General features: G+C 41.4%; 7 protein-coding genes across 18 annotated transcripts; 4 read left to right on the top strand and 3 right to left on the bottom strand.

The window, feature by feature from the left end:
* The first annotated feature begins 12,617 nt into the window (after positions 1-12,617).
* On the top strand, positions 12,618-68,978 carry adamtsl5 (ADAMTS like 5). Its single transcript, XM_085139792.1, has 13 exons — positions 12,618-13,429; positions 27,654-27,729; positions 44,492-44,664; positions 44,864-44,924; positions 45,324-45,429; positions 50,404-50,531; positions 52,832-52,955; positions 55,604-55,690; positions 57,096-57,259; positions 62,250-62,448; positions 65,620-65,730; positions 66,792-66,863; positions 66,946-68,978. Exons 1-13 carry the CDS (start codon positions 13,410-13,412, stop codon positions 67,263-67,265), a joined length of 1,641 nt encoding a protein of 546 aa, XP_084995918.1. The 5' UTR covers positions 12,618-13,409; the 3' UTR covers positions 67,266-68,978.
* On the bottom strand, positions 53,538-99,577 carry serinc4 (serine incorporator 4). 5 transcript variants are annotated; one of them, XR_014870536.1, is made up of 12 exons: positions 95,081-99,316; positions 89,701-89,868; positions 89,170-89,348; positions 86,665-86,744; positions 86,246-86,339; positions 83,740-83,951; positions 83,030-83,125; positions 74,669-74,795; positions 74,417-74,529; positions 73,660-73,813; positions 59,007-73,565; positions 53,538-57,278 (listed from the first exon to the last, which is right to left on the bottom strand). XR_014870536.1 is itself a non-coding variant. In XM_085139972.1 (12 exons), the coding sequence occupies exons 2-12, from the start codon at positions 95,192-95,194 to the stop codon at positions 73,358-73,360; spliced, it is 1,545 nt and encodes a 514-aa protein (XP_084996098.1). In that variant the 5' UTR covers positions 95,195-98,011; positions 99,323-99,577; the 3' UTR covers positions 53,538-73,357. The 5 variants fall into 5 exon arrangements, 3 of the variants coding, with proteins under 3 accessions (XP_084996098.1, XP_084996223.1, XP_084996308.1); XR_014870545.1 differs by having other exon boundaries at positions 53,538-67,088; positions 73,035-73,565; XM_085139972.1 differs by adding an exon at positions 99,323-99,577 and having other exon boundaries at positions 53,538-73,565; positions 95,081-98,011.
* A 900-nt stretch (positions 99,578-100,477) lies between these two features.
* hypk (huntingtin interacting protein K) lies at positions 100,478-103,257 on the top strand. Of its 2 annotated transcripts, none has more exons than XM_085141062.1 (4): positions 100,478-100,684; positions 102,206-102,261; positions 102,365-102,416; positions 102,743-102,863. In XM_085141062.1, the coding sequence occupies exons 1-4, from the start codon at positions 100,523-100,525 to the stop codon at positions 102,779-102,781; spliced, it is 309 nt and encodes a 102-aa protein (XP_084997188.1). In that variant the 5' UTR covers positions 100,478-100,522; the 3' UTR covers positions 102,782-102,863. The 2 variants fall into 2 exon arrangements, with proteins under 2 accessions (XP_084997188.1, XP_084997130.1); XM_085141004.1 differs by lacking the exon at positions 102,743-102,863 and adding an exon at positions 103,065-103,257 and having other exon boundaries at positions 100,480-100,684.
* Positions 100,978-108,294, bottom strand: mfap1 (microfibril associated protein 1). Its single transcript, XM_085140310.1, has 8 exons — positions 108,164-108,294; positions 106,651-106,867; positions 106,419-106,557; positions 106,147-106,334; positions 105,426-105,695; positions 105,178-105,337; positions 104,323-104,412; positions 100,978-103,785 (listed from the first exon to the last, which is right to left on the bottom strand). The coding sequence occupies exons 1-8, from the start codon at positions 108,243-108,245 to the stop codon at positions 103,606-103,608; spliced, it is 1,326 nt and encodes a 441-aa protein (XP_084996436.1). The 5' UTR covers positions 108,246-108,294; the 3' UTR covers positions 100,978-103,605.
* An 829-nt stretch (positions 108,295-109,123) lies between these two features.
* Positions 109,124-111,897, bottom strand: hddc3 (HD domain containing 3). Its single transcript, XM_085140882.1, has 4 exons — positions 111,763-111,897; positions 109,849-109,904; positions 109,521-109,761; positions 109,124-109,349 (listed from the first exon to the last, which is right to left on the bottom strand). The coding sequence occupies exons 1-4, from the start codon at positions 111,872-111,874 to the stop codon at positions 109,219-109,221; spliced, it is 540 nt and encodes a 179-aa protein (XP_084997008.1). The 5' UTR covers positions 111,875-111,897; the 3' UTR covers positions 109,124-109,218.
* On the top strand, positions 111,772-122,519 carry vps33b (VPS33B late endosome and lysosome associated). 2 transcript variants are annotated; one of them, XM_085139663.1, is made up of 24 exons: positions 111,772-111,898; positions 112,325-112,464; positions 113,204-113,284; positions 113,405-113,466; positions 113,552-113,601; positions 113,712-113,779; positions 113,870-113,915; positions 113,995-114,089; positions 114,737-114,841; positions 114,960-115,050; positions 115,125-115,202; positions 115,390-115,463; positions 115,547-115,633; positions 116,215-116,305; positions 116,385-116,459; positions 117,729-117,793; positions 117,867-117,921; positions 117,999-118,045; positions 120,778-120,910; positions 121,027-121,100; positions 121,615-121,716; positions 121,816-121,891; positions 122,019-122,138; positions 122,285-122,519. In XM_085139663.1, the coding sequence occupies exons 2-24, from the start codon at positions 112,369-112,371 to the stop codon at positions 122,362-122,364; spliced, it is 1,851 nt and encodes a 616-aa protein (XP_084995789.1). In that variant the 5' UTR covers positions 111,772-111,898; positions 112,325-112,368; the 3' UTR covers positions 122,365-122,519. The 2 variants fall into 2 exon arrangements, with proteins under 2 accessions (XP_084995789.1, XP_084995708.1); XM_085139582.1 differs by lacking the exon at positions 111,772-111,898 and adding an exon at positions 111,932-112,037.
* A 48-nt stretch (positions 122,520-122,567) lies between these two features.
* On the top strand, positions 122,568-132,714 carry prc1b (protein regulator of cytokinesis 1b). 6 transcript variants are annotated; one of them, XM_085139455.1, is made up of 15 exons: positions 122,568-122,913; positions 123,137-123,269; positions 125,210-125,332; positions 125,594-125,827; positions 126,029-126,199; positions 126,287-126,436; positions 126,546-126,693; positions 126,771-126,907; positions 128,544-128,639; positions 128,726-128,872; positions 128,954-129,067; positions 129,159-129,272; positions 129,742-129,847; positions 130,055-130,089; positions 131,005-132,714. In XM_085139455.1, exons 1-14 carry the CDS (start codon positions 122,687-122,689, stop codon positions 130,072-130,074), a joined length of 1,920 nt encoding a protein of 639 aa, XP_084995581.1. In that variant the 5' UTR covers positions 122,568-122,686; the 3' UTR covers positions 130,075-130,089; positions 131,005-132,714. The 6 variants fall into 6 exon arrangements, with proteins under 6 accessions (XP_084995581.1, XP_084995343.1, XP_084995208.1 ...); XM_085139217.1 differs by having other exon boundaries at positions 129,742-129,924; XM_085139082.1 differs by lacking the exon at positions 131,005-132,714 and adding an exon at positions 130,358-130,976 and having other exon boundaries at positions 129,742-129,924.
* The last annotated feature ends 765 nt before the right edge of the window (positions 132,715-133,479 follow it).

Genomic DNA, 133,479 nt, shown 5'->3' with positions numbered 1-133,479 from the left:
CCTTAAACCCAATAAGAAGTCAGTTATGTCTTTAATATATAAACAACATGGATTTAAATGTCCATTCAGTTGTTAAAATTAGGGGGGCTTGGGAGCGGGAGTTAGGAGTAATTTATTTCGGATCAGCAATGGGAGAAAGCAGTATCCACTGTCCGTTATAGTACGTCCTGTGCCAGGTTACAACTTATTCAGTTCAAGGTGTTGTACAGGGTTTACTATTCAAAGTCTCGTCTGTCTGAGATTTACCCACAAGTGATGGATCAGTGTGAGAGATGTCATGCCACCCCATGTGACCTAGGTCATATGTTCTTTCTGTGCCCAAGACTCCGTGGCTTCTGGAGTCAGTATTCAGTTATTCTTTCCAAGGCTCTTGGGACCCAAATCTGCTGGACCCTTTTCTAGCTGTTTTTGGGCTTCCAGTCAACACTGGTCTAACCGACCCTACACACTTCAAAATATTAGCCTTTACATCACTTTTGGCTAGACGTTGCATCTTACTCCTTTGGAAATCTTCAAAGCCACCCTCAGTTTCTTTTTGGTTTAGAGATGTGATGTCATTTCTTGAATTGCAAACGATAGGCCTTGTGGCGAAGGGCAAATACAGAGAATTTTATCGTATCTGGGGCCCCTTTGTAAACTATTGAAACTATTTGTAATTTAATGCTCTACCAGCTGATTAATATCATCCCCCCCCTTTTTTTTTTGGTGTGTGTTTTGTTTGTTTGTTTTTTCAATTTTATTTAAGCGTGCGTGTGGGTGTATTATGGTATCTGTTCATGTAAGAAAAACTAACAAATATGTGAGGGGCACAGATTGTATTGTCATTGTAAACTAATGTATAAAAATATGAAGAAAAAAAAAGGAATGGTTTGAGGAACACCACAATGACTCAATTGTATCGACCTCCAAAATCCCAGATCTTAATCCAGAGCATCTGTGGGACGTGCTGGATAAACAAGTGCGATCCATGGAGGCCCCACCTCGCACCTTGGAGAACCGAAAGGATCTGTTGCTGACGTCTCGGTGGCAGGTACAACTGCACAGCTTCAGGCTCTAGTGGCATCCATGGCTGGAAGGGTCGGGGCAGCAAAAGGGGGACCAACACAACATTAGGCAGCAGGAGGTGATGTTCTGGCTGATCCGTGTACTCTAAGCTGAAGAATGCATTTTTTTTCAAGGCATATGCTTGTGTTGCTGTTTTTCCACATGTGCACCGAGAGCTATTAAGAGCAGCATGTGGCTTGTTTGGTTTCTGTACATAACTCCTGATGCAGATGTTCTTACAGGATTCAAGTAGCCCAATAAACTGAGTAAATGGTGTTTTACCCATGGCTTCAAGTGACTTTCTGTGCATGTTATTTCTCCCTTATGTGAACACGGTATTGTAAATTACATGACGGCTGCATGTAATAGCTCGTATTCTAACGAGCTGGTTGATGAACAAGCTCGACTGTGCGCTCGGTGTCTGCACTGCTACACACTCTCTTTTCCTGCCAGCATTAAATCAAAGTGGCTGATCCCTCTGCTCTGTTTATGAACTTTACTAAGCCCCTGCATCAAAACCTCACCGCCTCAGAGAGTGTCTGCCACAAGGCCACATATAAAACATGTCACAACACCACATCACATGTATGTGCCGGTGTGTTGCCCAGGTGACCGATGACAGATGGAGATGAAAGCAGGACGTTCCTGCACGCTGTTTAAGTGTTATTCTACCTCCACTTGAATTCAAATCCCACCCATGCTGACATCATGCTGACATGCTGACATGCTGAGGCTTCTCGTCGACTGTTTCAAGCCTATGAAGTCTTTTATGAATAAAGTGAATTTGGTCATTCTCCTTAAAACAGTCTCTTTATTTGATTATAGAGGCACCCCTCTCATGTTGTCACAAATATGATGCTTTCAGTTTCTTTCCCCAAACACCTGCCTGTGGTCATCATGCCTGCATGTTGTCCTGTGGAAGGGACACTGGGTGAACCTACAAAGAACACGTGCATCTGTCACTGCCAGTGAGGCCTTCTCCAAACCACAGCCTCAATTCATGCTCAGCCATCTATTATCTGCTAGAAACACTGTCAAACCTTAATGAGGACGTGATCCCAGTGAGTGAAAACACTCATTCCAACCACTGAAGTCAGCAGTGAGGGGTGCATCACTTCTGTTATGGTGTTTGGGGTATTTTGCTGCCATAGTTTGAGTCTGAACAAAGCAAAACATTTATAAAAACAGTTAGACCTGCAGTTAAATTAATACCTACCCACTGCTCTGGCTGTCTGGGGGCTTGTGTGGTGCATTCCACAGATGCTGATCAGGTCACTGTGTGGGGAGCTTTTTAGACAGGTCAGTAAATTGTGACACAAGTTTCCTGAGCGACATTTCCTGTGGGGCAGCAGAGAGGCTGCCAGTGGGTGTTGTTGCCATGTGTGAGTGTGCTTTGACTGATTAGGTGAATGAATGAGAGTGACACAAGTTTCACGTGTCACAGCAAAGTAGTAATGAGGTCATCAGTGCATTTATAAAGGCCATGTTATAAAGCAGAATTCCAGTGTGAAATAGCTCGATAGCAGTTTCCAATTGCTCCATATGAATAATAGATTATACATTTTTTATTTCCCCGCTCGCCCCTGTGGGCGGTCTATCCACCAAGCTCAGGTCCTCTACCAGAGGCCTGGGAGCTTGAGGGTCCTGTGCAGTATCTTAGCTGTTCCTAGGACTGCGCTCTTCTGGACAGAGATCTCCGATGTTGTTCCTGGGATCTGCTGGAGCCACTCGCCTAGCTTGGGAGTCACTGATCTTCTTATGGCCTCTGACAGTGGACTCATCTCTGTGCTTGTCCTGCTAGACCTCAGTGCAGCGTTCGATACTGTCGACCATAATATCCTATTAGAGCGATTAGAACATGCTGTAGCTATTACAGGTACTGTGCTGCAGTGGTTTGTATCATATCTATCTAATAGACTCCAGTTTGTACATGTAAATGGAGAGTCCTCTTCACCCACTAAGATTAATTATGGAGTTCCACAGGGTTCAGTGCTAGGACCAATTCTGTTTACACTATACATGCTTCCCCTAGGCAGCATCATTAGAAGACATAGCATACATTTACACTGCTATGCAGATGACACCCATCTGTCCATTCATGGACAGATAGAGCTATCTGTCCATGAAGCCAGATAACACACACCAATTAGTTCAACTGCAGGAATGTCTTAAAGACATAAAGACCTGGATGGCCGCTAACTTTCTGCTTCTTAATTCAGATCAAACTGAGGTTATTGTACTCGGCGCTGAAAATCTTAGAAATATGGTATCTAACCAGATTCTTACTCTGGATGGCATTACCTTGGCCTCCAGTAACACTGTGAGGAACCTTGGAGTCATTTTTGACCAGGATATGTCCTTCAACGCACATATTAAACAAATATGTAAGACTGCGTTCTTCCATTTGTGCAACATCTCTAAAGTTAGAAATATCCTGTCTCAGAGTGACGCTGAAAAACTAGTTCATGCATTTATTACTTCCAGGCTGGACGACTGCAATTCATTATTATCAGGATGTCCTAAAAACTCGCTGAAAAGCCTTCAGTTAATCCAAAATGCTGCAGCAAGAGTACTGACAGGGACTAGAAAGAGAGAGCATATTTCTCCTGTTTTGGCTTCCCTTCATTGGCTTCCTGTTAAATCCAGAATTGAATTCAAAATCCTGCTCCTCACATACAAGGTCTTAAATAATCAGGCCCCATCTTATCTTAATGACCTTGTAGTACCATATCACCCTATTAGAGCACTTCGCTCTCGCTCTGCAGGCCTACTTGTTGTTCCTAGAGTATTTAAAAGTAGAATGGGAGGGAGAGCCTTCAGTTTTCAGGCCCCTCTTCTGTGGAACCAGCTTCCAGTTTGGATTCAGGAGACAGACACTATCTCTACTTTTAAGATTACTTCAAACTTTCCTTTTTGCTAAAGCATATAGTTAGGGCCAGTGTTGGTCAAGTTACTTGAAAAAGTAATCAGTAACTAATTACTGATTACTTCCCCCAAAAAGTAATCCCGTTACTTTACTGATTACTTATTTTCAAAAGTAATTAATTACTTAGTTACTTAGTTACTTTTTAAAAACACAATTTACAACCTGAATAGGTGATAAAGCGATAGATCTTTCAGCCCAATTCTACTTTTTGTACATAATCCATCATACAAAATGTAATCAAATGGAAAAGTCTTTTTTTTAAAAACTTGTTTTATTAGTTTTAATCTTTTAACTTTATGCATCAAGCAAAAATTTAATTATATGCAACATTCTCTGACTGGAAGAAATTTGTTTAATATTTAAACCTAAAACCTTTCTGCACATTCCAGCATATAAAATTGTTTTTGTGTGTGTGTGTGTGTTTACACTCACTCTTTCAAATAGATGCAAGTAAAACAAAGCAGAAAATAAAGTCAAAGACTAGCGGTCCTTTTGCTCTATTTTCACCTGTAAAGCAGGAGTAGAGTAGGCGGAAGTTTACCCTGGTGCAAGTGTGCCGCAGCGGTCAGTGGAAGAATCCGTGAGTTTCTCTGTGAATTTCCCATTAAGTCGTAGCTACTTGGTGCTTGCTCGGAAGTTTAGGGTTTTTTTTCACTGTAAAAAGAAGTTTTCTTCCCACGCACAACGGACACTAATGTTTTTGTCACTTTTTATGGAATCAAACTCAAAGTAAGGTCAGTACTTCCACGCTTTAAACGCTGCACGCTCATACTCTCTCTGCACTCGATATATGATCCATTGTTGATCTGCACACAGCTGTTGTCACGAACGTTGTACTTGCTTACGTCACTGTCATGAGACATTCTCGCAAAAAAATCACGGTTTTAGTAACGCAGTAACGCAGCAACGCAGCGTTCCTACGGGAAAGTAACGGTAATCTAATTACCATTTTTGCAAAAGTAATCCCTTACTTTACTCGTTACTTGAAAAAAGTAATCGGATTACAGTAACGCGTTACTTGTAACGCGTTACTGTAATCCAAACGCGTTACTTGTAACGCGTTACTGCCCATCTCTGGTTAGGGCTGGACCAGGTGACCCTGAATCCTCCCTTAGTTATGCTGCAATAGACGTAGACTGCTGGGGGATTCCCATGATGCATTGAGTTTTTCCTTTCCAGTCACCTTTCTCACTCACTATGTGTTAATAGACCTCTCTGCATTGAATCATATCTGTTATTAACCTCTGTCTCTCTTCCACAGCATGTCTTTATCCTGTCTTCATTCTCTCACCCCAACCGGTCGCAGCAGATGGCCCCGCCCCTCCCTGAGCCTGGTTCTGCCGGAGGTTTCTTCCTGTTAAAAGGGAGTTTTTCCTTCCCACTGTCGCCAAAGTGCTTGCTCATTAGGGATGGGTATTGATAAGATTTTCACGATTCCGATTCCATTTTCGATTCTGTTTAACGATTCGATTCTTTATCGATTCTCTTATCGATTATTTTTTCAAAAAAAAGGAGAACACTAAGGTCGATTAGCTTAGATCTTTGTTTTATATCTTCTCTTTGAACAAGATAGAAATTTAGGAGTAACATGGCCTTACAAACCCAACAGTGAGATCTTAAGAGATCCACAGCCTACGGCTCTTCAATGGGGTGTCACAGAGTCCCCAGGAAAAAAAAATTGTAAATGTAAAATAATAAAATAAATATTCTTCTGTAGCAATAACAAAGTATAACATAAATTATTCTGTAGCAATTACACAAGAATATCCAATAATGTCCCTGCCTACAATTAAACACATTCACTTACCGAAAATCGAGGGTATCTGCTGTGGCAAATGGGTTCAAGCCTTTTACCACAGACTTAGTCACTGCTCGGTGACATTAGTCTATCCTGGCCTGAAAGGAGACGCTACCGGTAGACTGCAGCGAGAACTGCCAGCGTCTGAGCCAGACTCTGTCTGTCTCTCTCATCATGATCACCTAAATGCACAGTAATGGCAGGTTTTGTAATAAGGCAGATCGCGCTAACATAATATGCACTGTTAGTTGATTATTTACCTGCTGCATTAACGGGAGAGGACGTGCAAACGTTACCGCTGCTGCTGGGTTGAGGTTCACGAGTCCGGAGTGGAATTAAAAACACGACATTCATTTAAGGTTATCGTGTGTTTTGTGAGCAAATGCTTTTGCATATTCGTAGTGTTTCCTCCCTTAAATGAAATATCTACTTTGCAAGTATTGCAAGTTGCCCTGTTGTCATCCGTTCTCGTAAAGTATAACCAAACTTTTGAGCGTTTGAGCCGCCATGTTTCCTGCCAGATAAATGACGCTCCGCAACGTGGTGACGTCATTTGGGGCGACTGGAATCGATAAGGGAATCGTTTGCAAAAATGGCAAACAATTCCAAGGAATTGAAACAGTGGGAACCGGTTCTCAACAAGAACCGGGTTTCGATACCCATCCCTATTGCTCATAGGGGGTCATATGATTGTTGGGTTTTTCTCTGTATCTATGAAGCGCCTTGAGGCGACTTTTGTTGTGATTTGGCGCTATATAAATAAAATTGAATTGAATTGAATTGAACTGCACCGAGTGCTCCAATTACCACTGGGACCACCGTCACCTTCACCCTCCACATCTTCTCCAGCTCTTCTTTGAGCCTTTGGTTTTTCTCCAGCTTCTCGTGTTCCTTCTTCCTGACGTTGCTGTCATTCGGTATAACTACATCTATCACTACGGCCGTCTTCTTCTGTTTGTCCACCACTACGTCCGGTTGGTTAGCCACCACCATTTTGTCCGTCTGTATCTGGACGTAACGTATCTCCTCGACTCCTGTTTGTTTAACACTGCATATTGTATGTGGTCCTCCTCTCTTCCTCCAGTCACTCCCAAACCCATCAGAGCAACAGCTGCTCCTGAGGCTCAGCCAGGAGTCTTTTGTTATTACCTTGAGGCAACTGTTATGAATGTATGTCATGCTGTATACATGAAACAGAAGTAATAAAATAAGATATAGTCAATGAAGATTTTTCAAAGCTCTAACCCTGTGGTGTGCTGGCTTCTAATATTTGCATTTAAAGGCTTCTCTTTGCAAGCAGCACTCCTTTTTGTCTCTGTTTGTGTTTGCCTCAAAAGATCGATGCTACATACGTGCACAATGACATTAATCACACGACAAGATTCATAAAAATGCAAAATAAGACCCCACAATGATGCTATCCACTTTGAGAGTTGCTGTCCGTGCTAGGCTGTGAAGTCTGACTTCTGCTTTAGCATCCTTTGAGAACCAGCCAACATTTCAACAGTTTGGGTTTTTCTGTGCCAACCATGTGTGTAACCCTCGTACAGCCAGTGGTCCTGGCTGCTGTTTGCTCTTTCTTTCTATGTTGAAGAACATGCTTAGAACCGGTTCTAGCTTAGACGCCGGCACCGCGTTGGAGGAACGGGGATATCATTTGTTTGGCCTGCCCCCTGCCCCAGTTCAGCTGTTGATGTCCAGGTATTCACCAGTATTTGTTAATGGTGCTGTATCTGTCACAAATATGGATTTTCTCTAGACAGCAATAAAACTGTTAAAGAAGGCCGACACACCTGAAGAGCTTCCTAGCAGCAGCTGTGCCAAGGCTGCATGTAATGTGTATGATTCATCACAGCACCATCCACAATCTTTCATCAGCGCTGCTGCGTGAAACCCAGTCCTACCATCAGCTTCTCGTCCTGGCCGCCTGCCAAGCTCAGTAAAAACCTGAAAGAGGGGCGAGGGGCGGGGCTGGTGGGTGTAAGTGCAGCCCTCCATATCCCCCTCCTAACCCCCAACCCTCCTCCTCACTAATATCTCTGAAGAGCGGGAAAGTGCCTCCTCGTCTCAGAAAGCTCTTATTAGAGGGAAGAACATAGTAAGCTGCCAAAAGCACGCACAGAGAGAGCGTGCACGTGTGCGTGAATGTGATGATTACTGTAAACACTCGGCTATCTGCCTCTCGGTAAACACACAGAGTACTAAAGTGTGCTCTGTAATGATGGGGAACTATAGGAGGGCGTAGGAAAATCTCTCTACAAGCCGGGACAAGCATCCAGACCTCGGAGCGCTTAACTAATCATTATATACACGAGTGCTGAGGAGCTGCTTACTGCCCACGGAAACATTTCTATCACATATGACTGATAGGCAGCTTGAAGCTGTTTAGAGCTGCTTAAATACTTTTGGAACCAAGATGAAGACGTTAAACATTTATGCTTTTTGTCTAACTGCATGGAGCCCTTTGACTTAATAAACAGAAAGTTTCACTGTAAATGTATCTGAAAAACTGTTTAGTTTAATGACGCCGTGCTGTGAAAAGATTGTGATGGTGATGCTAGATGAAGGAGCAGGAGATTAGAGAACTGTTTAAGGCTCAGCTCCTGACGGTGGTGAATGTACAGATGTGATGTCTGGCTGGATCAGATCCACTTTGGTGGTGCACACAGGCAAAATTACAAAAGGTCATTGTCCAAAAAGCTAAGTGCATATTGGTGTTTGCCTAAAGATCCAGTTGTTGTATTTTCAGGGTAGCCGTTATGCACTTAAATGATGTCTGTTGCCCCGTTTTCCACTGTCATGGTTCCAGGGCCCAACTGAGAACCGGTTCCATGCACTGAAACCCAGAAAAGGACCAGTTCAAAGCACTTCATACCAGTACTAGCTTTTTTATGTGTACGGAGGGAAGAACCATGTGTAATAATTTGTTCTTGTACTTGTGGTCTGAGTTTTCAGGGACTGGCACCAGCACAGTCCTCTTGGAAAAAAGCTGCTGTGAGCAGTGCTTGTATGTAGTTACAGCACAGTCCAGCTTCCAGCATCTGTTTAGCACGTATGAAAACTGGCCAACAGCAAAAACTTGCCTTAATGCTTCGCTTCAGGCTAACAAAGAGTCGACTGAGAGGATTGATGATGTCGGCATGGTTTTGACCGTGAGTCCGTTTTGTGTTAGCTGAGGTTTAATAGATTCAGACCCACACAAAACTTAATGGTGTGTTGTGGCTTTGGGCTGTTGCCACTTTGTCCCATCCTGCTGTGTACAGATCGGCTGCCTTTTATCTTCTTAAGCCATGCTGTGGTCCACTTGAGTCTGCGATGGTTAAACCAAACATGCCTTATTTAGTCTACTTTTAACGTACACTCTGTTTGGCTGCTGACGGCTTCCACCCCTCTGATGATTATGACTCATTTTGTCTACAAGTCAACATTTGTAGTTTCTCGTGTTTTTGGGCATCTGTAATGTTTACGGGCACCATGTATGACCCTGTATGGTCAAAAACACGCTCACGGGCAGTAGCAGAGCTGAGAGCGCTGTCCTGTTTCCTCTGTTATGTCTGCATGGCTCCAGATGATAGCTCAAGGTCGCGTGTGGAACCTGAAGCACAGCTTAACTGTAGCTGTCTTGGCTGAGCATAAAGGGAGTGTGCTCCGAGTTCACAGAAAGCCCGTGTGGTTGCTCCACTATCACTAAGTTATGCTAGTTGTACCGCTGGACAAGCGGTGCAGGAAACTGGAGATGACCTGGCTGTTACTGTCTCATTGCAGAAAACATTCCCACTGTAACATCAAACCTGCTAAATACGAGCTTTGGCACGTCAGACATAACGCACAGTGGGAGACAAAAAGAGAAGCCTGAGGGATACAGTTACACACAGGTCCAGAGGAAGAGGGGGTTTTAAATGTGCCTGTAAAATAAAAAGAAGAAACTAAGGCTGGTATGATAAACGTGTCCTGACATGTTGATGCAGAGGTCTACTTTTCTTAAGGAGTCACCCTCTGAAACAAGGAGTCACAGAGGATGGAGGAATTAATGGAAGATGCAGGCAATGAGAACGGGGCCAGATGAAAGAGGCAGTGATGATAAACGGACTGAGAGGAGGATATTCGAGATACTGATTTGTTATTTTTGTGGCTGTGCGGGCTGTGAAACACAGTTTCATTTTTCATGTTGTTTTAATGACGTTTAATTGAACTGAAACACCAATCGATAAACTGGTTTATGAGACATACAAGTTAAATCCAGTTCTTTGCCTCTTTTTGTTTGTCAATACCAAATAAACTGTATAAATGTTACATCAATATAACACGATGAAGTCATAAACTCATACACAGTCACACAGACATGCTGTGGCAGCTTGTTGTTACCTGGCTCACCGTGAATATATAACGTAAGGATATATCAATAGCATATAACACGTTTGTAGGAATACTGTAAAATAGTAGTGTCTGATTATTTTGTACAAGAAGTTAAAGATTTACGCCCTTTTTATTATTCCTAAAATTGCATAAAGATGGAGGATCCACAACTAATGAGACGTCAAAATAAAGTCACGTTTCTTCAGCAAATGTATGTTTGTTACTTGAGAGTCTTTCCCTTCTGAGCTGGAGCAGGTAATCGTGGATTACCAGGGTAACTAAACAGAAACAGACAGTCTGCAGACTCACTATGTGTTGATTCTTCTTTGTTTTTTTAAAGAAATCTTTGCCTTTGCAGTCGTTGCTATTTTTGTAGGGAAATGTAAGGCAAAAGAAGATTCCCAGACCTAACTGTGGTCCCCATGTTTCATGTGTCGGCCCTCTGAGGTGCACACGATCTTGTGAAAAAGAAAGGTTTTATTAGAGCAATAACTTGAAGTACTTGTTTCTGTGTGCCTTCATTGTGGGGGAATTCTGGACGTTTTTCTACTCAACGTTACTTCAGTTCACAAAATATTTGGGGGCATTTGTTCCTGAACAGCTCACATAAGGCCCCACCACAGCATTTCAACCTGCTTGAAGCCTGGTCTTTAACTGGGACAATACCTTATTCTCCAGCTGGTGTGCTTGCTTTCATTGTCATAACCTAGTTTCAAGCAAACGTGAGATGGACTCGGGTTTGACTCTAGAATACTTTGGTGCACAGAAGAGCTCATGGTCAGCGCAGCGACTGAAAGGTTCATCTGAGGTGCTCGAGCTTTCTCTTGGCAAACTTTACAAACCTGTTCAGCCTTTTGTTGTAATGTCAGAAGTTTTCACATTTAACATGCTAACTAAGGCCTGCCAAGAATGAGATCGCTTGCTCCCGACCCCCTTTTTTTTTAAACAAGCTGGCCCTGGGGTGAATTTTCTGGGACATCCACACCAAGAAAGGAGTGGCAGCTGTCTTGTTTTCCACCTGTGAATAATCCCCTTCACTGTACATTGATGAACTTCAGACTGTTTGGAAATGACCTTTTAGCTTTTCACAGATTGACGAGCAGCAACAATTACTTCTTTAAGATCACCGCTGATGTCTTTCCTCCCTGGCATGTTGGTAACACACAGCTGATCGCTCAGCAAAACAGAAGTGCTCACACCTCCCAGTGCTGCATTTTATTATCTGCACTTATCTCTGGCTGGCTGGAGCAGCATCTATTAAACAACTCGCAAAATAAAACAAAATAAAAACAAACCATCAGACACGAAAACACCAGACATCATGATACAGACTTATAATTTGCACCAATGTTTTTCAAAATTCTGTACGTGAAAAGTGAGCGCGAGAGCCCTCGGTGCGCCTGCGCGCTGCTGAAGTCAAAGTAAACTTTATTGTCATCTCTGCTACATACAGTCCAGTCGTACAGGGAGATGGCCACAGGCAGGAATGATTTCCTGTGTCGGTCAGTGGTGCCTTTTGGGTAATCTCAGTCTCTCACTGAGCACGCTCCTGTGACTAGCCAGCATGTCATGGAGTGGGTGGGAGGTGTTATCCATGATTGTCTTTATCTTGAACAACATCGCCTCTCAGACACCACCCTAACAGAGTCCAGCTCCATCCCCACAACATAACTGGCCTTATGGATCAGTTAATTTAGCCTTTTGGCATCTGTGACCCTCAAACTGCTGCCCCAGCATGCAACAGCAGAGAGGATCGCACTGGCCACAACAGAAATACAACAAGTAACATTAATTAGTAGGGACAGTGAAAACGTCTGTCTACCTTTGTTAGCCACTTGGCTATGATAGTAAACAGTAGACACTGATGTAGCTTACTGACTCTTTGGACTGTGTTCAGCACAATATTAATTAGTCATTGTCAATTCTTGATTTGTCCTGTTTCATTGTACGACCAATTATGATGGCTGTTTGTAAACCATTTGCATACTCTGTGTGTGTGTGTGTGTGTGCGTGCGTGCGTGTGTGTGTATGTGTGTGTGTGTGTGTTTCTCTGGTGAAATTCAGTATGGTTTCGACAACAGTTTTATGTTAATGTAAAACTGTATATGTTTTATGTGTGTGTGTGTCTGTGTCAGAGGGAGTGTTCGCCCAGGGCGCCAAACAGGCTAGGACCGCCACTGCTGAGGAGGATGACTTGAAGGAAGAAGATATTTTCTTCAAATACAGTTAAAAATATTTTTAACTATATAAAAATGTAACAAAAGTGCTTTTGAACTACAATAATAAAAGTTCTCAGTGTTACATTTGCCCCCAAGCGCTACTTTCTTCTTGATTTATATAAATTGTGTTTTTACTGAAGGTATTAAATGGTACTGTTATAGTGCAGACATATATGTTCCTTCAAAGATGTCTGTTGTGAGCTGCTCCATTTCCAAAGTTGAACTGATCGTAGTGAGGTGAAGGGACGGTAAGTTTTACCGCCTCTGAGTTCTGACGGGCTGCTGTGCTGTGACGGGGGAGAGAGGCGTGTCCACGGCAGGAATGCAGCGCTCAGGTGGAGAAAGAGAGAGGGCAGCAAAGAGAGAGAGGGAGACACACCGACACAACAGCAGCAGCCGAGCTGTAGACAAGTGGGATCGGCCCGTGGCCCCCGTGCTCCTGAGAAGTCTTCCCGCTCCTCTGTGCGCACTTTAGCCGGACTGAGAGGAAGATCACGAGGAAAATAGAGGGGAAAGTGCCACCGGCGCTACCTGCTGCTGCTGCGACCACAGTCAACCGGGAGTCACCTGCCCTGAGGCAAAAGTGCATTTTAAGCATAGTTGTAGGAACACGTTGGAGTCGTGGAAGATGGTTTATAAGAAACTCTTTTTTTAAAGGACAAAGGGCCCTTCGTGTCATTTTTTGCACTTGCGCGTCCAGCAAAGGAGGTCTTACAAAAATTAACGTATTTATTATTTTCAGGCTTTACTTGTAACTGATGTCATGTGTTTTGGGAAGTGGGACGCAGCTGTTTGGATGGACAGGCACTTCAGCTGAGAGAGAGTGAAAGACACGAGACTTCCTTCAGAGTGTCTGCTAAAAAACAGCGAAGGCAGAAGGAAGAAGCCTCCAGCAGACGCAGGGACATGGATGGTATCGCTGTCTTTGAAATCCGTGTGTCGGCGCAGTCTGCAGATTGGGTGCACAGCGCGTCCGAGCCGTGACACTTCATCATGACAGAGAATCCAAACTGCACCTGAGCGCGAATGTAACGTTACCGGAGCCCACTCCACTACAGGATCCACGATGTCCTCAGTCCAGACGAGGTAAGAACGAGGGGCTGTAAACGATCTCTCTGATCAAGTTTATCTTCCACCCGCAGGTGGGATTAATATACTGTGATTTCTAATAAGAGTCCAGCTTTGATAAGAGGCGACAAATTCCAGAGAAGCAACATGGAGCCTGTCTGTCCTCTGGAAGGAGGAAATATTTGGTGGCTTTAAATATTTACCTTGAGTTATTTTTTTCTTGCAAGGAGCTGCAAAGCCTTGAACATTTCTTGCACTGCATTGAAGGATGGGAGGTGATAAATTCCAGGGACAGTTGAGTTTTTTTCTTCCCCAGTGGGTTGGACGGTGTTTGTTTTGTGGTTTGATCCATTCCAAGAAGTTCAAGGAAAACTTGTGCTGTGGGGCATCTTTTCTCAGTTGTTTTGGAGCATATTTGAAAAAGCTCGTTGCTCGGGTGCTTCTGTGTTTCGCTTTATTTGGTTTGTGCATTTGGTTTGACTTGGAGCAGCTTAGTTGATCCTGCAGTCGCCTGTGAAGCCAGGGGCAGAAGTCATATCCAGTCTGCTGTAGGCTACTTCCTACCAGAGGGTGAGGTAATCCCCCTGCCATATCAGTGATATTACAAGTCCCGACTCCACATTCCACACGCCCTGATACTCTACCTTTATCTCCTAAATGTCACTGCCTATAAATACCCTGGTAATATTTTATCTAATCCTTACCCTGCAACAGAGAACACAAACACAGAGGACTGCAGAGAGACTCAAACTTTGCAAAGCTTTTTTCATATCTGCCTCTCAAGTGGACCTGGTGTGCATTTGATGCCGTGCATCAGGGCACATTTGTAGGACCGCTGTCAGCCAGGCTGGTGTGCAGCAGGAGAAAGAGGAGAGAAAGAATTGGCTCAGGGCACATTTTCTGTGTCGGGTAACTCTTCAGAGGAATGTTTGTTTGGGAAGGAGCTGTCAGACTCATGAACAGGTTTAATCTTCTTACCATGGAACACTGAGCATATAGCTTCAAAACGAGGACACTAATTTGGTGTAACACGCAACGATGTCACTCTCTCCTTTGGCAAGGAATTTCAATCCCTTTCTCTTGCCTGGGATTTGCGCTTTAAGCACTAGAGAAAGACATTAGTGGTTTTTTTAAGTGGCTCTTTGTAATTGATAGATTATCCTTGATGTGTAACAAAAGACAAAAAGTTATGCAAGCCTCAGTCTAATAAATACAATGTTCTTAATTTAACAGCTGCAAAGCTGAGGTACATGATTTTGCACTCCAGTGTTCATTTTTACAGACATGTTCTGCAATGGCCGCTACGTGCATATAAAGCATCTGGTCCATGATGAAGATTGAAGATAGTTTTTGAAATTATGAAAATATCTCCAAGTTTTGTACTGTTTTTGGCTTTAACTGCTATCACACCTGAAAGCCTGAGACTCCATTAGAGAAGCAGGTGATAGTACCATTAAAACCACTGGAACCGAGGGAACAACATTGATCATCAGGCAACAAGTGAACGGCCAGTGCTTGAAATGCTGGAAACAGGAAAAAAGGGGGATAATGATCATAGAGACTTTGATGATGGCTATATTAGAAAATCATAGCAGTGCCAAGAGGGCAGGTCTTGTGGAGGGTACCCTGTATGCTGTGGTTACTAGCTTCAAAAAGCTGTGATCAGTAATGGCCATGGGGAGATTCTTGCTCTTCTAAAAGACTTGCTAAAATGTAAAGGCTGCTAAAAGTTTATGGAGCAAGTGCAAACCTCCAGGAAAATGTGGAAGTACCAACAACAAGCAGTTTCTCTAATGGCCATGTGAGGCTGGCTCCAAACTGAATCAGTCCCCAAAGGCTGCCATGTCCAATGCCAGATTTTTTAGATTTAAAAGTATGTTTATAGCCTGGGACAAAAACCATTTCAGCCTCTTTCTATTGATAGTCTCCCTCCATAATAACTGTACAGGAGCTGGATTAAACTCACCTGTTCAGATATTTAAAATGCTTAAAGTTGGTTAATGGACGCAAATAAATGATGTAGTCCAGGCCGAGTGCCCAATGAGGCCTGGGTTTGCTAGGCCTCACCTCTACTAACTCTAGTTCCTGAAACGGTCACCTCCTCTCCATTTTTAGTGGAAACATCTCACAAATGAAGTGACCTGTTGTGTAGTACTGACCATCCAAGAAATCCATCCATCCATCCATCCATTCGCTTCCGCTTATCCTTTTTTTCAGGGTCGCGGGGCGCGCTGGAGCCTATCCCAGCTGTCATAGGGCGAGAGGCGGGGTACACCCTGGACAGGTCGCCAGTCTGTCGCAGGGCCAACACACAGGGACAGACAACCATTCGCGCTCACATTCACTCGCACATTCACACCTAGTGGCAATTTGGATTTTCCAATTAACTTATCCCCACAAGCTGCATGTCTTTGGACCATCCAAGAAATCTGTGCCTTAAATTTGGTGAGCGAAATTTGAGTATCTTTTTAGCTTGATACTAATTAGCAGATCTGTGCACCTACACTTTTGCCTATGAATACAGCTCGCTAGCATTAGCTGATAACTGATACCTTCACTTCTGGCTCCAAAGATACATCCAAATCACCAATGGTGAGGCTTGGAAATGCATAGTCCAGGGTGATGTTGCATTACAGTCTTATACAGTCTTTGGTTTGGAACTTTGTTTATGCTGTCCATAATCAAATGTGCCTACATGTGAGAGTTGGGCCCTTTCATATAGAAAGTGCAACATGCTAGCTGCGACAGTATAGCTGTGTGACCAATAGAAGTTCAGAGCCTGTAGTACGAATGAAGATCATGAGTGGAAGCAAGAAAATGATGTAGTACAGCCAGAGCCCAGTGCAGTGCACGCCACTTCCTGTGTGAAAAGGGTGGATGTGAACCATGGAGCAATGGAAGAAGGTGTTTCAGGTTGCAAAGACAGGATTATTTGGACCTGTTACAAACTTCTTTGTTGTGGATGCCACAGGACATCTTCCGGGTTGTTGTGGAGTCCATGCCTTAATGGGTCAGAGCTGTTTGATGGGAGACCTACATGAGCGAGCAGATGGTTTTAATGTTGGAGCTGATTGGAGTAATGTTGCCGCAAGGAAAAAAGTACTGCATCACAATTTGCCAGTTACGTCTGTGAATTATCCAGTCTTCATTTTAAACTCTGGGGCTGGCTGGTTTAAATCTCAGTGCTCCCTGGGAGCTGTAATTAGGAACACATCAGTCAAACAGTCAGATTCAGATTCTTCAACTTCGGTCCTCATACATTTTTAAGAGTAAAAAGGCCCATACATGGAAGGAAGGCAACTGTACCATTATTATAACTGTATTATTACATTTATTTAAGCTTCTTATTATACAGATAAAGATACTGAATTCTTTATAACATTTTAATTATTTATTAATCAAAGAACCACATTTGTAAAGTAAGTAAAATTGTATTTATATATCACTCTATAAGTCAAATATCATAAGGTGCTTAGAGTTAAAGTTTAAAGAGATTTAGTGAAAGAGACCAGCGAGTCCACAGATCTCAGGCTCAGAAGAAAAGAGATCAAGAGTCTGGGGGCCACTGTTGCTAAAGCTCCTTTAGTTTTGTACCCATACATCCACAGCAGGTCCTTATCACATGACCTCAGGGACCTGCTGTGGATGTATGGAGCTAAAAGCTCTCTGATGTGCGCTGCTGCTTCCCCATGCAGAGCTCTAACATTTTAAATGAATGAACCAGAATCTTCAAGTGGACTCTGACGTTGATGGAGAGTACTTGGACTCTTAGTCTGAACAACCTGCACACGCTCCAGGGAGGACTTGTTAAGACAAGCGAACACAGGCGCCATCATACCGGAAACTCTCGTGATGATTCAACGTGGAGAGTTTGATGTCCGTCCAAGTCATGAAGTACTTCAGTTCTCAGTCACAGCTTCTCCCAGTTTAAAACTCTATGCAAAAAACCCTTTGTTTTTAGATACACCCAAATGACCTAAGACAAGAATAAAGGACAGGGCAAAAACAGTACTTTAATTCACAAAACAGATTATCTGCTCAAATAGGTCAGATCACAGCCGCAGTTACAAAAATACCCACATTAAAGATGTTTTCTTGAATGAAATCAAGGCATGAGTGTGATAATCAGGATGGGAGATGGTTCAGATGTGTCCTCGTCAGTGGAAAGGATATTTTTGGTTTAGGTAAGGAACAGAGTATGCTGGAGGACGCAGGACGTCAACGTTGCAGTAGGAAGCTGGCAGGATGTCCAATCATTGCACTCTCACATACTTTGTTGGTCAACGTCCAGAGCAGAGCAAACTAAAATGAAACACTTATTGGTCATTTCATCTTTTTCACTGTTGTCACTTTGTGTTCCTCTGTCGGTACAAACAGTAGCTGAGAACAATCACTGACTTCAGGCAAACAACTGGAATGCTGTTATCGATCCAGCAGCAAAGTAAACTCTCGCTGTCTGTTGTGCCGATTTCTTGGAAAGATTCAGCCAATAATCAAAGACTTTTTAAAGTACACCTCAGAAACTCCTATAATGTAAAACTAGTCTTTCCACAGGTGAGAGTAACAGAAGGTTAACAAATGGTAGAGGGTGGAATCCACTTTGAACGATTTCCTGTTGTGGATATTCACATTTATACACTTTCCATGTTACTTTGAAGCAGGTACTGGCTTATCTGCAGCGGCCCACGGGCTCTGTCGGAGACAAAGATGAAGCCATGCAGTCATTCCACAGACGGACGCTTTCTAGTGTCATGGACCAGGCAGATAAGGCTTTACTGCTCTTTGTGCCTATCTGAACTCAAGCTTTTACTCTTTAGGAGGACATGTGACGTTTTTGCCTGTTAGCAGGATGAACCTTTGTGGTACAATGTGAAAACTGATTGGTAACAAGGAATAACTGAACTGGATGTGATCTAAATCATAGCTTCTGCCACTGGATCATTAATGTTTTTAATCCATGATGTAGAAAATCTGACAAAGACTTGAAACTTGACTCCCAACCCTCAGGATACATTTATGTCTACTTGGTGTTTATGTTTTTTTAATCTAAGACAGGCTTCACTCTTTATGTGGATAGAAGACATTTTGAAAAGCCCATTAAAACATGGTGGGTTTAGCCCACATGTCATCACAACATCAGTTGCGTGCATCTCTCCACATTCTCATGTTGTGAGACCGTGACTGTCGGTGACCTGAGAGGCTCTGCTTCAGTCAAAGTGGCTGTGAAAAGATAATCTCATAATCCCCGAGGTATGGTGGTGTACCAAGGTTGTTCTCCTGTGGTGGAAGGAGCAAAGTGAAATCAAGTGAAGCAAAGCAAGCCAAACAAAGGGAAGGCACCATAGTTGAGTCTAGACATTTTGGCAGCGGCCATCTATAATTATTTTACAATTAACCACAATCCTCTCTGAGCGTTTAACCCTTTAAAGTCGGTGGGAGCGGGCACGCTCCGTTTTGCATAGCCATTTTTAAATCCCGGTAGAACTGCAACCACGTAAGCTAGCGCAATAATTTTTTTTGCATATGAAACTGGAGGAGTTGTACTTACATCTTATGCCATCAGCTTGTCCTCGGTCACAGTTTCCTTCCACATATATCTTTGCAAAAATTGCATAAAAACCACTTGCAGCAACAAAAATCATAATATTCCAGAAACACGGGTTACCGATCCGATCAACTGTTCGTAACACTTTGGAATAGATCATCAGTGCAAACGATCGCATGTCCGCCATTACCTGCCCGGAACCGGAAGTGACGTCATTTTCACGGAAATGTAGTTTTTTACCTTCAGGGCCTCATCAGCCTATACTGGTGTTTATAAAAGTTATGTTTGACTTTATGACTTTCTGTATTCTTTCTGGGATGCTTAGAAGTCAAATTGCACTGCTGGAAATAGTTTATTTTGATGCATATGCTGGTTTTTTTTTTTTGCTAATTTGCATTATAATATTTATTTTCGTTTTTCCTGCAGTATATAAAAATTGGTGTATTTCAAAAATAAAACTATGAAGACACTCAAAATAAATTTCCTGTGGTGAGAAACTATTTTGTGCAAGTTTTTTGTATTTACAGTTCTGAGGCATAAGCCTCTTAAATTTCTCTAACTAGAAATATATGTTAAAAAAACAAAAACGATTGTCAGTTTTTTTTGTAGTTTATTGCACTTTTTTGCAATTTATGTAATTACTATGCACTTAATGCAGACATATTATTAAAATTTGGGCTATACTGGTTGTATTGATGTATAGCAACTTGAAATGCTCCCTAAAATGGCACTACAGCATGTAAAAATATAATATAAGCTCTGGCAGACTTGGTTCTATGGTAGGTCTTAAAGGGTTAGCAAACAGTGACACTGGATTTCTTATTTTCTTTTTTACTACGTCTTCATGTGAAACAGCTGCTGAGCCGCAGAGACTTTTGCCTCGTCTTCAGAGAGGCTCACAGGCCCGAACCCTAACCCAGACCGAGGCCACTGACTACTTAGTAACCACAGATCCAGGGATCAGAGCCGGAATCGGGCGCTTCAGACTGAACATCTGGTTCTTTCATTTTATTCAAATGCGTGCTCCACATAAGCATCAGACCCTCCACCAGTCAGTCTTGGGTCATTAAATCTCAGGGTGGGTCAAAGGTCAAGTCTTGCCTCTGGTTGGAAGACATGTTGCTTTTCCAAACTTGGTGGGTGTGCAGATATTTGTAGGGCGCCATACAGAAACACTTACGCCGAGATCCCACACAAAGAATTTAAATGAGCAGAGATCTTGAATTGAGGTGTCTCCGGCGTTGACATGACTCTCGGCTTCCAGGAGGTCAGAGGTCACATTCTCACCTGCAGCATAATCAAGCCAAAGTGGTATAACAGAATCCGTGTAATTGCATGATAGCTGTGTGGAGCTGTTGTTTATTTGTGCAGGGTGGGAATGTGAGAGCTACCTGTCTGTTAGGGCGTGTTTAAGGCAAGGTTCGTGAGTTCACTCACATTACAATGTAAGGGTGGGGAGAGTGCAGAGAACTTTACCTTTCTTAAGACCTGCTGACGTTAGACACAGGTGAGGTACCTGTCTATATATGGGTTTGTTGCCAAGTCACAGTCACTGCTCATGGCAACCCACCTTGTGAGTCATCATAAGGAGACCAGACCAGACCAGTGTTTCAAGTCAAAATGAAAGATCTGTCGATGGCGTATGTGCAATATTCCAGATCTACAGCCCAGTGAAGCTGGTGCATGTGATTCATCTGTGGTTATAGGTGATGTTGCTCCACAGACACTCTTAAAAAGGTCAACAGAGAGATGTGTAGGTGTGCGTACTGTGTAAGAGCTGTTGCTATGCATTGTTAAATATGACACAAAACACAGAAGCATAGATTATAATTATAGACTGTATATAAAAGATGGTGACTGCCTGTCAGAAGGACTGCATGAGGATCAGGTGCTGAACAACCAAAACTGGCACACATGTGCACCCTCGCTTACTTAACTATATCAAGGGTCTTACCTGTTGGCATGTGGTTGCTAGGCAACACATGATCCTACCTAGCAACCACCTTCAACCGCCGTTTTAGTTTACTAACAGGTTAAATTAGGCCATCTACATCTTTGCACCTATAATACCTCAGTATCATAACCTCTCATTTATATCCACAAAGCTTGAATTGTGCAGGATATATTATGACACCGTCATGTTCTCCAGGCAACAACAGACTAAACTCACAGAACAAATAATACTACAGCATAATAGCAAGTACTGCTAAATAAAACTGAAGCGCTTTAACCCTGTATTCTTTCTAATGGTGAGTAGAGGGTGAAGTGTATGAGGAAACTGCCCTAATATTCACTTCATGTATAACCTCAGTGCTTTCTTATTGGATTTGTGGTTTGTTAGTTTCATGTCCAAGAGCAACATAGATGATAAATAACTGTATTCTTTTGGATGTGGCTTCCTACCAATTAATAAGTCAGTACCATATAAGCATGCAGTGTTCCTCAGTTTGTCAGTTTGAGCTGCTCTTCACTCATGTCTTGTTTTAAACATCTGTATGGCAACAGCCAAACGCTCCGCATGAAGCTTCTCAAGAGGCCTTAAAAACCAGCGGGTAATGTCATGGTGACTAGCATCTTTTATATATGGTTCATGGTTGTAATTGATCAGATAATAACTATAGCAAATGTTCACATTTGAAATGCTGATGTTTTTTTGTTTTTTGGTCAATAAATGGTCGCACATTTAATTGATTGTTGAAATGTTTTTTTTAGTTAATAGTGAAAGTTGGGTTCAATTTCACCAAAACGTAGATAGTAATCTGACAAGTAAACTAGTTATAAAGTAAATTACACCTTGTGTTATATTGTTGTAATGTTGGAAAATATGATGCTTAAATATATTCAAGCAGCAGCTGATCTAATTTACCCACCATTTTTAGATTAAATGAGTCGTAACTTCTAATGTAAAGTTCAACGTAATAAATTATATACCGTGTTTATCTCTAGCCTGGTTTATGAGCTTTACTCTTTTTGAATAAAAGCACAGCTGCTTGATGATTTTAGCCATATCCTGTTTGTTATTTGTTTAAAAATTGTTTGTGCTTTTTGGTCTTTTTCTAAAGTCACGAGCGCCACTAATGTCAGTCCAAATAAAAAACTAGTCTCACGTTGATTAGAGCCATTTCCCTCCCCCTGCCCTGCAGCTATTCGCTAATGTGCTGCTATAGTCTTAATGAGAGCAGGAGGAGGCGGGCTGACTCCTGCTCACCTCTGTGCGGGCCCCTGCAGTGAGGGGGCCAACCAGTCAGTCGCTGCTGCTGATCTTTTCATGTTCAACAACAGCAGCCAAAGATCAAGTGAAACTTGAGAAATGACTCAGTTTTGTGGGTTCCTTCATCGATCTACATTCACATAATGTTGTTTTTGTGAAACCATGCTCATTCATAAATGAGTAAGTGTTGCTTATCTCTGGAAAACTGATGTTTTTTTAATGAACATACTAAAAAAGCAGTTCTCTAAACAAATATTGTCACTGAGAAAATGTGTTTATTACTGTAAATTGGCTGTAAGTGTGAATGGGTGTGTCTGTGTGTCAGCCTTCTGATAACGGGCAGCATATTCAGCATATTTACTTTGCCTCTCACTCTTGACAGCTGGGAGAAGCTTCAGCCTCCTTGTGAGCCTGGATTTGAAAGGCGGTGAAGAAAGGGGAGGGTTGGATCACAACAAACCATTTAGCAAACAACATTCTGTTTTCTTTGTTGCATGTATATTATACTTCATTCACCAACAAATGGTTTGCATATAGTGCATGATATGAAGGATTACATTTTTATTCTCTTTTTGTTGTGCAATCCCTCATTTCTCATGCAGCTCCATTCAAACTGGAACTAACTGAGTTAAAAAGAAGAAGATTAATGCAGGCTCAAAGTGGATTACATGTCTAAAACAAGCCTGCTAATTGATTTATTATAGGAAAAACACACCCATAAAAATGTCTGTCCCGCCCAGGACACAGCACAGAACTGCAGCACAGCCCTGTTTGTTTTCACTCTCAAATACTCAAAGATATGGGAATGAATTACAAACACGTTTTGGGCTCTCGTGATCCTTGTACAGAGATTCAAATCTTAAAAACAGTGCAGTCGCATTTAGAGCTCCACTTTGATGATGATTACATGTATCTGGTGGAGAATCTGTCCTGTTCTACCAGAATAAAACCTACAGTACAAAGACATGTATGCATTTTCATGGATGACTGCCATTTTGGAAAGAAATCAATTATATATGCTGTGCGAAATTCTTGAGCCAACCATCCATCAATCTTCTTCCGCTTAGCTGGGGTGAGGTCGCAGGGACAGCAGCTGAGGCAGGGTGGAGGGAGACCTCCCTCTCCCCTGCCACCTCCTCCAGCTTATCCGGGGAAACACCAAGGCGTTCTCAGGCCAGCCGAGAGATATAATCTCTCCAGCGTGTCCTGGCTCTTCCCCGAAGCCTCCTCCCAGTCGGACATGACCGGAACACCTCACCCAGGAGGCATCCCTGTCCGATGCCCGAACCACCTCAACTGGCTCCATTCGATGTGGAGGAACAACAGCTCTACTCTGAGCCACTCCCGATGGCTGAACTTCTCACCCTATCTCTAAGGGAGAGGCCAGCCACCCTTCGGAGGAAGCTCATTTCTGCCGCTTTTATTCGCGATCTCGTTCTTTCTGTCACTACCCACAGCTCGTGACCATAGGTGAGGGTAGGGGGGTAGGTTAACTGGTACTTTCACGCTCAGCTCTCTCTTCACCACGACAGTACAGCGTCCACATCACTGCATATCTCTGTTAATCTTCTGCTCCCCTCAGTTGTGAACAAGACCCCGAGATGCTTAAACACCTCACATGTCCCTGACCCAGAGTGGGCACTCCACCCTTTTCCGGCTGAGGACCATAGCCTCAGACTGGGAGGTGCTGATTCTCATTCCCGCCACTTCCCACTCGGCTGTGAACCGCTCCAGTGTGACCTGGAGCCCACCACCTGATAAAGCATACAGAACCACGTCATCTACGAAAAGCAGAAACGAGATTCTGACACCATCCAAGTTGTTACGCCTAGAAATTCAGACCATAAAACTTACAAGTCCAGCGCTTGTTGAGACCAAGCTCTTCCAGCAGTGTATAAGGATCAAATGGCCCGTAGTAACCCGCCAACCCTCATTATTTTATACTTAGCTAGGAAAAACAGAAATATTTACATAATACAAAATTAGGCCAAAACAGAGTTTATACAATTCTAACAAGCCTGAAAGTCAATATTTGGTATGACCATCTTTATTCAACACAGCTTGAACTCTTGTAGGCAAATCTACTTGTAATTTCTTTAAAAGTGGTCTTTAGGAATAGTTCTCCAAGCCACCCGAAGGACACCCAAAATGTATCTTTGGATGTTGTCTGCATTTTTTTTGTTTTGCTTTTTTTTGTTGTTGTTCTTTGTCAAGGTGATCCCACTTTACAATAATGTTGAGTTCCAGGCTCCGGGGAGGCCAATCCATGATTGATATTGTTTACTGGCACATCTTCTTTTGTCCCTAAAAGACACACTCACACCATGTTGAGACACGCCAAGTTTCTGGCTAATAGCTCTTTGGGGCTTATCGTGCTGGTGTACTAACTAAAGTACTAAGCATTGAAAAGAGCTTATCAGTTAATGTTAGATAGCTACCTAAAATCAATACATGCTCATTACATGTCACTGGCATAAGCATGCAGGGGTAGTAGTGACAAAACGAATCAAAATTTATTTCCAGTGTCCTCACTGACCACACAGGTTGTTGTGGTAAAGAAGTATTGGTGACTGTGCTTTATTGGCACAGTTAGAGGAAGTGTGTTTCCATGCAGTATCCGGTCTTTAAATCTAAAATCATTAGCCGTTTCCGGGTCCAAACTTTCAGGTCCCAAAGTCAAACGAACACTGCAGCATCACTGAGAGTTAAAAACTGTCTAAATTCTTTCATCTTTAATAAAATGATCAGCGTTGCTGCTTTACCAGGGGCCTTGAGGTGACATTTGTTGTGATTTGGCGCTATATAAATAAAATTGAATTGAATTGAATTGAATTGAATTGAACTATGAAGTTTAACATCCAGGCATCCATGAAAACAGTTTATTAAATTTAACGGAGTTAGAAGTTAGCAGGAAGTTAGCTCGCTAGCTTCCACCTAAACCTGATATAGCATGTTCTGACTGAGAGATTTATGAAAAAATTCAAACGTACAGCTCTGCTATCACTTCCAACATAAATGAAGACAGAAAACTAAACAGCAGTGACGTTTGTAGGGTTACTGAAGTTGAGCTAGCTGGTATATAATGATGTGCTACGTGATCGCTAGCGACACAGCTATGTTAGCATAACATAAACAGTGAAGCTGGAGGATGAACGCTAACTTTTTACCACTCGATAAAAGTTAATGTGAGGGTTCCCGATGGTTAGGGACAAATGAAATTGCATGGCAGGATGCTGTAAACGGACCAAACTTCAGTCAGGAGAACAACTGAGATAATCCATCCACAATTTGGCTTAACAGCTTAACAGAACAGCTAAAAAAACAAAACAAAAGAAAACCTTGTTTTGCTTTCCATGTGGATGTTTCTGTGTGATGTGGCGTGTCACATACAAACTATGACTAATATGGATTTAATATTGTTTAGTACAAGTGTATCATTTGATGTTAAAACACCAAACTTGCAAATCTAGTGGCTCTTAAGCTGTGCACACAGTGGAAATGTGTATAAAATTGTGAAGGCCTCTTCCTTTAATCGTGATTAATGTTCTCCTCTTTTGGTCACTGCGACCTTCTCTTTTCCTCTGATAAGAATTCTCCCATGTAAGGCCAGGACAGCAGCCGAGTCTCCGAAGGGAAGGGCTGCCCAGCCAAGTGTGAGGGAGATGTAGCGAGATGTGTATCGTTTAATTGGACAGGGCAACCTACTGACCTGGGACTGAGCCAACAGCCAACTCCAAAAGCCTTAGAGCAGCTCAGTGTTTATGATCAGGGGAGAGATAAGAGACGCATAGAGAGCTAGATGAGCTGAGACGTGGGGGGAAAGGGCACAAGTAAAGAAATGGAGGATATTGAGTTGCCGTTCACAAATGAAATCTGTCTGGCATTTTTATTTTGTCGACTTGTCTTAATGAAAATAAAAATGTTCCATCACAAAACACTCAAAAGTATGACACACTGACTGTCTACAAAGCAGCACAAGGAAGCAATCAAAGAGCTTTTCCCAGAATCACTGACACTTCTCAGAAGAAAGCAGTCGTCCTTTGGTGAATCAGAGGATGGATGTGTCATTGTTGAGTTTAACCTGGAGGTAAGGAAGGAGATGAGGCAGAAAACACAGTCACCGTGAAGCTCAACAGAGACTTTATCTGGTAGAATCTCACCGCCTCACAGTGGTGTTACTGCAGTTACCTAGAATTGCTTTTGAATTAAAAATATATTCATTTATTCAGTGGTTAAACCTGTCATTTTCAGATTTGTATGGTCAGCATCATTTACTAAATGTAAGTCTGATCAAGCTTTGCACATCTGGTCACTACATTTCACATCTGTGGGTTGTTCATTACAAAATCATTCAGAAGATTAAAATAATCTCTAGTGGAAATCCTGGGTTCAAATGTTACATTTCACTTTAATATTACATTACAATTTAGAAACAATCTGAAATAAATTCCAATTTACTTATTTTCACCCTAAAAGGATGTCACTGTTGCTCTTGTTTATGTCGAAGAAAGTTCAAGATGTAATTCTTAGAAGTCCTAAAAGTGCTTAAAGTGGATGAAGACAGGCTGGGGGATATGGTTGAATAATCCAGAAAAGTACATAAGTCGACTTTGAGTCGGTACAGTTTTGTCAAACAGTGTACCTTCATGCTTGAGCAGGTTGCTGTACTGACGACTGAGTCAGACAAAGTCAGACAGTGTGAGATAAAAGGGTTTAAGGGTTTGTATCTGTGCCAAATAAAATGATCAAAGACTGCAAAAAAAGAAACCACAAAAAACAAGCATCAATGTCAGCTTTGTCACCATCTTTGTCTGAATTCTAACTTGGTCAGCTCCAATTCTTGAATTACGACTTGCCACCTTCAGAAAGACTTGATCTATTCAAGCAAACAGGTCATCTGAACATATTTAGTTCAGCCTTATTAGTACTTGATATATTCAAGAAATCCATCATCAACAAAATTATCTGTTAAGGCTAAAATTGAATGTACAGTGAGTTGATGCCAGCAGAGAAAAGAAAAGGTTTCATGTGGATTATTTGATGCTAAAGGTCAACAGCTGAGTGGGAGGTAAGGCGAGGGGAGTGGTGGGACAGCAAGGCGGGCAGTCACCACCTCTCAGAATCTGTGGGAGTTAATATGGCACTGTGGGGGTGAGTTGGGGGAGTAGGGTGGGGGGAACGAATGATACTTACTGAATCGGGGGACATTCCTGACCTTGGCTGCTGCCCTCAGGGGTTCAGGGTAGTATGGCAGCTTATTTGTGTATATTATCACTGACCTAAAGACCTCGTCTGTTTGAAGTGTCAGCAGTGCCTTTTCTTCCTCTATCCTCTTTTGTCTTCTCAGTCTCCTGCTCAAACATGTTTGCAACAACATGTACATCTTTACGTCTGCGGCTCTTCATTCATGTGTATGTGATGTGTGAAACAGCAAAGGGCGACGTCACCAAGCGACTGACGGGGTTTGTTTCTCTCTTTGTCTCTAGGAAGCTGACTCTTTGCCAGGCCCTGACCTTTGTCCTGCTGCTGGTCCTTCCCGTGTGCCTGTCCTCCCCGCAGAGTGTAAGCCCAACCCACCCACATCAGCACAAGTCACTGCATGGCCAGAACAGCTCGTCAGCCAAGGCTCCTTTTTAAATGACGTGACTCTGTGGAAGCTTCCTAAGCTGTACTGAGTTGTCATGAGTTTGGTTCTTAAGCTTAACCAAACTGAGGCTGGGATTAACCATCGTTTTCATTTTCATACTTTTATGATGTAGTGGCAAACAGCAGATACACTGAAACATTAGCTTTTCAGTCAAATCATCAGTCTTAAGGGCAGAGGCGGAGGCAGACATTTGATACACCCGGGGCTTAGCCCTAAAGTGTAGTATGCATATGGGATTGGGGGGGGGGGATTAATAGGCTCTGTTTTGAGTTTTGTTCAAAAAAATAATGACTTCATATAAGAAAAAAATATATTTCACATATGCAGGACACCTTAAACTAGTTTTTTAATTAAGCAGCAAAGCAGAACAAAGTCAGGGCTGTATCAAGACACACGGACTAAACCCCAATTCAACCAGACCCAGAACTGATCCGGAATTAAAACAGGACTACAACAGTTCAAAATCAGGACTACTTAGGATTTAACCAAGACAGACCCAGAATCAGAACCAGATGATAGCAGCACTAAAAACCATCATAGACCTGCACTACACTTATTTTTTTAATTCTAACAAAGTCCACTATTTAGATTGAGAAAAATATATATAATTATTTATCCTTTGTTGTGCAAACAAGCCTGCAAAACTTAATAAATATAGAATTTGAAAAATAACAAACCTAAAAAGAAACACTAGGTACGAGATACATGAGGACCTATGATACGGTGATACTTTTGGTAAACAACCATTTGACTAACATGTCTCCCTCCCTCTCTCTCTGTTCCTCTCTCTCTCTCCCTCCCTCTCTCTCTGTCCCTCTCTCTCCCTCGCTCTGTTCCTCTCTCTCTCCCTCTCTCTGTTCCCCTCTCCCTCTCTCTCCCTCTCTGTGCTGACAATCAAGCCAAACACCAACATCATCAAATATACAGTTGAAACCAGATATTTACAAACTCTTCAGATAAAAACACTTTTTTTTAATTGTAACATCAAATCAGACTAAATGTTTATTTAGTCTGATTTATAAATATAAAAACATATTTGTTAACTTTAAGAGTAAAGAGAGAAATTGTCTGTATTTCTTAATTGTAAATGGCACCAAATTGTATTCAAACTGAGCCACACTTATGGAGCTCCACAATTCTGTCCCTGGTGTTTTGTTTGATATCTCTTGATTTTCCCATGTCACAGAAACAGGCTCTGTGTTTTGCCTTATATGCATCCACAGCTGTGCCACCAATTTACTCACATGGACTCTATTAACCAATCAGAAACTTCTTCAGCTCAGAATGGAATCGTCTGCAGTTTTATTATTAATTAACAATAAACTTAGTGTACATGTACTCCTACATTTGATGAAAGTGATAAAAAATAGAAGCTCTGTCTCTCTTTATTCTGACATTTAACTAATTCAAAAGATATTTCAATATTTATTTATCCAAAACAAAACAAGTTTACTCTAAATTGATGTTGTACAGTAAAAAAATGTTCTTGTGTTTTCCATAAAGTGTATGTAAATATCTGGTTTCAGCTGTGAATATACTGCTGTGTGTTGAAACTCCTCTTGTTTTGCATAGAAATATACTGAACAACATACAAAACATAATATATAAAATAACATCTAACAGAGTTTTTTCTTTGAAAGAAGCTCCTTATGTCCATTCTTGTATATCAGTACATTACTGAAACCGATTTATTTAGCCGTGGAGGGAAACAACTGAAAATATGAAACAAACACACATGTAAGCTGAGACTCTCTAAAGAAACAGAATTGTTGTTGTTCCGCTTTTCATTTCGCCATTTGTTGATTCACTTGAAGAGAAAGTAACGTAATATGGGTCAAGTAATCAGTTTGACATCAATCTTTCGTGATTCATCGTCATATTTAAATTATTTGTACAGTACGAATGATTTGCTTTGGTACCTGGTCAAACTTCAGTTCTCCTCTGTCTGCCTGGCTGCGCTTCTCCAACAGCGCACTCGCAGGCAGCAGCTGCCCCGCCCCCTCGCTCAGTCGCTGAGCTCGGATCATACCAATATTAGGGGGGATTTACGCACATTCGTAAATTCCCACAGTGTGCACTATGTGCTTCGAATATTGTGTGTAGTTTTTGTTTTATACAGTTTTCAGCCAGGCATCAAAGTATGAAAAAATTACACTCCAAAAGACCCTGGGCTTCTTAAAAAACAACCCGGGCTTAAGCCCAGTAAGCCACCCCCCCCCGCTCCGCAACTGCTTAAGGGGTGTTCAAATTCATAGGCTGTATCCTCCTGAGGACCCGGCCTTAGCGGTCCACGTGGGCCGGGTAGGCCAGAAGTGAGCGGCTGTGAAATTGGACGGTCCAGCCTTCAGATTTGCGTCACCAGCTGTCTCGGTGGAGTTTAGCTGTCTGCTCCTTTCTATCTAAAATGTAACAGGACACAGGAGTAAACTCTCGACCATCTCACACGTCTGTTTAATCAGTTTTCTGTTTGATGTTTATTTAGCTGTGTGAAAACTAGAACTTTAATCTCAGCCAAACCGATTTACTCAGGAACAAATAAAACATTGAAATAAAAACAAACAATAACATTTTTAAGTTATTAAGTGACTTATATATCACGTTTAACCTGAGTAGCGAAAGACCGTGGGGTTCAGAAAAACCATGTGTCGGGAGTTTGCCATTCTCAGTGGCTCTAGTGACCCTCGAGCTCCCGGCGAGCTATCGAGCTGGTGGGTAACAGACGTCTCCTAAAACGTCGGAGCACTTTTGCAAATATGTGACATCGTGATAAACCGAGCAGATATTTGAACTTTACACAGCTACATTTTCGCCTGAAAATATCTTAAAAGTGAAAGAGTAATAAGAGTAATATTACAACTAAGTAGCGGCCGCCATTATTGGAAACTGAAATTGGCTGGGCCGTGCAATGAATTCTGGGATATTCTGGGGAAAATGAGGACGCATTTGTCGACCACATTTGGAGGAGTCTACGAATTTGGACACCTCCATAGTTTAGCTAAGAATTCACTTTTTTTGTATAGCTGCTAACAGCTAACAAAAATTGCTCGCTCTCAAGCCAACAAATGTTCTGGTGCTAATTATAGACTGTATATAAAAGATAAACATAGCGACCTTGATGAAAAGGTCACACATTAGTTTTAAACTCTTCATAGCTTTGGACAGATTGTGTTTTGGAGTGGCCAGAGGTTGGAGGGCTAACGTATTAGCTCAGCTCAAGGTAGCAAGCTTGGTTAGTACGCTAACCAACAACTCTACCTTGCAGCAGGATGGATTATTTGTAATAATATCTTCCAGAAAGCACAAACACCAATCAGCTGTAGCTGCCTAGTTTGAGACACCTGTCATTAAAAGCAGCTACAACCCTGACTTCAGTTTCAAGATGGCTGTTAAAAAATAACAACTCGCTCATGCCCTAGTAGAAACTGAAGGACTTTTTGTACCAATTCTACATTGACCTAATGTTTAAGCCCCAGAGGAGACAGCTTGATGGTAATGAGACACATGAATCAAGAATGGAGACATTGATCAGTAAATCAATAGTTAATAAGCGTGCTGTAAAAAATGAAAGAGTGACCTAAGAGAGGCTAAAAGGTAAACAAAATGGCACTACTGGTGATTTATTTTCTCTGTTACTTGTTATTGAATCATCCACTGATGCATACTGTTGGTATTTCTCCTTATTAATGAAAAATTATAATATTTATCTTTTTTGGTGTATTTTAAATATCTTTGATCTTACTATGACAATTTTCCTGTTATAGCGCTCCATAAATTGTATTCCAGGGCTCTAGAGTTCGACCAATTTAGTCGCAAATGAGACCAAATTTTTCAATGGTGCGACTAAAAAAAAATATCTTAGGTCACACCGGTGCGACCAACAAAACAAACAAACAAACAAACAAAAAAAACCTCCGCAACTCTGAAAGTCTCCATGTGGTCAACAGCAGACACACATTACGCCCCTATCGTTGTCTAAATCAATCAGACACAGTCAGGGGCGGGGCCTCTGATTGGTCGTGGTCCAGATATTCCCGTAGTCCTTCGTGTGTACGTTTGAAAGTGCAGGCGGATAGAGAGAGGTGAGTAGCTTGAATAAAGCGATATCGATTCATTAAATCCTGAATCGACTTTTAAATATAAACTTATTTTACCAGAAACACCAGAATCTCAGGTTAAAGCTCATAAAACTATTTCAACAACCACCAAACAGTAAATGAGAGCAGGTACACGGCCAAAATTCACTGAACCAGCAGCAAACTACGCTTCACATTTGATAAACATCACCATTAATTCCCTCTTACTTTTGCTGTTTCGCTTCCACCACGATAAAAATCACACTTCATGCACAGCTCTCTCTCTCTCTCTCTCTCTGTACTTCAAGAACAGTTTCCCATCTCAAATCTGTTTTCTGCATTATTCATTCGCTTATTACCCACCAGTCTACCGTTGTTTACAGCACAGTCGACCGCTGTTTTTTTTACTTAATCACCTCGGACAAGAAAGACTGATTTCTGCTGTTCAATACTGAAGACATTTAAACTTTTTAAAATTATGCAAAATGCAGAATATTTTTAAGGTTATCTGCTATAAAAAGCCAGGCCAGGAAAATCTGCTTCATGTTTTTCTGAGTTTTATCCTCAGTTACTTTGACACAAAGGCCTCTGCTGTGATGTTCACATCTCTGATAAAGTCTAGTGTCAGTACTGATCAATGATCAGAATTATAATATTTCTGACTCTCTGAGGCAAAGTTGAATCGAATCGGGACCTTGTGAATCAAATCGAATGGATTATAGAAATCAGTGATGATACCCAGCCCTGGTGAGCAGCCTAGGCCTGAGAGGTGGATGTAGCTGTGGGTAATGAGAAAAAATGAAAAGAACGATTGATAACTTTTTTGTTAAGTTAAGGCCTGATCTGTCTGAAATTCATAGCCAGCTCTGATATGGACCGATCAACCTCTGAGAACTGAAAAAGCACAGTGTGTCCAGATTATATGTCGTCATAAATGCACTGCCCAAGTGTCCCCACTGCCTTTCAGCGGCAGGCAGCAGCAAACAGGTCGTCAGAGAAGGCCGATGTGATGATTACGTTTAACATTGGCACTCTTTGGCAATATTGTAGACAAAGCACTTTAAGTACAAGCACAAGATTGTTAGTTAATCATTTACAAATCAATATTGTCTGTATAGACAGAAATTCCCCCCCCCCAAAAAAGTGCACAGGTAAAACTACAGTGTTAAGCGATACTGTTGAAAAATTTGGGTGCGCCTAACTTTTGTGCTGGTGCGCCTAAGAAAAAAAATTTAGGTGCACCAGTGCAACTGTGCCAAAAAGTTAGTCTAGAGCCCTGTATTCCCACAGATTTTAAGGAATTCACTGAAAGTTGGATGATGTATGTGTTGAGTTGTGCAAGAATGGAAGAGAGTGTTTTAACAAATGGCATTGTGCTTTATTTGCACGTGAAACCTGCCAGCGCCTAAAGCCATATCCCAAAGCCGCCCCCACGTTATCCTGTCTTTATGCCTTCTTTTTCTTACAGTTCACAGAGCTAAATACTGTGATTAAGGCCATTTGTGAGGAAGAAAAATCCCAACTTTCAGGTCCCAAAGAGGAAAATCCAGCTCATTTAGATAATAAACCAATCACAGCCCATAGACTAGTCACAGCAATTGAGCTGATTGGCTTCTTGCAGGGTGTGAGCAGAGAAGCGCTGCTCCAAGCCAGCATCCTCATTGTCTCCTATTCTGTTGTGTTTGTTGCTGCTATGCCACCTTTTCCCATCTTACCGCATCTTTCATCGCTATTTGTCTTGAGGTCAAGCAGACAACCATCCAACCTTCCCCCAGGGCTGGCTGGAATAACCACACTCAGACACTGCCCCCCCTCCCAGCTGCTGTGACACCTCAAACAGACCAATGGATCCATTCTTCATTTTTGTGTTACAGTTGTGTCATTTCAAAAAGACTAGTAACACATTATTTACAATCCTTGTTTCAGAGTTGTTTACACTGCTGAAACATCTTTTGCGCTCGGTCATTGTTGCAGCTGTGCTGGCAGCGTCTCGGGTGGCCACGGCAAGAACAGAACATGAAATTCACCAGACTTGGACATGGTGTAACCCCGCCACAGGCTTGGTGTATTTCCCCTTGGATTCAGAGAACAGCATGTACAGATGTTATTGCTTCACTTTTATAGGGCTGTGATGCTGCTGCGTTTCTCTGTTCTCACTGGGAACTTTGGTTTATGGCTGCAAAGAAACAGCCATTTCAGTTACTGTGTAAGCCTTACTGCAGCGCCCCCAGCTGTGTGTACGCCAGTATCTGCAGGTTGTTTACGTGTCTTTAAGTGTTTCTAGATACTGCAGCTCTCATAATTATCAAAAACATCTATGCTACGTGAAATCACATGCTTACAACTGCTACCGATATTTAGTGATTAATAAAAAATTTTTGCATTCATCACCACAAAAAACAATCATTCGTCTCTTAACACTGAAACTGTTAAATGAATTCATGACTGATAAAAAAAATTACAAAGTGCAAATGAAATAAAAGGAGGAAAACCGTGGACAAATATACTAACATAACAACATCAACTCTATAATCACACAGATCAGATGCTTGAAATATTTACCTGAGACTTGAACAACAGAATAGTTCAAATCTTTACCCCTGACTCCCAAAGCTGCATGTTAAATTTGTTTCTCGGGCACAAAACTCACATTTTTAACTAGAGAGCTTCAACTTTTACACAACTTTACACAGATTAAAACACTGAATCAGGAATAATGTTTTCCTTTTGATCTGACCACAAACTACAGTAATTATCTTAATTACATTAATGCTTTCCTGCTTTATTTGGAGCACAAGTGTCATTCTTTGCAGGTATATTTTATACAAATGACACATCAGACTCCCCTCTATATGATTGTGTATCGACCCTGGAGAAAAGACCCTTTGTCCATCCAGCTTACAGAATGGAAACAGTTATGCCAGGTCAGACAGGCGAACAGTCGAACAACGTTACACTGTGGCAGTTTACCTGCACGCTGGCTAGAGAGACGTAGACTCTTTACTCCGTCTCTCTTTCTTTATGCAGTTTGCTTTGTGCAAAGAAGACACTTTTTTCTCTGTTTGGTGTGAATGGTGGAGGAGAGATGGGGACATCGTAAAGGTCATAGGTCAACTTAGTTAATTAGAAAGCTAGTCCGACCCATTGACAGCTGTTATCAAGGCTAATTTGGCTGGCGCTGATGCTAATGACAGTGACCTCAGGTGACCCTACCATAGTAATGCTGGACAGTTATAGCAAAGGTCGCTCTCAGCTTTGTGTGTAGCGTTGTATGAGGGTGTGTTTGCATCGAACCATTTTTTTTTATTATGAGACACTTTGTTGCTTTTTCTCCACACACGTAAATGCCAGAAGTTCAAAGTACAGAGGATTTGTTTTGAAGTTTTAGATGTGGGAGTTTTAACATGTTGATTTATGGATACCAAAAGCCATTTAATGTTGAGCTCGGGGGGATTCAGAGGGCTTACATGATGAATTTTATCTTTTGTAAAGTGGCTGTCACACTTTGAAAAACAGGATTGATGTAACCCCAAGGTGAAACTGCAGTCAGGAAACATGAAATGGCTAAATCACAGTTTATCTCCTGACTGTGCAGCTACATGAGGCAGTTTTCACAGTCACTGCTGATCTGTTGTTCATTTTGAAGGGTTGCATTGTTTTCAGCTCATCATATCCTCTAACTTTGTTTTTATTGTTGTTTTGTCAACATATTTACAGTGCAGACCTAACCTGCTACTGGCTCCCTGTTAAACCCAGAATTAAGTTTAAAATCCTCTCAAACAAGGTCCTGAATAATCCGTCCCTATCGAGTCTTAAAGACCTCACAGTACCGTATCACCCCAACAGAGCACTTTGCTCTCATAATGCAGGCCATCCTGCGTCATTTAAAGGTAGAATGGGAGTTCGGATAAACCTTTTTGATAGAGGTGGATCAGGTGACCCTGAATCCACCTTTAGACATGCTGAAATAGGCTTAGGCTGCTTCCCATGATTCACTGACTGCTTCTTATTTTATTTTTATTTATTTTATTTAGAAAGAGGGGCAACATATTAATGAACATTTAAACAGATGTAAATATGCCAGATTATAGCCTTTGGCTAATTTCCATCTGTAGACCCTCTGGCAGGTTGGTGTTACACACATGTTAGTAAAAACATACAGAGACACTATTTACAGATCATGTGACAAGGACGAAAACAGTAATCACATTATATTAGAACAGACAATGACAAGAAGAGTGGACACAGAGGACAGTGTAGATAACAATAACGGAAACATATCAATTATATTGCACAAACCCCAGTATTGCACATGCCCTGACTGTCCTGATATTGCACTGACCCATTACACTAATAGTTGTTTCCCTTTTTGTAATACACTAACTCTTTTTCACGTCCAATATAAAGCATGATTATTAAACATGGTCATATGTTTGTGTCCTTCAGCTGCCCTTTTAAGTGACTCTTAAACATGGGGAGACTTTCCCTCACTGACAGTGGAAGACTATTCCAGAAGCTCACTCCCTGATATGACAGAGCATCTGTGAACAGGTGCTCCGTCTAAATGTCAGTTCACAATCACCTCTCACAGTGGCTCGAGTCAGTCGAGACCCGGCAACACTGCTAGACTTTTGTTTAATAAAAATCACTCATTGGTGGAGGCGCCAGACCATGTACAACTTTGTATACTAGACAGGCAGATTTAAATAATTTGAAATTAGTAAAATTTAGAAACTTGTATTTATCTTAAATTTAACAATGGTGATATGAAAAAGGTTTTTTATCTAATATTTTCAATACTCTTTTGTAGCACACTTCGATTGGCCCAATAGCAGCAAAGCTCATATAGTAATACAATATTCAATATGAGCCAGTATCATAGAGTGCAGGAATGTAATCACTGCTGTGTCTGTTAATGATGTGTGGATATGTCTAAAGTTCTGTATATTAACATTTACAGTTTTCACTATTTTTTTAACGTGTTTTTAAGAATAATTTAGAGTCTAGTAGCACTCCCAAATACTTAAATTCCTCAACATTAATTAGTTCTTGTGCACCCAGGCGAACCTTTACTGCAGCCACAGTTGTTATAGGTTTACTAAAAAACATCGATATGGTCTTTTTAACATTAAGGCACAGGCATGAGTCATTCTGCCATTTTTGTAGATCATGTAATGCCAATGAAAGCTGATGGGCTGCATCATCAGCAGTTTTGGCTTGTGTAAAAATTACCGTATCATCAGTCGCTTTTTAGTCAGCTTTCTAGAGAAGAATATGACATTGTGGTTATCATTCTATCATATCATTCTATCCGCTTTGTTAGAAAACGCCAGGTCTATAATTTGTTATTTTAGTGGGATCACTGATCATTTGTGTTAAACCAAAATTATCTGTAATTTCTTTTAGTTTCTTTTGCTTTTATTATCCCAATTTACATTTAAGCCTCCCATTAGCATAAGTTCATTGTTTTTTTGTTTTTTTTGTTTTGTTTTTTTTTGTTTTTTTTTTCGCCTGTCCCATTTGGTTCTTTAGCCGTCAGAATTGTTGTCTGAAGACCAACAAGGATACCCAATGGATTTATTTTGCCAAATGGATCATCATGGCATTGCCGTATTGGTCCATTTGATCGACCTTTGTTTTTATTATTTATTTTATTTTCAGTTGTTACAGACGGGACAGACATGAGTGAGGGATAGGAAAGGGAGAAAGAAAGAGGAAGGAAAAGAAAAACAGAAGGGGAGAGGGACAGTGAGAAAGGGGGGAAGAAAAAATATCTCCGGGATCACCTGTTGAGAGAAAAAGAATAGAAAACAAGCAAAAAAACAAAACAAAACAATGCAACATACTATACACAACACCATCGCATTAATCTAGCTAAGTGAAAACAGCAGTAAATACTAAATATTGAATGTTGTTGTGCAGCACGCAGGACAGACAGCGCACAATGTGCTTTGAAGTAGCAGCCAAGAAAGGTGTGATTTAAGTCTACGAATAGTGAACACCCATGTGCACACCTGTGTGGATCGGCGCGCTTGTATTCAAATGGTTTCCCCATGTAATGGTCTGCTAGAGGATGTAGAGAGCCATAGCCCCGTCCCCCAGGGCATGAAGCAGGCATGGAGGAGATCCAGGCCCCAGACATCCAGAGGCCCCAGAGTGCAAGAGCCCAAGGAGGACCACCGGAGGGGCATCCGTGCCACCTTCATGGGAAGGGCTGAGGATCCCCAGATGAGGGGTCACCCAGTAGCCACCGGGCAGAAGCTAGAGGGGGCTGCACCGGCGTGCCCGCCGGCTCTGCCGGCAGCCAGCTGTGCCAGAGTGAACCGAGCCGCAGGCACAGAGGCCGGAGGCCCGAGGGCCCCCCGCGCCCCGGAAGAGGCCTGACCGAGCAGCATAAGTTCATTGTTGAAGTCGCAAGAATTCAGAAATGCCTTGAATTGGTCATAAAAATCTACTTTTGCCAAAGGTGGGCGATAAAACAGTAAATGACATTTCTGCTGAGAGTGACACTTTAACTTCAACACATTCAATAGAGATTTCATTTGGCCAGATTATTTGTGTACATTTTAGAGAGTCCTTCATATACAATAACACCCCTCCCCCCTTTCCTTGAGGTCTGTCTTTTCTGAAGACATTGTAGCCCTGTAGGGTTACCAGTGCTTGTGGAGAAGAGGGTTTGAGCCAAGTTTCCGAAAGTCCCGTGAAATCAACATTTGAATTAATGAGAAGATGTTCCAGTTGTTCCCTCTTATGGGCCATGCTGCGTATGTTCAGATGGCCACCTAGGAGCCTGTTAAGAGATATATTCTAAAACACTTCTTCAGCTGAGAATCAGAGAGGAGAAACACACGGTTTTCTTGCTAGCAAGGGCAGTCACCAGAACGCTCGCACGAGAGAGTGAGGGCTCAGAGACTCACAACTCTGAGACTGCTCTGGTCTTTATTTATACATCAGTGGGCGTTTGTTCCTTACATTGGAATGTGTGTGTGTGTGTGTGTGTGTGTGTGTGTGTGTGTGTGTGTGTGTGTGTGTGACCCCATAAACGACTTCCCTTAACCTGCCCTCTGGAAAATCCAACAGGTCATCTATATGTAAAAAAGGCACTTAGACTAAAACTGACATAACTACGTTTATCCTACCGTAAAACAATAAGACAAGGTACGACCTTTCCCATGCTCCCAGGATGTGGGTGTGAATGCCAGAGCACTCTGGAATTCACGCAAAGCTTTTGCAGACTATTAAGGATCGCACATCCTATCACTACCATATGTAAACTTATATTATTAAAAGATTATACTGACTACTAAGTACAATTTTCCATTGACAGAGCCCTTTTTCTTTACACTGTGGATCCCATATAGTCCTAGCTTGATTAGCAGTCCGAAATAACTTACACGATCAATGCTTTTTAATCACAGGATTCCTCTTTATACGCATGAGTATGATAGGTTGTGTCGACTTACCAGGTTTAGTTGTAATGGGGATCTGCAGTGATGGTGTTAGCCCAGGAAGCTGCTGTAGCCCCGGTAGCAGTGATGGTGTTAGCCCAGGAAGCTGCTGTAGCCAAGGTAGCAGTGATGTTGTTAGCCCAGGAAGCTGCTGCAACTGTAGCACAGGACTTGAAACAGGTCCAGGGTTTTGCTCAACATTGCCAGCCAGAAGTATTATCATCAAGAGATTCACAACCCCCAGGAATGATCAAGATACCGTTTTAACACGTTTACCTGGGGGGCAGCCTATCATCATTCAAGATCCAAGATTCTTGCATACAAAAGATGTTGGCTCCTCTTGGCTGGGTGGAGAGTTAAATTAACCATTTTCCGTAGACACGTTAAGCTCAAGAGGAGGTAGAAAGACAAGAAAAGACCAAACAAACATGGCAAAATCCAAAGGTTTTAGATATATTTTTTGGCAAACACATAGGACCTGCCAGACTCTGTGGCTGCACCCTGGTGGCCATGTTTGCCACTCACTTTTTCATTCACCTTTTTCACTCACTATGTGTTCAGCAGATGGCCCCGCCCCTCCCTGAGCCTGGTTCTGCTGGATGTTTCTTCCTGTTAAAAGGGAGTTTTTCCTTCCCACTGTCGCCAAAGTGCTTGCTCATAGGGGGTCATATGATTGTTGGGGTTTTCTCTGTATGTATTATTGTAGGGTTGACCTTACAGTATAAAGCACCTTGAGGCGACTGTTGTTGTGATTTGGCGCTATATAAATAAAATTGGATCGAATTGAACGTTTCTTGCTAATATTAATTAAAACTCAGCTTGTAGATGTAATGATCCTGAGTCTGACAACTCAGTGTTTTGTGTTTCCTTATATTGTTCTATGTTCTTGTTTATTCTGGTTATGTCTTTCGGTAAGGTTTGCCATTTGTTAGGTTTCTGTTCTGAGCCTACTTGCTCCCACTTCTCTGTGTTCCCTCTGTCTTTCCATGGTGTCACACTGGCTGTGTCCCAATTCAGGGTCTGCACACTTGAAGTACGCACACTACGCGTACTACGTGCGGAAGTGAGAGGCTTGTGAAATGGGACGGTCTAGCCTTTTATGTATGTATATATATAAATATATATATATATATATATTTATATATATATATATATATATATAAATATATATATATATATATATTTATATATATATATATATATATAAATATATATATATATTTATATATATATATATATATATAAATATATATATATTTATATATATATATATATATATTTATATATATATATATTTATATATATAAATATATATATATAAATATATATTTAAATATATATTTAAATATATATATATATATATATATATTTAAATATATATTTAAATATATATATATATATATATATATATATTTAAATATATATTGCGGGGCCCCGCCATATGGCGGGGCCATCTGCTGATATCATACTTTTGCGACTTTGGGAAAAACCGGCGTAAAACAAAAAACTGTACTTAAGCTGCGAGAAACCGCCTTTGTCCGCCGATCAACGGACCCTAACCCTGACCCTGACCCTTTAATAAACGCTAAGCAGAATTGATATTGTCCTTGCAACATTGGAATTTCATAAATGCACGAATGGGTTGGTGTGCAAAAGAATAACGTCACAATAATGTGATTGGTCACTTGCAATGTTGAACCTGGAACAACATTTTCATGATGATCTGGGAACAACACCAACACGACAATATCAGATCATCCGTTGCTTCCCTGAGTCTCCCTGCGGTTCTGTTCTGGTTTCAGGTTAGTTGTGTTCGTTTTCCCATTTTAGGTTTCTCTTAGGTTTGGTTTTGTGCCTGCTACATTCCAGTTTGTGTGTCCATCCTTATTAATAAAGCTCACTTGCATCTGAAGCTGCCTGCATCTTGGGCCCTCTATTAAAACTCACACGGCTTGCCCTGCTAGCCGTGACAGTAGATGATTTATTGTTTCATTTAATTACCTAACTAAAACTAGGAAATAATGTCAGTATTATTTTAAACAAACATTATAGACTATAATTTAATTAACATCAGTGATCTTGGTTTACACGCGTGTCAGCCTATGTTTAGTAGCCTGGCTCCTTTTTCCAATTCAGTTTATCTTAATAACAGCCAAACCAGAGTTTGACATTTTCTCATGAGCAGGAAAGCTTTGTTCTTCAACACAGCCTGCACTCGTGTAGGCAGGCTTTCTTCTTGTTTCTTCACCAGGCTTCTTGAAGAACAGTCGAAAGATCTTCTTTGCTTGAGGTTCAAGCTCTGGGGAGGTCAATCTATTATTGTTTTCTTTTTGTCATGTAAACCAAATGTCTGCAGTATTTAAAACCTAGTTCTGATTAATCATGAGCCTCATCACATTGCCACTCTTTGGTTTTAGAAGTGAAGAAGACTCCCTTTTGGATGAGAGGTGAAACATCTTCACGGAACCTAAAGAAGTCTGTTGGATTTCTTGCTTCTTAAACTTAAACCAGGACCTGGATGAACCGACACAGACATGGTGCAACATCAGCTGCATACAAAGAGTCTTCTGTTTCATTTGTGAACATCCATGTTTGTTGTTATTGCAGTAAAACTCAGTAAACGTGTTGTTTTGTTGCAATGCTGACACCATTTAAAATGTTATGACAGTGAAGAGTAGCACGCTGAGGTTGTAATAATCATCTTGTTCGCCACATAACCTGGTGCAACTGTTAAATTAGAGCCAGATCATTAAATGAATAATATTTGATTTAAATCTATATGATGCTTTTACTAAGAAATATACTCATGCATAAGCAACACGTTCTCACTCCAAACGCGTAACATCTGATGCCATGTGACAAATCGTCGGTATGTTACGCTTTCAGCCCCCCAACACGTTCCTATGTTATGCGTTTGAAACAGAAGGAAACATGAAAACCATTTGGACTGAATCTACAATGTACATTTATTTTACTTTCTCATCATGAATTGCTTTGAAAACACACAAGGTTAGGCATAAGGTTAGGGTTAGGGCTGGAATACATAGCTGGAACGTGAGCTACTGCCGGCAGCATCCTTCTATTGGATTCCATCCACAACCAGGCACGTGTAGTGGGGACGCGGAAGGTTACCTTTAGCTTTCCCATGGATTGCCTCAGGACGTAACAAATCGTCGGCATGCTGGCATAAAGTCTTTATTAGATAACTGTTTGAAATCATTTTTCTTCAGCTTGTCTCTCTTAGTGCACATGCTGCCTCTTTTGGATTTATTTCAAATGTAATCTTCTGTGTTGTTTAAATATTGTAGATATAAATCAGTTTAAATACATGTAACCAACTTTCCGTCTGACATGTTTTGTGTACTTGTTGTCTGTGGCTTCAGCCATCCATGACAACAAGTCTGCTGCAGCTGTTGCATGTGTGTAAAGAGTTAAACGTGTGTGTACAGTATGAGCAACCAGTGGGAACGCTGCCAGTTTCAGTCCTCCTCCAGGGCAGAAACTTTGGAATGTGTTTGAGGAGCAGCACTGAGGTTTCTCTAATCACTTTTATTGTTCCGCTGATCCTGATCCACCAGGCTCACAAGGTTGACTGTTGTTCTTCATACGTCTGCTCTTTAAATAGATTTATCTGGCTCCAGGATTTTCCCTCCCACAAATGATATTTCATCATTCTCTGCTTTCTCCCTTACGCACGACACAAATGACTGGGAGTTGCTGACAGTGGCCAGTTGCCACCTAACAGCTTTGAACATGCAGGACATGAATGCAGAGTGATGCTGCAGAGTGATTGCAGAGCAGAGCACAGTAACAACAGAGCAGGGAGTCGTGTTGTTTCTGCACTTTCTATCTCTCAGTAAGAACTTAAACATGCGTGACTGTAGAGTGGCAGTTGTTCAAAGAAAGCTCATATTAAAAAAACATAACACAGTAGCACATGGATCAGGATGATTGTGAGCCAGTCACAGAGGAATAAAAATAGGATGGAAACCTGTTTGTGGCTAGGAAAGTCAGTGTTCAACCTCTGGGCACCAACAGTTTCTGATAATAAATATTCATTGACATTGACGTTTGCATAAACGCTCAAACTAAGACTACATGTGTAACTGGAGCATTTTTAGAATGAAAGAAGCATGTCATGGAAGAAAATAGCACACAAAGCTCTAAACAGCCAATGCATAGATAAAGAATGCCTGTGCCTGTAGATTAGTGCCACAACTATAGTTAAACGTCTTTGCAGATACTGTGAACTAAAGAAAAATCTCTGGTTATAACCACAGAATAGGGCTGTGCGATATGACCAAAATCTCATATCCCGATATAAGAATTCTATCGTCCCGATAACGACATAAATCACAAAAATGTAACATTTTCTGTAAATTCTGTGAATCTCGGGCAGCTCGTATTGCGGGAAGTGTTTCCAGCTGCGCATCATGTAGCTGGAGTCGAGTGTTTTAACCGATGCATGAAACGATACATTTTTAGACATAAGTTGTAACGGCCGCCGTTTTCTTTGTGAGTATTTATTACACAGCGTGCGGGGAAAAGCCTGTTCTAACGTTTGAGTCTAAGGACTATTTTTTAGCACCTGGCGGCTCTTTTTTACTTCTCATCCGTAAATAATCTGCTCTTTCACGTGATTCAGTTTATTTTGAAAAGTCTCAACAGGATCTTGAGCTTTATTGTGAAAGGTTTATGTGGAACATAAACAAGCGGACACGCGATGGTGTTACCGTCGTTGTTGTTAACCACAACGCATAAAAACAGGCGCTTGTCCGTCCGTAGTGTGGTTATATTAAATATAAGAGAAAGAGAGAACTTTAATAAATGAATATAGCCACTACAGTGTCCATCAAAATGTTGATAAAATATTGCCGTAAACAGTTTATTTTGCGACACCACGAAACAAACGATAGCGTAAAATCAAAACGATAGATGTTTTTATATCATCATCCGATATATATCGTTATATCGAACAGCCCTACCACAGAATACATACATAGGTGCAACATGTGTTACTGCAACACTAGCATCTGTTACTGTGACTCTTGTGACCTAAATAACTGCAGAGAGATATGATAGAAACCTGATGCTTCCAATACAAATACTCCATCTACATTTGATAAAAGTCTCTCTGTTTTATGCTTTTTTTCCAGCCCTCTTGGATTTCGGCGTGGGGTCCTAACAGCGACGATTCATCGGTGCGTCCAGCTCGCACACGGAGGCAGCTGCACTTCAGAAATGAGTGGGCAACCTGGAGCGGCTGGTCTGTGTGCTCACGCACCTGTGGGGGCGGAGCATCTGTGAGGTCACGCACCTGCATCACAAGGTTAGCACGGGAGAAAATACGGACAGTTTTCCAAATTTTATGCGATGACGTTTCAGTCAGACTTTTTTTTTTTTTCAGAAAAACCTTCATAGAGATTTTTGAAGGGATGTGAAATTTATATTTTAACATTTTTAAGCCACAGTGTTTCCTACTGTTCCCTTACCTAATCCTATACATCTCTTTTATTTCTGTGTCCCAGGAACCCAGTGGGTGGACCATGTGCAGGAGATCCCAGACAGTACAAGATCTGCAACACCAAGGTCCTTTCAACAAAAAGGCTTTTGGTCTTTATTTAAAAAAAATACACGCACATTTTATGCAAACACTGTAGAGCCATGGCTAACGTTTGCTCGTGAAGGAATGTCCGGGGTATAACGATCAGCGACTTTCAGGGTGTGATCTGGGATTTCACTGACAGATTAACCTGCGTCTGCACCGCGGCGGCGGTCCTGCCACTGTTTGCGCTTCATGATAAAGCAATAATGTGTCTCTGTATGCAGAGTAATTGTTACAGTGTAGCAATCAAAACAGTTTCACTGAGAGAGTTCAAAATCAGGTAGAAGGTTCCTTCGATGTGAAGCCTATATTGTATGGCATGGTCGTAACAAAGGTTAATCCTCAAGGACGTCAGGGTGTTGATGCTGTGTGTCTGTCTGCAGGACTGTCCCCCTGGCTTGGAGGATTTCCGAGAGATGCAGTGTGCTGCCTTTAATGACAGGCCGCTGGTGGCTGGCAACTCCTTCAGATGGACCACCTTTCATGGAGGTCAGTGAGATGATTCACCCTCTTCCTACTTAAGACTTCTTCAGTATATGTTGTTGTTTTTGTTGTGCAGTGAAGAGATCAGTTTTGGATGTAACTAGTCCCACATGGCTTGTTATAGAGTCACCATATGAAAGCTGAGACAGATGGCTCATTTATGCAATGTGTGGTTTTTATATATGTATGAAAAATTTCTAAGCCCACAGTTTACTCTCTGCAGGCATCATTTAATCACCAGGAAAAATGGTTTTCTTTCAAAAGATGCTTCCTTGAAAGCCAGCGAACGTTCCTATTCGATCTACAGGCCTCTGAGGAGAAGAGTGATATCTAACACGGATTGAAAGAGAGACTTTTTTCTATGTTGTCTTCAGAAGCACGTTTTAAAACTAGAAAACACAAAAAACCCTGCACACCAATAAAGCAATTCCTGGGCACTCGTGGCTTTTAGACCAGATATATTTGAAATACAGTTTTTCTACTACTTGTGGGCATCATGATGGGACAGATGATCCCCAATCAGACCAGGAGTGACATGTTTAGCCGCATGTTCTCCTTAAATTGCTGGCTGTCTGAGTGGTGTCCCAGAAACGATGTGGGCTTCATAGATAATTGGCAAACCTTCTGGAGGAAACCTGGTCTTGTTAGGAGAGATGGCATCCATCCCACTTTGGATGGAGCAGCTCTCATTTCTAGAAATATGGACAAATTTATTAAACCCCTCAAAACATGACTATCCAGAGTTGGGACCAGGAAGCAGAGTTGCAGTCTTACACGCCTCTCTGCAGCTTCTCTCCTCCTGCTACCCCCCCAAAAACCCATCTCCATAGAGACTGTGTCTGCTTCCAAAAAGACAAAAAACAAACTAAAAACCAGCAACAAACAACTTAAACAATCACAAAGAAAGAACAATACAGTATCCACATCTGAACCAAAGAGTAAAACAGTGAAATGTGGATTATTAAATATTAGGTCTCTCTCCTCCAAGTCTCTGTTAGTACATGACTTAATAATTGATCAACAAATTGATTTACTCTGCCTTACAGAAACCTGGTTGCAGCAGGATGATTATGTTAGTTTAAATGAATCAACACCCCCGAGTCATTCTAACTACCAGAAATCTCGAAGCACAGGTCGAGGGGGGCGGTGTGGCAGCAATTTTTCACACCAGTCTATTAATTAATGAAAGACCAAGACAGACTTTTAATTCATTTGAAAGCCTGATGCTTAGCCTCGTCCACCCCAGCTGTGAAACTCAGAAACCAGTCTTACTTGTTATCATCTATCGTCCACCTGGGCCTTACACAGAGTTTCTGTCTGATTTCTCAGACTTTATATCTAATTTAGTTCTGAGCTCAGATAAAATAATTATTGTGGGTGATTTTAACATCCATGTTGATGCTAAAAATGACAGCCTCAACATGGCATTTAATCTGTTGTTAGACTCAATTGGTTTCTCTCAAAATGTAAAAGAACCCACCCACCACTTTAATCACACTCTAGATCTTGTTTTAACATATGGCATAGAAACTGAACATTTAACAGTGTTTCCTGAAAACCCTCTCCTGTCTGATCATTTCTTGATAACATTTACATTTACAATAATTGATTACGCAGCAGTGGAGAGTGGACTTTATCAAAGTAGATGTCTTTCTGAAAGCGCTGTAACTAAGTTTAAGAATATAATCCAGCCACTGTTATCATCGTCAATGCCCTGTACCAACACAGAGCAGAGCAGCTATCTGAACGCTACCCCAACAGAGGTCGATTATCTTGTTAATAATTTCACCTCCTCACTACGTACGACTGTGGATACTGTAGCTCCAGTGAAAACTAAGGTCTCTAATCAGAAGTACCTGACCCCGTGGTATAATTCTCAAACACGTACCCTAAAGCAGATGACTCGTAATCTGGAGAGGAAATGGCGTGTCACAAATTTAGAGGATCATCATTTAGCCTGGAGAAATAGTTTGTTGCTTTATAAGAAAGCCCTCCGCAAAGCCAGAACAGCTTACTACTCATCACTGATTGAAGAAAATAAGAACAACCCCAGGTTTCTCTTCAGCACTGTAGCCAGGCTGACAAAAAGTCAGAGCTCTGTTGAGCCAACCATCCCTTTAACGTTAACTAGTGATGACTTCATGAACTTCTTCACAAATAAAATTTTTATCATTAGAGAAAAAATTACCAATAATCATCCCACAGATGTAATATTATCTACAGCTACTCTTAGTTCCATTGATGTTAAGTTAGACTCTTTTTTTCCAATCGATCTTTCTGAGTTAACTTCAATAATTACTTCCTCCAAACCATCAACGTGTCTTTTAGACCCCATTCCTACAAAACTGCTCAAAGAAGTCCTGCCATTGATTAATTCTTCGATCTTATATATGATCAACCTATCTCTGATAATCGGCTATGTACCACAGGCCTTCAAGGTGGCTGCAGTTAAACCTTTACTCAAAAAGCCATCTCTAGACCCAGCAGTCTTAGCTAATTATAGGCCAATCTCCAACCTTCCTTTCATATCAAAAATCCTTGAAAGAGTAGTTGTCAAACAGCTAACAGATCATCTGCAGAGGAATGGTTTATTTGAAGAGTTTCAGTCAGGTTTCAGAGTTCATCACAGCACAGAAACAGCTTTATTGAAGGTTACAAATGATCTTCTTATGGCCTCTGACAGTGGACTCATCTCTGTGCTTGTCCTTCTTGACCTTAGTGCAGCATTCGATACTGTTGACCATAATATTCTATTAGAGCGATTAGAACATGCTGTAGGTATTACAGGTATTGCACTGCAGTGGTTTGTATCATATCTATCTAATAGACTCCAATTTGTGCATGTAAATGGAGAGTCCTCTTCACACACTGAGGTTAATTATGGAGTTCCACAGGGTTCAGTGCTAGGACCAATTCTGTTTACATTATACATGCTTCCCCTAGGCAGCATCATTAGAAGACATAGCATACATTTTCACTGCTATGCAGATGACACCCAGCTCTATCTGTCCATGAAGCCAGATAACACACACCAATTAGTTAAACTGCAGGAATGTCTTAAAGACATAAAGACTTGGATGGCCACTAACTTTCTGCTTCTTAACTCAGATAAAACTGAGGTCATTGTACTCGGCGCTGAAAAGCTTAGAAATATGGTATCTAACCAGATTCTTACTCTGGATGGCATTACCTTGGCCTCCAGTAACACTGTGAGGAACCTTGGAGTCATTTTTGACCAGGATATGTCCTTCAACGCACATATTAAACAAATATGTAAGACTGCGTTCTTCCATTTGCGCAACATCTCTAAAATTAGAAATATCCTGTCTCAGAGTGACGCTGAAAAACTAGTTCATGCATTTATTACTTCCAGGCTAGACTACTGCAATTCATTATTATCAGGATGTCCAAAAAACTCACTGAAAAGCCTTCAGTTAATCCAAAATGCTGCAGCAAGAGTACTGACAGGGACTAGAAAGAGAGAGCATATTTCTCCTGTTTTGGCTTCCCTTCATTGGCTTCCTGTTAAATCCAGAATTGAATTCAAAATCCTGCTCCTCACATACAAGGTCTTAAATAATCAGGCCCCATCTTATCTTAATGACCTTGTAGTACCATATCACCCTATTAGAGCACTTCGCTCCCGCTCTGCAGGCCTACTTGTTGTTCCTAGAGTATTTAAAAGTAGAATGGGAGGGAGAGCCTTCAGTTTTCAGGCCCCTCTTCTGTGGAACCAGCTTCCAGTTTGGATTCAGGAGACAGACACTATCTCTACTTTTAAGATTAGGCTTCAAACCTTCCTTTTTGCTAAAGCATATAGTTAGGGCTGGACCAGGTGACCCTGAATCCTCCCTTAGTTATGCTGCAATAGATGTAGGCTGCCGGGGGATTCCCATGATGCATTGAGTTTTTCCTTTCCAGTCACCTTTCTCACTCACTATGTATTAACAGACCTCTCTGTATTGAATCATATCTGTTATTAATCTCTGTCTCTCTTCCGCAGCATGTCTTTTATCCTGTCTTCCTTCTCTCACCCCAACCGGTCGCAGCAGATGGCCGCCCCTCCCTGAGCCTGGTTCTGCTGGAGGTTTCTTCCTGTTAAAAGGGAGTTTTTTCCTTCCCACTGTCGCCAAAGTGCTTGCTCATAGGGGGTCATATGATTGTTGGGCTTTTCTCTGTATCTATGAAGCGCCTTGAGGCGACATTTGTTGTGATTTGGCGCTATATAAATAAAATTGAATTGAATTGAATTGAATAGATGGCACCACACTAACACCATAAGCAGCCTGCTCGGTCCTAACACTGAATTTAAACCACGACTGTAAAATGAAATGGTTTACTGTAAGGGGACTCATCATTTGGGCGCAAAAGGAAGTCAGTTTCCCACAGTTTGACTGTGTCAATAGATTTATGTTCCTTTCTTCATTAATCATACATAACAAACCACAAATCTTCAATAAAACCCATCAAACAAGTTAGTGCGTATCAAAAATCCACAGTGAGCTGAAAAGTCTATCCTAGTGTGTCTTTTGGGCTTAATCTGTGTAGAATATAACTACAGCAAAATGTCTGGAGATGAATTTAAAAACTGTTCCCCAATAACATTCAGAGCCTCGATGAGCATGCTGATGTGTCCATATAAAACAGCACTTTTTTCTGTTTTCCAGGGACTCAGATGTATAGCTCGTGGATGTGCAGAGACTGTGTTTTTTAAGGCCCATACAGACTGTAGCTAAACAATAAAAAAGCTCAGCAACTGTACGCAGCTGTAGTTTGTGTGTTTGTGGCAGCCGTGTAGCTCGCACGTCCTGCTGTGGCCTACTGGAAGTTAAATCCCAGGACTTGCTGTTCGTTCAGTTTGCTCTCTTTCTCCATGTTCTGGTTGTTTTTGCTGTTCAGTCACCTCCCCGCTGCCTCTTTGCTTCACCTATTTTCCCATAATATTATAATGAGCCACTGACTGAATATCTTCCCTGCCAGGCTCTAACCCCTGTGAACTCAGCTGCTTGGCCTTGGGTCACAACTTCTACTTCAACTTTGGCCGAGTGCTTGACGGCACAGCCTGCGACAAGGACTCAGGAGCAGTGTGTGTGAACGGACGCTGCCTGGTGAGTGGTACCCGGTCTGTGTGTGTGTCAGTGTTTCCTATGTTTACCGCATAGAAGATTTAAAGCAGACCTATTATGGATTTCCTTGTTTTCTGTCATAAACAATGCCAGATGCTTATGTTGAACATGGCCGAGGATTCAGACGAAGGTCAGTCTGTTTCAGGTAGTTTTTCCTGCTCTTGGGTCAGTATGATGTCACGGAGAGGGGATATTCCTAATATGGACACTTGATTTTCACACCTGTGACTGGACTGCAGATGTCACGTCCGGTCTATACCAGGAATGCAAAAATCAGGATATTTTCTCACCACGCCATAGTCTAAAAGTTAAACTATTTACATGTTTTAAAGTCCTTATACAGTAATATGATTTTATATATGGATGCTTTGTGCCAAATTGAGAGTTAGAGTTATTTTTTGTTCCTTTTCTACTAAAAAACAAATAATTTCACTTTTCTATCAAATAAATATTATTTGAAGAGAGTTACGTGTCCATTCAGTCATCTGAGGTGCTCCGGCACTCAGTCACATGTCTATGGAAAAAATGAACAGGAGCTGTACTTCTGGAAACAGAAATCCTTAAAAACTCATCCAAGCTTTCAAATGACGGCGATGTCAAAAGAAAACTGGCCCGAGTCTCTTGTTCCTTCAGCTCCACTCTGTTGAAGCATAAGTGATGTTGACCAGTCTCACTGGAGCTCTCTGGAGAAGTGAACTCCATGCTGTGCGTTTGGACCACAGTTCTCTCATCAGTGTAGACTGCAGCCTTCAGTTAGCATTATGGCTCTGCTGAGCTCTCCACAATCCCACATCTAGCCTGTCCCCTTCTCACCTCTCCTACCCTCACACGGATGGGGACTAGGTCGGAAACAAACGCGTGTCTCGTGGGTCCTGGAGCTCGTGTGCTGTCGGGACATGCATACATAACACTCAGCAGACACATCTGCTGCAAGGGAGAACACTCACTGCTGAAGCTATTTTTACACAGCCCACAAAGGATTCATTTGTGTCTGTGTTTACATATGCTGCATGTGCATACGTGTGTATTTGTGTGTGAGCATGCTCACATGTTGCGTGTGGCGCATATAAGAGGATTTATGGGCCACAGACTTGTTTCAGGCCCAGGTCAGAGCAGCCCTGGGCCTGAAACAAGAAGCAGATGCAGCCTGCAGCTCGTGGAGTCCTGCAGGTAACAAACTGAGTTCAGGCAGGTGAACACATGAACACAGGACCATGTGTGTGCAGTGTAAGTGTAGATACTCCTTCACAGCTAAAACTGCGGTGTTTTTTTAATGTACACCACACAAAATTATCTAAACTCTTTTCAGTTTAAGAAATTATTTAATTCTGCAATTACTAGCTATGTTTTAGCTGCTCCCTAGCCACAGCAGGCAGCACCACATGCTTGATTTGGTATGCTTTTTACCCTGGATGCCCTCCTGATCCAACCCCAAAGTGGGTTTATTGTCTTTGGCTGGAATGGAGAGTCCATCAGGATTGGCTGGTTTGTTTTTGCCTGCCTCAAGTGGCCACTTGAGAAACTGCAGATTTTGATACTTGATTAGTTTTGACTTTAAGAAAAAGAATAGTTTTCTCTTCAGCTGTGGAGGTTACCAGTGGGAAAGCTGTCATCCTTTGGATGACATAAATGATTAAATTACTGATTCTGATTGTTCATTTCCTGTTGAACGACTAAACAGTGAACTAACCGTATCAGTTCTAGACTTTAGAAGAGCTGCTCAGCAACAACTTCAACCATTCAATTTGTCAATCTGCTTTTATGCCTAAATGTCACAGCATCCATGTCTTCTTCTGTGCAAACAGATCATGTGTTTTTGATTAAATAGGTTCTCCAGATTATTGATCTCTAGTGTGGGAACCTCTTTGATTGGGTTGCACAGCAGAAATGGAGACCACAGAAGAGCGCAGCCACTGTCGTCTTTCTAGCAACAGATTCTTCACACACCATAAAACATCCTGCTCGTCTTGGCTGCTCTTTACTCTGGCATTTACAGAGATGACTCCAACCCACTCTGCCCTGTTGAGGCCCTGGGGTACAGTTTTTCCACAAAGTAAATGTTTGTAAGAGCAAGCAAATGACAGAGAGAAGCAAATACGAGAAAGAAAGGAAGAGTGAAGAGAGCTGAGGCCCGGCAGTAGCTGGAGATGACTACATGGCAAAGAAAAGGCCAAAAGAAAGGTTACTTCTCAGCAGAAAATGCACGCTGTTAGGAAAAACAGGAGCGACATTAAGTCAAAGCAAACTGTCCTTCTCAAAGCGTTTGTCTGTGTTTATCACAGAAACCTGGCTGTGACTTCATCTTAGGCTCAAAGCAGCAGGTGGATGCCTGCATGGTGTGTGGCGGACACAACGCCACCTGCCTACACCACAAGAGTGTGTACCAGAGCAACAGTCTGGAGGCAGGTAGGAAACACACACACGCACGCACACACGCGCGCACACACACACGCGCGCACACAGTAATAAGGACTGAAATGCCAACACAGCGTGGGGATATTTCCAGTCCCCCCTTTGTGTTTTCCTGCCCAAATGCTATTAGTCATTCGAGCTCAGGGAACTGTTCCCTGATGAAGTGAACGTTAACCATGGCAACACGTTTACCAAATAAAAGCAGTTGGCTGCCATCCAGGAGGAATCGAGCTAACAACAGCTACAAAATTACAGTTGATTCAGGAAAGAGGAGGAAGAACACAAAGTTCTTTGGGCCATTCTGGCTCGGTGCCACCACAACATGTTCTACCTTCATCAGCACTTGTACTCGAGAGGATAATGTGGGGTCTGACTGCATGCTGGGAGGAGGTTTTCAGAAGCTTGTCTGCCTGTATGCTCTATCTGAAAAGAGAAATAACAGGTTAGAAAACACAAGTATTCACTACTTAAACCAGGCAAGCGAACAAACTGTTTCTAACTCAGTTTACTTTGAAATTAAACAGAGCAAAAACAAAGCAGCAGGCAGAGCTTGGACTTGGACACATGTTCTTCAAGTTCATCTCCAGCCTCTTGACTTCACCCTGCATCTGTGTGCTATGTTCCCCCGTATACTGCAGACAAACCCCACACACTGTGTAGCTGTATTATACTGCATTGTTTGCCCTGTTTAATTGAATTAAGAATTCAAATGTTAATGTAAGTCATCAGCTGGTGAGCAAACCATGGAATAGTCTGTGTATACAGAGGTCAAGACTTCATAGACTTCATAGTATTGGTATTTAACCAAAATTCTTTTTGCAAAAACACCAGTTGCCATCTAGTGGCCTTGCACGTTTAAGGCACTTTGGCTACATTTTGATGTTATTTTTGAACATGGCAGCTTTTGGAATTTGTTGGCTGCTTTATCCTCAGAATAGTTACTTTTTAACTCATGTGAGTTTGGAGGTTTGTTTAGGGTGCATTCCTATTCAGCTGGGAGCATTCATCTAATGAATGGACCTCAACATAATACAGAGCTTTCATGTTATTCTCAAACATTAATGGTCTGAGAATAATAGATGGAAATAAACAAAAATAAGCACCAGATTCTGGGGAATTAAACCTAATTACAAAGTGCCTAACACCTCAAGCGTGTCACTTTGGCTCTGTAACAGTGGTTCTCTCTCACAGCTCATTGTGTAGACAGACCAGTGGTGATAGATGAAGTCCTGGCCCATAATGGCTCAGATTGAGAAAGAAGAACACAGCTGATAAAGGCTGCTTTGTTTGGGTGACTCAGCAGCCTCCAAGGGCTCTTTTTCCTTTCCTTCACCAGTGGAGGGAGGGCCGATGGCGCAGCACGAAACGGTTCTTTCCAAGCTCTAAATGCACATGGCCCCGAGCTCATCGCTGATCACATGCCTACCACTTTGACATTTCAAAACACTATATCATCATAAAGCCCTGCAGATTCACCTCGAGAATAGTTTTTCTCCGAAACTGGTGAAAAGAAAAACCAGAGTGAGACACTCTTTATACGTCATGATAAATGAGCTTCATGCTGTTGATGCTTTGCGCTCGGGGACACACCTGAGACTTTTTCTATTTCTTGAAGTATCAGTCTGTAAGGAATGGTTGGGAGTTTAGAGTCCATATTTCTTTTTCTTTGTGCTTAATTAGGTTTAATATTACTGACATTACAGATCCCATTTGTCTTATAATGACACGTTACAAACCATAGCTTGCAAGTGTACAGCAAGCTCTTTTAAAAGCTATAATCATGTGATTAATAATCCAGGTTTTCTGTGAGTCACTGATTACAGAGCACTTACTGACTGCTCAGTTACACAAAGGTAGACCCTGAGTATCAGGTGCACAGTACAGTCTGAATGCTTCTAAATATCTATTATGTTTGACTGAATGTATCAAACTAGGATAATAGTACAGTCAATTGTCTGGAGATGTGCAAGTTTATATCCTTTCAAATAACATTCAGTAATGCATAGCAGGTTTTTGGTATCCACCATGTGACCATTTAGAGTTAAGGGTGGGGTTAGGATAGCATCCACAGCATTTTGTGGAATTTTCACATAAATAAATGAGAAAAAAGTTCTAAATGATAGAAAAACATTAAGATGTTTAAAAAATGTTGAAACTTTGTGACTGCTTGTTTAGCATGGCACTAAAATGGTAAATGGACTGGTTCTAATAAAGTGGTAGTCTAGTAATCTGGTGTTGGTGATTTAGCTTTTAATAAAAGAGTTTAAACAAGTAACTGAGGGGTTGATTTCTGTCAGGAGGCTGGTCTGGTCTTGTAAGATAACTTGAACGTGAAGATGCTTTAACATTACAGACACATCCTTTTTTTGGACCGTATATATATAAGTAAACACTTCAACCTGCAGACTGAGCCATAACTCTCTCTGCAATCCCAGAGGCAGATGTGGGATTATTGTTTAACCAACAAACGCTAAGCTTCTTTTAGATGATTTCTAGGATTTTCTTGTTTCCTGGCTTCCTGGTACTTTGTATCCAAGCTTGCTGTTGGTGTTGTATTTGTGTAGTTGATTGGAAAAAAATGGCCTTTTCTGAATGTGGTGCAAGAAATCCAATTAAAACCAAGCTTTTACTCTCTCTGTCAGGCGGGCCTTTTGGATACAATGAAGTGGCCATGATCCCTGCTGGAGCAACTCACATCCGAGTCACTGATAACAGCAGGAATTATCTTGGTAAGATTCCGTCTATAGAGCCGCTTTTTCTCCCTGTCTCTCTTTTACATACACCAGGCCTGCTGTGCGTTTGACTTTCAGCTTAATTCCATGTCTCTTTGCATCACTGTTTCATAGCTGCAGTGTAAATCAGTTTTATATTTCAGGTCTACACATGCCGTGGCTTCCTCTCCCTGGAGACAGTGGGCTTGACGGTCCCATTTGGTTTCTGGACCCTCTGAACGTTTCCCAGGCAGCATAATAACCAAGGGCATCTATTCTCATCACGGTTTATGAGACCAAAATAAAACACGCCCTGAAACAGAATGCGCTGTTGTCTTTAAAGAGACCCTCATAAAGGCTTTATTTGACCACTTGGTTAAGACAGGTGAAGGTACTTGTTTCCATCCATGTCATGGAAAATCTCTCCCCTGCCCGCGGGCACGCCACTGCAACCCCCTCTGGCCTCTGCTCTGTAGCTGCTGGGTGACCTCTCGTTTGGGGCTCTACTCAGCTCTTCCCAGGAGGGTGGCACGGTTCCCCCCCTTTTGGTGGTCCTCCTCGGGTCCTTGTAGTCTGGGGCCTCTGGATGTCTGGGGCCTGGATCTCCTCCATACCTGCTTCATGCCCTGGGGGACGGGGCTATGGCTCCCCACACTCCCTAGCAGATCGTTACATGGAGAAACCTTTGGAATACAAGCATGCTGATCCACACAGGTGTGCACACAGGTGTTCACAGACGCAGACTACACCTTTCTTGGCTGCTGCCTCAAAGCACATTGTGCGCTGTCTATCTTGCGTGCTGCACAATAGCGTTTAATATTTAGTATCTACTGTTATCTACTGCTAGCTAGTTTATTGTGATGGTGCTGTTTTTATTATGTTGCTCTTTTTTTGTTTGCTTTCTCTTCTGTTTTTTTTTCTCCATACAGGTGATCCAGGTGTTTTGTTTGTTTTTCTTTCTTTCTTCCCCCCTTTCTCACCGTCTCTTCTCCCCTCTGGTTTTCTTTCTCTCCCTCTCTTTCTTTCATTCTTTCTCCCTGTCCTATCTCCCAGTCATGTCTGTCCCGTTTGTAAAATAAATACATAATTATAATAAAGGTCAATCAAATGGACCAATATGGCAAGGCCATGATGATCCACTTGGTAAAATAAATCCGCTTGGCATCTTTCTTGGCCTTCAGACAACAATTCTGACGGCTAAAGGTCCAAGCGGGACACAAAAAAAAAAGAAAAAAAGAAAAGAAAATCTCCCTCCTCCAGGAGTCACTGCTGCCATATATAGTCAAGTGCCATATTTCTGCTTCTGGCATCCGGCCTTTGCCTCAACTTCACCCACTGATAAGGAAACATAACTGTTTCCTTTTATGTCGAAAGACATGCCAGTCTTTCCTTCATTCTCATGACCTGTTCTTCCCTTGCACAGCCCTGCAGAATGGACGCTCCCAGTTTTTGATTAATGGAAACTGGAAGATCAGCATTCCAGGCGAGTACAGTGTAGCAGGGACTAAGCTGGTTTATCGGCGCTCAGCAGACACCTGGGAAAGCTTTGAGGTGCCAGGACCCACCCAGGAAGACCTTCATCTAATGGTAAGAATATCTGAAGATGCTGGAACAGAACAAATATATATAATTCATTGTGGTAATGTACAGAACCAAAATTAGAAAAAAGTTGTCTCTGTCCAAATATTTATATATATTTTATAAATCAATTACATGTCTGTTTTGACACTGAAGACTTTAAAGCAGTGGCGTGTCTTGAAAACTTTTGTTGGGGGCGCCAGGTAGGGGCACAGATTTGGAGAAGGGTGGCAGATGTAATTGGCAGATAATGTTAAAAAAAATTCTGCCAACCGTTAACCATAATTCAATAACCCTATGAACCTAATAACCGAATGTGCTTTTAACTCTTATTAGAATGAGATTTTAACCACTACGGTGCAAGGTTTTTAGATAAAGTGCAAGAGATACAATCAGTGCTTTGTCAGTGTTTATTCAGCATTCAAGGACAGCAATATTTGCATAGTACTTTTACTGACATATAGTGAACATATGTTTTGAGCAAAAGCATTTTTCAATATTAAAATATGAACATTTTTAACATACAGTTGGCAAATTAGCCAATGCAAAACTTTATCTGCCTATTAAAAGAAGAAGACCATCTTCTCACAAACTGGTGTTTGATTTTGAAACGGGAAAAAAGTGGGGAAACAAATGAAAAGACTAACATTTGAATGAAACCTGAAAGCAAGTAAATACTTTCTATGCCTTCTTTTGATAATGTTTCCAGTATAAATTGTGCAAAAATAAACCTCTTGAACTTTTAATACGAGTCTGTTACGTGTTAGGAAGACAAGAAGTACAAAAACATTTGTAAACAGCAGCACTTGGAGTTGCAAAATATTTATGTTTTGAAAGTGAACATTTACTCAAGTACCTTGACAATATAAACATCCCTTCCTTGCATTTTCCTTCTCACACATTCCTTCATTTGTAGAACTCACAGGTGACAATGATGACTGCTGCTCAGTCCACCTTTCCCTGACATTGCTCTCTGCTTCTGGGTGTATTTTAGCCTTCTTAAGGAAGAAATTCTCAATATTTTGAGATCTTTTCATTCTTCCTGTTCTTTTATCTCTACTGGTTGGCCCTGAAGTAATAGAGCAAAAACTTATGTCACAAACAACAACTTTTCTGATGTATGACCTTGACTAGAAGTCAGGGATGTCAAATTCTGGCCCTCATGGACCCCTATCATGCACGTTTTAGATGTTACCTATACCAACAGAGCCAATTCAAATCAAATAATCCCCAAACACCTAGTTGTGCAGAAGTCTGTAAATGATTCTTTAAATCAGCTGTGTTGAAGTATGGAAACATCTGAAACCAGGGAGGACAGGAGCCTTGAGAACCAGAACTGCACATTCCTGCACTGAACATGGCACAGGGGTGATTTACACTCTATTCATAACATGGAGCTGGCAGATAGGATAAGTAATGAGAGAAATTAGCTAGACCGCACAGTGTAGTGTAAGTGCTGCCTTATGGTAAACTTTGGTAATATTGATGTATAAAGAACAACACTGGCTGATGATGAAGTACAGTCAGCTGGCATGGTGACACTGCCAGTATTAACCTGCAACCAAATCTGCAGCTCCATACAGCAATGTTACGACTTGGATTATATCTTATAACTCATAACTCTAATGCGAGCTCCCCCCAGCAGCCTAATGTCTGAAATATGCGACGGCTGCAATAATTCTTTAAGTGTTATTTTTTCCTTGGTATTCTAATTTCACCGAAGTTTACTAAACTCAACAAACTTAATATTACTTACCGGGACATTTATTCTCTCATTTTCTTTTCACCTCATTTTCTCATTTTCTGCATGGAAAATGGAAAAGATAGTTGCATGTGTAAGTGATAGTGCAGCCAATGTCAAGAAGGCTGTGGGTGACAATCTGCACTGGAACCATCAAAATTGTTTTGCACACATTTTGAATTTAATAGTCAGAAAGGAAATCCAGCAGTCTCAAATTCAAGAAATTATCAGAAAGGTAAAAGCAATAATTGAATATGCACGCCGCAGCAGAGTGGCTTCTGCTAAACTGAGAGAGACACAGCAGCAGATGGGACAGCCCCAACTACGACTGAAGTAAGATGTGCCAACCAGGTGGAATTCCACTTATTACATGCTGAAGCGGATTGCAGAAGTGAAGGATCCCCTCATTTCCACCCTGGCCTTGGTGAATCCACAGCTGCAAACCCTGTCACTTGAAGAGTGGGAGATGGTCAAGGAAACCTGTGAGGTCCTGCAGCCTTTTGAGGAAGTGACTGTGGAACTGAGTGCCGAAAGGTATGTTAAAATAGTGTCATAATACATGTATATATTTCATGTTGTGTCATTACATTTGCCTAAACACATTTTTCAATTCTTTCCCAGATAATAGCATTTAAGATGTTTCTTACAACAGCTTACAATTAAATGTAAACTGTAAAATGGTTTTCTATGACAATGTATGCTTAATGCACTGCACTGCAGGGGCTGTAACTGCATTAAAACGCATGGAACTATAGTCTTTCCTTTATTTCTCCTCAACAGGTTTGTTACTGGATCAAAAGCCATTTTAATGGCAAGAGGGCTGCAGAGGGTTACTGCACACAGACAGAGAAGTCCTTCCATCTATCAGCCAATCCGCAACATGGTAGATATCCTCATTGCAGAAACTGTCAAACGGCTGGGGGGGTCGAACAAGTGAGCCTGCTTGCAGATGCTACACTTTTGGATCCCAGGTTCAAGAAGCATGCATTTTTGCATGATAGACATGCAGAAGATGCTGTAACAAGAGTTGTGGGAGCTGCATCGAGGTCCTTAAGACCACTGCCACTGGCAACACCCAGCACAGAGGAAGGAGAGGGTGCCCCACAGGCCAATCCTTCCACTGAGACAGTGCCTGTGATTTGGGCCGATTTTGAAAAGCGGTTTGCATCACTGAGGCCAGGAGTCCAAAACCCCTTCACAGAGGCAATGCTGGAGATTAATGGATTCCTGTCAGAGCCACTCCTACCCCGGACATCTGACCCCCTGGAATGGTGGAAGTCCCGTGCCACTGTCTTCAAAAAAACCTGCAATGTTATGAAGACGAGACTCTGCATAGTGGCAACTTCCGTTCCATCAGAGCGGATCTTTTCAAAGGCAGGACAAGTAATTAAAGACAAGAGGAACCGTCTCAGCCCTGGAAAAGTTCGGGAGCTTATTTTCCTCAATGCCAATCTGTAAGGGACAATTAATTTTGAAGTGGACTAGTACTTTTGAATGCTTTAATCTGTAAATTTTATTTTTTTTATTTAGATTTTTGATTTTGATGATTCACATTTCACTTTCTATCTGTCAGAAATTTCATTGATATTCTATTGAAATAAAAATAAACGTTCCCTTTACAAATCTTTATTTTTTTGCTCTTTTTTGCTCTATAAAAGAGTTCTTTTTCTTTTTCAATCACTCATCTTAGAAATTGGGTTTACATGAAAAGAGAAACAAATTACGTTTGAGTGAAAATGTACATTTTTTGCACTCTCCTAGCAACCGACTCAGTCACTCAAATGACTCAAAACACCCGATTCATTTTGGTGAGTGACTCATTCAAACTCGATTCACTTATTGTTTTAGCTTCGGGGTGGCACCTATAACTAATTACTGATTACTTCCCCAAAAAAGTAATCCCATTACTTTACTGATTACTTATTTTCAAAAGTAATTAATTACTTAGTTACTTAGTTACTTTTAAAAAAAACACTTTACAACCTGAATAGGTGATAAAGCGATAGATCTTTCAGCCCAATTCTACTTTTTCTGCATAATCCATCATACAAAATGTAATCAAATGGAAAAGTCTTTTTTTTTTTAACTTGTTTTATCAGTTTTAATCTTTTAACTTTATGCATCAAGCAAAAATTTAATTATATGCAACATTCTCTGACTGGAAGAAATTTGTTTAATATTTAAACCTATTTTCTGCACATTCCAGCACATAAAATATTTTTTGTGTGTGTGTGTTTACACTCACTCTTTCAAATAGATGCAAGTAAAACACAGCAGAAAATAAATAAAGTCAAAGACTCAGCAGTCCTGTTGCTCTATTTTCACCTGTAAAGCAGGAGTGGGGTAGGCGGAGGTTTACCCTGGTGCAAGTGTGCCGCAGCGGTCAGTGGAAGAATCCGTGAGTTTCTCTGTGAGTTTCCCATTACGTCGTAGCTACTCGGTGCTTGCTCGGAAGTTTAGGGGTTTTTTTCGCTGTAAAAAGAAGTTTTCTTCCCACGCACAACGGACACTAATGTTTTTGTCACTTTTTATGGAATCAAACTCAAAGTAAGGTCAGTACTTCCACGCTTTAAACGCTGCACACTCATACTCTCTCACGCACTCGATATATGATCCATTGTTGATCTGCACACAGCTGTTGTCACGAACGTCGCACTCGCTTACGTCACTGTCATGAGACATTCTCGCAAAAAAATCAAGGTTTTAGTAACACAGTAACGCAGCGTTCCTACGGGAAAGTAACGTTAATCTAATTACCGTTTTTGCAATAGTGATCCCTTACTTTACTCGTTACTTGAAAAAAGTAATCGGATTACAGTAACGCGTTACAAGTAACGACCCCATATCTGGTGACGAAACGTTTCTCCCACTGAAAACGTCCAGATGAACAGAATCAACCTTTGGAGATTTACTTACCTGGATGATTGAGCATCAAGGCGGTGAATTACACAGGCCCGATGACAGGTCCTTCAATTTCTGGTCAGTCTGTGGGAGTCAATAGTAGCTTCAAGTATCTGGGCACATGTACTGATAACAAGATGACTAACAACAAAATAGAAATGAGAACGAGGAAGCTAGTCAAAGACTTTTTCTTGGAGTTAGCCCAAACATTTTGGAAAGAGTATATGTCAGCTCGGTGAAAGAATCACGTTACTGCAGATAGAAATAGAAATCTTCCTTTGGCTCTAATGGTCCTGACTGATAGCTTGCTATTTTTCTTTTTCTCCATGCCACTCTGAACTGTTCACTTGTGTGCAGGTTCTGGCAACAGACAGAAACCCAGGGATTGAGTACGAGTATTGGCTCCCACCAGACCAGTATGCTCTCTACCACGGGAGGAGGAGCCCACTGCGACAGGCTCACCATACTGCCAGCTACCTACCCTGGAGTCAGCCCACTGCTTCAGCCACAACCACCACTACCAGGGTTCCACAAAACACCCCCCGACCTCACTGGTGTAAGGCCCATATACTCTCTTTAATTCTCGTGAAACAGATTCATACATTAAACCATTAGTTTAGTAAGTCAGTAAACTGTAAGTCAGTCAACCTCTCAAACAACCTCATGTTACTTAAAGCACAGTTCAGGTTGAGAAGAAATTTTAGGCTGCCTTTAAAAACACACAAGTACCGCATTAAAGAAATTTCTGCCAGTCATTTCTATAAGGGGAGAAACTCATGAAAGAGTGTGCCGTCAGCAACATTCAGACCATCTGCCCTATACTGAGCAGATACTTACATGAACACAGTGTTTTTATTGTTTCTTTAATGATAACAGCTAAAATGGACTTTGTGCTATCTTTCCAACATTATAAATGCTGCCTTCTGTGGTGTTGTGCTGTGGATCTGTTACCAGAACCAGACAGATTCATTGTGTCATTCCACAAATACCTACAACACCATTGGTCTTTGGTTGTCACTTTAACTGAATGCTAGCTATGATGCAAAGCAGTGTTTTCTCATCACCAAGTATTGTACATACATGTACAGCACTCACAAGTGTTCTCTGTTCACTTTACATTACTGGGCAACGAGCAGTCATCAGGGAAATCCAGGTTACAAAAAGAAAAAGAAGAAAACTAAGGCTTTGGTCCTGTGCAGTCTCTGCAGTCTGCAGTAATAGCACTAAACATTTACAGTAGTTTATACTCAGTTTACATGGATCACCATCAGACTCTTTGTGATCTGTGTAATGGATGGATTCATTCCAGAAACAGAGGCTGTTTCAGCCACATTCTGAAACAAAAATAACCCCACACGGTTATGCTTTGAAAGTAAAAATGCAGCCGAATTATTCAGTGGTTAGTAAAGCTCATCTACAAAAAAAAAAGTCAGTTCAATTGCATTTATATAGCGCCAAATCACAACAACAGTTGCCTCAAGACACTTTACACTGTAAGGTCGACTCTACGGCAATAGATACAGAGAAAAACCCGACAATTATATGGCCCCCTATGAGCAAGCACTTTGGTGACAGTGGGAAGGAAAAACTCCCTTTTAACAGGAAGAAACCTCCGGCAGAACCAGGCTCAGGGAGGGGCGGGGCCATCTGCTGTGATTGGTTGGGGTGAGAGAAGGAAGACAGGATAAAGACATGCTGTGGAGGAGAGAGAGATTAATAACAAGTGTGCCATTAACAGCCATTTAAGAGCTGTATCTCTACAGATGCAAGTGCTCACTTTAAACTGCAGATACAGAATGTGTGTAAAAATACAGAAAGAAATTATAATTTCTTCTAATCACCAGCAGGGGATGAAAAACAAGTTTGATTCTGCACAAATCTGAGGCTGAAAATGCCTGTTTTGCTACATTCCTCTGTTTTCTCAGGAATTATGATGTGTTTATGCTCTCAGGTGCTCGTTTGAAGTCAGACTATAACATGTTGTTCATGTTCTATGTCCTTCTGAGACACAGCCTATTCATTCATGCCCTCTGCAGTAGACAGGTAGACAAAAAAAACACAACTGAAACAATAGATGCTCCTCACTGACTTTATAAATTGATAAAGCAACGCTAATGATGCTAAATTAACAAACAAACTTGTGGTAATGCTGAAAATAGCAGACTGCTGACCACTCTGCAAAGCACTTGAAAATGCAGAAAGTACACATTTCTGAGTAACCTAATGAATATTTAATAAATTACTTTTGACATATTTATGCATCTTGAATCAGCAGCATGGGATGAAACTAACTCAGAAATATTGGCTGAGTGACTCCTTTCAGAGATAAATATAAAGCCAAGATTAGCTCATGAGTGCATTTTATTGTCTGACAGAGGAAGTTGTCAGACGAGTGGCAGCAAACCTAAAGGCGTGCACACATGCACACAGCACCCTTATAGAAGTTCTAATTCAGCTGAATAAGTGAAAACACTCGCAGTGGGGCTGAAAAGAATCCATGTTCAGGTCCCATTTGATTTAAAATAGTTTATCTGCAGGCTGGCCTGGTTGCTGCTGAGAAACACAGCTGGTGTAAGTTTCATGATTACAGCACACAGTACACATGTGTTCAATCTCTCCTTAAATATTCACATGGGAATCTGCACTGAGCCCGAGGAGCCATGCCTTCTTGTCAGACTCCATCCAACCCTGCAATAAATCTAAGTAGCCTCTCTGGAAAACATTTTCCAGCAGAGTTCTGCTTTCTGCCAAAAGCAGAACTCATATCATTGACAGAAATAGTATTTTGATTGTTTATTAGATAAAAATGGGACTCTTCAGGTCGCGATGATACATAATAAAGTCAGAATGAATTTTTTTTTGCCGAAGCAAAACAAACTGTATGATGCAGGATTTTTATATATTTTATCTTTTACAACACCAGGTTTAGTTTTAGATATGTAATGTGAAGTTGAATAACGGAGACACATCGTGGATTTTTAAGCTGCTCTGTCATTTCTTTTTTTTTTTAAATCATGATCTCTTTTATTGAGAAAGCAATTGAACATAACAGTAGTATGGCTTTGTTTTCACATTTTTTAACTTATAATTGAAAGGGGAAAAAAGAGAGAGAAAAGTTGCTGTTCTGTCATTTCATTAATATATTCAAATAATGTTTCCTGTTGTGTTATATAATGAAAAACACTGTTAACTGATAGGCTGTAATATCAGTGCATGTGTATATACTGACTGCCTGTTGATCATTATCCAAAATGAAATGAACAACAGCAAACATTTAAGCCACAACACGACATAAAATATGTTTTTATAGCCAATGGAAATGGAGTTCCAGAGGAAGAGTTTGCCTTTCTAGTACACAGCTATAGGTTTTTCATTAGTGCTGGATAAAATGGACAGAAGGCACAACTGCCCACTCTTAAATCCAGAGGTTTTGTTGCCTAAACATAATAAAATAAAAAATGAAAGCAACGAAATATAAGTAATAATCAAAAATAGGTTAAAAAAAGTGGATCAACCTTGACTATAGACTGTATATAAAAGATGAAAATAGCCACCGTGACATCACTGACCAGTTTTAGACTCAGACCAGTTTTTGGTCTCTTCCATGTTTTTGCTTTGGAGCCCAAAGTGATTGTGGTTGCAATACATAGAGAAACAGCCAATTGTAAGATGCCCAAAGATTTGAAAAATCATGTTGATATTAGTGTGTTGATTTTGTCTCTTCTAGTTTTACAGCCAGTGAAGCCACCACACCACCAGCGTCCCCACCAGCCCATCCTGCCTCGTCTGGAGCGGGACGAGAACCGTAGAAATTTCCTCCCTCAGCCCTCACCTGAAAGTATGTTCAAACAACCCATCACATCACTCAACAAGCTAAAACTGGTATTTTTTAAAACTTCATGTACCCTATAAATTAGATCAGTCCCAAATATGTGCCAAGGCCAAATGCCACATTAACTCCAAGCTAGAGTAATAAAAAACAGCTTGAAGCACAAGAATAACAAGAGCTCTTGTGTATTTTGCTAAGACCCCACATAGCCGTGATCTCAACAATCAGTCTGACATTAAGAGAAAAAAGAACTTGATACCTTTGACATTTCAGTATATGCAACACTTGATAACTGCACAGCAGAAGTGTGGCTAACGTCCTTGAGAATAATATCATTGCAGAGAGAATCTGTAGACTGCAGCTGTCTTTGGTTATGGCTCCATCTTTGGGGTCAAAGTTTTTGGCATCAGTCATTGTGAGTCCTAGTTTTGGCACTGGGGCCACATTCACAGAGGAACTGTGGCAAGTTCTTTGAGTTACTGAGAACAACCTACTTGCCAAGTACCTTTAAAAAGAAACATGTGATAGTACAACCTTTAGTGTTGACGTACCTTCAGTGTGGCTCTCATCCAAGCCTGTGTGTGATGACCCACTCCATCCTTCCCTCCTTTTGGCTTTGAGTGGCAGGTCACATCTGTTAGCATGGGGCTCCTGTGCCTGTGCACTATCAACGTCCTCAGCGCTCAGTTGTTTCTTACCCCTGAGAAAACTGCACACACCTTATTCACCCATTTACACCAATGATTGTACTAACCACACACGATGGTTAGTTTAGCGTCTCTTCTTGTGTCTTTCATTTAAAATAAATAGTCTATTAATAAGTATTTGTGTACGTCTCCCTTTTTGTCTTGTGGCCCGTTTTTGGCAAGTGGGGGTTCATCCGGGATGAATTTATTACAATGGCCATTTTTGGCTGTCACAAAAGGATCACTATCTTCTAAATGGCAGAAACATGAATTAAAGACTAATTAATGTTTTTCATCTAATTCCACGGGGTGTATTTCTATGAGACATATTTTTATTTATGTCTGCAATTGTCTGAACTAATTTGCGGTTGCCATATCCTTCAGGGCATTGTGGCAAATGCCAGCGGGTTAAAGGTCGACGAGAACGCCAGAGACAGTATTGCCAGAAGGACTTTGGTAAGACTACATATTCTATTTTTGCTGTTTTTAGTGGCTTGTTACCACATACAGCTGTATTAGTATCGCTATTTTATTTTAGTTTTCCGGGCAAGAGTCCTTTTGAAGCTGCAACGAGGTGAGGAAACTCGTTACGACGTCCAGATCATCCACACCTACCGGAACCGGTTCCGCCTGGAGCACCGGGAGTTCCTGTGGGTCCCTAATGTGTGCGACTGCCCTAACCTGGAAGTAGGGAAACAGTATATCTTTATGGCGCGACGTCACATTAATTATGAGCGCACATTAAACCGAATTCTGCTTGAAGAGGAGAGCTATGTGGTGCCATACAGACCCAGAGAGGATGAACTGCTATGGCCGCTTGAAAGGCTCTGCAGCAACAGAGGACCCAAACAGAACTGAGGGGATGCATGTTGTCGCACGCTTTACTCAGATATAACATTTCTGGACCTTTAAACCAGCATCAGATTCCTTGTGATGCATGTATTCCAGAAATACTGAGAGTCCACGATTATTTAAAAGCCTGATCAGCTTACTGTACAATTTAGAGCACTTTAGGTGACGCTTGTGCCACCTTTAAAAACACCAAAGAGAAGAACTGACTGAAATGGCCTTTTTATTGTGGCTATTTCCCACAGCCATCATATATTTTTATATTATATTTGTTTTTGTGTAAAAGAAGAATCCACTTTGAATAATTTTCTCCTTTTTCTCTTTAGTATTTCTGAAAAAATGCCTAAAAAACAGAATTTTGTCTGACAGGAAGCACATGGCAGTAGCTATGGTTTCAAAATAACTTCTGATCCTATCAAAGTCTGTCGGAGAATGGCTCAGTCACCTATTTTAGGTTGTTCTGAATATATGTTTTGATCTGTTTTGTAAATCTTGGTCATACTATTTTCAAATAGCATATGTGATATGAAACCTCCAGCTTATTGCAAAGCTGGGTTTCCAACAATCATGTTTTCAGATGCTAATCCTGGGATGTTGATGTGAACGATCTCACCTGGAATAAGGTATACTGTGTGCCAAACTCAGCTCTGCGGAGCAGCTGCTGCTCACCTGCTTTAGACTAGTCATAGTGCCAGAGGCGGGGCACACCCAGACAGGTCGCCAGTCTGTCAGTGGGCTGAGAAGCGGGATACCATAATAACAAGCCATAATTAGTGAACATGAGTGGACCGATATCAGCTGAACAACTGAAGGTTGTTCACCAGTGCATTATGGAGGCACTGCAAAATATTTAATCCCAACAATGGGGCTGTTTCATTGTCTTTTTTTCTTGTTTGAAATAATTTATCTGAATTTCAGGAGTGGGACCACACCTCATACACTTCCCCTCTGTTCCCACGGTTGTATGGTTTTCTTGCACATTTCCTTTCATTTTCACACTCGCCAACCCACACAATGCTTGGCCCAGAAGCTCCTGCCAGTTCTCCCTGAGGCCTTCCCCAGTCCACAGACTCAGGTCTAGAGCTGTCTTTATTCCATCTGCCACTCTCTTTAAAGAAACACTGTCAATCTAATCAAGGATGTGGTTTTTCCAACATGGAGGTTTGGAAGTCTTTAAGAAGATCGACAGACTGGCTACCTGTCCAGAGTAAAAGTATTTCCAGTTCTTCTCACTGCGTAGTCCTTTCTCAGACAATAGACCAGAATATAATGCAGACACTAACTTCACTACTCAAACTGTGGTGTGACCTGTGCTTACACTACAGCTGAATCAGACAATGGGAAAAACCTGAAACAGCAGTCACGACAGACTGAATTAGATGCTTTATCTTTGACTGGTGATATCTAATAATAGATTGTTTCACAGTGTTCATGTATGAAAAATAAGCTTTAATCATAACACAATGTTTTTGTGTAAGCTGTGTAATGTCTTTCATAACGTTGCTTATTTGCTGTATTCATTTGTTAGAGTATGTTAAATCAGGTCTGGCCTTTGATACTTACAGAAAATAAATATACAGTATTTTATTGTGTGGCACTGATTAGCTACAAATGTACTACAATATAACTGATTATAACTGTTTTAAGAAACCTTGTAATGAGTTAAATGGTTGAACTCTGCTTATTGTGTTGTGGATTAAAAATATCATATTTGCTTTTGAACCTAATATACTGTATGCATATGTGCCAAAGAGACTCTCTTTGTCTTTATAATGTGCGTGTGTATTCAAAGACCAACCAATGTAAAATAACAAATGAGAAAAAATTAACATTCGTAAGAAAACTGTATTTACAAAAACCCTTTACATCTACACCAAAGGAAGCACTAAACAGTGGCTAATACAACTTTATACACACACACACATATATTAGGGGTGCAACGATACACAAAATTCACGGTTCGGTTTGATTCAATACTTTGGTGTCACGGTTCGATATTTTTTCGATACAAAAAAAATGTTCAAGACTTTTTAATTTGTCATTTATTAAAATTATAAATATATATTTTAACTCAAAAGTACAGTTTTTAAATTTAATGTTGCTGAAACAACAAAGTAATAAAAATAAATAAATCTATCTGATCGAGGAATCACTCATCTTTGGAAAAGAGAGTTTATTACAGAGAAATGGCTCTTTCCAAAATAAAAGCTATACTATACGCTTCTTCTGGGCTATATTCTCAGCAGCATATTAAACATATCAGGTCCCCATAAGGAGAATCATGTGCTAACGGCTGTCTACATGACTCGGGTAAAGTTTGTAGCATGCGTGTTTGTTTTTGTCTGCTTCCACTTGTCTTTGCACTAGAATGCTGTCGGAGTAAATGTGCAGTCATATTCGTTGTGTTCCCACTAGTGCTGTCAGCGTTAATCTGAAATGACGTTAACGCCACAACACGGCAAATCTCCGTTAACGAGCTACTGCGGATCGGCCCGTGCGTCGGGCTGGACGGCCAACACGTTAACGAGCTAACTGCGCTAACCACTAGTTCCCACCCATGTAATTGAGCATTGCGTGGCACATTTGGCATACCGTTTTACTTTTGTCCATGACACGTTTACCTTCAGGGTCATACTTCATATGAAAACCAAAATAGTTCCAAACGCCACATCTGAATTAGGGTGGGGGAGGTTCAATTTGCCATGTTGCAACGAGAGCTTAACTTCTGTCTCGCTAGCTTGCGCTGCGCTCAGTGAATCTGCGTTCGACTACTCCACCTAGGCTGCACTGTCGAGCGCAGATCCACTGACCGCTCAACACAGACAGCATCGTCAGAAGGAAAGTTGGTAAAATAGATTAAAAATCTTATATTGTTCGATATATATGCGTACCGAACCGAAAGCACTGTATCAAACAGTTCAATATCGATACGAGTATCGTTGCACCCCTAATATATATATATATATATATATATATATAAAATATAGTTTTTTACTAAGCCTGGTTCTTGCTCATTAACTGCATGTGAGTCATCACAGACACTTGGCTCAGTTTCCCTTCATTTGAACAGGGACTATTGGAAACCAGTCCTAGGCTTCATATGCTTACATCAACGAGACCTTTTGTGGGATGGAGCGGGGCTTATGTTAGATGCACAACATATTTCAAACTCGCTCTTGCAGACATGATTACTTCATTTGAAGGCATGAGACAGGAAGCTTCTATCCCTTCTGCATTTTTAATACTTTTTAAGCATTCCTGGATTTATTTTTTTAAGTTTTTAAAATTGCTTCACAATTTGCAAAAATAAATGTAAACAATAAATAAACGTATCTGGATAATTATTGTGAAATACAGAAGTGAATTGTGTCATTTTAACATGTCTTCAGTTAATCGTTAAAAAAAAAATCATGTAATTCTACTTAGCTGCCTCTCAATTGTTCTAGTAAACTTTGTCTCAGAGTATTTAAAGATCAAATTCTGATGAAACAATGCAGACATGATCTTTTTCAGAATTTAATTTAACACATGAACAAATCTTTCTTTGGGTTTGTGTGGGAAACAAGAATCAAGAGCTGCTGCATCAAACAGAAGTGGGAAGCTATGAATGAATTAAAGAAATAAACTGATTTTGTTTGTACATTTTCTGGTTTTGTTAGCGCTACATGAAATAAAGCTCACATTCTGTGCTGGATGGATTTGTTTTGACACGTTTATTGAGAAGTAGGGATGGGTATCGAAAACCGGTTCTTGTTGAGAACCAGTTCCCACTGTTTCAATTCCTTGGAATTTTTTGCCATTTTTGCAAACGATTCCCTTATCGATTCCAGTCGCCCCGAATGACGTCACCACATTGCAGAGCATTGTGGTGTCATTTACCTGGCAGGAAACATGGTGGCTCAAACGCTAAATTTTGGTTATACTTTATGAGAACTGATGACAACAGGGCAACTTGCAATACTTATAAAGTAGATATGTCATTTAAGGTGTGGAAACACTACGAATATGCAAAAGCATTTGCTCACAAAACACGCGATGACCTTAAATGAATGTCGTGTTTTTAATTCCGCTCCGGACTCGTGAATCTCAACCCAGCAGCAGCGGTAACGTTTGCACGTCCTCTCCCGTTAATGTGGCAGGTAAATAATCAACTAACAGTGCATATTATGTTAGCGCGATCTGCCTTATTACAAAACCTGCCATTACTGTGCATTTAGGTGACCATGATGAGAGAGACAGACAGACTCTGGCTCAGACGCTGGCAGTTCTCGCTGCAGTCTACTGGTAGCGTCTCCTTTCAGGCCAGGATAGACGAATGTCACCGAGCAGTGACTAAGTTTGTGGTCAAAGGCTTGAACCCATTTGCCACAGCAGATGATTTTCGGTAGGTGAATGTGTTTAATTGTAGGCAGGGACATTACTGGATATTCTTGTGTAATTGCTACAGAATAATTTATGTTATACTTTGTTATTGCTACAGAAGAATATTTATTTTATTATTTTACATTTACAATTTTTTTTCCTGGGGACCCTGTGACACCCATTGAAGAGCCGTAGGCTGTGGATCTCTTAAGATCTCACTGTTGGGTTTGTAAGGCCATGTTACTCCTAAATTTCTATCTTGTTCAAAGAGAAGATATAAAACAAAGTTCTAAGCTAATCGACCTTAGTGTTCTCCTTTTTTAAAAAGAATCGATAAGAGAATCGATAAAGAATCGAATCGTTAAACAGAATCGAAAATGGAATCGGAATCGTGAAAATCTTATCAATATCCATCCCTATTGAGTAGATCACCAACACTTTTGTGTCTGTGCATTAACAAACTAAAGCCAGAAGTTTACTGGCTTTAGCTTACCTTTACAACTGGCAGCATGGGGAAAAGCTAGGCTGGAAAAGCTAGGCTAATGTGTTAGCGATTTCTAATCAAGATGTTAAGCTAAAAAGAACGGGTTTTTTAGGGTGTGTTTGCAGTTACCATCTGGTTAACCAAGACTGGAGAATCCCTCATGTTGGACTGGCAACCACACACATCAGGAAGTGGTAACTGGCCTCACAATGAAGGAGCTGATTACTGCTATGCTGCTGCTATAGCAGTTACGCCCTGCACCGACCACTACAGACATTGAGGCATGTTTGTGGAGCGTCTAAATCGTCTTCAAATTGGATAAAGGTAACTAATAAAAGATAAAAGGTTAGTTATTAATGATGTAAATTTGAAGATTTTCACATGGGTCTGTAGGGAATGCCTTGTTTTATATGGAGCCAGTCTCATGTGCATTTTTCTTTCTTTCAAGATGACTGGATTATGCTTTTTTGTATGTATGCATGATGTTATTTTAGATGAAAGATGAGTGGGTCAAGTGTAGTTATGTGTAATGTGACCTTTTTTTCAGGTTTGCAGTTGTATGCGGAGGAGAGAGATTAGATGTACAAAAAGATTCAAAGTTACTGCACAGATTGAACTGTAAATGTGTCGGTAGGAAAACGTGTTGCTTTATAGGTAGTTCTTAAACTGTTTGTGTTTTTGCAGAATTTGAAAGATTTGTTCATGCTCCATAACCCTCAATTATTTGTCAGAGGGCTTAAAAGGCTCTGTGCTTTAGGGCAAATTCTTTATTTGATATACATGAAAAAGTTTTAAATGTTAGGGACATGCGCCTCTGAAATAGTAATCTAGCAAATACATAAACAGAGTTCTCTCTTACAATTTTAAGTGTCTACATGCTGCAAAAATAATAAAAAATACTAAAATTAAACATTCAAAATCTTTACACCTACCCTCTTACTGCGATTCCCAGTATACTGAGTGAGAGTTCACTTCTGATCCCTTTGGCAATTCATATTGTAATGTGCTTCTAAACCACAGTTATGTCCTTGTTAGTGGTTTAGGGTATCAAGCCTGTGACATCAGGCCTGTGCCCAGTTCTTCACATGTCAGCAGGGGCACCACCCGTGGGTTTCTCTCACAACACCGTGAGTCTTTGACCCCTCACCCCAGTGACCTCCACGCCTGAAAATTTCCTCCTGCTGGGCAACACGGGGAGGCCCTCCGACACCTGACCTCTTGTCCACTCTCCTCCTGCCAGGCTACTTCCTGAGTGTCAGACACTGACGGTGACATGGCGGGAGGATGTTGAGCGGCGTTTGATGCGCGAGCGGCGAGGTCTGGATTCGTTCTGACAGCTGCACAAAGGGCCCAGCAGGAGCCAGAGGTAGAGGATCACACAGGCCCAGCAGGACGACATCTTCACCCAGAAGGTAGACCAGCTGCCGTGGGTGAAAGTGGTCTCCAGCACTGCTGACTCGTAACTGGGGAGAAGACGGCACAGATTACAAAGGAAACATCTCAGAAATGTGAAATATATATGTATGAGAACAATGTCTATAACTGTCACTTACTAACCTGAACCAGTTAGTGAGGGTCATCATGACGTACAGCGAGGCCAGGAAGAAGACAAAATGAAAGAAGAAGTAGCTGTAAGCCACCCTCTGCGTCTCGTTGTGAATAACCTTCTGACAGCCTTTGTTCTCGTCATCAATCGCAAAATCTTCTTCAGCTGGAAGATTACAAGTGATATGCTGGTTACTGCAGAACCATCAGTCCACTGTAGCATCAACTGTGAGGCATAGTTAGGATTACACAACAGCAAAGGTGTTTTTTCTTCTGCACACACAATCATTTATGAGAGAGAGCACTGAGTCACAGTGAGCATGGTTGAAACATGGCAAAGAACCACCTGGCCTACCATAATCTGCATATAGTAAACAAGTGGAAAACATTATTCAACCGTAACATTTGTATCATCAAGTGTAAGGATTGGCTAACAATGGTTGCAGCTTTTGTATTTAAACTCAATCAATAAATCTCCAGTGCCCATCAGCGGGACAACGTTAGCTCCTGATGTCAGGTGTCAGTTTCAAAAGTCTGCCGGTGCTGTTGGTGATCCTGGATCGAGCTGGTCTTTAGAAGAACTGCAAGTGCTTCAACATAGAGTTTACATTTGCACACTTCTTGTTAAAGACTGACACAAGTTGATACCAACCTCTTACCTTTAAATCCTCAGTTTTAAGGGAGTTAATTTAGTTGCAAGAAGAGTTTTTAAATGGTCAAATGTAGCATAAGGACCAAATGAAACCAGGTTAAGTGTTTTAGTACACACCTTCTTCTTCTTCAGGGCAGCAGAAACAGCATGTAGCTTTCTGGAACTCATAGCGGTAAACTTTGATCATCCAAAATGGCCCGAACACCTCTGCCAGGTAGGAAGCTTCATTACTGGAGGGAAATTAGACATCAACACATTTGTTGCCCCAGCAGAGAGGAAATGTAAAATGCAATGCACGCTTACAGGACATTTTCAGTCACTTCTTTGTATCATGCAGATACTCTGTCTAAAGATGAAGTGTTTACTCACCATGCAAAGAGCACACAGCAGTACATGATGGCGGCTCCAATTATGGCCACAGCGTTGCCTTCTTTCTGGATGCCATCTTGTCCCACACTGGGGTAACAGACGGTCATGTTCATGCCCTGGTACACAACTGACACAAAGATGACACAGCATGCTAAGTTTTACCATCGCATCACACCAGGAAACTCAAACGCTGGTTTATATAATGTATGAATGGCTGAACACTGACAGTACAGTTTCAGAAGATGAAACAATATCACAATTTATATTTAAAAAAAAAAAGAGAGAAATCTTTATTATCAGAATACTTTATTAATCCCTTAAGAAATGATACGGTCACAGTTCCTCCAACTCAGTGAGCACAGTAACTGACTCAATATTAAAATATGACATTTTTTCAAAGGACTCTCGATCTATTGTGTACTGATTTTAAATAAACACAATAATAACATGGACTGAACCACCACCCACTACCACGTTATATAGCCTCTGTAGAAATTATCCACATATTTCACTTAGCTTAACTGCACTACTGCAAATGCTGTAAAATACGATAATTATAATTCTACAACTGTTTGCAACTGTATATAATTGTTTATTAATACAATTGTATATCTACAATCTGTATAGTTTCCATATTTTGAACCATATGTATAAGCTAACATAGCCTGTACACTCACTACAGCTGTAGCCTGTACATACTTATAGTATATTCATAACATACCTTCATACCATGTACATTGTACCATACCTATAATAGATCCATATTCTGTAATATATCTATATTATTGCTAAAGCAGTTTGTGGATGGATGCAAACTGCATTTCGTTGCCTTGTACTTGTGACGTGTGCAATGACAATAGACATGAATGAATTCTATTCTAATTCTAATCCTTAGCTATGGTGGCCGCTGTAGGACCAAGAGCCCTGGCCAGCGTTGATCTGCAGTGAGTGTAGCCTGTCAGGCTGCTGTTTACCTCAGCTGTGCACATCTGCTCAGTCTTGCTCACAACAATGATACAAGTCGAGGAGTCGGTGACGCTCATTTGCTGAACATCTTCAGCTTTTCTGTTGTTAGCTGCTGTTAGCCGGCCTTCACAAAACTTTTCTTCTCTAAACTCTCATTTGTCCAGAGGATCACATGACCAATCTGGTGACAATAAGTAACTGTAGCAATATCAAGAATAAATAAGCATATTTATGCACAGGAATTAAAACACCGTGCCATTTGGTGATGTAATTTTGTGTATTTAAAATAATTTTGTTATAAATTGTTCCACAAATTATGTGGCCAGACGTTTGATCTGTTAGGAGAATTATTTATGCAAAGCAAATGTTCTGTTTTGTTATTGTTGAACAGTAAAAAGGATGGTTTGCAGTTATTACAGTTCTTGTTGTCTAAGGTGTTGTTGTATCCAAATCAGAGTAACTAAGAAATGAAGCAGAAACTGTTGGCACCTGTCCCAGCTTGTTTTCATAACCTGTGGTTACCGCTCTCGCTCTCTACAGTGTGCACACACTTTGATGTTTAAACTGCACTTTAAATAAAACTGTAAAAAACTGACTTCTGCCAACCTGCACTGTGCGTTCTAAGGGGGGGGGGGGGGGGGGAGGGGACTTTCGTTGGTGCGAAAGTCCTTCTTTCGCACCAACGAAAGAAGGACTATACCCCCACTGCTGGGGTAGAGGGCTGGCACGTTGTAGTAGCAGTTCAGCAGTGTTCTCACAGGCCCGCTAAATGCAGAATATTTCCTGTGGTTTTAGCAGAAAGCAAAGCTGCAAGAAAGAATTTGATTGTCTTGAGAATCTGCTTTGAGAGTTTTGTGCTGTAATATTTTTCAGCTGTCATGGCACACCACGTGGAAATTTTAGTTCACTCTTATCAAAAGCTGTGAGCATCATCCTGCTCATAACCTTCTTCCTCGTTGTGCAATACGTATTTGACATGGATTATTTTTGCTCATGCAGTCCGGGTTTACATGTAAATGATGCAGTCTTCATGGCTGGGCCTCCTTTTATCCTCAGCATGTTAGTCGTGCGAATGGAGTCTCTCTAAGTTTATCAAACTTAGAAACAATGAATAGGAAGGGTAGGCAGTTAATAGAAATCCCTGTCTCTGGATTCGGCAGAGACACATAGACTAGCTGCCATGTGCTTTCATACCAGACCCAATGGTTCAAATTTGCAGAGGCAGTGATGAAAAGTATTTTGGGGTTTAAATTATTTTACTAAATAATGACATGAAACTATCTGCATTCTGTGTAAAACGTAGAATATATTATGTTTTATAGACTACAGATATCAAAAGTGAAAGTATAAAAGTGTGGGTTGTAACCCACCCACCTAAAAACACAGCAGACATAATAACATCCCTCTGTTATCGTATGAAAAACACTCTCACTCACTTTTGGCTTTTTTTTGGCCAAATATCTCTTTCTGACTGGCATTTGGGCAGGCGCTGTTCTGCTTGAGGGTGACTGGTACATCTGTCTGATAACAAACATTGGTAGAAACCACAGAGGAATCGCTTGTAAGGAGAATCTGACAAATGAGGAAAAGCACACCAAAGCTACATATAAGAATGAGTCAGTGGTAAGTAAATAAAATAAGATAAAATGCGTTTCTCTAACAGCTCTACCATACAGATGTATTTATATAGATTTAGATATATATTCATAGATATCTTTGGCAGTTGTGCATTTCATGTAACATACAGATAAATAAGCTTTAACATTTTCCTGCCTTCCCTTTTAGGACATTGGCTTTGGTGTTTTGAGTGTGCTTTTCATTATTTGGAATATCTACAAATTTTGGAAACCCATTTGTATTATGAGACGGTTCAACAAGAACATCAAGTCCTCAGGGTGCCCCTCATACTACAGATGGGTGTACGAAGAACTTCTTTCAGAGGAGGTGAGCAACCACTTGAAAGAGCTCAAAAATATAGCAGAAGAAAAAGCAAAGAAACTCTGTGAAGGATACTTGAATCGCATTCGAAAAGCTGAGCTGCAGACACAAACAGAAAATCACCATAGCAACCGTTCCATTCATTCTAACAGTAATGACGAGCCTAATCCCAATAACAGTGAAACTGACGCCGTCAGTACCGACACCCTCTTTCCCAGGAGTGACGCCGCTAATCCTAACAGCAATGCTGAGCAAAATTCAGAAACTGACACTTTTGTTGCCTGGCATGTAATTTCTGAACCATATTTCTACCTGAACGATTACACTCAGGTGGGGCAGAGCTGAAAACAATGTTACTGTGACCAAGATAAGCTTCACAGAGACTGTTGTTGGTTCTTGCATTAGTTTCCATTTAGTTTCAAAAGTTTTTCAAACTTTAATGCTCTCTGCACACTCTGTTCAGTACGTCCTCGGTACGCTGTTCTAATACTGGTGAACCTGCTTTTACCTCCAAGCTGCTGAAACAATGTAATAAATCACATTATATGGTGCTTTAACATTATCAACATTATCAGAATTTAAAACCAAAGACATTCCTATTTATCTGTGCCAGTCAGTCATTATGTTTGTTTTTACTATTTTACTTTAAATGTAACATTTTTTAAAGTTTTTAACAGTTTTACTTCTACTCTTTTTTGTTGGTTTTGTTGTGTGGTTATTATCATTTTTACTGGTGTATTGTTGTGTTAGTAAGGGTCTTGTCAACGTTCTGTTTATACATTTAAATCAAGGTTTATTCTCTTGTTGCATTTGTGTTTTTTATAAATCACTGTTTTTACACACATGCAGTATAACTAATATTTTCTTTTCTTTCGTTCATTGAACTTTGGAATATTAATAGAAAGCTACTTACAAAGATCTTACTCTGGCTCTTTGACTGGCAGCTGAGTTTTATATCTTCCTATCAGGTTCATTTAAGTGACTCTTTAACTATATCTATAGATAAATCATCATGGCACAGTCTGATATAAATGTAATATATGTAAAGTGTTATTAGTAAATACAGAGAATTGTATCGTCAGATAGAAATACTGACAATGGTAACAAAGTCTGTGTGAGTAACAGCTTTGTAACTAAATTCATTCTCTTTTCTTCTGTTCAACATTGTCAGCTGAGCAACTTAAACGAATAAATGTCTCATACTTCCTGCTGCAGTCTTGGTTTTTATTAATGCAACAACAAAACAGGGACAAGGTGCCACATGCAGGACAAACACTGTGTCATAGCTGCCGTATATAATCTCTGCTGAAGCTTTCATATGTGCAGCTTGTTCAACTCTGCTGTGAACACTTTAAGCTGCTTCTCATCACTGACATTGTACAAAATGTCAAATGCAGATGTTCCTACTCTTACTGATGTTTAGTCTCTTTAACACCGCTGGAGGTGTGAACTCCAGACCCGGGCCCCACAAAGACAGACAAACAAGTACACTCAGATCAGGAGTTGCCAAAGCAGCAAGAGCATGTCTCCCTCTTTGAGTTGTGTCTTTTCAGTCACTAATTCCTTCTCTCAGAAACATACAGATTACTCTGTGTGTGTCACGGTGAGCTCATAGAGCAGAATAAGCCTTCCAGGAACACACAACTCAAACAAAGGCCGAAGAAGAGAGTAACGAGAGCCCCCCCCCCCCCCCCCACACCCACACACACACACACAGACACACACATAGCTGGACTGGCCATGGTGATTTTTCGTTTTTATGGGCCGATGGGGGTTTTTTTTCTCGTTTTTTTCCCGTAACGGTATAAACGATGAAAGGTGGTGGATTGGCCAAATGCTGGGAGATGTGTAAAAGTAACTCAATTGTTTGGTGGTGGCTATTGCGGAGCTTCCACAGATTCAGTAACATTAGCAAGTGGTGGAGGCCAACAGATGCAACACGCTGGCAGGTGGATGACGGAAAGGCAGGAGGAGCAGAGACCCGAGGCAGTGAACTGAACTCCAGGTAAGAAGTTATGACCTGCAGTCTATCTGGGTCAGATATAAACCAAGTTTTGGTGGAGTTTATTTTCGTTATTCTGACTTTTTACAGTCAGTTACAATAACTCGTACTGCGTACTAGCTAGCATGATGGAGTTTATATACTGCTGGGCGGGTGCTATGATGTTACTGATGTTGAACTTGTTTTATCTTATTTTATTTATAAGGTTAGTTATTAGAGTTTCCAACCGTCCTGTAAAAAACGGAATCGTCTCGTATTCAGAGAAAATATTACACGTTTCGTATTGAGGTGAAAAGGAACAGTTTGTCCCGGACTTCAGCTACAATGAAAAAGACACAAAGCTGGAGTTATTCTGTGTCTTTGCTGCACAGCTGCCTCTTCTTCTCTCATTCTCCCCCCTCCCTCTCCTGTTTCTACTTCAATCCTGAAACTGATCAATGATCAGCTGATCGGCTTTTCTCTCTTGTTTGTTTATCGCCCACTTTGCGCCAGAAGAGGAAACCATCGGATGTCGCGCTAAACAACAGCAGCACGTTTAAGCTTGATCAGCTGTTGTTAGAATTTATTTAATATTAATTTCTAGTATCAGCTGATGTTTGCTGGAGCCACGGCTGTAAAAGCTGCTGGTCATGATACTGGTTTGGATATGTGGTGAGAGGGAAGATGAAACCAGGAGATGTCCTTACTGAATCATCAGAGCTGAACAGGTGATGGAGAAACAGGTTTACCCTTTAGGTCAGCGGTCTCCAACCTTTTTTGTACCACGGACCGGCCTTTAATGTGTCGCGGATAAATACAACAAAATAAAACTAGTACCGGTACCGAAAAAAAGAAGATTTATTCATAACACACGTGAAAAGACCCAGGAAAACCGAGTTAACGATCAAAACGATAACAAAATAACGCTGAAAACCGATAAAAACCCTGAAAACCATACATTTCACAGCTGAGCCTCAACTCGGCCTCAACTTGCGGCCCATTACCAAACGACTCACGGAGGCCCGGGGGTTGGGGACCGCTGCTTTAGGTGACATAAATGAGTTGAAGGGAAGTTATGAACTGTTTCTGAGAGACTAATAACACCAGGATCCTTTTCTAAGTAGCTGACAGCTGGTAACTGCAGGGGCGGGTCTAGCAAAGTTTTGCCAGGGGGGCAGGTAGGGCATTAACAGGGAAAGGGGGGCACAAAGAAATACTTTTCTTTCTTATTCTCATTTAAAATGTCTAGCTTTTAATAAATAATTATTTGAATCGTACAACAAATGTTTTCATCTGATGTCAAATGTATAGAAATCCATTATTGTACATAGTCATTTTTTTTAGGGTCCCAGAAGTAGCCAAGTACTGTATATGATGCCAGTATTTTCCCACATTTTCTAGATACTGTACCAGTGCTGTGTGTAAAATGCCATCAAAAAGTCGATCAAGTTTTATTCTTTCTCACCTGTCTTTCTGTCTCCTTTCACTTTTTAAAGGTTGCCATGTTAGAAAAAATATTTTGCCCTGCCATGCTGTTTATTGATGTGGCAAATGAATGGTTTATGAAAATATATCTAAATCTGTCATCAGTAATCAGTAATGATCATGTCTCACCTCTAGTCTTCTCTGTCTTAATTTCAGGAGGAGGATGGTGTAGGTTTAAGTTTATTAGACTGGTACATATATACCAACAAGACAGTGTACATCACTGTGACAACAGCGTTTGTTTTCATTCAGAGGTTTAGGTTTTTATAGGTTTTTCCTATAATACCTGGTGGGCCGGTCTCTAGTCAAAATGCCCGGGCCGATTTTTTGTCCCAGTCCAGCCCTACACACACACACGCATGCGTGCACATACGTGCGCACACACACTCACACGTGCGCGCGCACACACACACATACACACACACACTTCCCTTCTGGAGACGTTTCCATGACAGGTCAATCCATGAATTAAAGGAATCTCAGCCACAGTAAATGGGAATTAACTATTACAGTGTGTAAGGATGTGTGTGTGTGTCTGTGTGTGGTTCCCGGTCTGTGTTGAAAAGCTGTTTTTATAACAAACTCAGAGTGCATATTTTCTCAACATGTTGCTGCAGCGTCCTGAGCTGCCCGAGTGCCTCTGAGCTCTCACACACCTCTCCTACACACACAAACACACCTATAGTTTGTCCTTGTGGATAACAGCCGATTACAGAGAACATTTTCAAACATGACACAGCTCACAGTCTGCTGAGTGACCTTAAAGAAAGAAGCGACAATCTTCATTTAGAAAACAGATGTGGAACTTTTCTGCTGGGCCTTCAGTGAGGGTTTCAGATGTTTTATTGAGCTCTGACATCTACCCATAATGTGTTTAAACAGCAACAGAAAGTAGCGAGAGTCCGTCCAGGACTGCAAGTGTATGCCAGATTATGCCAAAGCACCAACGATGGCAGACGATGACTCAAAGGTGGCTGCAACAGAGCCTCAGCATGAAAACATGCCTTTGCCTTTATACTTTGTGATAATTGTACAGAGAGTAAAGTTTTAAATAACTCACTGGTTTCACAGCTATAGGCACCTATAGCCCCTATGTGTTTGCTAAGCATCACTGCAGCTAATATGGACTGTAGACAATCATGCTGCTAACTGAAGGCTGTCTGGGACAGCATGTCCACAAGTAGCAAAAATGGACTAAAAACATCAAACTGCTACACTTAATGAGGGATGCATTGGTACTTTGGTTCCTCCTGGACGCCTGCTTTACATCAGCCTGCACTTTGCTGTTCATCGGGACAGCTGTGTTTGGAAGTGTAACGACTCTACCAGCCAGTATTGTCAAAGCATCCATGTATGATTCAGACACATTTAGATGTAAAGCCTGGATAAGACTTGGGTCGTGTGATAAGCTGCTGCTCTAATGTCTCTGTTATGTGAAGGGTCTTTGTTTTACCTGGAGCCAACAGGTGAGTCACTGGGAAAACGGAAAGGCAAATTATAGAGGAGTATGTGTATGTGTTAGGGTTACATCCTGGTATAGCGCAAGCTGTCAGGCCTCGTCTGCCTCCATGTCTCTGTGCATTACTCTGTCTTAGTTGCTTCCTTTTTTTATTTTGAAGATTATTTGTACTGAATCTTGTACTTCCCGTCTTTGTCCTGCATTTGGGTTATCTTCCTCTGTGAGTGTTACACTTTTAGTTTTTAAATTTGCGCATTGTTTCAATCCCTACATCGCAGTTATGCAGAGAAACGCTGCAGGAAGACAACCCTTATAACCCTCATCACGTTACGCAGGTGTCATTTAATCCAACAACATTGAGCGATCGCAGCTCTGAAGAAAAAAGCATGAAGAGATCCGGGTGCATGTGTGGGAACTTGTTGCACATGTTTCTCTCTTAATCGGCATGTAAGGGGAAAGTCCACGTTTCTGTGTCAGTGTCTCAGCCGAGCGATCTCTGTGTTTCTGCTCTGCGTTTGATTATTTACCGTACCTTTCTCTGGTGGACGGCTGGACAGCGCAGAGAACGTGAGGTACATGACATAACAGCTGATGATGGAGGCCTGAAGGAGCCCAGACCGAGGCTGTTCTGTAGACAGAGAGAAAGACAGAGGATGGTACAAAAGTTCTCAAAGGGGAGTCCTGAAAAGTCTGGCCATGATTATTTTTCATCTCGAGGAAGAAACCTTCAGCTCAGCACTTCAAACTGCTATAAAGAACCATCAAACCTGGCAACGCTACTGTTGTGCCAGCACAATGAACAGGATGTAACTGTCCTCCATTCCATATAGTGTCTATTTTTCTTTTTTTATAAATATTTTTATAAATATAGAATATAAAGATTTTTTTTACCAAACTACAGATTTGCACAGCACAAATGCAAACTACACTACCTCATGCTGTGTGATAAATGCAGTGGAGTTAAAAGTCTTGATGTGTATTCCTAGAGTCCATAAACTCTCACAAAATGTAAATACTCAAGTAAAGTACCAATACCATTACCTGTACTTGTCTGAAAGTACAGGCATGTGTTTAATCCTGAAGCCCAGACATGTGTAGACAAAGCACGTCTGGTTTAATGGGAGAAGCAGATAATGTTAGCTTACATCAGCTCTCCGTTCAACAGGTGTATGTTTGCACAGCTGGATGTGGACTAAGTGTTATTTGCAGATTTGTTGCCGTGAGCGTGTTTCATCGACTCACTCTGTTTCACACACGGTGTGACGGCAATGAAGGACATGAGACCACAGAGTCCCAGGTTGATCCACAGCAGGACTTTGTTGAAGTGGCAGGCAATGGGATGGGTGTAGTACTTGTACATGAAGGTGAAGGCCATAGTGGCGATGGTGTAGAAGAACAGGGTGGCGCACATCACCGCCAGGTACCAGCGCTTGTTTTCTGCTGCTCCAGTCAACCTGAGAGGACAGATGATCGTCAGAGCTTGACTGATTTCATATTCAAGTGTGATGGTGTTCCACTGCACGAGTGATTATTCCACTTTGAATTTGGCGAGACAGGGAAGCTGGTGGGAAAGTGGCATCTAATTATTACATCAGGCTTCATTTTTAACTGAGAGTTTATTCCAGCCCTGTTGTTTTACCTGTTAACACTAAAAACAACAGATCTGTATTGTTTTGACTGAACACATCACACCTGAACTGCAAGCTTACCAAAGCAGAGCTGGGCTTTGAGCCATTAATAACACCAGCTGGGACTGTAAGAACATTTCCTCTGCTAAGGTCCATAAACATTAAAGATGAATCTCTTAGTCTGCACATCTGCATCATATACATGAACTGTGGATAAATGACATGTACAGTAATATTTGCTCTCCTTGCCATCCTCATGGGTAGAACTCGGTGGTTAGTGGTTCAAACCTCTTGTTATGGAGATTTAAACTCACACAACTGGAAAACAACTGGAAGACAGAATGCATGTATACAGCCTACTTTGACGTGAACATGTTTTGCATGTTTAGCATGTAGCTGAAAGTAAACCTAAAGTTATGTTTACAAGTGAATGTGATTTTCTATGGAAAAGGTTTCAGAGCCTTCATTATAACACGGTCTCAGTCTGTCGTTACCTTCATTAGTTTGTATAGTTTTATGTGTTTATTGGATTCTCGTTTAATTGTGTACATGTTTTTAATTTGCTGTACCAACACATGGTGACCTTGGGGTTTTATACAGGCACCTATAAATCAAATGTGTGACTGTTATTGTTATTAAGATGGAATTTGGAATATCTCACACAGTCACTGAGTCAGTCGGGTATTTAGGACTCACAGTGGTGAGGCCAAGGAGTGAGAAGACAGTAAGAATAACACTGGAGTCAGCTTGATAATGCAAAGAGAAATCTGCCAGGTGCTGCAGCTGTGAACCAAAGAATATTTGGTAACATTTCTGACCTGTAAACCAAAACTGGAGAGACAGTGGTGAATGAAAACTCCACGTCATTGTAAAGAGAGAACGAGGCTTTTCTGCCTGTCTGCAGTGGCCTCAGAAAAGGCCTGAATGAATAAATCCTCTCAGCTGTCGTGGCTACAACTCATCAGAGTTCAGAGGTGGCTGAGCCTGGCGACAAAGGCAGCCGCAACAGCTGGATAGAGTAAATAACATCTGGGATACGTCTGGATGGATAAATGAGGACATGACAGAAAGGATGCAGAGAGGATAGACGTGCCAACAGAATTATTATTTCTTAGTCCGTCGGTTCTCCGGTCACTCATGAACACGTCCTTCTTTTCCTGAATATTTGAGGTCTGGATGATTTTCTTTGACCACAGCAAACTGAATACTTTTGGTTTCAACTACTCCAGACGTCTGAAGACAGACGTGTGGTTGCTGTTTGTCGCATGTTTCATCCACAGAAAAAGCAAATAAAATAGAAGCAGCGCTCTGTTTTATTTAGCTGGTGCTGAATGAGTCTGATTTGAGTTATTCTGCAGGACAGAAATGAATCATCAGCACTGGCTTCACACGAGGCTGGAAGAAGCTGCAAAGGACCCAGAAACCGTACATAACAAGAGATGGATGCTACAAGTCTGACAAGTCATACATTTATATACAAATGTATGAGTGCAGTAGCTTGTCTTAAATAACACAACACTATGTTCAGTTTGGAAATGATGCACATTAGTGTCCAGAAGGATGATAAAGCAGTATATGCTGCACATCACCAATTTATAAGCTCTATCCAAAATGTTTCCATTTCTCTCGTAAATATGCAGATTACAGAAATAAATAGATGTGATTGTGTGTATTGTTTCATTGGTATTTTGTGAAGGACTTGTGTTATGCTGAAAACCAAAAATATGTGTTCACTGCGAAACAATGAAAACATGTCATTCCAACACCATGTGGCGCTCCTCCTCTGGATTCAGTCTTTCCACCAGATGTTTAATCTGACTGCAGGGATTCGCTCTCATCCAGCACTGCACCGAGGCATCCCAGGGGTGCTGGATGTGCTCCAGGTCATGAATCGTTTTTTCATAAAGTTTCATCGTGCAAAGACGCATTATGATGTCAGCAAAACATAAAGTTAATGACACACTTTTTAACAACGTCAAGATCCCCACAGACGGGGTAAGTGTGTCCTTGCTTTGGATGATTGTCAAATGAGTGATTCCACACAGCTACGAGTTCGTCTTCTTCATTTCACAACATAAAATCACACATTAGGTGATTCTGTAGGACAGTCTTAGTCTTACCAGTTCTTGTTCCAGGTATGTGCAAACGCTGTGATGAGGATGAGCTGAATCAAGATGAAGGCGAATCCTCCCACCACACCAACATAATGCCAAGCTGAGGCAGGTAAAAGAGAGAGAGAAGCGCCATCATCCAGTGATTTATTTCAAGATGACAGAGGAAGCAGTTAACAGGAAGGGAAAAACAAGAGCAACCTGTATATAATAAACTGGCTGTGATCTCAAACTTGTTTCAGCATATTTATTGTCCCCAAACAAAGTGAAGCCGAGCTGCAGAGATTTATGGCTGAATGCCCTGCAGGGTTTCGATAGTGCTCAGGAGCAGATCTCTGCTGCCCCCTAGAAGGGTTTAGAAGGAAGGTCCTATCTGCTCTCAGGATGGATTTGTTTCCAATGAAAAGCCTGATAGAAACGTTTCTCACCATGCAGGAAGGACTCTGTTGGGATGAAGAAGGCAGCAGTGCACATTCCCAGCAGTGTGATGAACTTAAGGAACCAGAAGCTGAAAAAAGAAAGAAAAAAGGAACTGTTAGTTTTTGGGGGTTTTTAAACCTTCAATATAAAAGCTTTTTTCCCAACGATTTTGTGATTTTTACTAATTTACAAGTGCTGTATTACTTCTCTATTGAACCTACAAACCCACTCATTTCTGATACTAAGAACAGAAACAGCAGAATCTGAAAAACATACATTTTGCAGACTTCTGAGCTCCAAATCTGCTTGTTTGCTCAAACTTACTTTATTCATCTGATGTGGAATGAAAATATATTCACTGTGGTGTGTTTTTGAACTAATAATTAGAATCAGCATAAAGTCAAGCTGCTGTTGTAAAGATTTACAGCATCTGCTACCAACACGAACATTACATGTTTTATGTTATTGGATTTTCTTCCAGCTACAAACTGAATGTCTCTGTGTAGAATTTTAAAGTGCTTGTGTGCTGCTCATGTTTCCTCAGAAATTAAATTCATTGTACTGACTTTAGTGGCCACATACATTCAGATAAATACTTTATTTAAAAAAGAAAAACAATTGAAACACAAATAATAAAGTCCCAAAGAGGGAGGTGCACGTTGATGAGCACAGTAAGTTTTTCCTCCGTGCAAACACTGTTTATGTGTCTGCACATGTGGTCTTTAAGAACGAGGGTACTCGGTGCTTTGCAGGTCACTGTTAGAGCTGTAACCTTTCACTGTGCTACTACTAAGACTCCTGTGAGTTTATTTATACCAGACAGAAGCAGCAATCCAGTCTGTCAAATCCTAATCCGAGCTACGTCACAGCTATAATCGACTGCACTGCAATGGAAAGTGCAACAACAAAGAGCTTTAATTAGAGCAGCAGCTTTCAGTAGGTACAGGCTGGAGTATTTAAAGGCGTGTGTGAGGACACACTCCTAAAGTCTAATTTAAATATTCAAGGAAATCACATAAAAGCAGGCGGTGCACATTTAGGTCAGATCTGCTGCACTTGTATAACAGTGTTACAATAATATCCTGCGTTAAGCTTTTCATTGTTCATGTGAATCAGAAAACATTACAAAATGTAAAAACTGAATATTTTCTTGAGTATTTTTAACTGAAACATGATTGACTCCAATCTGCCTTCTTTACAAGACCTGCACAGGTCACATGACACATCATCTTCTGTCCCTGCTCATAACCTTCACACGATGCTTCATTTCTCTTTTATATCCTGCTGTCTGTATGTAGTTAGGACATATTCCTATAGTGTGTATTTAGATTAATATCTATACAGAGATGTATGTATTATGTATAGTGTAAATAGATAGAATAATATGTATAAAATACACATACACTACCATTGAAAAGTTTGGACACGCCATTTACTGTTTTTTCTTTGTGGTCACGACTGTTTACATCATAGATTCTCACTGAAGGCATCAAAACTATGAACGAACATGTTTGATGTAGTAAACCAATAAATGTGTGAAATAACTTTATGGTTTGTAAAAGCTGGTCAGGTTCCTCCAGATTAATATCATCCCTGAAATCTGGAAACAAACCCATGTTCTCCACTTATTAAACGGCAGTGACCTTTCAGATTTAAACACCTGATATACAAACGTTCTCCTCGTGAGTCTGAAATAAACTAATTTTGGCCCTGAACTGCCTCATAGTATAAACAAAGCAGCTTTGCCAGTAAAAACCAGCATTCTTGATCACTTTGACAGGAAACTTTTGTTCAAATCCAGACTGGTTAAGCATCTGATTTTGTTGGCTGTGACCTGCTCTTAGGCAGAGAAAATTATGTTGTTATTGTTTTACAGACAGGCAGAGGTCAGATTCAATTTTAGGCCCTGTTTTACTTTCAGTTTTTACTGTTGAGACGAATATATTTACAGCTAACATGCACACGTATGCAGATGATGCCACGCTTTGGCTCTGCTTATTGTGGAGCTCCACAAAGCTAAATTCATCTGGTCTCCCAGAAGTCAAACCTAGATCTCAGCTAAGAGACTGATAATAAATGTTTGCCAGATGTCAGACTCACATATTAGTATTCAAACCCGCTGAGTAGACTTAATCGATCAGTCTACAAATATTTGGGTATCAGGCTGAAGGACTTTACATTTAGATGCATGTTGAGCCCTGAAAACCCAAATGCTGAAGGTCAGACTAGATTTTTATTGTTGAAATTGATTATTTATATTTTACACTTTTGTAAAGTGTAGAGTTGTTTGGACAAACATACGGTATTTTACTTTTAGGCCCAGATTGGGAAGACTCCTACAAATAGCTATTTATTGATTGATTGATTGATTGATTGATTGATTGATTGATTGATTGATTGATGAACTACATTATTAACCTCTAACAGTCTGTACGTGTAACTTCTTGTCACTCATTGTAACATGTTGGTGCTGAAATGTGGAAAAAGGCTCATGTGTAACACTTCACACTGACCCGTTGTGTATGAGTGCTCTGAAGTCCTGACTGGACTTCACGTCAATGAGGAACATCGCCATCATCAGGTAGAAAGAGGAAGTGCCGAAGCAGACTCGATAGACCGCAGAGTAGCCCACCAACATCTCACAGTGGCCCCCGCCGTGCGCCTGGTCACACACCACGTTGAAGAAAGGCACCTGAAGTGACACGTCACATTCATGATGACGTCAGAGATGGTGCTTATCCACACTGACTGACTATTTAGTGTATTTTCGTCTACACATTAAATTCACACGGCTCTTCAATATAAGAGAAATAATTTGGTTTATTTATTCTTTTGTTCTTGAAACTCTTACCTGCAGCAGTTATTTGCAGAACTACGTACAGAATAATAATGTTTAGTAGTTATTATTCTGTATGATTTTATTTAATGTTTCTCACATTGTTCATTGGGGTTTGAATTCACTCATGACTGTGGACTTTGTGTATGAAGTCGTATGAAGTATAAAGCGTACTGGTAACATATTGAACAACTGAGCAAACACTCACATTTTCCCTGACGAGCTCGGAGACCGTGCGGGACAGCATGAGGCAGGAGACCGCACAACTCATTATGTGAAAGAGCGTGTACATGACCCGCGTGCTGGTGGAGGATTTGACCGGAGGGCAGAAGGCACAGCAGAGCGAGCAGGGAGCCGGCCCACAGCAGCAGCATATCTGAGGAGGAGAAGAGGCAGCTCAGCATCCAAACAGCACACAGGCCACGGACATATTTCTGTCTGCTGTTACAACTGTCACACATAGGGACAGCTGAGAAGATGTGAACTGTAATCACCAAAATCCCACTTCACTTGATTTGAAACGTGTAATATGTTAGTAAAAACTACACTGCATGCTGCAACAAGTGGAGATAAAGTTAGAAAAATAAAATCTTTGGCATGTGGTCACTTCTGGCACACAGCATCTCTTAAGTCAAAAGAGTATCTGACGGCCGTGGGTGATGCATGAGGTCAGACAGCAGAGTAGAAATGATGTGCACTGATATTCAGTCCAGAGTGCTGAAAAATGAAAACCATGAACTACTATGAGCTCCATAAATTTGTTGCCTTTCAACAACAGGAGAACTCTTGATCCTTAAGCTCGAATTTACTTTACGGGTATTTGGAGTAGTTTCAAACTGCTTTAGTACTCATTGAAAGTGCACTGCAGTGTTGTATCGTGCTGTATGGTTAAGTTTAAGTTAAGCAGAGTTTACTATCGATGCATGGATTGAACTCCCAGTGCTGTTCCACATCTCTGCAGACCTTTTGGTGAGCAGCAGACCTCTACAGGACAATGTGTCCTGCTGGTACAGGGACCCGGAGGATTGAAAATCCTAAACACTGCGTCTGCACAATCCAAGTATTAAAAGCAAAACTGTCTGAAGACATTTAAAAGTCCCAGTCTCACAATGCCAATGATGGCAGATTAATGAGTCCACTGGCATCTGGCTGGTTCTGATTCTCATCAATCAGAGCTGTGGATGACTGAATGTAAGTGTCCACTGATCCTGAACTAAACCTAGAGGAGAAACCTGCACGCTCATCTGCTCATGTGCTTCAGCAGCCTCTGCAGTCTGTCTGTAGTAACTGTGTAGTTTCATATTGTAGATCGTATTTCTCTGCTTTGCTTTGTGAACTGTGTGCATATTTGCAGGCACTGGAACTGCACTATATGATTTATGAACACATGCACTAAATACTAAAGGAGTAAATCCAGATGTATTATCACTCATCATGTGCACGTCTTAATCTGATACATAATGCAGAGAAGATTATCCAACATCTTCTCATTGAGGGGAAGACTGCATCAAAATAGATCTTTAATCTTGTTCAGTGGCTGAAAAATGATTTGATGAAAGACGATTAAATGGAGCGTATATCTCCTGATATCCCTCCCAGCTGAAGAATGGGTTTCCATTATGCACTGACTGCTCACATGGCTGCAAATCAGTCAGTCAGTGATGTTGCTCTGGTCATTTTTGTGGGGAACAGTTTCCGTTTGTTGGTGCTACCTTTTCTATTTTTGTAGATTACTTTACATTTTGAAGAAGAAATATGTGCTTTATTAGAATTCTATAATTCTAAGATAGATTTTGGTCTATATTACAATATATGTATATATTAACATGTACATAATGTGTTTGCTGCAGATTTTGGGATTCACACCCATGACTTGAATCTCCCATTCCACCACATCATAAAGTTTTTACTGTGGAGCCCAGTGAGCTCATTGATGAGACTATTGTGATGTGGTGTGATGTCCTGCTCTGAGCAGCCGTCACAGAATGGTAAATGGACTGGTTCGTATATAGAGCTCTTCTACTCTGAGCATTCAAAGCACTTTATACGACTTGCTTCATTCACCCACCCACAAGAACCTTTATCTCTCTTTCCTTTGTCATTTCTAACCTTCACACTGCGATGGATGAATCAGGGAGCAACGAGGTGAGTATCTTCTCCAGCAGCCAGGGATTGAACCCACAACCTTCTGATTAGTAGATGACCAGCTCTACTGCTGTGGCTCCTCCTGAGCTACAGAATGGGTACACTGTGGTAGTAAAGGTCAGCAGCACAACCCAGGTAGGCCGTGGTGTTTTAACAATGCCGCTGCTAATGGACTCGAATGGTGCCGAGACAATATCCCGCACTATTGAACCACCAGCAGCCTGAAGCCAGTGATGCCACACAACATGGATCTATGCTGTCCTGTTGTTTCTGACCCAGACATCTGAATGTTACAGCAGAAATTCATGCTATCAGAGCGGGCAGCATACTTCCAGTCTTCTGTGTGAACTGTAGCTGCAGTTTTCTGTTCAAAGCTGACATGAGAGCCACATAATGTGAACTGCTGCTGCTGCAGCCCACTTGCTTCAAAGTTTAACATCGTACATTCAAAAACGTTCTTCTACATGTCGCGGTTGTAACAGGTGGTTACTGCTGCCTCAGTGTCCGCTCAAAGCAGTCTGACCATTTCCCTCTGACCTCTGACACCAGCAACACATGTTCACCCAGAGAACTGTCACTCAGGTTTTCTTCTTCAGACCAACCTCCCAGAGATGATTATGTGGGAAAATACAGTAGATCTGCAACAAACCCGCCCATCAGACACCAGCAACCACATGCACAGTCACTTAAACCAGCTTTGTTTACCACGTCTCTGTTTACTTTCTTACATACTGTACACATTTACATGTTTATTGTTTATTTGTCTATTAGTCAAGTTGTAGATTTGTTAATAAAAGTGCTTTTATCTGCACTCTGACTGATGGTCTGATGGCCCAAAGAGAAGCATGGAGATACTGTAATAACTCTAAGTCACTTGATAATCACAAAATAAACTACTTTGGAAACTGAACACCTAAAACCATCTCTCAGCATGCAGAGCATGAGAAACCATAAATGCATCAGATGTAAATTGTCCTTTTTTGCATTCTGAACAAACCAGAACTGTTCATAATAAAGAAGTGCAGATGTTTCTGATGGAATAAAGAAAACTACACATAAACAAAAGGGAAACTTTATATAATTTATAAAAAAGGTTTATAAGTTGAGCCACTTTACAGACAGCCAGGTGTCTGCCCTGTGGCCTAGTTTGAGGTTCATAATGCAGGATTACTGGTCACAGAGCAAAGTTGGGCCACGGAGATTAAACCAAAAACATGAATAATCACTTTCATTTAAAAACAGCCAAATAAAAGAGTGGGTCACACAGCATATTCAGGGCAGACCACAGACTGTTAGGTACAGAGTGAAGACTAAACGTGGAGGAGTTTGTGAGATAGAGACGGAGTCTTCATTCAGGCATTCATGGACGTTTGCATAAACGAGCCAGGTTTTCCTGTCAAATCACAAATGTAAGAATATTATTTCAGAAACACAGGAGTCACTCAGCGTGTTACTTCTACATGATGACGATCTCATCTGCATCTTTCCAAGTATTAAGTGCTAATCCTGACCCACGTCTGCCTTTCACTTTGCATCGCAAAAGGACCTCTGTCAACTTTATGTATTTTAATCTATGTATATTTCTTATAATATGTCCCTTGCATTTTATTTTCATCCACTGAGGTTTGAGGGCTTCACCTTAATGGAAGAGCAACATGGTGGTGGGAAGGGTTTCGCTGCTTTGTGAAAAGGCAAATTGTTCAACAACAGAACATTTCTCAGTGTGATAAAGTAAAGAACTACATGAACTATCCTGCAGAACATTAAAGCTTTACAGAATCCACAGAAACCCGTGTGCACAGTTGAGCGCCTTTAAGCCTCCATGCACTTATAAAGCTCCAACTGTACAACATGGATCTGACAGGACGTTATATTTTACAGAAAAGAAAGAACCCCAATGATAAGACAGTCCCCTATGGGGAAGAAGAACTCCCCTTTCGAATACTCACTGAAACATGGGAAACGTCCCTGCATACACAGCAGCAAAGCTAGAGAAAGGTTCAGGGTCACCTGACCCGTCCCTAACTATATGCTTTATCAAAAGCAGAGCGGGTCTCTGTCTCCCGAACACAAACTGGGACAACTGGACTTTACTGGGACTCCCTGAAATATATCTTATATAAGAGTAATATGAACTCTTTTCCTTTCAGTATTCTTGCTGCACAGGTTCAGGAGCGCTGTCATGAACACAGTTCGTTGTTGCACAAATCCAGATTAAAATTCTACCACACATGCAAACCAAGAAATAAGACAACCTACATAAAAACAATCTAGAAATACAGCTGATCCTGGCCTAAAGGTAATTCATGAAGTGTAGCAAAGGAGGAAAGTGACCTGAAAATCAGGCAGGCTTTGTTCTCTGAGCTAAAGAGGAGCGGGACCTTTCAGGTTTCTACCAGTGCACAATCCGTCATGGTGTGGGTGCACAGGTCCACATAACATCGATAAATACATATTCATGGAAGCCCCATAAGCTAACATAAGCTGCTATTAATGTGACGTGTTCTTAGCAAAGGTCTTGCTTATTTCAGACAGATAATGCCAAAACCTCATTCTGCACATATCCCACCAGCATACTCTAACCTGGTCTGGCTGCACCTCAGACCTGCCCCCCACTGGGAGCGTTACATTAAGTAAAGTATGAAGTATGGAAATAGGACTGCTTTCAACAGGTCTGTGGTTCTATGATAAACAGGCCAAATACAGCTTCAAATCCAAAATCCAAAAGTAAATCACCTTTTACTAATGGAGAGCAAATTAAAGGCAAATGATGCAGAATGTTCAGAGTATCATGTTGCACATTACTAAACCGAAGACAACGCCGCTGCTGCCGAAGAACAAAACTGTTCTTTAGTTCTATACTGCTGAGCAAATGAACAAATCTGGACCCAAAACAATCTCGGGCTACGTCTCAACACTGCAATGAGGCATTGAGTCCCATTGTCACTGGTGAGAAAAATCAAACATCTAGCCATGCAGTCTGCAGTGAAAGAGTGCACTGCTGCAGTAGGATGCCAGCATTGCAAACAGTCAGTAAAAAAGCTTGTAGTTTACTCACGTACATTTATTGTTTAACAGCACTGGCTCAAAGTAATTGTCCAGAGTAATATTTACACATTTCTATAGCATCTGTACAATATATGTCCAATGCTGACCTGGGACCAGCAACAACATTAAAAAGCTCCTTACACATTAATATGTTTCTGCGTCCTGTAACTGATTATTTCTACATTACTGTCCTTCTACTTTTTAATAAAAACAAATACAGCTACAGAAAACTCTTAATAGCTGCAGTGAATCTAACTGACTGAATAAAAGCACTTCAGTGAGTATGCACAATCATCTCATGAGTAAATTCCTTTAGTTTAATGCATTACAAACTAAACTGACACTGAAAAAGGCTCAAACAGACTCCAGCTGTGCTGCTGCTCACCGGCTCTCACCTGATAGGCCACCATGTTGAGGAAGTAGTTGTAGACCCCGCTGCGGTTCATCCCCTGAGTGGCCGACATCGTGAACTGCTTTTCCTCGGCCGCCACCACCCTACATTTGGCCATGAACGTCCGGCACAAGCGGCTTCTTTTTCCAAGTGCCTACAAAGATGGCATCCTCACATCCTCAAAGAGGCCAGAACGCAGCGTCTAATGGGTTTTTCAGCAAAATGAAAAAAAAAGGAAAGATGCAAAGTCCGGCAGCTTGTTTCTGCACGCTCTCTTATGCTGGATTAGCGGTAAATCTAGTCCAACTAGGCTCTCTGCAGATGAGACATGAGAGCTGTGTTGCTGCAGTCCAGCCTCACAGAGGAATCAGTTGTTTTTTCGCCCATATCCTGCGTGCTTTGGCTCTGCTGCCGAGTTGGGCGCTGCCAGAAAATAGGGAGAGGTGGTGGCGAATGCCCGGTGCCCTCCCTCTCTCCCCCAGTCAGATTAGGCAAAGAGTGTGTGAGGGGAGGAGGGAGTGGGGGAGAAATGACGAAGAGGAGGAGGGGGAGGGAGAGAAGGAGGAGGTCAACAGGGACCATGTGCCAGTCCCATCTGTCCCCTTCCATTCCCTATTCCCAGCATTGCACAAAATCCACAGCACAATGAGATTGGGCATGTTTAATCCAGATTTGGAAAATTAAACAATTATCCTGTGTGACTTCTGGAAGCTTGACTCGCAGTTTTCTCCGAGACCTGGGCCAAGTCTGAGAGAGAGAGGCCCACATCCGTAATCCCAACGAGTTATCGTGATTGCACTACGACCCAGAAATGTTAAAGCAGGACGTGCTGGACGGCTTTCTGCCTGTGATGGGTCAACAACAGCATCGGTACATGTGCTTAATGATAAACAGGCCAATGGATTTGGAAGGCCTCTAATGGGAGAGTAATAAGGTATTAGGCAAAAATGAACAAAAGACAACATATTTATTATTAAGTTACCAAGACAGTATGTGTGTGATGTTGGGATGGATTGCTCAGCAATCATTTAAAGGACTTACAGCTCCACAATCCAAGCTGCTGCACTCTGCAGCTCCATGAACTGTTAGTATTTTTCTTTGTGCTTTTATTTGATGAGTTTCTGTGTAAAAAGATATCAAATATCGAATATCGCATGATAAAAGCCGATTATGCTCGTGGGGGGGAAACCATACCCTGCAAGTTCAGCTTTCCCATTGCAAAGCTGCTACACTCCTCGTCGCCAGCTCTGTTCTACAATCTGACATTTGTGAAAACAGTCCGTGAATTCCTCAAAGGGACAAAGCTGGTCAGTACTGAGGTGTAAAAGCTACTTGGAGCTGGATATGTGCTAAAACACTCTTCTGTGTTGCACAGCGGCAGTGAAACGAGACGACGGCAGCGGCTGAAAAGCGCTGAGTGCATGAGGAGAGGGTCAGATTAGATTTGGGTTAGTGTGCAGGGTGGCGCACTGGGATAATCCCATCGCTGTTCCAGCCCTCCTCTCAGCCAGGATGACCTTCACCAGCGCAGGCACAGCATTATTGCAGCCTGTTACTCTATCAGAGTGAAACCTTCAACTGAAGCTGCAGAGATTCTCCAACGTGCAGCATGTTTAGGAAATAATACACAGCAGTCTGTGCTCCCGTATGGAGACAAAAACCCAACAAAATAACATGTTTAGCTACAAGTTTACTTAGTTACTGCGGTGTTTGACAGATTACATGATGAAGGCCAAGTGTCCTCAGGACCCGTGGGATTTAGAGCCCCTGCTTCAGTAAACGGCCATCTGAGTACAGTGCATTACAAAAACATCCAACTGTAAAAGATCACTTTGTTATTTGCAGATATATTAAACTGTCTGTTCACTGTTATGCTGATGCAAAGCAAAAGCAGAGAGTCACAATGCTGTTCAGCTGCTTTAATGAGTTGTTCTTGGTACTGAACCTCTGTGCATGTACGCTGGAAAAAAGCAGCTTGTGCCAGGATCGTCTAGCCTCTGGAGAGGAGACACAGTCCTACCAGATTTACCTTCATGGGATTGAGCAATAAAGAAGAAGTTGAGTAAGAGGGAACATCAGAGGTTAACCTGGTTCAGGCTTGGATTTACAAAGCCAGTCAATGAAGACTCTTCCAGACTCTTATATCAGTTGTAGGATTATCAGTGTGAGGCTCATGGAGACACACGGAGCTCTGTGAACATGGTGAACATGCTGACCACAGCCAGCATTACCAAGAACAAGCTCGCTGCCACATATTCATTCACAGCGATTTCACAGAAAAGTACTTTTTAACAATTTACTTGAAAAAACTAGCTGACCTAAGATGCTTTGATAATGTCTATCTAGTCCCTGTATATAATACATTCTAAATAAATACAGATACACAAGACGATCAAAGAAATGTAAGATGACCAACACGAGAAGAATAAACACTAAAGGACTGAAAGGTGATGCACGCTGGCTGTGAATGTACACAAAGACCAGGGGAGGAAACTGTGGAGGACTCAGGACACGACTGTGTTCTGCTGTCTCCCAGAGTGTGGGTGTCCCGCTCCCAGGATTCATAACCTTTCACCTGCATGCATGTTATTCAAATATATTTAGTAAAAAATCCAATAAAAATGACAGAAATGAACCAGATGATGTAACTTTGCATGTGTTTGATAACTCTCTCTTGGAGCTGAGTGGGTATTATTCAGAGAATCAGTAACCCACTTAGGAAGGCTTCTCCAGGCCACAAACGTCCACACTAACTAAGAACAAACATTGTTTGATGTCATTTCCTTAATTTCACTTTAGCTTATCCCCTCCAACAAGTGTGGGTGTAAACCAGTTAGTCACTGTGACAAACACGTGTTGCTCTCAGCGCTCCGGTCGGCTGCGGAGGGTCCGGCATTCCTTGGGGCCCCTTTCACTCTTGGATAATTACTGCTGCCTTGTGGGAGAGGAGGAAGTGCCAGCGAGAACAAACAAAAGCAAATTAGAGGATGCAAATCCGTGCTTGAGTGAATGTGCTCGATCTATGGTTTCAATAGGCCTGTGCAATGACTGTTGGCTGAAATCCAAGCCTTGTTTTCCTTTATCACAAAAAATTGATCCCTTTGTTATTATTTAGGAATCTTACAGACAAACCTGAGCGCTCTAAGCAGCGCTGGTCCTGGCGGGTAAATAAAAGCTGTCAATTTTTACCAGGTTTTACAAACAATAGGAATGTTTCTTCCCATAGAGACACAATGTACCCATTCATAGCTCTGACAGAACGGCGTGTTCATACTCTGAAGGATTACACAGACGACAGATTATTACACACTGCATTTTTTCTACTGACAGCTTAACTTTGGGGAAAGTGCTGCTTTCATTGGTCTAACATCAAAATCTGATGCCATCCTTTTTATTCTAGCACAGGAGCATTGTGTACATGCACAGTGCTCAATAATTATATTCGTGAAAGGTGGTTTCCAATATTTACATCAATTGCCCAGTACAATTGTTTGGTTTTTAAGAGGGGGGTCTCCTAAATAGAAGTACTTCTCACTGTCATCGCTCGCACTGACAACATGAACGTATACAGGCAAAGATGTATGAGGATCTAAATATGACATTACTTTGGACCTCTGGCCTCTTCTTCAAGGCCAAATAAGGTCACACTTTCATAACTATGATCTACTTTTACATTTCACATCTGCTTTTCTTTCAAGTTCACACAGAAATGATTTGATCTTTAAAGGAAGTTTCGTTAAGAGAAAGAGAATGAGCTGCTTAGTTAGCTAGAAATGTACTGTAGTACATAATAGACTCAAGTTATTCATGTCCAGTTATTAACAAACTAAACTAACTAATAACTTCATTGCTAATGTATTATACAAAATAAAATGGGAAATGACAAAAGCCTCCACTTTGCACTTGTTTTTACTGGAATACAAACTTCTTAAAGTATGTTTAAAAAGATCAAAGAAAACTAAACATATAAAAATACAATAATATTTTCTGAAAAATAAATACTCAGAGAGTGAGCTGCCTCAGGGGCGGTCTGCACTCTCTGAGTATTTCTTGTTATATATAAAAATATATATAATTACATAGAATCTGTTAGTCCCACTGGTTCTCAGCGCTGACTGAGTGACAGTTAAGGGCAGCAGAGGTTGTACGCAACATTTTAATCCTTTTTGGAATCAGAGGAATTTCATTTTAGATGTTTTCTATTCTTGTGTGTTTGTCAGGCTGTTTGCTTTCTGCAGAGTCTCACCTGTGGCCGAAGCCAGTGTCCTGTCATCGCGTTCCTGAGGCCCCGGGTGATGAGATCTCCAAAACTGTCAAGCAGGCATCAGTCATAAAGCAGGATGAAGGGGTTGGTATGACGGGAACAATGCGTCTCCGGTGGCATCCCTCCAGCTGCTCGCGACCCATTGCACCTCCTGAAGGAGGAAACCACAGAGCACTGAGGTGTTTTTTTTGTCCCACTCGAGGCTGAAAGCACCAACAGGTTTCTCTTTCTTTTAATCTGATTACAGTGGTGGGTGGATTGGAAAAGCTCAAGTACACAGAAGGGCTGAAAAAGTCTGGACACACAGGAAATCTGTTGCAATGGTGGAAGAACAGGTAAACCTCTTAGAACAGACAGGAATAGAACGAACAGGAGTACAGAGAGATTTAGTTATCCGGAGACAGACGGCACGTAATCCGGTTATTTGTTTTTGTCTCAAAAATAACAAGACAGTAAGTCATGCTATCCTTCCTCAAACCTGTGGGTAGGTTTAAATATTAGTTTAGATCCAGAATTTTAAAAAATAAAATAAACAGACATTTCCTTCCCGAGCATCAGACTGATCATCTGATCAACTGACTGTTGTTGTTTTACTGAAGCCCTCCACAAACTGTTGTTTATGCTCTCTGCTGTTATCACTGTAACACATTTCTCTGCTCAGTGTCACAGGGGACCACACTGGATTTAATCGTTGTGCTGTATTTTGGATATATGGATCATCTAACTGATCATAAATATTGATCAGACTGACGACAAATTCCTTTTTCTTAAAAAAAAAAAATACAATAAAATAAATCTGGTGTCCTGTAAGACATAGTCATGGTGACCAAACGCTTACCTAAATTATGTATACACATATCCATTACAAGGTTGAGCAACATTGCAGAATCATATTTGACTACATGAAATAAAGATATTACAGTATCTACGGACAAATATGAATGAGTTCTTCCTCACCAACAAGTCTCATGCAGTATTTTTAAACTGAACACTTTCATTTTTGTTGTGTGTATCTTATCATTTAATTAATTTTGTTGACAGTTTTTTGTTATTGCTATTTTTAAAAAACTTTTTGTTTTAAGGGAGATGGAATTTTATTTTTAAAGCTTTCCGGTACTACCCCGTATTCCATCCGATAGTTCTAGGAACCGTCCTCTTTGTTCCGGCGTTACTCGAGCAAACATGGCGACGGAAGGAGATGTCGATTTGGACTTGGAAGCCGAGGAAAACTGCACCGGGAAGCCGGCAGAGAAGCCTCGGAAACATGACAGCGGGGCCGCTGATTTGGAGAGAGTGACAGACTACGCGGAGGAGAAGGAAATCTCCAGCTCTGATTTAGAAACGGTGAGAGCAGCGGGCTCACGTTAGCACCGGAAACATGCGGTCCGTGCTGCCGTCGTTTCCCGCACAGCATCACTGACACAGAACCAAGTCTAGTGTGTTTGGTGTGTAGCTTGTGTTTTATACACAAGCTACACACCGAGTTTTGCCTGTTTTCATGCTAGTAGCTAACGTTTGCGCAATTATGTAACGTGAGTGATAAACTCGGTAACTAATTGCTTCGTGGCTCGCCAGGTAAATCCGCACACCAGTTTTCTTTAAAACAAGTAAAATATGTTTGTTTTTTAAAAAAAAAATTAAAAAAAAGACACGACAGCCTCACAGCTGAGACAGAGCATGCTGCACACAGAAGAGCAGCGTTACAGCGTTTTTAAATGTCTCTCATTAGCTCCGGTATGAAAAACTAAAACCTATCAAACGTTAGGGACGTAATCACAACCCCCTAAAGTTGATTCTGTCCATCTGCACGTGGGAGAAACGTTTTGTCACTCATCCAGGTAACTTCCTCATTCTCAGCTGACTGCAGGTTTCAACCACCCCACCTTGTTTGGTGGGGTGGCTGTAGCTCAGATGGTAGAGCAGGTCATCTACTGATCAGAAGGTTGGTGGTTCGATTCCTGGCTTCCCCTAGTCTGCATGCCAAATATCCTTGGGCAAGATACTAACCCCAAATTGCTCTCCGATGCATCCATCGGAGTATGAATGTGTGTGAATGTTATCTAGAAAGCACCTAGAGAAATGTGCTTGTGCGAATGGGTGTGAATGGGTGAATGCACAAGTTGTGTAAAGCGCTTTGAGTGCTCAGAAGAGTAGAAAAGCGCTATATAAGAACCAGTCCAACCTTTTGGGGATTTCCTTCCCTGGACGATTGAGCGACGTAATCACAACTTTAAAGTAATTGCTCTCCTATTATGAGGCACATCTAGTAATCAAATAGGGCTTACCTCACTGATGCCTGCATCAGAAAATAGTAAAATGCTGCCTGACATCATTTTCCAAGCCCACTCCACCGCAGCGCCTCCTGAAGACCTTCAGGTTATATTTCGACCTAAAGGGAAAAATAAACTACTGCACACTAACTCGCGATATGATAGAGCAGCACTGAGTGAGACCAGAGAAGTATTTCAGTTTTTCTCACCTTGAAACCTTGTTTCTTGACAAAATACCAACAATTAACGCCTTTTGGATAAATGCACATTTGAATATTCATTCGTAAACATATTGCGTGTGGCACACACAAATATTTGTGGTGCTTCCTAATGAGTGGTGACGTGACTAGATCATTCCCATCATTTGTGCGACCGTCTGTTGGCGTGAAATGTGTACGCACTGTACACTTGGAGTTGTGAGCAGGACTTTATTTACTTGTAACATTTTAAAAACTATTTAAAAAAATCATTAAATTGTGAGACAAAATGCTCGGACGTGTAGAACAGAAATTGTCTGGGTTGCGACATTCTTCATGTTTGACACATAGGAAGGTGAAAACCATATAAATGCTATAAACAGTGTTTCCTGTCACAGGCCATGTCAGTGATTGGAGACAGAAGGTCGCGGGAACAGAAAGCCAAGCAGGAGAGGTAAGAGCAGCTTCATCTGTAACTGAAGTGTTGGCTCCTTGTTGCCTCAGTCACTGTAAAAGACCCAGGAGAGTCCTGATGTTTTATTTATTCCTGCTTTCAGAGAAAAGGAGTTGGCCAAAGTCACCATCAAGAGAGAGGACGTAGAGCTAATTGTAAGTTCTTGTTTTTAATTATTATATTATTTATTTTACTCTTTTTGTCTATTAATCCATTTAGCTGTTATACAACCACACAAATGCTGGTTCACTACATGGTCTAAAGTATGTGGACACTAACGCCGTGTGACCCAAACCCAAAAAGTTGATTCTGTTTTTTAGTTGTGGTGAAAATGATAAATATGAGCATCTTGGACCAGAATCAAAAACACTTCTATTGATAATTGACAAAAATCAGATCTCAGCGATCTGAAAGTAGTAGAATTCCTAAAAGCTTCACTTGAAACGATTAGAACTGGAATTCCTTTCCTTTGATTTCCCAGGTGATCGCAGCGTATGAGCCTGGCTCTACAGTGGAGTAGTTCCTTCACACAGTCACTACATGTGTGCACATACGACTTTTATGTTACCTTATTAAGTCCCGACTATTATTGTAAAGTGGTGATCTAAAAATAAAATTCAACAGTTGGACCAGTGCTGTCTAACGTTTGTTGATTGGAGCGTTGGTAATGGAAACTATCAAATATTAAACCTACATTTTAAATTACATCAGTGTGTTACAGAAGGAATCGTCCTGAGCCGAACTGTAGTTTTTATAAAACCAGTTGTCTTTACGCTTCTTTTGGTGTCCGTGTTGTTGTCCAGATGTCCGAGATGGAGATTTCGAGGGCCGTGGCTGAGCGCAGTCTGAGGGAACACATGGGGAACGTGGTGGAAGCTCTGGTGGCTCTGACCAACTGAACAAACATGACTGACACTGGACTGCTTCATTAGGCTCATCGGTCACGCTGGGTGGTTAAACTGTCGTGGTGTCATCTTTACTGTGTTTTTTTTTTTTTTAATAAAAGTTGACATTTGGCTTAATTCATGTCCATTTATGAAAAAAGAAAACACACTGCTTTTATTGGAATAGTCATCAAACATCAGTAAACAACACCGAGGAAAAAGGAACGAGTCAGTGGGAGACTGTGTGTACTAAATGCTGAATTTACAAAATTACATCCCACCAGCTGCATCTCCTGTAGATTTCATGGAGCCAGCAGTGATGGTGCACCTTACAATCAGTCCATCTGCTGATTTCCTTCCACGTCACAGTCCAGAAAAACAGACCATCAGGCTGCAGCTCAGTCTCTCAAAGTCTTTACAGCTGCACCGTGGGCCTGCTCATATCCTCTTCATGTGCATCTTAAGTCTTCCTCTTCTTCACGGTGGGCCGGTCAAACACGTCCCTCACGCCTGCCGCCTTCTGCTTGAAGAACTTGGTGTTCTGAGCGCTTTCTTGAGCCCAGGCAGAGTCGAACGACGTGGTGTCCTGGTCCACCAGGTGGGTGTACTTTGTGCGTCCAGACCGACCAAAATTTTTCACCTTTGCAGGAAACACAAACCAGAAAAGATCAGAGAGCCCCGTGATTGAAGAGAAAAAGAAACTCTTTTTGCTATTGTCTGAATAAGATGCACTGTTATTGTCTCTACTGCTCTGTGCAGCACAAGAGGTTCTCTCAGCCTCCACTGCTGTCACCACATGTGAGAAGAAGTCAGTGGAAACAAGTACTGATTTATGAAAACGCACAAATAAACAGATGCAGATTAACAATAAATATCTGCAAGTGCACCAAGTAAGCAGGTCCGAGCTAGCTGGAGTGCTGAAACACCCGCAGCACACAAGGACATTTCATTTCACAACATAGCCGTCCAAATGTCTTCAGAACAACAAGACACAAATGTAAAAACATGGTTAAGTGTTTACATCCTCCTCTCTAAGGTTCCAACTAGATCTCCTGAGAAACAGCACAAACACCTGAAAACCATTTAACCTTATTTTTCATATGAACGCTGTTATAACAATGTTGAGTGAAACAGTCCAGGCTACGATGAAGATGAGGAAAAAGCAAACGCCACTGACCTGCATAACTTTGGGTAGGATGGTTTTGTTGAAGTGATCCTCCAGAGTAGGTGCACTGAAATCTCTCTTGTACACGTCCTCCTCCTCGTCCTGCAAAAGAAAAACACATCCTGACACTTAGACTTATCGCTGACATCATCAGCTAATATCCTGCAGCTTGGATCAATGTTCCAGGGATGAGCCAGAAGGTCAGAGATGTTACGACTATAAAAGCGTTTTGGTGTAAAAAAGTCAGGACATTTTAAAAAGCTCACTGATACAAGAGTTTGCTGTTGAGGACAAAACAGTACAGGCCTGGTGCTTGTTTAAAGTTCACATCCACAAGGATTACATGCATCTCCTGCACTGTGTGCGGTGCATATATCCTGCTTTTTTCAGACAGTACTACCAGCCCACTGAAGCTCAGCATCCCTGTGTGCACGCATATAACATACACAAAATATCCAACATGTACTCAACTTTACTGAAAATCATTTTATCATCTGTCTCTGGTTGATTAAACTAAACTACAGTCACCTGACCTTTGGCACACAAATCCAAATTAATTCATTTCTAGGTGAACTAACTCTGCTTTACTCAACTACATGCAGGTAAATGCATAGAAAGTATTTGGTGCAAAGAGATCCTCCTCAAATAGTTTGATTAAAAAATACAAGAAAAGGGGGATGGAAATCAAGAAATTCATTCAAAGGTAAGTCATATAATGAGAAATTAAAGTATTATTGCCTTGCTACATGTAACAAATGTTTTAGGTTCTTAGGAGAAACTCAGCAGAAAAGCCCTGGGTCAAGCTGGGACATTTGGGGGAAGCTCAGTTAGATGGTGCAGCTAGACTGAAGCACTGTGGTGACTCACCATGAAGAAGGCTCCTCTGTGGTAGTACTTCTGGAGGAACTTGTATTTGCCTTTGGTGGCTTTGTTGGTGACGACCTTGCCGTTGTTGCGCAGCTCGGCCCTGCGCTCCTCCTCAGTCAAGCTGTGGAATCTCTCGATTTCAGACTTCTCCTTCTCGAAGCTGAGAACAAACAACACTCATGATCTCTTCTCTGGATGTTCCTTTATCACAAATTCATTTTCAGTCACTCAAACTGGTGTTTACTTACGCTTCTCGTGCCTCTCTGTCCCTTTTGATGCGCTTCAGCTCTCTGACCTTCCAGGCTTCGTATTCCTCCTCCTCGTTCTCTCCATCGGTGTCCAGAGCGTCCAGAGCAGCCAGCGTGCGCCGGTTCTCCTCAAACTCCTTCTTGGCCTCTTCCTCCACGATCTTGAGGGTATAGCGCCGTCGCTCCTCCGCCTGCCTCTTCGCTTCGGCCTCCAACTCTCTCTGCCTCTGCTCCTCTGCTTCACGCTCTGCCACTGTGACTCTCTCTTTTCTGTGGAGAAAACAGTTCATGTGCTCATTAATGTTAAGGGCCTGGTATTCAGGCCGGTGTTGTTGTGATCTGCTTCCATCTAAAACACAAAGCGCACTGCAGCTTTAACAGGAATAAAGTGTTCAGGAGTTACTTTGACAGAAATGTTCGGCTCCACTCGAGCTCTTTCCAAACACATTTTGGAGTGTGAACAGCTCCAGACTGTACTGTATGTTTCCAAATGACATGACTGTTCTGGATAAATTAGACACAGCACACTTGATAAAAGACTCATCATTCACTCATCTGTTTTCTCCATGCTGCTAATTTTCGTTCCTTCAGTAATGCAAGCAGACACTTCTTGTGTGTCTTGATCTGTCAACATTCTCCACAAAAAACTGACCGTTGCATGTCTGCGACTGATAAATACAGTCTTTGGATTTACGTTATTCTACAAACTTTCATCTCGTACTTGCGGATGAAGACAGGTTTGAGCCGCGGCTCTGCTTCGTCCTCGCTGTCGGTGTATTCCTCATATTCAGACTCCATCTCCGACTCGTCTCCTGATTTCCCCTCTTCCTCCACCTCCATGACCTCCATTTCTTCATTCTTTCTATCCAAGGCTCGCTGACGCATCATTGCTCGCCTCCTCTCAATTTCCTGTAAGTGACCAGAAGAAAAGAAACATGTCTTAGTACAAACAGGTGAAGAAAAAAAAACTGACAAATTTAAGCTTTCAGGCACCTCATCATCCACTTCTTCTTCCTCCTCCTCTTCATCTTCACTGCTCTCCTCTCGCTGTGGGTGCCACGTGCCTTCATCAGAGTCTTCGCTGCTCTCAGCCACAACTTCAGGCTCTGCTATCTGTCTGTGTCTCGCAAGCCTGAGGACAAACAGGCACAAATCATGTTCACGTCAGCTTTCCAACACGATCGTTTTGGTGAACTTGAATCAGATTGTAAACGCTGGGCGCCACCTCTCTTCCACGTCCTCAGAGACACGGTTCAGCAAACGCCTGAGACGTGGATCAGAGACGTCCTCCTCCTCCAGCTCCACCTCTGGCTCCATTTCTTTTCCCTTCTTCACAAACTGGAAGTCTTCTTCTTCTTCATCAGACGACTCCATCGGCGCGTAGTCAGGGCGTTTACCCGACACATACCTTTTCACCTTCACCTTCTCCATGGAGAGTTCACCTGGCACACAGAGACACACAATCCTCTTAATCACACTTGAACCTACGTAAAGTTTTCCGATTAGGAATACCAGCTCAGCAGAACCACAAATAATACCAACTTTGCAGTTTCTCATTTTAATGTTTAGCTAAGACCAAGTCATAAATATCATCATTTTTACTGCTAAATAAATCATTACATGACAAACTGATCACCAGAAAACTGCTCGACAAAATGATTTAATACCTTTCTCACAGGACATGCAAATCATAAAAAGTCATCTTAAAAGTACCTAAACCTGAATTTATTTAATATTATACAATACTGGTAACCCCAAATGAATGATTACACACAGTTTGTTTTTCAGTTATTATTTAAGTCACTTCTAATATCCAATTTCTTTGTATGTAGCAAATCTAGTAAAAACCTTTAAAAAAAATACTTTTATTAATCAACGAATCCACTGACATGAAGCATAATTTTAATTCAGAACAATTTCTTCTTCTAAGAAAGAAATAAATCCACCTTTTCTTAAGCACACGTGACATCAAACTGAGTGTATTTACGTGTATATATTAGTGCTATTTCTTACATTTGTAAACTCTGCTACATATTGTATTATTTATTAGTTTAGTCTGTTGCTGTCTTGGAGCAACTGTAACCCACATAATTTCCTTGGGGATTAATAAAGTATTCTGATTCCGACTTTGGGGTCACTGGTCTTTAAGTAACTGCAATGCCTGACAGTGCTGATGTCTGTGTATATACGTCCTCACTGGCTTCAGGCCGCTCGCAACACGCTGATGCGGACAGTTTTTTCTACTCTTGACTCTGTATGTCACACAGAGGAAATATCCCCAACTGGGTCATGTCACCTGCTCTAAAAACCTTCTGTTTAGGAAGACCAGCCAATGAAAACCTTTGGCTTAAAGATGAAGGAGCTCGTTTAACACAGAGTGGACTGAGAGTTAATCTGAAGTGTAAATCGTGCAAACCACAAACTGAAGCACCCCGCAATAAAAACGTGGCTCTGTTTTAATGCAACTCCACTCTGAGGCCGCAGGTAGTGCAGGATCCCATCAGGGGACCCGTTATCCAACTACAACACTACAGCTATGTAGACGAAGATAATTTGGTAACATGTTCCGTCAATTCTTAAATTGTTACAGCCAGGACACTAATGTTATTAAATTAAGTAAAAAAGTCCAAATTTTTCCAGCATATATCTTCGTACATAAATTTACTATCAGCTTTGCTACTCCAGCTAGCTAGCTTAGCACGCAGCTAACACCCTGCTTGCTAACCGCACAAGCTCACCTTTTTCATTCCGGACCGGCACGGCTCCGGCCGTGGACTGGATCGGTGGAAGCTTCATGTTTAGGGCTTCGCGACTAGACATGACCGCCCGGTCGACGATATGCAACCGTACAAAGATTAAAAAATGAGTATTTCACTTTGACAAAACGAATTCCTCGTCGTCGCTCAAATCAAACGGAAGTTTGACACAATCGGCGAACGGACAGGAAGTAAATTTGCTCCGACAGTTCTTCCGCCGGTGAGCGGTGACTGTGTACATTTCACTTTAATACAGAAGATATGAAGTATTTGGTTTACACAGGAAATATGTTTGCGAAAAACGAGAAGTTAACTTTCTAAAACAGGGAAGGGTGAAAGTGAATGTTAATATTCTGAAACGTTTCAGTGTAGCAGCGCCCTCTGCAGGCCGCTGAGCTAAACACATTCATTCTTTTTATACGAATAAATCAAATTATTTATTGTTTTCTTGGTTAAAAAGTAGAATAATTTCAAATAATCCCATATGTTTTAAAAGTGGACATGTAGCATGTAAAGGAGTCACTAAAACTCTTAAATCATCTTTAATAAAGTAGAGTTATCAGGTTGCTTCAAGAGAAAAAATGCAAATGAACTACATCTCCTTGTTGTTTTATATTAGCTTATTTATTTTCTGTTAAAGAAAATTACTGAGCATCCTGGCTTTCTTCAATGGATTCAAATATAACCAATAACATGTATAGTGAAAAACACTTTGTGCCAAATTGTTTGCTTTGTGTAATGCAGTCCTGCAAATGTGTGTTATATCTAAATAGGCTTATTTTTAAACGCACCATCACAGTCCACAAGCTACAATTACCAAATGAGGAGTAGCATCTTTTACTTTTTCACTATTACTAAACACCACAACATCAGACACTCGGGGATTCAACTAGCCTGCAAAAACATTACAAACAGAACAGAAAATTAAAGGACACTGTAATGTACATGAAATTTGATTTATTTTGAATATTTACAAACAAAAAGCATTTTATTTGCATTTGAAATAGCCCATTCTCCACTGTGTTGTGGCCCTGCTGTCAGAGCTGGACTCCTCTCTCTTTGAAGAGTTCCTCCAGCTTCCTCTCCAGAGCCAAGTTGGTTCCTTTCAGGCAATTCACCACCTCAAAGGCCCACAGGAAATACTCCTGCACTCGCTCAGCTGTCCAACCTGCCAAGCACATTCAGAAACATAACTGAACAACGTTTGATATGTTGTCTTTTGCACTTCTGCCAAATAAAGTGTTCCAAAGCATTTCATCCTCTTCATTTTTAATTTTATTTTTTTACACAGCATCCCATTTATTGTAGGAAACAGCACTGTGTCCAGAGACGTACTGACCAACAGGAGTGCAGCGGTTCAGATCCCTCAGGTTGTACAGTTTATCAGCCAGTTTAACCAGCTTGGCCTGTTGGCTGCAGTGAGGTGCGTGTTCCACCTGTAGACGCTTCCTCTCCTGCTTGGGCAGGCTCTTGTCATCCGTCACCTCCTGAACAATGCGAGCCACAGTTACACCAAATTTAGCTTCCAGCTCTGCGGGGGTGGTGTCGGTGTCTTCGACTGTGTCATGAAGCAGGGCGGCCTGCAGGGCAGGAGGAAGCACACAGGATTACTGATGCGACAATGCGTGCACATGACTGTGACTAACAGGTAACAACTGATAACTCACCTGCAAAACCTCGATATCTGTGACGCCCCCTTCGTGGCTGAGGATTCTCGCTACTCCTTAAAAGCACACACAGAGAGCTGTGAGTAAACAAGACCGTAAACAAGAACCTTCACTGTTTCCAGACTGCTAAGAGAAGTCACTTATAGAACAAGAAAACTTATTTATAATCAGACATTTCCTCTCTGAAGAGCTCCTTCAGCACTTTAAGTTTCTACATTCAGTAAAAGGGCTAGATGTTACAGTCCCTGATAATGCATTGCTTTAAATGGAGAGAATCTTGAGGGATGGCTGTTCTTTGCCAGCAGCACACATCGTTATGCCTCAACTTTCAGTCTTTTACGGACGCTAATCTGCCATTTTTAATTCGTCAGTTAGGTTTAGGGATTAGAGATCTGATCTAAATTTTCATATTAAAATTTGGGACACATTGTCAGTAGTGGACCTTGGATTCATCGGGTGTTTTGGCCATTATCACTAGACACCCTCATCCAAGGAGGCCCTGCCAGGGTTGATTCAGCCCTGGAGTGTGTCACTGGTTAATGTTAAATTGTTATTTCTCTTCTTCTTTCTTCTGTTTAGGTTTCTATGGTTTATTTTTCTATCTAATCATTGCAACTAAAAACTAATACTTACCTCTTTAGCATTTATGGAGCCTCACTTCTTCAAAGGGATAGAAAAGGTGATAGAGACAAGTAAGACAAAAGGGACAAGATAGGAGTGAGCGGAGAGGAGAGCCGGAAGGGGGGGCGCCTGATCTGGCTTCCCACACCTCCCCGCCGTATCAGGGCTGTACACTCTACCTCCCCACTATAACATAGCTCACAGCTCTCATTTGTAAGTAGGAAAATAAAACTCAAACAGAACAACCAGACGAACCACCAGAAACTTCCTTTACACACAGGAGGGAGCTTAATCACTGGCTGCCCATCTATGGTGCTCCTTGCTAACACCACGATAAACAAATCCACTGAACCGTCGTTTCAAAAGATATTTTGAAACAATCACTAGCTCCTCTTTTGCATAATAAAACAGAATGTCTGAAGAAATGTAAAATTACGAATTGGGGGGGGGGGGGAGGCAAAAAAAATAAAATACATAAAAGCAAAGACAATATAATAAAAATAGATACATGGAAATTAGATTTGAGGGAAAATAATTTATGTTTTTCAGTATTATTTTTGGTGCGTTCCTTTATCCTTTCAAAGTTTGTCCCTTTAAGTCCCCCACAGCTCTAGTGGTCTGGAGCCCTGACAGGAAAAGCACTGCCAAGTGCTATCATTAGCTCAGCAAAGAAAAAAAGTGAGTAGTGGGGGAGATATTAGATTCGTTGCAATCTGCGCCCTTACCACTAGATGCCGCTAAATCCCCCGCACACAAAAAGCCATTAGTTTTGTACCCCTGAACAAAAAAAACCGGATCAATCGACCTCCACCTCCCTGTGAGACTATACACTATACAAATTTAAAGTCGAAAAATAACGTATCGCTATTACACGGCAGGGTATTATCACCAGAATCAAATAAAATAAAGGTAATCGTGTTAATGGAAACATAGTTTCTGCAAAACTATTTGTTGCCATAAAATGGTAAACATATAATGTTAGTGATATAGCTGTAGTAGGCGAGTAAACCCTAATAACTTGACTGGTTAGTTCTAATAGTACCGCTCCTTTCGGCGACTCCCTTATTGACAAGGTGTCGCCGCAGCAGATACTGTTATATAATGTCCATTATGAACATAATTAAGTTTGATAACTGGGTTTTAATTCAATCTCCTCCTTCCACTGCTTCCGGTATCGTATCAGTTAAACATCAGAAACTTTGTTTTCTTTTTCTTTTAAAGATAAGAGTGAGAGACTTCACGGGTTTACGTACAGGCCGTGAATGCATCATACTACCGTAAAAACACACCTACCTATGGGGTGATTTATATACGGCGTTCCTTCTGGATCTTTACGTCGCTGGTTGCGGTGTTTCTCTGCGGCAAATTGAACAGTTTCCAACAACAAAGCTGCGTCTGAGTTCATGGTGTAAAAATCACGTCCTGTCAGGTCAGTGACAGAAAACCCGCGTTATTAGGTTATTTAATTTTCAACGTCTTTCCAGCAAGTGTAGCGGTCCGTTGGTATTATGATCCGGGGGGAAACAACTGGTCGTGGGATCATTCCACTTATTTAGCTACGGAAGCAGGTAGCTGCTAACTTAAGATAAAGCGTTATGTTTCAAAAGACATAAACGGTCAAATTTCTGGCATTAATTTTATATTTCGAGGGAAATTTTTACAAAGTACTGTCAGCGTATCCGATTATATCAGCATTTATATGATGGATGTGTTTTTAGCTTTGAAGCTAAGCCAGCAGGGATGATAATCACAGCACAGATCTCTGTCTTACATGTTTCTGCTGGTTTTTGTATCTCCATTATTAAACATTATATTTGTATATGAGTTATTTATTTATTTTCTTTGTTTATGCCAGTCGTGGATGCCTGAGTGTTGTCCGGTCTCCGTCGTGTGTCCAGTATGGCTCACAGTGCCAGGAGAGACTCCCCGGAGCTTCCCGACTTCTCCATCCTCAAGAGGCTGGCCAGAGATCAGCTCATCTACCTGCTAGAACAGGTAGGAACACGTCACAGCTCCTGCCGAAGACATACGCATCAGTAATATGACTGGCATGTATAGCATGGATATGGCACTGTTCTTCTTTTTTGTTTTTATTATTATACTTTATCATTTGACTGCACACCCATTCACGAGCAACACGTCTGTTTGTATCGCTCACAGCAGAGGACCGCACTGGTCACCACAGACTCATCAAACATCCTGAGCAGTGTCCGGTAGATGTTGAAGGACCTCAGTGATGTCAGAAAATAGAGACTGCTTTGGCCTTTTGTGTTTTTAATGAAGTCTACTGTATTTCTTTTTTGTTTTATAGAATTATAAATTGTGTTTATGGAGATAACAACAAGCAGTTTCACTGGCAGTGGCTTTTAAAAGTGCCCACCAGCTAATGGAGTGAATTCTGCTGCAGAATCATGTCTATTTCTAGCCATTCACTTGGGATTTTATGTTGGGAAATATTCCTATATGCTGAACTATACTGTCTTAACATGAAAATTGTCCCCACCAAACTACAGTTTACTTTTGCCTTAGGACTCAGTTTTACAGTTTAATTTCATTTAATTAGGCAAAAATGAACATTGTCAGAATCAGTGGAGAAAGTGTAGAAGCTGTGTGCAGACTAAGCCATGCACGCATTAGTTTGTGATGTACTTCCGACTCGGTGAAGACAAAACAAGTGATGCTTTTTGTGTTGTGAAGAGCAGATTGTCCTACAAGCCGCTCTCTTGTGTCACAGCTGCCCGGGAAGAAGGACCTGTTCATTGAGGCAGACTTGATGAGCCCGCTGGATCGTATTGCAAACGTATCAACACTAAAGGTGAACTGCATCAGCTGCTGCTCTCCTGCCTGTTCTGATCTCTTCAGAATTACTGCACTTTCAGCAGGTCTTTAAAAGCTTTTTGTCCCCCCCCCCCCCCCCCCCCCCATTTTCTTTCAGCAACATGAAGTGGATAAACTCTACAAAGTGGAACACAAACCTGTTATCAGCACCTCAGATCAGTGAGCCTGCACCTTCATACCTTGCAGAATTGTACCCACACACCTGACGCGCCCACCTGACAATGTGGCGTTGCTTTTTTTCCAGGCTCTGTTTCCTGATCCGTCCAAGAATACAGACTGTGAAATGGATATGTGGTAAACGGAGATTCTTTTTATTTATCTCTTGTCTTGATGGTATTATTATAAAGTCTTCCGGTGAAAATGGATGAAACTGAAGCAAAGTGACATCTGCATTCTTGTTGCAGATGTGGTGAACACAGACAAGGTACCTGGAAAATCCCGAAGATACAAGATCATCTTTACCCCTCAGAAGGTATTTCTCTTTCTTGTCTTGTGTCCGTGCTGTACTTCTAATGCTTCAAGTGCTTGATACTGACCTGCTGACCCTTCTTTGTGTTACCAGTTCTATGCATGTGAGGCCGTGCTGGAGGAGCAGGGGATCTTTGGCGGTAGGCATCTTTCTCTTTTTGCAGGAATGACGAGTGTGAGTGAGGAGAAGTGTAAAAGCTGTTTTTGCCTTTCCTGTAGATGTGTCCATAGACGAGTGGCCTTTCTACCTGCTTCCTCTTGATGATGACATCATCAGTCTGGAGCTGCCAGAATTCTTTCAAGACAACTTCCTGGTTAGTAGAGGCCTTGCATTGATCATTTGATCACTGATCATTTAAATCCTTTTCTAGTCAGTGTTTTAGTCATCATTTGTTAATGTGAAGAGGTTCTGCAGCAGTACACAGACTAATGAGTGAACACGAGCAGCTAATGAGCTAGCTGTTTCCCCTAAATGACGAAAAGAAAAGAAAAGAAAATAAATATTGGCCTCACATGCTCTTGTTGGATGCATGCATGACTTGTTGCTCTGCATCAGTGTTTGATTCAGTTTTAGACTTTTGAATAAAACGTTATAGACTCAGTCTAAAATCTGAAGTTCGTTGTGTTTTTACTGTTCCACGTGGTTTACAGACACCTTGACATCCAAACATGTTTTTGTGAGAAACACAGCTGCTCGTACCGTTGTCCAGATGTGACTACATTCCATCACAGTTTTTGTCCTCAAGCTTTAGTTTTGAGTTTTCGTCGTTTCTTTCTTTAATTTCCTCATTTCTGAAGTCGACCGCACAAAGGAAGTTTGGGCGTTGTAGTGTTACTAATGTGTTAATAATCATAGTGAAACAAATCATCACATTTGAACTGTTCATTGCTGAATTTATAAACCCATAGTTGAATCAGAAGTGTAACTACAAAATCTCTGATGCATCCTGTATTTTTCCAGGCTGGAGACCAGCGCTGGGTGAGGACCGCCGGCAGTGCTCTCCACCTCCTGTACTCCCTGTACGGCCCATTCTCAAAGGTCTACGGGATTGGGCGCTGCTCAAAGGTGCTGTAAGATTAGAGACCAGAAGCTAGTTTGATACAAACTAGTTTAACTTTTTCACGTCCAGTTTGTCCGTCACCTGCTTTGGTCTGTTGCTGATGGTAATTCTGTGTGATCCCAGATGGCGTACGAGTCGTGGAGGGAGCAGGTCGAAGAGGGAGAACAAAAAGCTCGTCAGGCTGAAATTGGGAATGTTTTCCTTATTGACAGAGGTGAGGAGGCGCAGTGATCTCAGAGGACGATGGGCCGTGCCGTTCCCGTTCTAATGTCGTCGTTATCATTGCAGATGTGGACTTTGTTACTCCTCTGTGCTCACAAGTTGTCTACGAAGGACTTGTTGATGACATCTTTAGAATCAAATGTGGTAGGTGTCAGTAAATCAAATCCACTCACACGTTCACTTTATGCCTGGGAGAAACACGTCACCTCTGACCTCTTGAGCAGAGCGTTTCGCCCTCACATTCTTAGCTCTTTCGAAGCCACGCCGCTGGTCGTTGTGTTTCTTTTAAAAAATATCCATATGTTGTCTGATCATTCCAACTGTTGTGCAGGATGTGTGGAGTTTGGACCTGATGTTACCGCCTCTGACAAAAGTGTGAAAGTGATGCTGAACTCTCAGGATAAGGTAAGGCTCGTCTTAGTCTGCGGTCGGCTGCACTTTGCTAATTGTCGTGATTCTAATAGAAAAGTGTGTCTAATGTTTCGTAGGTGTTCAGTGAAATCAGAAATGAGCATTTCTCCAACGTCTTTGGTTTTCTCAGTCAGAAAGCCAGGAATCTGCAGACTGCATATGACGTGAGTGAATGTTGATACTGCTTAGCAATCATTGCACCCGTGGCTTGATTTGGAGAGTCTTTGTACGGCACAACCTTGAAAAATGGCATTCATATTTGCATTGGTGCGTTACGTGTTTATTACCTCGTGGTCGTGTTTTATGTGCGATGCCAGCCAATAGAAACTAATAAAATGCTCCTGCATCTGCGCTCTCTGTTTAGGTCAGCAAACATTTTTGTCCCTCTAGTTTTTCCTCTTTCTCTGTACGTTCCAGTACTTTCAGTGATCTCGCTCCAGGAATTTGCTGGAGTGACGTTTGTGAGTCTTTATCTTGACACTTTGATGCTATAATTGTTATTGTCTCAAAAACTACAACAAAAAAGTATCTGGAAATTGTCTAGATGATCTGACGGTGCTGAACCCCTCGCAGTACTGTTGGGCTGCATTGATGCGACGTGTAGTTACATTTAGTTACATAGTTACATAGTGTCAGGTTACCCTGCTGTGTTTCAGAGGGGTAATTATGACGTAGCTGAAGCATTAGGGACCAGTAAGGATAACAGCTAACACCTTTTGTCTGGTTTTCTTTAATAACTCTACAGAAACGTCGGGGGATGGACATAAAGCAGATGAAGACGTTTGTGTCAGAGGAGCTGAAAGGGTTGAAGCAGGAACATCGACTGCTGACCCTGCGTGAGTGTTACAGTATCCTACCGCTGACTCCGAGCCATATCTGCACGGCTGCGTTGCTGAAGAGCATTTTCTCTTCCAGACATTGGTGCCAGCGAGTCGATAATGAAGAAGAAAACAAAGCAGGACTTTCAGGAGCTGCTGAAGACAGAACACTGTAAGAATCCTCCGCTCTGCTCTTTGTTCCAATCGCGTTTCATTTAACCTCCTAAGACCCGAACTCTTCCACAGCAGCATTTTTAATTTCTCTTTGATATTTGGGCATATTGGGACCCGATGAATGTAAAAACAAAGAATTACCAGATATTTTCTTTACCTGATTTTTGTTTCTAAGAAAAATGAGAGCCACATATGAGGATATTCATTTCGATCGAACACTAGCAGTATAATGTCCTCATAAGTGGATATCACTTTCGTAGTGCAAAATTGACTATTTTGGTCTAAATAACCCAAAATGTGATGTCCACATATGTGGACGCCAGGTCCTAGGAGGTTAAGGGACTTTTAACACCTTAAAGCACAAAACAAGCTCCATGTTTGTTGGTTTCATACGTGTGTGCAAGAACATGAAAGCTCTCCAAAGACTTTGCTGACCGATGAATCTCATGTTTTCAGTACTTTAAATGAACTAGAGATGATCCCATTTGAGAAGAGTGTAACTTGGGTTATCTTTTTTTATTACTACAATTTACAGATGCCCCCTAAATGCATCACAAGCAGGCAGTCATAAACCCAACAAAGGTCACTGAAGCAGCAACATTATCTCCCTGGGTTACGATGGGGACTGGTGACAATGTGATGCCTAAAACTGCTGCATTGTTTTCTGTGTGCGCTGTTTGCCAAGACTGGGAGAAGAACAGTAAGATCAGTGTTAAGAGTGGGATTATAAGCAGTGACAGCTTGGACTTGGACCATAGTTAAGTTAGGTTTATGGTAGTTTTTAGCACTTAAACATGAGGCTTGAGAATGCCATCCAACCATAAATCTATTTCCTTAAGCACTTATCCAGCCACAGGAGGGCGGAGCCTATCCTGTCACAGGGCAAGAGGGAGAGCACACTCCCTGGACAGATTCCCAGTCCAGTGCAGGGCCTACCACACAGACAGACAACCATTAATACTCACAGTCACACCTGTGGCCACGTCTCTGTGAGCTGCCAGAATAACCTAAGAGAACAAACTCCACACAGAAACTTCTTACTGTGAGACAACAGCGCCTGGCTTGAAGTGCACTGATGTGGAATAAAGTCCTGCAGAGATGGGTAAACAAACACACCTGTGTTCCTGTGTGTGCTCCTGTCTCCATGCTGCACGTTAAGTGGTTCAGTTCATTTTGTGTGTGTCCGCTACTAAAAGTTGTCAAAGATAATAGTTTGTAGTGTTTTAATCCCAGGAGCAGCAAATCTTGTTTCCTTGTGCTTTCCCAGTGTTACTGGAAGGATTTGAAATCCGTGAATGCATTTCTTACATAGAGGAGCACATCAACAGACAGGTGAGTGTTCTTAAAAGAGTTCAGCAATAAGCGCACTGCCAAAAAGTCTGAATGACTCTTTTCTCCTTTCTAGGTGTCCATGGTAGAAAGTCTGCGGCTGCTTTGTCTGCTGTCTATCACAGAAAATGGTGAATCATCCTTCACTGATTTGTCACAGACTGTTGTCGTTCCTGTTTACAACTATTGTGATGCTGTTTTCCTGCAGGACTGCTGCCAAAAGACTACCGCTCATTGAAAGCACAGTATTTGCAGGTGAGGTACAACAAATCTCTCAAAGTATTTTTTTTATTGTGGGAGACAGAGATGGGCAGTACACGTTACAAGTAACGCGTTACTGTAATCTGATCACTTTTTTAAAGTAACGAGTAAAGTAAAGGATTACTATTGCGAAAACGGTAATTAGATTACTGTAACTTTCCCATAGGAACGCTGCGTTACTGAGTTGCTAAAACTGTGATTTTTTTTTTGCGAGAATGTCTCATGACAGTGACGTAAGCGAGTGCGACGTTCGTGGCAACAGCTGTGTGCAGATCAACAATGGATCATATATCGAGTGCGTGAGAGAGTATGAGCGTGCAGCGTTTAAAGCGTGGAAGTACTGACCTTACTTTGAGTTTGATTCCATAAAAAGTGACAAAAACATTAGTGTCCGTTGTGCGTGGGAAGAAAACTTCTTTTTACAGCAAAAAAACCCTAAACGTCCGAGCAAGAACCGAGAGGCTGCCACGTAATGGGAAACTCACAGAGAAACTCGCGGATTCTTCCACTGACCGCTGCTGAAAATAGAGCAACAGGACCGCTGAGTCTTTGATTTTATTTATTTTCTGCTGTGTTTTACTTGCATCTATTTGAAGGAGTGAGAATATTTTATTTTATGTGCTGGAATGTGCAGAAAATACATTTAAATGTTAAACAAATTTCTTCCAGTCAGAGAATGTTGCATATAATTAAATTTTTGCTTGATGCATAAAGTTAAAAGATTAAAACTAATAAAACAAGTTTTAAAAAAAGAGACTTTTTCATTTGATTACATTTTGCATGATGGATTATGCAGAAAAAGTAGAATTGGGCTGAAAGATCTATCACTTTATCACCTATTCAGGTTGTAAATCGTGTTTTTAAAAAGTAACTAAGTAACTAATTTGAAAATAAGTAATCAGTAAAGTAACAGGATTACTTTTGGGGTAATCAGTAGTTAGTTACTGATCATTTTTTTCAAGTAATTTGACCAACACTGGTGGTAGAAGTACAAAAGCTTTTATTGTCAGTATTTTTGTACCTTTGCTTGAAATGGTATTTTCTGCTGTTTATTTTTATTTTTTAATGCTATTTTCTGTTCATGTTTGCTCAAAAAAGATTCAAGTATACAAACAGCATGTAGGCTGATAGTGGCCGTAAGGGATTTGTGCCAGAAAACACTCCTATCTGTCATTTTTGGAGCTCTTGGTGAATAAAAGTCCAATCTGTTTGTTGGAAGACCAGAGCGCCGAGGAGAAACCCGTCTGAGACGGAGAAAATCAGGTTGACAGCAGAACTTCTCACAAAGCAGCTGCACAGTTATAACACAGTTTCTACATTTGCCTGTTAAATTGGCAAGTGTAGAGTTTGTCAAACACACACACATACACACTTCTTTCTTTGCTTTGTGTGTGTTTTGTGCAGCTCAAATATGCCTGTAACCATCTCGGTCACCCTGTAATGTCTTCAAACAAAACAACTTTCACATTTCATCAAATGCAGCATTGTGTCAATGATTGTCTTGGAAAGAGCAGCTGCTTTCTCAAATGATTTATTATTTTTGTATTTAACTATTATACAGTGTATTTGCTGATAAATGGTAGGCTGGTACACTACATGAACAAAAGTATTGGGCCACATATGTTAACCTTTGAACTCAGGTGTATAAAACCAAGCAGCTAAACATACAGTCGGCTTTACTTCAGCTCTGTGAGAGAACGAGACACTCAGTGAATTTGAGAGTCTTGCTGAGGAAACATCAGTGGACAAAGTGGTGTAAACGCCACTGGACTCTGGAGCTACACGCTTCTCTCTCTGACAGTGTACTGGACCATTGTGGGGTTTGCTTATGACAGGAGAGTGCTGCCCGCCCGACTGCACTGTGCTGGCTCAGACAGATAATAATAATAATGCTATGGGGTCTTTTCTCCTAATGGAACGTTTTAATGCGTCCCGGGTTTGGGACTGTTCTGTGAATCCAGTTTTGTAGGAACATTTTGAGTATGGCCCTTTTCTTTTCCTACTTAAGTTTGCTGTGGGCCCCAACCTCAGTCCCAATAATGAACTGGGTTGTGAGCCAGGACCTCTCATTGGACAGCAGCACCTGACCTGGATGAGCCGTGCAGCCCATTATAACCTGTGGGTGTATGATGGGATGTTTGTAAAGCTCCTGTAAGATGTGGTGTGCAGGTGGTCCTGTACTTCATGTAGGGCGTATTCTTCACCGAGTGATGTCGAGCCCATACGAGCAGAATAATGCAGTAAAACTTACATACCTGTAATGTAAAGCATGTTTGTATCTTTGTAACCTGAGATGACAATGAAATGTATTTTTTAAACAAAGACTCGGGACTTGTAGGCTCACAAATATCTGATTGTAAAAGAATCTGAGTTCAGCTTAAATCATCACTAAATTTTTCATTTATTTGTTGTGAGCTTTCACTTAGTTTAACAGTCTGGCCCTGTGGGGAAAAATAATAATACAGCCTATCCCTACACTGGAGCATGAAATGTAAATCAGTCTGTAGCTGAACAAAGATCATTTCCTCCTCTTAGAGTAATGCTTTGGAGAACGTGCAGCGTCCAGCTGTTTGGGGACATCACAGGCTGTTGTCACAGATCTGATCAGGCAGCCTGTAGTGGCAGATTGCTCTTTGCTGCCAGCCTTGGCTTGTTAAGTGTGTGCTCATTTTGATAAAGAGCCATGGGTCCAATGCCTGACATTTTTCTCTGTCTGACCTCCTCAGAGCTATGGAGTGGATCACCTGCTCACATTTTCCAACCTGAGGCAGCTTGGGCTGCTGGTCGAGCAGCAGCCGGGAGAGACGCTCACTGTAATGGAGAGCAAAGTGGGCAAACTGGTTAATGATAAAACTGCAGGTGACAGTGGCTTCTCAGTGCAGTTTTAGCCTTCTCCACTTACAGGAAACCCTGCATTGCTCTGTGCATCAAGACACACGTGCTGTTTGACTTTTCTTCTTCTTCTTTGTTTCCAGGAAAACTGACAGATGCCTTTTCCTCTCTGGCAAAGAAGAGCAATTTCAGAGCCTTGAGCAGAAAACTAAACTTGGTAAATTATTGTTTAGGTGAACATCTTTGGTTAGTTGTATTTGTGGACTCTACAAGAACAACTTTGTATGGTTCACGGTTCAAAATAAACCTTATCTATGGTGTACTGAGCCTTGGTGAAGCACTGTGTTCATCCTGCTTGGAAAAAAGGCTTTTAAAAAAATCTCCTCCCCTTGTAAAACGTCCCTCTCTTTAATCTTTTTTCTGATTGGTTGGCCCAAACAGAGAAATGAGTTTTAAGTTGGGATGACCATATTAGCAGTGTCCTCTCAGTGACATCAGACAGAGCCACAAGTAAAAAAAATCACTGTTTACTTCTTTCACATAGGCTGACCTCATTGTTTGACAGCATCTGCAATCATAACACTATATATGACACAAAACAGTAACATATATTCTCTTTAATTAACTTTATTTTGTTTAAAAAAATACAGCACATACTTTTCCTAAAGGCATTTTGTTTTTCATTTCTGATTGTGTCAAATGGTAACGTGCTCATCATATTTTGCATCAAGGTGCCAAAGGCGGATGAAGAATATGACCTGCGTGTCCCTCGAGACATGGCTTATATCTTCAGTGGTGCCTACATCCCTCTGAGCTGCAAACTCATCGAACAAGTAAGTCAACCAGGACACATTGAGTCTGTGGATAAGATGGGGGGGGGGCAGCCATGGTAACTTTAAAATAAAATTCTATTCCCGGTATGTATTGCATAGGTGCTGGAGCGAGACGGTTGGACGGGACTTGAAGAAGTCACCAGGCTGCTAAATGGGCATGAATTTGCAGTTACAGGTTAGTACAATGGCAGGTATAATGGATCCGTTTGAGGCTAATGCTAAAACAGAAAATGAGACTGTTGTAACAGACGTCTAACATCTAAATGCCTTTGATTTGATCACTGTTCTCCGTCTCTGATCAGGGAGCAGCGGCGTGGATTCAAGGGGAAAGAACGACACTCAGCGTATCATACTGGTCATGTTTCTTGGTGGATGCACCTACTCTGAGATTTCAGCCCTTCGGTTCCTCGGCAGAGAGAAAGGTAAACATTGTGATGGTGTGTAGGGCCACTTAGGCAAAAATAAAAAATGTGAAAAACATCTTCTGAAAGGGAGATGTATATATTTTTTTTTATTGTATTGTTGAAAAGCAGAAAATAACAACCATTTCTATTTTTTTCTCTCTCAGGTTATAAATTCATTGTGGTTACAACTGCAATTACAAACAGTTCCAGACTCCTGGAGGCTTTGCTGGACAACCACGTATGAAGCCTAGCAGCACATCATTATGGACAGAACTGCTAAGGAGCCGCTATGCATTCCTCCAACACTGGCATTAAAGATAAAGAAATGCTTCATTCTGGTCTGTTTCTGGTGACGCGAGAACTGTAAAGATGTGTAAAGTGAATAAACGTTTCTTAACATCTTCGTTGTTTTCTATGTAGTCGCGTTTACCGGCTGCCCGGCTCTGCTGTGAGTTCATCAGTTTAAAATTAACTGCAGTTTCTTCTGTTCTACTACGTGACGTCAGCGCACCGTCAGTGCGATCGTTGCGTTTGTTTTCTTGACGACGTGCAGTTCATTGCATGCAATGGGTAGAAGAAACCCTGGCGGCCCGATGTGGTGTGACAAAACGAGCGCACTGGCAGCACGGGCCAATCGGAGAGCGGGACGCTGCGAGTTGCGTATTTTGAACTGTGTACAAACGGACTGGGCGCAGGAGAGAAGCGGCCGTCTGAGGCTTGACTTTTCCACAGGTGTTTTAAACGGTTTTACCTGTAATTGTAACGGGCTCTGGAATTTAACGATGAGGAAAAGGTATGTTTAATCTCTTTGTTTCTCGCAGTGGAGTCAGTGTTTGTAAACTATATATTGGGCTCTTAGCAGCTTACTGTTAGCTAATGTCAAAGGCAGTTCGTAATTGATGTGTACGTGTTCCACAAAAATCCTGTTGTTGTTATAATGTTACGAACGGCTGGATTATCGATAGCTTGTGAATCCTGTATTAATAAACGACGGTGTCTCCTGCGTTTGTTTTTAGCGAGGTACTCGCAGTGGAGGCTGTGTCGTGCCTGAATAAAGCGCTTTGCCACCTAAAGGACATTTGGGAGGAGATCGGCATCCCGGAGGACCAGAGACTACAGAGAACGAATGTAGTCAAAAGTCACATAAAGGTGAGACCATTTCACATGTAACAGTATGTGTAACCTCTGATCACTGCTGACGTGTCAGTGACTCAAATGCACCTGCTGGATTGTGACCGGGTTTAAGTTTTAGGCTAGTGGTGTTTCACTGAGTCTGGGTCCTATCATGGTGCAGGGTGCTTTGGGTGAGTGTAAATTTGAATGACAGCAATAAAGAAGGATGGGATTGATGCTTGCATTCATTATGAGCGAAACGAGACTGGAGACATTCAAAGAATCCGGAAAATCTGCAACAGCAAAGGTAGTGGGAGAAGGTCAACTTCCCGGGGGAGGGGCTTTTTAAAGCCTTGTGTTTGGGCAAAGTCATCACACCTGTGAGCAGTTTGTCATCAGATTGTAGTTGTTCTGTTCAAATGATCTGTTGTTTACATGCTGCTCAGTTTGATCTTCGGTGGATAAAAACAGTCACACTTAATGAATCATCCATTTGCAGAACAGAAGAGGCAACATGAGACCTCTTAAGAAACATGAGTGCATTCCTTTAAAAGAAATGTAAATTGTGTTTGCTTTTATTAAACACTTCGTCAACTCTGTAGACATTACGTGTGCATCACTGTGGCAAAAAGAAGAACCTGTCTCTTACATCTTTGTGGAACAGCTGTGCTCTTTGTCAATGACGAGTTCTCTGTGATGTTCACCCTTTGCTATCTCATGCTCTTTTTTTTTTTTTTTACTTGCTGACATCAGGGGAGTTTGGACAACCCTAATTTAGACAACGCTTCAAAATATCTGCCTGAACAAGTGCTCAGAAATATTTCAATATGACTGTTGTAGAGTGGCAAGGCTTGTTACTAAGAGATCTTTGGCAGTGGAAAATATTTACAGCTCTGATGATATTAATACCTCAGCCGGTCGCAGCAGATGGCTTTTACACTGCAGCTGCAGCCACTAGAGCGCAGGGCGCATCACCTCTGCCTGTTCGGTCAGCAACATCAGTTTGCCGTTGATCTGACTACAAAGTAAAGCGTCTCCTTCATTATGCTGTGGTAACATTTAATGTTTAAACGGATCCAGTTTAAGGTTTCACTGTTATAATGTGTGCAGCACTAACCTTAGAAATAAACAGCAGCACTGAGAGTTTATTTCACCGCTCTGTGTGCTGCATCATCAGGTTGCTGCAGCATCCATTGCTTGATCTTTTGCAACACTGTTACATTTTACTGTTATATTTTTTCAGATTCTTTATAGATGATCATTTTGTCATCATCTGATTGGAGTAGACATGCAGATCATTTTGTGTGGGAGAGGAGTCATGTGACCCATGAAACACAACATTTTATGAGTTTGTTCAGAGTTGAAAGCTCCGCTTCAGAAAGAAAGCTGATAGCCACTGTAGTGATGCCTATTATAGTCTAAAAACTACAATAGAGTTAAAGTTATCTGCAGATCAGATGCATCTGGAAGTAAATATATTTCTGTGCTATTGACATGAAGTTTTCACCAGAAGTCAGTAACAACCTGTCCAATCAACACATGCAAAGAATTCAAAGCCAAGGAAAGTCATGACACCAGCAGAAGTGCATCAGGACTGAAAGCAATTTTTGCCACTCGGTGCAAATTAATATCAGCTGATTCAGTCCCAACTAGAATTGGTGATTGTTCAAAATTTATTTTATCCCCCTTATTTCAGTAGAAACATCAGAACTAATATCTAAACAGATACCATAGTTTGGGTAAGTTGTTGCTATCCTAATGTGCATTTTAAAACGAAGAACTGTGCTAGCTCTTTGGTTTACAAGGAGCAGTAAGCTAACCACCAAAGTCTTTGTTGCCGATTATATCTGGATTTCATGAACTGAAATTGAAATGACTGTTTCCTAAATAATCACAATAACAAAATGATCAGCTGTTGAAGAGAATTTTGATATTTACACTAAACTCCTGTTTGATTTGCTGCTTTTCTCCAACAGAATTTATTAGACATGATGATTCAAGAAGAGGAATCTCTGAAAAAGAGGCTCATCCTTAGCCTTCAGACATGCAAAACAGAAATGGAGAAACTCTGCTTGGAGCTTCAGCTGCCCGTGTTCGAGGTAACAGCGCGTTTCCATCTCAACGTGTTTAACTGGAAACTGAATCAAACATTTAATTACACGTCATCGAGGATCCTCCTCGGCAAATGACTGATTATATCATTGATATTCAACAAGCCTAACCTGCTTCCTCCTTTTGCTGTAAAACCATTTCTAACTTCATGCCTGTCAGTCACTGTAGTTACCAGCTGATGTCTTTAATGACAATTTAGTGACTTTAAAAAAACAACTTTTTGCTGTTAAATTTGTTTGCATATTAAGGAAGAGGCTGGCATCAGCATGCTCCAGCAAGAGAAGAACATCCGCACACAGGTGGAGGCCCTGATAAAGGAGAAGGCTCAGCGGCTGCAGCAGCTGAAGGCTCTGCTGGAGCAGGACCAGGACCTGTGCGACGTCCTGTGCTCCGTGCCGTACGGCATCGCTCCCGACTCCGTCCCCTCACTGGAAACACTGGACAACTTCCACCAGCACATCGCCAACCAGAACGAAGAGAGGGTAGGACCTTGTAGTTCAAACCACACCTCTAACAGAACATTAATGTGGCTGCATGAAGAGAAACTGTGGGATGGACACTGCTACAAGCAGGAGAGATGTCACTGGACAGGCTGAGATCAGTCTGGGTGCAGCACTGTTTGATGAGCAGGTTTTGTTTCTTCTTCATTGTTACGTCACATTTTGACTGCTTCATGTTTCCAGATGAAGCGACACGCTGAGTTCACGGAGCTCAAAAAGCAGATCATTTTATACATGGAGGAGCTGGACCGTGTCCCCGAAACCAGCTTTGAGAAGGACGTGGTCTGTGAGGATGAGGACTCTTTTTGCCTCTCTAGAGACAACATTACGTCACTCAAACTGCTTCTTTGCCAGGTGAGCAGAATCTTTTTCTTTTTTGCATAAATCGTCATTTCAGCCCAACCTGCTGAGTTGCTAACTGATGCTGTGTTGATCTTGCAGCTTGAGGAACGCAAGGCAGAGAACGAGGCCATGTGTGAGAGTCACAGAGAGAAGATCCAGCAGCTGTGGGACAGACTGCAGGTTCCACAGGAGGAAAGGGAGGCTTTCAGCCAACACATGGTCACGTCCAGGAAGAGGAATTTGGATGCGGTGAGAAGATGCTGCAGATTATTTTACCTGTTCTTTGTGGACAGCTGTGAGTTCCAGTTCTGTGGCTGCTGTTTTGCCGTGTTGTTTGAGCTTTATTTGTCCTCCTCAGTTACAAACAGAAGTCCAGCGTCTCGAGGAGCTCAAACTGCAGAACATCCGCAATGTCATAGATGCCATCCGCTCTGAGATCACTGTCTTCTGGGAGAAGTGCTTCCTCAGCACAGACCAGCGGCAGGCTTTCACACCATATTTTAGTGGTGGGTTTTCTTGTTCGTCACACATTCATTTAGCCTTTTGTTCGGTTTTTTTAACTTAAGCTGACTGATTGTTTTAGAGGACTTTACTGAAGATCTGTTAAGTCTGCACGATGCTGAGATCCAGCGCTTGAAGCAGCATTATGAGGATCACAAAGAGCTTTTTGAAGGGGTTCAGCAGTGGGAGCAAAGCTGGAGACTCTTCCTGGAATTGGAGGTGAGTTTGACAGGAAGCTACGTCCATGTATAACACTGACACAAAATTAGTTTGTTTTATGTCTACTGAAACATTTGAATTATAGTTATATCATGGACACGATGTGTAGACTCTCAGCTTTCATTCTAGAGTCTCTGACGTGTTTAGGAGCTGAAGCTCCTCCACATGTGCCACCCTCCTTTTTTTTTTTTTTTTTTTTTTCTTTTCTTTTCTTTAAGGGACCATGGGCAGGTGTGTGCGATTCCTCTGTTAAATCATTATTAAGTAAGCAGATAAAAAGCCTGCAGTCTGAGGTGTGGTGCTTGCATTTGGAAGATTTTGCTGTAAACAGACCACATGTGGTCAAAGGAGCGCTCCATGCAGGTGAAACGATCCATCCTTAAGCTGTGAAGAAAAAACATCCATCCAAGAAATTACTGCAATATTAGGAGCGGCAAAATCTACAGTTTGGTGCAAGAAAGAAAGAAAGCTGTGGTGAACTCAGCAACACAAAGACCTGGATGTCCACAGACATCAGTGTGATCGCAGAATCATTTCCATGGTGATGAGAAACTCTTCACAAAGTGAATAACACTCTCCAGGAGGGAGGTAGGAGGTAGGCTTATCAGTACCAAGTGTACCATAAAGAGAAGACTGCATGAAAGTAAATGCACAGGGTTCATTGCAAGGTGCAAAAAAGAAGTCATCTCAAAAAGCCAGCACAGATCTGGACAAAAGATGAAACAGACATCAACTTCTACCTGAATGGAAGGTGTGGAACAGCTGATGATCCAAAGCACATCATCGGTGACACACGGCATCATGGACTGAAGCACAGGGACACAGGAGCAGCTGAATGAACTCTGAGGTGTTCAGAGACTGTCTGCTCAAATCCAGCTAAATGCAGTCAGATTGATTAGCCGGTGTTTCATAATACAGATGGACCACAAGCCAGAACATGCAGCCAAAGCAACCCAGCAGTTTATTAATGCAAAGAAGAGGAATGTTCTTTATTGGCCAAGTCAGTCAACTGATCTTAACCCAACTGAGCGTTTTACTTGTTGAAGACTAAACTTCACAAACAAACAGGAAGTGAAACCCGCTGCAGTAAAGGCCTGGCAGAGCTTTAAAAAAGGAGGAAACCAGCATCTGGGGATGTTCAAGACTTCAGGCTGTCAAAGCTAGCAAACAGTTTGTCCAATGACCTTTGAGCCCCTGAAATGAAGGGGTTGTGTTAAAATGCTTTATTTGGTCACATTTATCCAGTCTTTTTGTTCAACCCACTGAATTTAAGCTGAAAGTCTGCACTTGATCTGCATCTGAGTCGTTTCATTTAAAATTCACTGTGGTGATGTACAGAACCAACATTAGAAACAAGTTGTTTCAAAATATTTATGGACCTCTCTATGTGCTGTGACTGGTCTAAAATCTCACTCAGATAATTGCTTTTAATTCTAAATCTGTTATACAGATTATGAACATGTGTGGCAGGAAAAGTTCATACAAATAAAACATGAATATCCATGTTTCATCACTTTAAATGAACATTTCTGAATTAATTTGGAAACATTTGTCACTCCCTTAATGAACATGTTCTATTTGGCAATGCTGCTTCCAGGTCCATCTCCATTTCTTTCACTTTCTTTCTTTTCTTCAGAAAAAAGCAACAGATCCATCGAGGTTCACTAACAGAGGAGGAAATCTTCTCAAAGAGGAGAAACAGAAATCTGACCTGCTTAAAAGCCTGCCAAAGGTAAAGAGCGAAGGCCACCTCTTTCCTGAGCTGATAATATCCTGTAGCATTAATCGTGTGTGTGTGCGCGTCTTTCCTTTTTAAAGATTGAAAAGAGATTAAAAGCCCAGATCGACACGTGGGAACAGGAGCAGGGTCGAGACTTTCAAGTAAACGGCCAGAAGTTTCTGCAGTACGTGGAGGAGCAGTGGGAGCTGCACCGAATAGAGAAGGAGAAGGAGAAGCTGGAGAGGGTAAGAGTGTGTTTGTATTAAAAGCTTACCCACGGTGTTTGCTAAGGGTGCTGATGATTCGTCTTTCCACCATCTCTGCAGCACATTAAGAAAAGCAAACAAACGGAGGAGGACATGTTGTACGGAACCGCAGTACGAACCCCAACCAAGCGCAGGTTCCTGGGCACCGCCACCCCAAATAAATCACGAAAGATGGTAAATGTCAGCTTGTAGTCTGGGTTTTGCTTCTTGCTGTAATTAAGCCGCCGTCTCTGCAGCACTGACCCTGCTTCGTCTCTCTTATCAGGGTAATGCGACCTCCAGCATCTCTAGTGGCACCTCTAACAGCACAATGCGCTCTGTCTATGGCGGGACTGTCTGCCGCTCGCCGGCGCCGCGCCCTCCCCTCTCAGCAAACAAGGTTGGCTTGATTTTTGGGAAACTTGTTCACATCGAAAGCATGCTCACTGACATTTGAGCCTCGGACGTAAAACATGTTAGATGTTTTTCCTGGTTCGTCTTTGGAGTCAGTTAAACACAAAGTGGTCAAATTGATCCATCAGCTCGATATAGACACCAATTGCCTAACTTATTATAACCTGTCTATTTTACTGCTTCATGCTAAAATGTACCATAGTTGCATCGTGTTGTGCGACTGTTATATTTTTCTTATCAGCAGAGCATGCCTATAAATGCTTCAAGACGTTTACACGTGTTGTCTTATTTTTCGTCTCAGTGGTGCAGAAACCTTTCATGATTTAAAAATATTCTGTTTGAACTATTTAAAGTACAAACAGTGTATTTATCAGTGCTTTGGGGAATTGAGTGAGTTGGTGTAAAGAAGCAACAACTCTGTATTTCTCTGATGTGACTCTGTCCTCCTCCATCAGACCCTGGCAGCGCGGACACCGGGGGGCTGTAAACCCCCCCACCTGAGACTGCAGGGATGCAACAAAGAGAATGAGGCCCAGCTGAAGGGCAGCAGCCCTCTGAGGGGTGCGTTGCTGACTCCTGCTAGTCCACAGCGTAACTTCAGCATAGCCTCTGTTGCCAGCACATATTCAGAGTTTGTGGTAATTTAACACTTTTGTCTCTGCATGTCTTTATTATTTCGGTCCCTCTGTTTCTGTGCAATAACATTTTAAAGCATAAAGTCAAGGATGAAGTACACGATAATGCTTATGATGTATATTTGTATTTTAGAGGGACTTGGTCAGCACTGAATCTGTTCCATCAAGGTGTGTTTAAAGTCCTGAAACTTTGCATAATCCTAACTAATCGCCTTAATCTGCTCTAACGGCACGCTTCAAACCAAAGACAGAAATCACACTTAAAGATAAAATTAACAATTAACTTTCTTAAACGTGATGTCACAGATTTATGGGTAGCATAGATTAACAGTGGGTTACTCAGACACTGTGTTAATTTACTAATCGTTGATATAGTGGATGTGAATCAAGGCTTTTGAGCCCTCTGTATCAGGTTTCTTTGCGCTGTATGTCATAGACGGGGAACCTCCTTAGTTTGGAGCTGTGGGGTCTACATTAACGACTGTGAGCGCAGGAGCTCCCGTCCATCTCCTGTTCAAATTTTCTGCTTATCGGATCAAAAGAGATTTGGCTCGAAGGAGCTGAAACACACTGTCCAACTGAGGGGCTCCACGAAGAGCAGTGTGACGTGAATAAAGATTTATTTTAGACTGTAAATAATCCAAAGCTGCTTTGAGTTTACTTTATTTCATCAAGTCTTCACTGTGACAGCACAAGCAAACTAAACAAATCCACAATCATGACCCTGTCCACAGAGGAAGCACGTACATGTGAGAGCAGCTCGCTAAGCTCATACTAACAGCTAAACGAGGCTCTCTTTGGGCTTCTGTGATTGGCTTTTGCTGCCATAGTCACTGAAGGTTCTCCAAAATGTCACCATTAACCGTTGTTGGGTGTGCCGACATGTCAGCGACGGCTAATGCAAGTTCAGTGTTTGGACAACTTTATTCATCTGCACTGCTGTTGCTGCTAGCACTACTTACATGAGCAGCACTTTAATATCTGTGTGATTGTCTGATTTACACTAACAGTGTGTGTCTTGTCTTCTCTAACGGCCCGCACACGTATGTGACGTCACGCTCACCCCTGCTCGTTTTTCCACAGCGAGACCTGTCCAAGGCCTCTGACGCCAAGATCCAGCACGGCATCCTGAACTCCACCACCACCAACCTTTGACCTCTCTGCTCTGATTGGTTAAAGTTGAGGTCTCATTCAACAAGTGTCACTACCTTTCACAGCGATCTGCTTGTCCATGTAAATGAAGGCATTAATATATTATGTGTTAAATGTTTGAGAGCAAAGGCCTGAGGAAGCTTTTTGGTGTTTGCCTGTCACTGAGAACAGTCAAACCAACACTACTTTGGCTGTATAATTTTACAGTTATTCTAATAGTATTGTCCATATCTTATACTGCACATTCTTGTTTTTTAGAGAAACAGTTGAATAAGAAGTTTAGCTTTATAAAGTTATGCAATCTGGGGCTGCAGGCCATATATGTATGATGAATGTATTGCACTTTGTTTAGAAAATATATTGCTGCGATTAGTGTAATTTCACACAGACTCACACTGTTCGCTCAGTCTGTTTGTTTTCCCTAAATGTTTCTGTATATATGTCTCTATGCTGTTTGTGTTTTTTAAGCTAATTCATAAAGATTTCAGGCTGTCAGGACTTTAAAGCCCCTTTTTGGACATGAAAAAGTTTCAGTGACACATTTGCCTACATGCGTGACACCATCACGTCTCTGGTGAAGTGCAACCGAACTTTTGAACGTTTGGTTTTCTCCACTATTCTCATTAACAGAGAAAACTATGGATTAGCACGTGTGCAGGTGTAAGTCTTTGTGCGCTTCAGTTTCAGGCTTGTGTCACGTTCAGATCTGCGCATATGGGTCCATCCTGGTAAAGTTGCCATGATGACTCCTGCAGAAAAATGCTGCCATCAGATTATGAGAAAAGGAATGAGTGTCTGAGAGGGGCTTGAGGTTACATGTTTGAAATCACAGAAACGTCATATCACAGCTGATTTTGGAAGCAAGAAAAATAAATGAATACATTTTTCACTCAAAGACTCATATATCTAAGGAGATGGAGGAAAAACAACAAGGGTGTAATGTGTGACAACAAAGAAACTGGTTGGCAAAAAAAAGGCCGCCCTCTAACATTTTGTGGAGCCTATTTGGAGATTATTTTTAAAAACATATCAAGACACACAAACCCCAAAGTTTTCAGAGGGTTCTCACAGGTTTAGCCAGTGTGTAGCACAAACATGTTTGACATCAGAGGCTCTGGTTGGTTCGTATGGAACGCCAGGACTGACATAATGAATTAATTAAATACACCATTAAATAATTAATTAAATGTGTGGACTTGGGGCAGCCAGGTATCCCAGAATGCATTTCAAATCACAGGCAGCAATGTTGGTGGTGTAAAGTTTTAAAATACCCCGTTATTCTGTTACCAGCTACACTTTTAATAGTGTTTTAGCCACGAATGTAGCGCCGTATCTTCACAAGTCTGGTCAGGTTGTCGACATAGAACATGTTTGCAAAAGTGCTCAGCTAACAGTCAGCTGACAGAGTGCACCGAGCTCACAGCCCCGGTGTTCCAGCTTCACTGTTTGTTTTTTGGGGGAAAGGGGGGTTAACCGGTTTGTTTACATAGTCCACTCTCCGTGTTCCACATGTTGCATTCGCAGATTCTCATTTTCACCAAACGATCGTCTCTTTCCGCCTGGTCTTGTGTCTCTGTGCTTCTGTAACATAAAGAACGAGCTGACATTTTTCTCACGACACCAGCGATCAGCTGAACAGGCCCTCAGTTTACCTGCATGCATCCTCCTCCTCACCTGTCAGCTGTTTAACACCTGCTGCTAGTTCAAGAAACACGCCCACGTGACCTGGTGATAGTCACAGTTTAACTGTGCTCGATATAATGCAATGTCGGCGCATAGTATTTTTCCCGAGCGCAGAGCTGCTGGAGTTTGTTTCCCTACAGAGCACTTGGAAACAGGTGGAAACTAGCGAGCTAACTTCCTGTTAACTTCTAACTTTGTTGAATTTAATAAATCTGTTTTCATGGATACATGGATGTTAAACTTAATTGTTACACCTGGTAAAGCAGCAACGCTGATGATTTTATTAAAGATGAAAGAATTTAGACCGTTTTTAACTCTCAGTGTTTGTTTGACTTTGGGCCCTGAAGGGAAAGAAGTTTTGGACCCAGATTACTCCGTGAAGCTCCTCACTACGGCAGCCGTAATGCTCTGACGAGCCATCAAGCAGTTAAACTTAATTAAACTTAAAACAGATTTATTAAATTCTTATTGTAGGTATTCTCTGCAGTTAGCTTAGCAATGGTATGTGTTTCTGTAAAGCCTCAAAGTCAGGGAGAGTCAATAAGGAGAAAGGCCCCAAATTTTAGACACTCCTGCACAGCCCTCTTCCAGAAGCAGCCAATCATCAGTGATTGCACTATAACTACATCCTGCACCAAATGCACCTGTAAATGTGGACCATCTCTAAAGAAGACGACCATAACCATAGCATTATGTTTTCAGCTCACACCAGGCTGCACAGCA

This window comes from Neolamprologus multifasciatus, chromosome 1 (assembly GCF_963576455.1).
Source record: "Neolamprologus multifasciatus chromosome 1, fNeoMul1.2, whole genome shotgun sequence".
NCBI classification, from domain to species: Eukaryota; Metazoa; Chordata; class Actinopteri; order Cichliformes; family Cichlidae; genus Neolamprologus; species Neolamprologus multifasciatus.
Note: the sequence above shows the minus strand (reverse complement) of the source record. Positions and strands in the feature narration are given on the sequence as shown.

Bases quoted from the DNA above. Each gene is read 5' to 3' on its own strand.
- prc1b (XM_085139082.1), top strand. From the start codon at position 122,687: ATGGGTAGAAGAAACCCTGGCGGCCCGATGTGGTGTGACAAAACGAGC. The intron at 122,914-123,136 runs GTATGTTTAATC...GTTTGTTTTTAG, and splicing joins AATTTAACGATGAGGAAAAG to CGAGGTACTCGCAGTGGAGG. The intron at 126,437-126,545 runs GTGAGAAGATGC...TGTCCTCCTCAG, and splicing joins GGAAGAGGAATTTGGATGCG to TTACAAACAGAAGTCCAGCG.
- adamtsl5 (XM_085139792.1), top strand. From the start codon at position 13,410: ATGTCCTCAGTCCAGACGAG. The intron at 45,430-50,403 runs GTCAGTGAGATG...CTTCCCTGCCAG, and splicing joins ATGGACCACCTTTCATGGAG to GCTCTAACCCCTGTGAACTC. The intron at 52,956-55,603 runs GTAGGAAACACA...TCTCTCTGTCAG, and splicing joins GAGCAACAGTCTGGAGGCAG to GCGGGCCTTTTGGATACAAT.
- serinc4 (XM_085139972.1), bottom strand. From the start codon at position 95,194: ATGGCCAAATGTAGGGTGGTGGCGGCCGAGGAAAAGCAGTTCACGATG. The intron at 86,340-86,664 runs GTGAGAAACGTT...TACCTGCCTCAG, and splicing joins AACAGAGTCCTTCCTGCATG to CTTGGCATTATGTTGGTGTG. The intron at 83,126-83,739 runs GTGAGTCGATGA...CTCTGTCTACAG, and splicing joins CACACCGTGTGTGAAACAGA to AACAGCCTCGGTCTGGGCTC.
- hypk (XM_085141004.1), top strand. From the start codon at position 100,523: ATGGCGACGGAAGGAGATGTCGATTTGGACTTGGAAGCCGAGGAAAAC. The intron at 102,262-102,364 runs GTAAGAGCAGCT...TCCTGCTTTCAG, and splicing joins CAGAAAGCCAAGCAGGAGAG to AGAAAAGGAGTTGGCCAAAG. The intron at 102,417-103,064 runs GTAAGTTCTTGT...GTTGTTGTCCAG, and splicing joins GAGAGGACGTAGAGCTAATT to ATGTCCGAGATGGAGATTTC.
- vps33b (XM_085139663.1), top strand. From the start codon at position 112,369: ATGGCTCACAGTGCCAGGAGAGACTCCCCGGAGCTTCCCGACTTCTCC. The intron at 116,460-117,728 runs GTAAGAATCCTC...GTGCTTTCCCAG, and splicing joins GCTGCTGAAGACAGAACACT to TGTTACTGGAAGGATTTGAA. The intron at 122,139-122,284 runs GTAAACATTGTG...TTTCTCTCTCAG, and splicing joins GTTCCTCGGCAGAGAGAAAG to GTTATAAATTCATTGTGGTT.
- mfap1 (XM_085140310.1), bottom strand. From the start codon at position 108,245: ATGTCTAGTCGCGAAGCCCTAAACATGAAGCTTCCACCGATCCAGTCC. The intron at 106,868-108,163 runs GTGAGCTTGTGC...TCTGTGTGCCAG, and splicing joins GCCGGTCCGGAATGAAAAAG to GTGAACTCTCCATGGAGAAG. The intron at 103,786-104,322 runs GTCAGTGGCGTT...TTTCCTGCAAAG, and splicing joins TCCTACCCAAAGTTATGCAG to GTGAAAAATTTTGGTCGGTC.
- hddc3 (XM_085140882.1), bottom strand. From the start codon at position 111,874: ATGAACTCAGACGCAGCTTTGTTGTTGGAAACTGTTCAATTTGCCGCA. The intron at 109,905-111,762 runs GTAGGTGTGTTT...TGTGCTTTTAAG, and splicing joins GTATATAAATCACCCCATAG to GAGTAGCGAGAATCCTCAGC. The intron at 109,762-109,848 runs GTGAGTTATCAG...CCTGCCCTGCAG, and splicing joins CAGATATCGAGGTTTTGCAG to GCCGCCCTGCTTCATGACAC.